This window comes from Apodemus sylvaticus, chromosome 22 (genome assembly GCF_947179515.1).
Source record: "Apodemus sylvaticus chromosome 22, mApoSyl1.1, whole genome shotgun sequence".
NCBI lineage: Eukaryota > Metazoa > Chordata > Mammalia > Rodentia > Muridae > Apodemus > Apodemus sylvaticus.
Window position 1 is genome coordinate 45829975 of NC_067493.1, and position 129064 is coordinate 45959038.

The following is a 129064-nucleotide window of genomic DNA, read 5'->3' on the forward strand; positions in this document are numbered from 1 at the left end:
CAACAAGAACCCTCCCGCAAGTATGTCCAAGAACCATTCTGTGATGAATTGAAATATGTGCCTTAAATCAGAAATTTCATACTTTTTACCCTCTGTATCTGACCATTGGATATGTACTTGGACCCCAGGGAATTTTTATTTAGTGCAGGAATTGTGCATGCTAAGCAAGTGCCATACCACAGTTGCCACACAGAATATATGTGGATGGATATATATATATGTGTGTGTGTGTTATAATATATACGTATATCCCTATATAATTCCCATATATATATATAATTTTATCTGGTCTGCAAGATGGCTTAGTAAATGTGCTTGTTGCTTGTCCTCTGATCCACACATGTTTACATACACACACACACACACACACACACTCCCCCCCACACACACACACACTAAACGAAATGTAAAAGTATTAAAAATCCAAATACCAGTTGATGAATGGATGTCTTTTCAAACAGTGGAATTATTCATCCATGATAATAAAAGCAATATCAATACCAATAAACACTGGTGAAAGCTTGCTAAGTAGAAAGATCGGGCACACAGGGACAAAGGTGGTGTGGCCCCACTTACAGGAGTTGTCTAGACGAGGCAGGAGCTGGGGCAGGGGGAGGGAACGATGGCCAATGGGCATTTTTTTTTTTTTTTTAATGAAGAAAGATTTCTGGGCCTATGCAGAGGGGAATGTCTCCTGTCACCGCATTGTACTGTGAAATGGTTACAGTGAGCTAGGCACATGGCTCAGTGGTTAGACACTTGCCACAAAAGCACAAAGACTGGAATTCAGATCCTCAGCACTCACGGGAAGATTTGGTGGACATGGTAACTGACCTGTAGTTCCAAAGTCTTAAAAGGCAGGGGCAGGACTGGAGAGGCTCAGCAGCTAAGAGGGCCGAATGCTCTTCTGTAGGTTGTGAGTTCAAATCCCAGCAACCACATGGTGGCTCACAACCATCTGGAATGAGATTTGATGACCTCTTCTGGTGTGTCTGAAGATAGCGACAGTGTACTCCTATACACAAAATAAATCTTTTAAAACAAAGGCAGAGACAAGCAACTCCTCAGAACAAACTACTAGTGAGATTAGCCATATTTTAAGCTCTGGGTTTGATTGAGCTAGTCTGCCTCAGTAAATAAGCCAGATAGAGGATGATTGCAGACATGGATTGCCCTCCTTGTACATGTGCACCCACACCATGCATACAAACGTTCATACACACATGCAGACCATACACATGCATACTCATGAAGATGGGAAAGGGAGAAAAATGTTTATAATGGCCGATGTGCTGTTACATGAATTTGACTGTTATAAAAAGGAATCCAAATTCCTTAGCCCCAGCCAGAGTTCTACAAAGCAGCCCTTGCCTTTTAAGCTGCTCCATGAAACTACCTGACTCCAGATTGCTGTCTATCCCCCGAAGGTATTTATATTTTTGATCCCTGATTAAACCATAAAGCTTTCTACAAATGTTCTTTATAAATCTGGTATGTCATTTTTTATAGTCCCCTCCCAGCAGATATTTTTAAGCTTCTTTCTTTCAACAAAACTCGGTTGTTTTATAGTTTGCGTCTGCTGACTAATGTTTTTTGCTGGATCTTGTTCATGGTGTCACATTTCCTTGCTATGGGCGCAGCTCTCTCTCTTTTTGTATTATTGCTTCTCCCGTTCCCCTGCTTCCTGATCGTCCTCTTCCTCCTACAGGGTCTCATATAGCTCAGGCTAGCCTTAAATTCACTAAGTAGCTGAGGATAGCCTTAGAACTCCTGCCCCTTGCACTTCACTAGAACCACAAGCATGAGCCACCATACTCAGTAGGGCTTACATTTAATTTTCTTTCCTTTAAAGATGTATTTACTTATATGTGAGTACACTGTAGCTGTCTCCAGAAACTTTTTCTTCTCACTTTGGCCCTGCTCGCTCACTGTATCTGTCTTCAGACACCCAGAAGAGGGCATCAGATCTCATTGCGGATGGTCGTGAGCCATCATGTGGTTGCTGGGATTTGAACTCACAACCTTTGGAAGAGCAGTCAGTGCTCTTAACCACTAAGTCATCTCTCCAGCCCTTTTATTTTCATTCACAGTCAAGTTCACACATGCTGAAGCTACGACAGTAACAGAACTGTGCTCTTAGCTGGGATCTTGCTTTTTTTCTTTATCTAGAGTGTGCTAGATGACTCTATTTTGTACAAATGACTACAGATCCTGAAAAAGCTGTTGCTATTAATACATACTCTGATATATAAATATATTATATATCGCATATACAATATGATATGTCACATATATTGTATATCTCACACATATATCTCATATATTATATGTGAGAGATATATAGATGTAGATGGATGGATGAATATATATATGTGTGTATATGTGTGTGTTATAACATATGTATATCCCCATATATATGTACATATATATGTATATCCCCATGTATTTTTTTATCTGGTCTGCAGATATAGATATAGATATAGATACAGATATACTGAATTTGAATTCTTGGGCATTTTTTAGCTGTGCTACCAACTTTAGAAAAAAGTATTCATTCCTATTTATTGTTGAGTTGGCATAACAGAAATAACAGAAGTGAACAGTCATCTTGGTATAGAAACATTAAAGTTATTTTTTCCCCATTTATACAGGGGTAGCACTATATTAAACAGGTAAGGTCTTATCCCTATGGGCTTGGATATAGAAACTATTAGTTTCTAAACAAAAAGGAAACATGTCAAAGCTAGGAGGTACCACAGAATAAGAAGTCTGAGTCCCCGCTGGAGCGCATTCACAACAGTTCCGGTCCGGTCCACCTACCTCTGGTTCTTAGCCTTCCTAAGGCTGCCTGCGATCTTCAATGCAGTTACTTCTGTTGCATGACCTCACCATAAAATTATTTTTCTTGCTACTTTGTAACTGTAATTTTGCTACTGTTACGAATAGTAATATGAACATCTACTTTCTGACAGTCTTAGCTGACCCCTGTGAAAGGGTCATAAAGGTCATTCCACTCCCAAAAGGGTCTCCATCCACAGGTTGAGAACCATTGGCCTAACTGCTATCTTGTCTTGCCTTTAAAATGTTTCCAAAACTGGGCAGTGGTGGCACACGCCTTTAATCCTAACACTTGGGAGGCAGAGGCAGGCGGATTTCTGAGTTCGAGGCCAGCCTGGTCTACAGAGTGAGTTCCAGAACAGCCAGGGCCATACAGAGAAACCGTGTCTTGAAAAAAACAACAAAACAAAACAAAAACAAAAACAACAAAAACGATGTTTCCAAATGATTTCTTCTAAATTTTAAATCATTTATTTATTGGGGGGGGGGTACCCACATACCATGCTGGTTCTCTCCTACCGCTAAGTGGGTGCTGGGCATCACACTTGATTGTCAGGATTGTCGGGCTTGGTGGCATGTAGTGTTACTAGCTGAGCCATCTTGCTGGCCCTCAGATACTTGCTTCGTTTTTGTTTTTGTCTTTAGGAACAGGGACTTGCTGTATAGCTCAGGCTGGGCTCAAACTTGTGATGACATCTGCGTCCTGGGATGACACTTATGTACTGTTGGGAATTGATACTAATGCTTTGTCTTATTTCAGCACCGGACCTGATGGTCCCTGCCCCCCCACACAGACCCCCACCCCCACCCACCCACCCCCTGCTGGCTTCAATTGAGAATAAAGAATTGCTGTACAGCCAATAGTTGGGCAGGGAGACAGGACAGGACTTTTAGATTGTGTGGGCAAGGAAGCAGAAAGATGAAACTTAAAGGCCTGCTGGTATGTAAGAATCCAGGAAAATGGCCCTAGGGGCCACTTCCCCAATTGGGTGTGGGGTAGCAGAGATGAAATATATGTTTTCAAAGATGTTAACTGGGGCTGGAAAGATGGCTCAGCAGTTAAGAACACTGACTGCTCTTCCAGAGGTTATGAGTTCAATTTCCAGCAACCACATGGTGTCTCACAACCATCTGTAACAGGATCTGACGCCCTCTTCTGATGTGTCTAATGACAGCTATAGTCTATTCACATACATTAAATAAATCAATAAATCTTTTTTTTTTTTAAGTTAACTCAGGAATCTGGAAGGGAGTGTTTGCTAGCTGTGGGAACCCAGAGAGCTCTTGGGTGGGTGGAGTGCAAGAAATCCATCTGGAGCCAAAGTGGTTTAACTAACTCACCACTACAATGTATCGTTATGCCTGAACCCTCTTCTTGATTCTTTTGAAGCTTTCAGCTTGAGGGGTTGTTAGTCTAACTATGGACCAGAAACACTACAGTTCAAGTTCTCCACAAACATTAGCATCCCAGACAGATTAAGAGTACAAGATGACCTCAGGATAACAGAAGTTTGTCACGGCCAGTGCCAACACCTTTAGAGCCTCATCTTTTTTTTTTTTTTTTTTAAATTGGATTTGGTTTTTTTCGAGACAGGGTTTCTCTGTGTAGCCCTGGCTGACCTGGAGCTCACTCTGTAGACCAGGCTGGCCTCAAACTCAGAAATCTGCCTGCCTCTGCCTCCCAGAGTGCTGGGATTACAGGCATACGCCACCACCGCCCGGCTTAGAGCCTCATCTTTAAAATGAAGATACACGGAGGATGGAGATATGGCTCAGCAGTTAAGAGCCCTGACTGCTCTTCCGGAGGTCCTGAGTTCAAATCCCAGCAACCACATGGTGGCTCACAACCATCTGTAATGGGATCTGATGCCCTCTTCTGGGGTGTCTGAAGACAGCTACACTGTACTTAGATATAAATAAATAAATAAGTAAATAAATAAATAAATAAAATAAGATGAAGATACACAGTTTTGCTTTAAGTCCTTGTGTGTACCAGCAAGCATTTGCTAAATACAGGACCCAAATGATGGCTGGCATCATGAAGCCCCACCCAGGGGACTGAAGTTAAATGCTGATCTTTCCTGGGTTGCTAAATTCAACTCTTGAGTCCATGCCTGGTGTTAGGCATACCTCCAGGGTGGAGGCTGGTTCACCACTGCGGGGTGGAGGAGGCTTCCATCTCTGGAACAGAGACGTGTAATTGGGAGGGAACTGCAGGCCTGGCTTCGGTGTTCTCTGCAGCCTAGCAACTCACCCCAGCACTGTGGCTTTCATAGACAGAGGTGCTCTGTGGTTTGGGGAGCAGGGCATTAGCCAGGCCAACAGTGTGTGTGTGTGTGTGTGTGTGTGTGTGTGTGTGTGTGTGTGTTGGGGGCAGGGTGGGAGTAAGGGAGTATGAGAAGAAAGTTCCAGCCAGATAATGCAATATTGTCTCTTGTTCTGAGACAGGAGCATAAAGGATACACTGCTAATGAAGCTGACCCAGTCGAGGCCACCTCCCTCTTACAGAAAGCACACACCAAGTAGGGCCTACTGATGGAGGCCTGTAATACTAGCACTTGGGGTGGAGGTAGAAGGATCAGAAGTTCAAGGTCATCCTTGATTGTATAATGAGCTAGAGGCTAGCCTGGGGTACATGACATCCTGTCAAAGAAGTGGGGGTAGTAGGGAGAAAGGAAGATTAATGTGTTCAGGGTGAAATAATATCCAGATTCTTCTCTAGCATCGAAGGATTGAACTCAGACAGTCTGGTCATGACTTAGTGACTTGGAGCAAAGTTGGAACCTTCACACAGACACTGTTGCCAGGCATTGTGGGGCACGCCTTGAATCCCTGTACTCAGGAGCCAGAAGCCAGTGGACCTGAGTCTGAGACCAACCAGGTCTATGTGGTAAGACCCTGTCTCAAAACAAGAGTTTCAGTGTTTTGCGTCACAGGGTTAAGGACTGTACCGAAGGCCTCTCACATGCTAGGCAAGGACTCTCCCATTCAGCTATGCTAGGATTAGTCAATTCTAAAGCCAGGAATCTAGAAAGCCACCAGATTCCTTCTAGAGTCTCTAGAAGCCTTTCCCACATCTGCGCATGCTCCCTAGTTCTGGATAAGTCCTTGGTTTGGGAGACAGGACCCACTAAAAGGACCCGTCTCCCTGAAGCTGGGAATTTCAGTCTTGGGCATGGCACCCAGCCTTGTGTGTGAGTTGAATTTTTTTTTTTCTCATACACAGGGTCTCACCCCATAGCCCAGGCTGGCCTGGTTCTTATGTGACTCCAGGCTGGAATTACAGGAGCAAGCCACTACATATAGCTTGTGTTAGTAAGGAACCCCATGGACATGGTGATACAGGCCTCTGATCCCAGCACTCAAGTGGTAGAGGCAGGCAGATCTCTTGAGTTCCAGGCCAGCCTGGGCTACAGAGTGAGACCCTGTCAAAAGAGAGAGAGAGAGAGAGAGAGAGAGAGAGAGAGAGAGAGAGAGAGAGAGAGAGAGAGAAAGGAAGGAAGGAAAGGAAAGAAAAAAGAAAGGAAAAGAGAAAGTTTCCCACTACTCTGACAAAATATTTTAAAAAGATACTTTATTACTATTATTGTTGTTTAGTTTTGGTTTTTCAAGACAAGGTTTCTCTGTATAGCCATGGTTGTTCTAGAATAACCATAGTTATTCTCTCTATAGACTAGGCTGACCTTGAACTCATAGAGATCTGCCTGCCTCTGCCTCTAAAGTGCTGGAATTGAAGGGGGGGTCACCATTTATTTATATTAATTTATTAGTTCTTATTTTTATTTTTCACATTAGGGCTGTGTGTTTAAAATGGTAAAAAGATATGCCTGGGAAAATCCCCCAGATTCCCACTCTCATTTCCCCATTAGTTTCCTCTCCCAACACCACCCCCAAATTTCACAGTGACGTCCTGTCTCAAAAACAACCTCCCCAGACTGTACATTAAGCCTGGATGGGAATAACCGATGGGTTACCCAGCATGTGTACTCCGGCTCATCCGTGCTAGAGCATGCGCTAAGATATCGTTTCATAGCTGGAATGAAAAAAATTAAACAATATTTGATTACGTGAATACGTCAGAGTTTGAGCTCCTCTTGGCTGCACGCTGGTTCGTTTCCGTCTTTTGTTTATTAGGAACGATGCTGCTATTGATTGTTGGTATACACACTGTGTGGAGAATTCCCTTTTGTTTGGTGGTGTGCTCGAGAAAGGAATGACTTAGTCAGATGGGAAGTTTATGTTAAACATTTTCAAGATCTTCCAAACCACTTTCTAAAGCAGATCTTCTTCTGTGCCATCACAATGAGGACTGATACCTCCTCATCAAAACTTGTTAGTGTCTGTCTTTTTTATTTAGCCAACTTGGCTGCTGAAGGCAATATTACGCTGTGGTTTTGATTCGTCTCGATTCTTTTATTCATTTTTGACACAGGGTCTTGCTATGTGGGCCTTGCTGACCTCAAATGAGGCAATTCTGGCTGCCTCTGTCATCTGAGTGCTTGGATTATAGGCATGCACCACTATACAAAGCTTTTTGGGTTTGTTTGTTTAAAAAAAAACATTTAATGTGTGTGTGTGTGTATATCTGTATGTGTATCTGTGTGTGTCTGTTTGTATCTGTGTCTGTGTGTGTATATGTCTCTGTCTGTGTGTCTGTGTGTATCTGTGTGTGTGTATGTCTGTGTGTGTGTGTATCTGTGTCTGTGTGTGTCTGTGTGTGTCTGTGTGTGTATGTGTGTAGTGTTTGTGTGTGTGTGTGTGTTTGTGTGTGTGTCTGTGTGTCTGTGTGTCTGTGTCTGTGTGCGTCTGTGTGTCTGTGTGTGTCTCTGTGTGTATAGGCCAGAGGACAATGTTCAAGGAGCAGTGTGCGTACCCGACCATGTGGGTCATGGGTCACACCCAGGTTGTCATTAGTCATGACCTGCTGCCATCTTGCTAGCAGCTTTTGATTTTCAGTTTAGAAGATAGAGAGATAAAGGGAGAAGAGAAGCGCCTCGTGGGAGAGCCGGCCTTTGGAGAGCCTGTGGGGACTGAGAGGTTATATGCACAGTGGTGGCCCTGCCCGTGCTCAGAGCTTGCCTCTCCACCGACTCTCTCAATTACCCAATGGCCTTCCAATAAAGTCTTTTCCACTTACGCTAACCAGAAGCACCTTCTATTACCATAAATCAGAGGTCATGATCAATACACAGTCAGCTGCCCCTTCATCTTGTTAAGTCTCGTTTATTCTTTCTGAGCACCACTTCCAACACACTCCTTTGTTTTTCTGAACTACATAACGGGCCCCGTTGGCACTGTTCCTCCCTGTGACAGGCTCCCGTGTGTCCCCTGCCTCCCACATGCAAATTTGATCCTCCGTTCCCCCTCCATTTTAATCCAAACGTGCCTTTAATTTTATTTTTTTGAGAAAGATTCTGAATCTTTGTCCTGGAGCTCACTCGGTAGGCTGGGCTGGCCTCAAACTAAGAGATCTGCATGCTCTGCCTTCCAAGTGCTGGGGTCAAAGGCGCCACTGCCTCTGCCACCTGGCTTAGCTTCTCTGCATAGTACTCTAGACCTGTTATGCAACCGCTACCTCCTCTGGCCTGATCTTCTGCCCCTAGCTGCCCTCCCCTCCACTTGTGATCCTTCAGTCATCTGCTATCCCCCATTCAACTGCCCACCTGGGGTATCTTCCTTCGCTTACGTCATGTCTCCACTCTCTTCTGCACTGTCCCTGCCCCGATCACAGCTCTCTCTCTCTCTCTCTCTCTCTCTCTCTCTCTCTCTCTCTCAAGGCGTCAGTCAGGAGGACCACACCCTCCTGACGCCTTGTAGCACACAGTGGTGCACATGGCCATCGTCAATGTGGGCATCTAGGTCACAGATTCCGCCCTGGCTTCTATTTCCAGCATGGTGAACAAACAAAAAACAATAAAAAGTTTTCAGCTAGGGCTCAGTGGCATAGCATGCATTTACCATGTTCAAGGTCCTAAGTTCAAACCCCCACATCACCTTCCACGTTGGTATCCCTGGTAACCTTGAAAGCATGAAAAGGTATCCTTCAAGGACTCAAGACCTATGGGTGTGGGGTTGAAACCCTCTTGAGTTTTGACCTTGATTTAGTCATCAGCTTCAGAGTTTGCATTGCTTGCAACATATTTTTCCTAGATCCCCAGAGTAACAGCTTTGCTTATGAGGAAATAAGAATGGAACCTTCGAGACGGCTTTGCAGGTAAAGCCGTTCACTTCCAATCCTGGTGGCCTGAGTTTGATCCCCAAACCCACATGGTCGAAGGACAGAACTGGCTCCTGCATGTTGCCCTCTGGCGTCCATACATTTATATACCTTACCATGCCTGTCTCTCCTCTCAAGAAAAATAAGAAAATGCAATAAAATTGAGATGAGGGGGACATCTTCCACTAATGACATTTGGTGGTCTCTGTTCTTACCGCTCCTTCTGTGTATGGCACACACTCGTGTGTATGTTCACACACAGGAGGAACCATAACCCAAAGGACAAAGCGCCAGGGAAGAAACTTGGAGAGCACCAAGCCCACAACATCCCAGAGTCTGTGCACGGGCGTGCGCGCATACATTACCACAAGCTGATCTACATGTATAACCATTTCTCTATGTCCTTTACCTGAGAGGAAAGCTCATAGCTTCTGCTCTCTCTCTCTCTCTCTCTCTCTCTCTCTCTCTCTCTCTCTCTCTCTCTCTCTCGCTCGGCACCCTGATCGGTTTCTCCAAAATATAATCCTCTCTGATGTCTGTCTCCTGGGGACCCAGGCCTTCCCTCTAGTCTCCCAGCACAAGTGGGACTATATGTTTAGCACTTGCTCCTAGGAGGCCAGAGCCACACCTGCCTTGTTCATAGAGGACAGGCGCTCCCCAGGGGACAGCTACCTCTGGCGTAGTCTCTAGTGTATAGTAAACATGTGGAACTCGGGATCGGATAAACAAGTGAAGTTCTTTGTTCTTGGCTTATGAAGACACGAGGGGTCGGGGTGCCGTTCTGTTGTAGAGAGTCTGCCTAGAATGTGTAAAGCCCTTGGTCTGGGCTGGAGAGATGGCTCAGTGGCTAAGTGGACTTTTAATTTTTTTTAAACCTTATTTTTAAATGATGGTTTTTAAACGCTTCAACCTCCCTTGTAGCCCACCACCCACCAGAGGTAGTAAAAAAGGATATGGGGGAAGTGGACCTGTTTAGAAAGGTTCTTTGGAGCAACTCCAAAGCTGTCTGGAAATTGCACTTGCAAACACCTCAATACACCAGCAGTCCAGTTTGGTAGCAACTGTAGTGACACAAGCTAGCCTTGGCTCAGCCTTGGCTGGAGTCAGCAGGAGGGCGCAACAGGAACCCCAGGAGAAGTTCTCAGCTGTGCCTCTCTTAGGGAAGCGAAGGCCAGTGAAGACCCACAAGCCCTGCACAGCTAGCTATACCAGCAAGCCAAGCCCTGCCCCAATCACCCATGGAGTCCTATTTACACCCTCCAAACGTCACGTGTCCTCCACGTGTCCTGCCTCCACACCTGTCTTGCTTCAGCAGGTGCATCTAATCACCCTCAGAAGCAGCAAGAAGCAGCAGCACCCCACCAGAGGGTTCTTGGTGCATTTCTCTCTATGGCATCCCAACAAATGCAGCTCAAGTATGCAGTGTAAGGCGGACCAATACATGCTGTTAGCCAAGAATCTTTCATCACTCGTCCTTTTACGTGCTTGCTTTAGCAGACCATCCTCTCTCCTGTCTCTGCCTTAGCCTTTCACACCTGTGCCCACTTGAACGCAATGTTCCCTTCACGTTTGCCTTAGCAAAACACCCATCCAGCTTTCCAAAGAACCCTTCAGTTTACAGGGCAGTTCCGAGCACTGGCTGCTCTTCCAGAGGACCTGGGTTTAGTTCTCAGCACCCGCATGGTGGCTCACCACCACCTGTAACTCCAGTTCCAGGCAAAATCCAATGCCCTCTTCTCACGGTGAAGGTGGCTTCCTGCATGTGGCGCGCTCCCAAGCAGTCTGTCTGCTCTGCCGCCTGACTGCTGGGATTGCAGGCGTACGCTCAAAGGCCAGCTCCCTGACCCTTTTTTTCTTTGTATTCTTGCAAGCAAAGATAACAGAGGACAGTTAGACACCGCGTACACAGGGTGGCAACTGGTTCCCAAGGCCCTGTTTACCTCAGTAGGTTGTGAAACAGCTGCCTTCAGAGACCTGCTGCTCAAATCCTTAGAGCACACGCTCATGCCCAAAGCCCCTGCCCTCCGGCTCCAGGATACAAATGTTTCAAAGGGAACTGTTTCAGTTTGCAACACTTTAAGCCTGCTGAAGGCCGGTTAGGTTAGTCTAGTCAGAGAGTCAGGGCATCTTGTGTGGTAGGCGCTGGTGGTCTTAGAAACGTTCAGTAAAGACACAGGACACAGCAGCAAAGGCAGACAGTGCTGTAGACACCACCTCCTAAAAGGCGCCCTTTGTAGAGGCCAGGGGTTTGGCTCCGTGACAAAGCACTTGCTTAGCATGGACAAGACCCTGAGTTTGGTCTGTACGGCAGCAAAAATAAAATGGTGCCCCCCCCCACCGCCTTTTAAAATCATTTTAGATTTAGAAGCAATAGAAGACAATTCAAGGATCCCCACATACCCTTCACCAGCTTTCCCAACATGAGTGATTTACAGGGAGAACCATGGTAGGTTCCTGAAAGCCTTTGCGAGACTGCCAGGTAGTACTATTAACCTGAGTTTCCCAGGCTACCTGAGCAGACAATCCAGGTAGCCATGCCACGTCTGGCCTTCGTGACTCGGTCTTTCCTTGTTTGTCACACCTTCACATCTCTCGAAGGATATGGGCACGTATTGCTTTTATCCATTTATTATTTCTTTAAAGACTTGCCTTTAATCCCAGCACTTGGGAGTCAGAGGCAGGTGGATTTCTGAGTTCAAGGCCAGCCTGCTCTACAAAGTGAGTTCCAGGATAGCCAGGGCTACACAGAGAAACCCTGTCTTGAAACACACCCCCGCCCCAACAAAAGAAGTAAATAATGTCATATGTGGGAGTCAGAGAGTCCAAATTCTGGTGACTGTGACTAAGACTGGGTTGATTCATGAGCATTCATGCCCCTTTTTTCTGCACGTCCATGGTTATGTTTGCCCTACAACCTAAGGTCTAGGGAACTGAGGGGGAGAGACACCACTGGGCATGCAGAGCTCAGTATTTACTCTGGATCCCATTTCACCACCACCCCCCCTGAGGTAGAGGGTTGGGAGGTCCTGGCCTTCACTTGAAGCCAGAAGCTATTAAAGGAGGAGGAAGAACTGGATGTGGGTGGTGGCACAAGACTGTAATCCCAGCACCAGGGAGGTATAGTGTTGTTAGCAATTTCCCCTAACACAAAACCTCCCCCATCTTGGAGGGAAATTTACTAAGATACAGGGTGTTCCAGATAGGGGGAAGACTTGCCATCTGTCCTGCAAGGAAGCTTCTTAGGCTCAGGAAGAAGACAACTCAGACGCTTTAGCTGAAGTCCCTGAAGCTGATCAGATTCACTAGGCCCCTCCCACCCTCGAGCGCCTATGAACTGTAAGGCATGCTGAGGAAGACTCTCAGATGAAAGAGGCTTAGACCGACTTAGCTCCCCTGAAGAGACACCATCCAGCCTGTGGAGCTGCCTGCGGGCCATGCAGCAGGCTCTGGGTCCACAGCTTTTGTGAGCTGACACCCATGCTGGGGTGGGCTTGATACAGCTGTCTTTGGAACATTTCTGACCTGTAAGTAACCCCTCACTCACACTCCTGTAAGTCACACCAATAAAACTCTTTATAAATAAAAAAAGCTGGTTCATCAAGTTGGACTTTTGGCGCTTTCCTGATTTGGGTCTCCGGCCAGGCAGAGATGTTTATTCCCATCTCCCCAGAGGCAGTGTCACACAGCATACAGACAGAATCAGGAGGCCATCCTCGGCTACATCAAAGTCTACCTGAGAGCCACAAAATTAATAATAAAGGCTTGGCGGCACTCACCTTTAATCCCAGCACTTGGGAGGCAGAGGCAAGTGGATCTCTAGGAGCTCAAGGTCAGCCTGGTCTACAGCATGAGTTTCAGGGCAGCCAGGCTGCACAGAGAAACTGTGTCTCAAAAATAAAGAGACTGAAGTTTTGGGTGTACTCAATTGCTCTACGAATAACAAGGAGCCATGCTCTAACAGAGCAGAGACCTGCCTCTGAGTGCGTGTGTTATGCCGCTCAAATCCTAGTTTCGGGAGAAGTTAATTCTTGTCAAGCAACTTCTCAGTTCTCCGGTGCAGCCTCTGCCTGTGATGATAATAGCTGCTGTCATGCTGCGAGCGATTCCCTGAGCCAGGAATGTTTCACTTGTTCTGTGTCCTTTAATCCCCACAACCTCCCTGGGAGCCATTCCAGGAGGAAACCCAGGTTTAAGGGCTTAGCCACACCCAGGAGCACACAGGTACCTACTAAACATCAGGAGAGGACTAGGGACCCAGTCCCTGGGTTCCTGGGCAAATGCTGCGCAGCCTAGACGCTCCCAGGCCTTGGTGCTGGCTGTGGTGGGCTGGGGAGGAGGAGGATTCTGGCAGACCACTTAACTACTGCTGGTCTGTGAGTTCACTATCTCATCTCATGGTGACCCATATCCTGCTAGCCCGAAGCCTCGGTTTTTTGTTTTGTTTTGTTTTGTTTTCCCAAAGGAACATTCCAGTAAGGTTTTTGGTGTTCAGGATTTTGTCCTTTGATCTCAATGCTTGAGCTCTGTGACACAATCTTCTGTCACTTTGCCACGTTTTTTCTGTGGTCACAGCTTTGGCATCCCTGTGCAGAAGAGTCTGAGCCATTCCGCACTGTCCCCATCCTAGGACCCCGGATGCTGGCCTGTCCTCTCCTTTATTTAAGTGCTCTGTGACTGACTCTGGCTTGGTCAAATGTGGAGAGACAACAAAAGCAATTCACCTGCTTGAAGGGCCCAGGTAGAAGGGTCCCCAGGTAGAAGGGTCCCCAGGTAGAAGGGCCCCTTGGCCAGACTGGGGCAGGAAGAGAGGGGGCACCACAACTGATTCTGATGTCCCTGGTTATTTTTGTCCTTCCTACCCTCAGGCTAGAGAATCATGGAGAGATCACCCCCAGCTTATGGTGACACCAGCCCTGATGGATTCAAGTGACACTGACAGTTTTTCTCACCACCTACCTCTACAGTATATGTAGTCAGGGACTGCAAAATTAAAAGATGTCAGATTTGATAAAGGAAACCCCTTTATCCAGGCTGTGCCCAATGCCGGGTTTGCGTAAGAGAACAAGTTATTTGTAAGTTCCATATTCTCTAAAACGTCCCTATGAACTTTGGGATATATCACCTAGGCCCTTAGTGGCTACAAAATTGACTCAAAAAGCTTGTGTTTCTAGCTGGGCAAGGTGTTGCACACCTTTAATCCCAGCACTCAGGAGGCAGAGGCTGGCAGATCTCTGTAAATTCAAGGCCAGCCCGGTCTACAAATCAAGTCCAGGACAGCCAAACAGCCAGGGCTACATAGAGAAATCCTGTTTCAGAGAGAGAAAGAGATTGACAGACAGACAGACAGACAGAGACAGACAGAGAAGAGAGGAAGCGTCTAGTTTGTTTTGGATCGTTTTGGTTTAAAAAACAAACTGTAAACCAGGTAGCGAAGACCTAGTGACATGCTTGGACAAGTGGGTGCCCGCAGAACTTTGTCTCCTGTCGCTTGCTTGCCAAAAGGTGACAGTGACACAGCCTGGCTTGGGGCAGACAGCTCCGCTCTTCATTCCAGACAGTGCAAGAGACTCTCACTGTGTCAAAGTTACAAGAGCACGCCCTTGAGGAGGGCTGCGTGCATGTGCCCACGAGAAGGGCTATTTCCCCCACGCTCCATGAAAGGAAAGACTCTTTAAGAGAACTACAAAGGTTTCCTTGGGGTTCAACTTTGTTTTCCAGGACTGGGTCAGCGATTAAGAGCACTGGTTGCTTTTCCAGACGACCCAGGTTCAATTCCCAGCACCCACGTGGCGGATCACAACTGTGTGTAACTCCAATTTCAGGGAATCTGACACCTGCACCCATACATTTATGGAGGCAAAACACCAATGTGCATAAAATAAGAAAGAAAAGAAAGTTTAATCCCCTCACCCAAAGAAATGTTTCCTTAATGCAGTTGTCTGAGAAGGCCCTGGCGGGGGTGGGCAGGTCCACTGGACAGAGTGTGATAGAGAGTTATCAGTGGGGACAATTATAGGAAAGAGACCTCAGAGTGAGAGAAAACCTATAAAAGTAGACTGTAGCTTTCACTTGTTACGCCACAGTGCAGGAATAAGACATCACTGTAAACTTAGAGATGTCCCCTACTGTCCCCCGTTTTCGCCCGCTGTGTGCACTGCGGCCTGGCAGATGCTGAGGGGGTGAGGCAGTATTTGTCATTTGTATCATTCAGGAGCAAGGCCCTGTGGCTTCTGGCCCACGTGCAATTTGCGGGACCCAGGTTGCTTCTGCATTTTCTTTGGCAGTTGTCACCGGGGTTAGGCATGACCAGTGATGCTTGCTGTCGTGGGCACGTGCAGCTGCTTGGGTGTTTTGCTGAGAAGGAAGATAGTCTGGCACTCCCCGGAGCCCAGAGCACCTCCTCCCAGTGTCGGGGCATGAGCGGCTGGCTATGACTTCCACACAGCACACGTGCAGCTGACTGAGGCTCCTTCAGGCCTGATGATCCGGCTGCGGCTCCCTTCTGCCCCCTCTTCTCTTTCACAGAGAGTGCAATGTCCACCCCTGTGGGTTCCATTGCCTAAGTGAGATTTGCCTTTAATGTCTAGAATGCTCCAAAGATTAGGGCGGGGGTGGGCATGTACAGGAAAAAGGAACACCTTAGAAAATGCATGCACACACATGTGCAAACACACACATGTGCAAACACACACATACACATGCAAGCACACACATGAAGCCCTTTGTGTGGCCAACAATGACATCACTGATTAAGCTGTTCTGAGCTGTCGGAAAGGGTTAAGCCAAGAATTTCAGTCGTGAATATTTCTGCAGTGATCTCCTCTGGAAGTTCTTTTTGGAGGCAGATTTCTGGACCTGGATGGGGAAGAAGAGAAAACCCAATGCCTTTCCAGTGATGAGGCTCCTAATGAGAGCAAGCCCTCAAAAGCCCAAGGGGAGATTGAGCAAGCAACAGCGGGAGGCGGGTGGGGGAGATGGGGGTGGGGGGGTGGGGGGTGGGGAGGACGGCTCAGCAGTTAGGAGCACTTGCTGTTCTTTCTGAGCACCGGGGATGGATTCTCAACACCCCTACAGTGGTATGCAGCCATCTGTAACTCCAGTTCCAGTGGATCTAATGCCCTCTTCTGACCTCCCTGGCCACCAGGCCTGCACAGGGTGCACAGACATGCATATAAGTCAAATACCCTTCCATATAAAACAAACCCTTGAAAGGAAAGGAAAGAGGGGGTGGAGATACTTTGGGCGAAGGGTCAAAACCCACTATGGGGAGAGAGTCCTATTAACTACGGTCCTGGCAAACCTGGCTAGACAATAAAGGGAAGACGACGTGACAGGGAAGTGGGCCAGACATCTTTGCTTCCATCTTCTCAGGAGCTGTGGGGTCCTGACCACCAGCTACCCTGGGCTTATTGGTAGAGATTTTGCAGCCCAAGCAAGGCTGGAAGAGCTGTTTCAATTGGTTCCCGAGTGTAAGCTCACGACAGTAACATGTTAATGACAACTAGCTAGGAAGACGTAGGGCATTCTTGGGGGTGCAGCAAGAAGAGGAAGAGGAGTTTTCGTTTGTTTGCTGCTGGGGATAGATTGAAGGTCGTCAACCATATGAAGAAGGCATCAGGTACAGTCCAAGGCTAGGATGACCTTGGAGAACTTGAAGCTGATGGGGAGGTGCCTTGGAAGATAAGGTGCTTGTCTCACAAGTGAGGATGGGGTTCGGATCCCCAGAGCCCGTGTAGAGGCCCCAGCAATGGAGAGGCTTCTTCTATTCAGAACCAGGCAGGCAGGCGGGTGGGTGGGGGGGTGGGAGGGGGAGTGAGGGGGCTGGGGGCTGACTGAGTAGACTTGCCATAGCCAAAGAGCTCCAGATTTGGTTAAGACTCTGTCTTCATGAGTACTGCAGAACATGATCAAGGAAGACAGGAGGTACTGACTTCCATGCTCCACACTCACACACACATGCACTTCACACACATTGCACAGGCAAGGGTAATGAAAGACCGAGAAAGGTGGGTGGTGACATGGCTCAGGGGATGAAATCACTTGTCACCAGATCTCAAGACCTGGGATCTTTCTTCAGGACCTACATGGTGGGAGGAGAGAACAGACCACACACACACACACACACACACACACACACACACAGGCACACACACACACACACACACACACACACAGGCACACACACACACAGGCACACATGCACACACACACATGTGCATACACATAGGCACACATGCACACACACACACAAATACACACACACCTATACAAAGAGAAAGACAGACACAGAGAGAGAGAATAACAAGACATAAAAGAAAACTTTTAAGAAAAAGAACTTGAAGCTGGGCGGTGGTGACGCATGCCTTTGATCCTAGCACTTGGGAGGCAGAGGCAGGCAGAGAAACCCTGTCTCAAAAAAAAAAAAAAAAAAAGGAAAAAGAAAAAGAACTTGAAGCCAGATATGGTATCACATGCCTGTAATCTCAGCACTTGGGAGTTGATGGTAAGAGGACCAGGAGTCCAAGGCTAGCCTAGGCTATATTAAAGGGACCAATCTCGAAGAAGAAGAAGAAGAAGAAGAAGAAGAAGAAGAAGAAGAAGAAGAAGAAGAAGAAGCAGCAGCAGCAGCAGCAGCAGCAGCAGCAGCAGCAGCAGCAGCCAGGCATGCAGGCAAAGCTGTACATGCCTTCAAGCCTAGCACTTTGGAGGCAGCAGGCAGATTTCTGTGAGTTTGAAGCCAGCTTTGGTGACATACCATTTCAGGCCAGCCAAAGCTACATAGTAAGACTTTGTCAAAAAAAAAAAAAAGAAAGAAAGAAAGAAAGAAAGAAAAGAAAAAAGAAAAGAAAAGAAAGAAAGCCAAACACTAGAAGGAGAGAGGAGAGGTAGAGCAGGGAAAGAAAAGGAACTTCTCTTCAGCTTGGAGCTGAGTTTGTACGCCTACCCGGGGGGCTCCTCTCTCCACAGCCACAGACTCACTCTGCCCTCCAGAGTGGCCGGTGTTCATCCACGCCAACCAGAAAGATAAAGAATGGCTCAGAGGAATAAAGAAAGGAAGAGGGTCAGAAGGCAGAACAGGGCGGCAAAGCGGGAGCGAATGCTCTCAGTCACACACAGCTCGCTAACTCCCTAACTCCGTCATCCCTTATTCAGGGGATTCCCAGCCGACTGACTGACGCTGTTGTGTGTGCGGTCTGGGGAGAGAGAGGAACAGATGCATTTAAGTCTATAACGAACCCGTGAGTGGCGGCTGTGGGGCCCAGATAAAGGCAGGTTAAGTACCTTTGAGGCAGGTGGCTGCGGGCTCGGATTTCCACCCCTCGGGAGTCAGGCCAAACAGAGTAGCAAAACAGTCAAACATCTCTTCTTCTGTCATGTGTTCACCTGGGCGTCGGAGTGTAAGAAGAGTCAGGTTAAGTCTTGGGCTCTGCCTAATGCTGGGGTTGAGAATTAGCAGAAGGTCCTTTGTTTGTTTGTTTTGAGGCTGGGTCTCACGGATCACCACCTGGCCTCCAAATTACTACAAGGCTGAGGATGACCTTTGAATTCCTGATCCTCCTGCCTCCACCTCCCAAGTGCTGGGGTTGCAGATTCAGGTCACCAGGTCTGGGTTGTGTGGCACTGGGGCTTTGAGCACTCGAGGCAAGCACTGTACAACCGAGCTACCCCAGAAGCCCAACTGGGAATTTTTGATCTTCCTGGCGCTACTCCCCAAGTGCAGGAATTACGGTTGTATCACCACATCTAACCCCTAACCCTAACCCTAACCCTAAAAACCAAGCACACCACCACATCTGGCTGGAAATCTTTTTAAATTTCACATCTATCTATCTATCTATCTATCTATCTATCTATCTATCTATCGTGTGTGTGTGTGTGTGTGTGTGTGTGTGAGTGTGTGTCACCCTTACTTGTATGGAGGTCGGAGGACAAGTTCTGGGAGTTCCCTCCAACTTCTGTGTGGGCTTTAGAGACTGTGCTCTGTTCGTCAGCCTTAACAGTAAGCGCATTACCTGATGAGCCATCTCATTGGCCCCTAGCCAGAGAACTTAAATACAAGTATTCTACCATTTCTTTAGACAGAAGGACAGTCTATGGAGTCCCGTCTGTCACGATGCTTCCTTATATGATGTTACAAAGCTGAGGAGAAGAGGCTGGGGCTTGTAGAGAGACACAAGGTGACTCGGGTAAGAAACGCTGGGATCCACTTTATTTCAGAGTTCTCAAAGCTCCACGCCTGGGAGATACGCAAGGCAGTGCAAGACAACCCTTACACCCTTACAGATAGAAATGCTATGTGGCTTGACAGCAAGAATTCATCATGACCTTGTGATAGCCCACGGAGGCTGATAAACTGGCAAACACCTCCGAGTTTTTCGAGCCAAGCTGGGTGTGATGGTGTTTGTCTCCAATCCCAGCAATGGGGAGACTGAGGCAAGAGACTGGAGAGAGCTCCCACAGCTCAAGGCCGGTCTGGGCTATATAACAAAACAAAGCGAGTGGGACCGGAAGTCTGGGGAAGCTGGGTGCAATGCACGCTTTTCTTAAATATGTTTTCGCATTTTTATTTTTATTTTATTTGGTGGATGGGTGGGCGGGGGAGCCTGTGCCATGGTCAATGCTTGGAGACCAGGGTACAACTTCTTCCACCAAGTGAGACTGGGGCTTAGGCTCAGGTCATCAGGCTTTGTAACAAACACCTTGGGCTGGAGAGATGGTTCAGTGGTTAAGAGCACTGACTGCTCTTCCAAAGGTCCTGAGTTCAAATCCCAGCAACCACATGGTGGCTCACAACCATCCATAATGAGATCTGACCCCCTCTTCTGGAGTGTCTGAAGACAGCTATGGTGTACTTACATATAATAAATAAACAAATCTTTTTAAAAAATTTAAAACAAACAAATAAACAAAACAAACAACCACCTTCACTCCACTGCATCATCTTGCTGGGCCATGACTCACGTTTCTCACGTCTAGGTCAGGGACCTTCTCATTAACCCAGCCTTGTCAGACGTGAGGACAGTATAAGATGACCCTTGAGGCTGAAGCCCTGACACCCGAGCGTTCCTTGTGACAGATGACGATCCCAAGGTGTCTGGCGGCTCTGCCTAGGCTCTGTGTGCTGGGAACGGCTGCAGGCTGCGCTGTCCTTGCCTTGTCTTACCTTTAGTGAGGAGTAAGTTCAGGAAATCCTCTCTCCGAATAGCCTTCTTCCCTTCAGAGTTGGTGAAACCAAGCACGTCGAAGCTGTACTGGATCCCGTCCATGGTGTTGCCGAAAGGCGGCCTATGGTTAAGATAAACTTTGAGGAAATCTGGTAAGTTGATTTTGTCAATCAGCTTCCCCGTGTCGACGTATTCGCTGAATTTGATTTCATTGAACATGTCCTCGATCTGGAGGAGAGAACATAAAGTAAAATGAAGACTATGGTCAGCGTAAACAAAGATTTGGCTATTAAAAAAAAAAAATACTTGGTTAGGCCACTCGTGAAAACTAGAAAGAAAGATGTGTTTGTGGGTTGCGGTATGTCCTCCCCAGCCCAGGACGGAAGCTGAAGTCCTAATCTTGGGGACCTTATTAGAAATGGGGTCACTGAAGAGGAAATTATACAAGGAGGTCACACTGGAGTAGGGTGGCTTTCAATCCACTATGACCATCGTCACACCATTACAGCTTGGAGCTGAACAGTGTGATGGGAGCGCACCTGTTCCCACAAGGTCAGGAAACACACTGCCAGCGCCAGAATGTGGGAGGGGCCCGAAAGGAGTCACCAGAAGGACAACTGTCACAGAGAGCGGGAGCATATGTGGCCCTGCTGATACTGATTTTGTATTCTTGTTGTTTTAGCACATGCCAAGCACTGGATCCAGTCGAAATAAAACAAACTACCTTTTAAAGACTTCCTTTTAAAATGATCTCTATGCATGTGTGTCTCTGTGTATCCATATACACACATGAGTGCAGATGCCTGTGTGTGCCAGAAGAGGATGTTGAATCTCTTGGAGCTGGTGGCCACAAGCCACCTGATGTCTGGCCCTCTGCAGGAAGGACTGGCAAGCACCCTAAACCCAAACCATCTCTCCAGCCCCTAATTTCTTGTGTGTGTTTTAAGATTTATTTACTTATTATATGTAAGTACACTGTAGCTGTCTCCAGACACTCCAGAAGAGGGCGTCAGATCTCATTACAGGTGGTTGTGAGTCACCATGTAGGTGCTGGGATTTGAACTCAGGACCTTTGGAAGAGAACAGTCAGTGCTCTTAACTGCTGAGCCATCTCACCAGTCCAATTTCTTGTGTTTTAAGCCACTCACTCTGTGTCGTTTTGTTCTGTCCTGATGGTGTCACACTGTTCATACCATGTGGACCGTAGTGAATCCTATTCCACAGTGTCACTGTTTACCCAAGGGTCTCACAGTATAGTTATCAACCACTTCCTCACTCTGATTAGTTTTAAAGGCAGAGTCTAGCCAGGCGTGGAGGTACACACCTGCTTCCTTGTGGTCAGGAAACAGAGGCTGCAATATGCCTTAGATTCAAAGCCAACCTGTGCCTACATAGCAAGTTCTGACGTAGCCTCAGATAGACAGAGAGATTCTTCTGTTTCACATAGACAGAGAGATTGTTTCACTAAACAAACAAAAGTATTTCCTAAAAATTTTAAAATGGGCAGGGCGGTGGTGGCACACGCCTTTGATCCCAGCACTCTGGGAGGCAGAGGCAGGCGAATTTCTGAGTTCGAGGCCATCCTGGTCTACAGAGTGAGTTCCAGGACAGCCAGGGCTACACAGCAAAACCCTGTCTCGAAAAAACAAAAACAAAAGAATTTTAAAATGGATTTGGCTGAATAAATGTAGATTTCAGTGAGAAACTCTAATACATGACTCACATCCTAGTTTAAAAAAAAAAAGGTTTTTTAATTAATTTTTAAAGTTAGTATACAGCCAGCTATTTTTTAAAGATTTATTTATTTATAAATAAATACGTATATGTAAGTACACTGTAGCTGTCTTCAGACACCCCAGAAACAGGGGTCAGATCTCATTTCGGAGGGTTGGTTGTGAGCCACCATTTGGATGCTGGGTTTGAACTCAGGACCTTCTGAAGAGAAGTCGGTGCTCTTAACACTGAGCCATCTCTCCAGCCCTATAGCCAGCTGTTGTGATGCATGTCTTTAATACCAACACTCAGGAGGCAGAGGCAGAGGCAGAGGCAGGTGGACCTCTGTAAGTTGAAGGCCAGCCTGGTCTACACAATGAGTTTCAGGCCAACCAGAGCTACATAATAACACTCTGTAAAAAAAATTAAGAAAATTAAGAAAAATTAAGAAAGAGAAGGAAGGAAGGATGGATGGAAGGAAGGAAGAAAGAAAAGGAAATGAAAGGAAAGAAAAGAAAGGAAAGGAAAAGGAAAGGAAAGGAAAGAAAAAAGAAAGGAAAAGAAAAGAAAATAAAATTCTAAGAAATGTACTAAAACCTATTATAACCTATTAGAACTAGTAAAAGGTTTCCGGATATGATATCAATCTGTGAAACTCAGGAGTGGAAAGATGGCTCAGCAGTTAACATCTGTAACTGATCTTGAGAAGGACCCAGGCATGGTTACCATCACCCACACAGAGCCCCATAACCACCCATTAACTTCAGTTCTGACTCCCTCTTCCTACTTCAGCAGGTACTGCATGCACATGGGTCACATACACACATGCAGGTAAAACACTCATACACACAAAATAAAAATAAACCTTCAATATATAAAAATCAATTGTATTTCATACGCTAAACGCCACAAAGAATTATTGAGAAAATAATTTCATTTCATTTTTTATCTACTTTCTTCATTTGTTTATTTACATATTTTATGTATATAAGTGTTCTATTTGCATGTATGCCTGTGTGACAGAAGAGGGCATCAAACAGAAACGGGCATTGGAGCCCATTACAGATGGTTGTGAGCCACCATGTGGGTGCTGTAACTAAACTCAGGACCTCTAAGAGCGGTCGGTGCTCTTAACCGCTGAGCCGTCCTTCCATCCCTGTTTCATTTTTTAAAATTGGTACATGAGTGTGTGTGTGTGTGTGTGTGTGTGTGTGTGTGTGTGTGTGTGTGTATTGTATGTACGGGTACATGTATGCCTCAGGGAACATGAGAAGAACAGTGGACAGCACATGGGGAGCCATCTCACCAGTCCAGTAATTTTTATTTCTAGTAGCATCAAGTTCAAGAAATTCTTTGGGCCGGGCGGTGGTGGCACAAGCCTGTAATCCCAGCACTCTGGGAGGCAGAGGCAGGCGGATTTCTGAGTTTGAGGCCAGCCTGGTCTACAGAGCGAATTCCAGGACAGCCAGGGCTACACAGAGAAACCCTGTCTCAAAAAAAAAAAAAAAAAAAACAAATCCAAAAAAAAAAAAGATTTCAGAATCAACTTGTCGGTTTCCAAAATTACAGAAAGGTCAGCTGGGGTTAGGATTTCATTCAGTTTCCTGAATTCAGTTTCACACACACACACACACACACACACACACACATACACACACACACACACACACACACACACTTCCTTGTGCATATTTGGAGGCCATGGGGATAACTTGCTGGTATTAAATATGGATCCTGGATATTGAATCTTGGTTATCAGGTTTGCCAGCAAGCAGCCATACCCACTGAACTATCTTGCCAGCTCCAGATATTTTGTTGTTCGTAAATTTAATATATATTATATATATATATACATATATATATATATATAGAGAGAGAGAGAGAAAGAGAGAGAGAGAGAGAGAGAGAGAGACAGGGTAATCTCACTGAGTAGCCCTGGCTGGCCCAGAATTCACTATGTAGACCAGGCTGACCTGATACTCACAGACCTGCCTCTGCCTCCAGCATACTAAGATTAAAGACATGGGCTGGCATGTCTGACTTAGTTTTTATTTTTGCTAACCTAACTTGCAATCCTACTGCCTTAAGCAAGCTACTAATTTCCCTTTTAAACCACTGACTCACTGAAGAAGAAAATCGTCAGCACCTATGTCCCTTTCCTCAGACAGCATGGACCTCACGCTGAGCGGAAACAGTAGCTAAACTTTCTGTTTCTCTTTACCTCAACTGGCGGATACAGTTTTGTTACTTGAGCCTGTGTCTCTGAGCTTGAGGTTATTTACTTTCACTTTAAAGATACTTCACCACTACATTGTTGAAAACCTGTGGCTCTCAAGCTGTTCCCTGCCGGTTCACAGCCTTGGGGGAGGGGAGCCTTCACCTCCATTCTTTCCCAGGCACTTTAGATACCAGCAGTCAGGTTGGAGGAGAAAAGGAGGTTGACCGGTTTACCCTATGTGTGAAGGACACCTGCTGGATGCTGCCCGCCCCCACTCTTGGGAAACAGCTTTATTGGTTCTGAGGAAGTGTAACTGAAGCTGTGTACACACTGTGTGTGAGGACACTGTTTCATAGTTAGTTAACATTTACATTAGACACAATTGCATGATGGTATATTAGATTATACATGAACTGTTATCATATTTACATGTTATGATATATATATATATATATATATATATATATATATATATATATATATATATATATGTATGTTTTGTTTTTTTCGAGACAGGGTTTCTCTGTATAGCCCTAGCTGTCCTGGAACTCACTCTGTAGACCAGGCTGGCCTCGAACTCAGAAATCTGCCTGCCTCTGCCTCCCAAGTGCTGGGATTAAAGGCGTGTGCCACCACCACCCAGCAGATATATAATTTTAATACTACAAGTCATGTTATGTATGTGCAGTATGTATATGTTTGGTGCCACGTAGGTGCTGGGAACTGAACCTGGGTCTACTTTTACTGTAAGCTCCTAACCTCTGAGCCATGTCCCCAGACCGGTTTGCATAACTGTAGTCATATTGGGGGCTGGAGAGATAATCATGACCTAAGAGCACTGGCTGCTCTTGCAGAGGACCCAAGTTTGAGTCCACCCACCCACGTGGCGGCTCACAACTGTAACTCCAGTTCCTGGGGATCTGATTCCCTTCTCCCAGCCTTGGTAGGCCCCAGATACACAGGAAGTACACAAACGCACATACATGTAAGACACCCACACACACTTTTAAAAAATGATAAAATGTAAACATTTTGATATTTAAGTTAAGATATATACACACACGACTACTTAAGTAGAGAATAACGTGATAATTTCAGATACCACATCTTCAATTTTTTTGCTTTTTGTTTTCTCCGTGTAGCCCTGGGTGGTACTAGAACTCACTCTGCTGGCCTCACACTCAGAGATCCGCCTGTCTCTTGCCTTCCATGCTGGGGTTAAAGGTGTGCACAAACATCTAGCCTATCTTTTTTAAAAAGATGTATTTATTTAATGTATATGAGCATCCTGTCACTGACACACCAGAAGAGGGCATCGGATTTAATTACAGGTGGTTGTGAGCCACCTTGTAGTTGCTGGGAGTTGAACTCAGGACCTCTGGAAGAGCAGACAGTGCTCTTAACTGCTGAGCCATCTCCCCAGCCCCTGGTGCGTTACTTAGTATTCCTTATGTTCAATGTTCTTGAGAAAGGGGAGCATAATATAACTAACACATATGCACTGGGGCACTTTTTGCTTTCTTTAGTCTGGCTTTTATTTTCATGAGTTATTGTTTGCGACAGATCCCATGTAGCCTGGATGGACCTCAAACTTGCTATGCAGTGGAGGGTGTCCTTGAACTTCCGGTCTCACGGACATATGCTAGAGTGCCTGGTTTATGTGGCGCTGGGGATGGAGCCCAGGCCTTCGTGCCTGCTAGGTAAGCACTCTGTCATCTCGACCTAGCCTGCACTGGGTTGTTTTGAAGCACGGGAGTAAAGTGCCTGCCCAGGGTAGGGACTGAACCAATAGTAATTATACTGCAATTATTATTTTTTCCTATGTGCTTTCTAATTAGAATTCATGTAATTACAATATAAATTATAATTCTATGCTAATGAGATACAATCAACTTTATAAGTATTAAGTATATGCATTATAATACATATACATTACCGACATAATGTATGATTTAACTCAATTCCTCAGTAGGGGCCTATGATGACAAAGGGAATAGACGCGTCTGCATTAGTCACACCCAGAGAGTCCCACATCTTAGCGAGTGCTCTCAGCACAAACCACTCAGGAGGCGATTCACCTCTTCCTCCCTAAGGATCACTGCTTGGGCTGGCGAGATGGCTCAGTGGGCAAAAGGGCTTGTGGTAATCACCTGGCTCCTTAGGTTTAATCCCTGGTGAGAGACCGACTCCAGAGAGCTGTCCTCTGACCTCCACACACATGCATCACGCAACGCACACGTGATAATAATGCTAAGTGATAAGTTGCCATCCCTAGCAACTCCTCTCTGGGCTTATTTGCAGGCGTGTTAATGATAGAGACAGGTCCCATACACGTCTACTGTGGGGACGGATGTGACCCTTCTGGTGCCTTCTGAATGCCCCGGTGTGAAGGTGACTCTGGAGATTCCGGAGACCAGGATGTTCAGCATGGACTCTTCTGCTCGTCCACAGCCGGCCATGTGCAGTCCACTCTCCGCTGAGGCTGCCGTCCATTTTATCCACCGGGAGAGTTTGCATCGCTCACGGCTGCTTCTTGTGCACAGAGACCCTGCTTTTATTAGTTGGGGGCATAGATACTATTTAAAAGTTCCCCCAGGTGATTGAAAGTGTGGCTGAGGTTGAGAAATCTGGCTTTTAAGGCCAGAGTTCCCAAACTGCTCAGGCCAAAATGGCCCGGAGGGGCTTGTTAACAAGAGGGATTCCAACTCGGTAAGTCTGGGGTTGCGAGGGGAGAAGAGCTTAGTTTACAAGTCCCCAGGAGGCTCGACACTTTAGAACCAGTGTTCTTGGCTGGGGGGTGGGGGAGGAGAAGGCGGGCTCACAGAGGTGACGTTCATGCAGGAAAGAGTTAGCTCCTAGCCTGTGGCTTTCTGCAGAGCAGGGGCAGGTGGCAGCCGGGCGGATGAGCCAGTTGTTTGGGTTCGCATCTGTTCCCCTGGGAAGCTGCATCTCCGGTCTCAGCTCCACTGCCTGGGGTAGGCAGAGTTGCTCAGAGAAACATGAATGAGCCCTGAGTGAGTGGAGAAAGCAGCCGGTGATGGGCGACACAGCGGCGGAAGAATTTCTCTTAAAATTCACAAAGGCGGGACTGGAGAGGTCACTCAGTTACACAGCAGAGTGTGTGCTGCTCTTGTAGGGGACCCAAGTTCAGTTTCTAGTACCCATGTGGGGCAGCTCACAACTTGCCTGTGACCCCAGCTTCAAAGGACTTGACATCCTCTTTTGGCTCCTGAAGGCACACCACACACACACACACACAAGTTAAAAATCAGTTGAACTTGGTGGCACACACCTTTAATCCCAGCACCTAGGAAGAAGAGGCAGGAGGATCTCTGTGAGTTTCTGGCCAGCCTGATCTACAGAGTGAGTTTCGGGATAGCTAGGGATATTTAGTAAGATACCATCTCAAAAAAAGGGGGTCAGGGGGCTTCCAGCTCAGTGAGTCTGGAGTTGTGTGTGGAGAATACGCTTCGTTAGCGTCCTTATTTGGAGGAGTAACCACTTCCTGCCTTGCTCTCTGGGCTCAGCTCCTAGGACTGACACAGCTCTGGTTGGTTTGAGGTAGAATATTTACTCAACCATTTCTCACCTGACCAATCATTTTAAACATCTGGACACACAGCATGCCAACCGTTGCTGGTGTTGCTACCCCAGGCCCGGCAACACAAAGGTGACCTGTTCTTGGGGGCCTGTGTCCCTCCCCCCCCCAGAACGATTTTCCTTCAGCCCATTACTGAACCTCGCCCAAAGGCCTGTAGGTTTGCAATCCCTGTTGGCAGCCACAGGAAGCCACTGGGGGCTTTTGAATCATGTTTTATAATTAAGTTTTATAAGCTCCCTATTAAGTGGAGAGGAACCTGATACTCTGGAACTGGGGCCGTTCCTGTTTGGTTTGCTTTGGTTTTCAGAAGGTGGCTCTGGGTGGCGGACGTGTTTCCTTCTGTGGGTGTCATGGCCTCCCTGGGCTGGAGGACTCTCCATACTCTGTACTCCCTCCACCCGCGCGCGCCCTCTCCTGGTTGTCCACTCTGTTGTTTTCTCACAGAGAAGCAGTGGGCTGGAGAGGGTGGGCCACAGCCAGGCAGAGTCTCTGATCGCTCATTCCACTGTGTCAGAGCCTCTCCCAGCCCTGTGCTACTCATGTATGGTTCGCTCTGCTCTTAAAACCACAGGGCAGGGGCTGGAGACATGGCTCAGCGGTTAGGAGCACTGACTGCTCTTCCAAAGGTCCTGAGTTCAAATCCCAGAAACCACATGGTGGCTCACAACCATCTGTAGTGAGATCTGATGCCCTCTTCTGGTGTGGCTGAAGACAGCTACAGTGTACTTAGATATAACAATAAATAAATCTTTTTGTTTGTTTGTTTTTCTTTTTTCTTTTCTTTTTTTTTTTTTTTTGATTTGTTTTTTTCGAGACAGGGTTTCTCTGTGTAGCCCTGGCTGTCCTGGAACTCACTCTGTAGACCAGGCTGGCCTCTAACTCAGAATCTCAGAGTGCTGGGATTACAGGCGTGCACCACCACCGCCCGGCTAATAAATAAATAAATCTTAAAAACAAAATACATAGAGCAGTCTCCTCTCATCCTGGGGATGTGTCCCCATAAGACCTCATCAGATGCTGGAACAGACTGGAACAGAGGGTGCTAAACCTTTAATAACTACTTTTCTTTTACAGAAAGGACCTCATAAGTAGCCCAGGCTAGCCTCAAACTCTCTATGTAACTAGAAATAACTTCTGCCTTCTGCCTCCACCTTCAAGTGCTGGGAGGACGAGTAGCACTGAGCCCCGTGGGTCCCAGGGCTGCGCTTTATTCTTTTTTTTTTTTTTTTTTTTTTTTTTTAATAATAGGAGGTGCTTCCCCTACAGAAAGGCCATGTAGCTATTCACCAGGACATATAATAGCACAAGTACAAACGTCCTCTTCACAATCCACGGGGAGAGATTTGTTCTCACCACAGGCTTTAGAACACATCTTTTGGCTCGTTGTTATTGTCACCATTAGGTGGGGTCCAGCCTATGGTATTGCACATGCTCGGTGGGCAATCGGTGGGGTCCAACCTGTGGTATTACATGTGCTCGGTGGGCACTCGGTGGGGTCCAGCCTATGGTATTGCACATGCTCGGTGGGCAATCGGTGGGGTCCAACCTGTGGTATTGCACGTGCTCAGTGGGCACTCGGTGGGGTCCAGCCTATGGTATTGCACGTGCTCAGTGAGCACTCGGTGGGGTCCAGCCTATGGTATTACACGTGCTCGGTGGGCACTCGGTGGGGTCCAACCTGTGGTATTGCACGTGCTCGGTGGGCAATCGGTGGGGTCCAACCTGTGGTATTGCACATGCTCAGTGGGCAATCGGTGGGGTCCAACCTGTGGTATTGCACGTGCTCGGTGGGCACTCGGTGGGGTCCAACCTGTGGTATTGCACATGCTCAGTGGGCAATCGGTGGGGTCCAACCTGTGGTATTGCATGTGCTCGGTGGGCACTCGGTTGGGTCCAGCCTATGGTATTGCACGTGCTCAGTGAGCACTCGGTGGGGTCCAGCCTATGGTATTACACGTGCTCGGTGGGCACTCGGTGGGGTCCAACCTGTGGTATTGCACGTGCTCGGTGGGCAATCGGTGGGGTCCAACCTGTGGTATTGCACATGCTCAGTGGGCAATCGGTGGGGTCCAACCTGTGGTATTGCACATGCTCGGTGGGCACTCGGTGGGGTCCAGCCTATGGTATTGCACATGCTCGGTGGGCAATCGGTGGGGTCCAACCTGTGGTATTGCACGTGCTTGGTGGGCACTTGGTGGGGTCCAACCTGTGGTATTGGACATGCTTGGTGGGCACTCGGTGAGGTCCAGCCTATGGTATTACACGTGCTCGGTGGGCACTCGGTGGGGTCCAACCTGTGGTATTGCACATGCTCGGTGGGCACTCGGTGGGGTCCAGCCTATGGTATTGCACGTGCTCAGTGGGCACTCGGCCCAACCCCTCTTCCTTTATGACGCAGAGGACATTTACCTTTCCAGAATAAAAGAAGTCTTTAACGTCTTCTGCGGCGTGGCCACCTCTCAGCAGCACTGTGTCCCCACTCAGGGCCCTTTCTGTAACCTGAGGGTGACAGCCGACACTGCAGTGCTGCCACGTGAATCAGGCAGCAGACACAGATACTAGGTGACTAGTGGGGGAGCGTATACAGCACGCGTGCTTGCGAAGGTTTTAAAGAGCCGGTCCTGCGTCAGTGCCAAGGCCTGTAGCTGTTCCCAGGGCCGTGGGAGAAGTTGATCAGGTGCCTACCACTCTCAGAAATTCTGACCAGTTCCTGGGCGCCCGGAAGCACCCAGATGTATGCTGGTTCCAGTTAAGAAATAACAGGGAGAGAAATTCACCCCACAGACAGATACAAAACTCCCACCTAACAAGGTGCATTTCTGCTCCTTGGTACATGCACAAGAGAAATGGAAAGCTATGTACACAAGAACATGTCCGGGATAGCATGGCGCATGAGAACACGATGCTGGAAACAATGCAAATGGCCGCCGACCCCTGAACAGACAAATAAGATGCCGCAAAGTCACTGAACAGAATATTTTTCAGCAGTGTTCAAGGGGATCACAAAGATGGCTCAGCTGTTAGGAGCACCGACTTCTCTTGCAGAGGACCTGGACTCCAGTACCCCTATGGTGGCTCATGACCATCTAGAACTCCAGTTTCAATAGATCTAACCTCTTCTTTTGAGATCCATAGGTACCAAGCATGCCCATGTTTCACAAGCATAACTGCAGGCAAAATATTCATTTGGGTAAATAAAACAAACCAAAAAATTTTTTCAAAAAGAAAAACCATCATCATCACCATCATTATCATCATCATCACCATCATTATCATCATCATCACCATCATCACCATCAACGGCATCATTATCATTAGGACTGAAGAGAAGGTTCATAATAGCAAAAGGCAGGAGGATTGTCTGAGCCGTTAGGAACATTTCTTGTTCTTGCAGAAGATCCCTGCTCAGTTCCCAGCACCCACACGGTGGCTCTCAGCCACCCATAACTCTCGTTCCTCGGAATCTGATGCCCTCTGCCGATCGCTGAGGGCATGTGGGTAAAATACTCATACTCCTAAAAATAGGCCAAAAATAAAATTAAAAAAAAAATAAAGCTATTAGCCAGGTGTGGAGGTGCACACCTTTAATCCCAGCACTTGGGAGGCAGAGGCAGGTGGACTTCTGAGTTCGAGGCCAGCCTGGTCTACAGAGTGAGTTCCAGGACAGCCGGGGCTATGTAGAAAGGCCGTGTCTCCAACAAACAGGAACAAAGAAATTAAAGCTCAGAGAATAAGAATGAAGGCCTGGTGCACGCTTCCTCCTTTCTAAACGGGTCTCGGACACACCATGCTGAGTGAACGGAGCCAGCGCATCACACAGTCACACAGTCACGGAGCCAACACGTCACAGTCACGGAGCCGTCACAGTCACGGAGCCAACACGTCACAGTCACACACAGTCACACACCGTACGCTCTATTTTTATGCAATCAGGAATTGACAAGGCTGCGCAGACAGGCGGAAGACAGATTGGCAGTTGCCAGGGCTTGGGGGAGGGGCGGAGGGTGGCTGATTGCAGGTATGGGGTATCTTTGGGGGATGGTAATATCCTGGGGTCCATAGGACAGACCGACTTCACAACTCTTTCAACAACCCAAAGGTGGGTGCACTGCACACTCCAAATGGGTGCACTGCAGGGTGTGTTATGTTACGGTAAAGTTGTTGTTGTTGTTGTTGTTTAAAGTAGGCGGAGCCATAGCAAAAGCAGGCCGCACCACTGTCCGATTCCAGGATGTCGGTATTTGAGGAAACGGTGTTTCCTTTACCATCACCCGTGCCCCAGCCAGCCTTTGGCATCCCGAAGCTGCTAGCGATCGATGCGTGTTTCGTTGTGAGAGCTTAAAAAAAATGAGGACATAAGAAAAAGTACATGCCCTGGGCAGTGTGGCTCGGTGGTCACGTGCTTGCCTCGCGCAGAAACAAACAATCCAGAACCCCAGGGACATGCAGGGATCAACATCTCCACTTTGGGGACTGTCTTCCTTCTTTGCACCGGGGCACACACGCAAACCCAGAACCCCGGGTCTGGGCTCATTCAGCCTGTGTGGTCCACACTCTGGTTCTGCCCTCTGGGGCTGTGCAAGCTTCCTCCATGCTCCAAGCCTCACTTTTACCACCTGTAAAATGGGCAGGGCAAATAAAACTAGGGCCTGCCTGCATGCTTCCTGAGGCCACTGAGTGAACCAAGTGAACTCAGAGTGCGTGAGACAGAAGCCCCGCCCCCATCCGCTTTGCACTAGGTGATTGCCTATCCAGTGACTCACCAGTATTCTGAAATTTATTTATTTAAATGCTCATGTATAAAAACTTTTGCCTTGCAGGGGGCCAGCTGGGTGTCCTGCTCCAGCCTCCCCTAGGACCCTGGTCTATTTCTCTTACCTTTAGGATGGAAATAACCTCCCAATGTTACTTTTCAGAGAAGAACCCAAAGTACTTAAGGGGCCTAGGCACGTTTGCTTTCTTGCTTTCTCAGAAAAGGAGAAACTGTGCCCAGGATCTCCTTCTCAAGTCCCCCCAACCCCCACCTCACCCCCGCCATAAGGTGAGCTTGCACCAATTGGGTTCCACCTCTACTCCAGCTGGGACCACTGTCTAACTGATGAGCACACGAGGCTTTGAGAGGATCTAGTGTGTTTATTTTCCGGTCTTTTTGGTTCTGAATACAAAGTCGATACAAACTATCCGCTGTTAGTTTAAGGACGACACGCGCACCAGCCCCCCCCCCCCCTTCACAGCCACACTGCCTGCAGAGAGGACAGGGAAGGCGTTATGCAAGCAGGCTTTCATTTATAGACCCTTGATGAGCTGCGGGTGCATGCCCCGGGAGAAAGAGGCTGAGGGGAGCCGAGGAGAATGTGTTTGTTCCCAGGGCCCCCAAGGCAGGTGGTGGTAGGGGAGAGCCCAGCAGGATGGAGCCCAGCCTGGAGCCTCACGGTGGGTGGTCACATGCCACTTGAGGTAAATTGCTGTGAAATGAGGTTATCCATGATCCTTTCTGGCTGTTTGAAGAAAGTTCTTGAGGGAGTAGGTTTCGGCGTTTGTGTGCAAATGGAGGAAGAGATTGAGCATCAGGCCTGGGGTAATCTCGGGACAGCCCGAGCCTGCTGAATGAGACCACCTTGAGGTTTTTGGTTGATCCCAGAGACCCTAGCTGACCTCAGACTGTACCTAGGAAGTAGGAAGAGCGCATTCTCCCAACTTGCAGCTCCCAGAAATGGGTGTCATTACAGGCTTGGAACCTGTTCCTTCAGGTGAGGCACACAAACATGCAAGTAATAATGATAACTACAATTATTTGGTGGGATGGCCAGGGGGGATTGAACCCGGGGCCCTCACACATGCTGGGTAAATGCACTACCACTGAGATCCCACTAAGTTCATTTTGAGACAGGGTCTCACTAAGTTGCCCAGATAGGCCATGTTCCTGGGCTGACAGGCCTGCACCACTGGGTCTGGCCATACAAGTGATCATCCAAATAACTACAGCCCCCTACCCTTGAACTCACTCTCCCCAAAGTCGCAGTCTCAAGATGTAGTCCAGCCCGAGCTCAGTCTGTGTAGCTGAGGTTAACACCAAACTCCTTGCTTATCTTCCCGGCTCTGCCTCCCGAGCGAGCGAGCGCTGGGGTTACAGCGCCTGATTTTATGCAGAGTTGAGCATCGAGAACCCAGAGCCACTCAGCCCAGGCTAGGCAATCAATCTCACTCTCAATAGCTCCTGACTGCAGGCCTGCCTTATTTTGTCTATCCTAATCATTGGCCATTCGAATTGTTTCAATTTTTTAAGAATTGATTTATGTGTATGGGTGCTTGGATGCATGGCTAACTGTGTGCCATCCATGTGTCTAATGTCCTTGGAGGTCAGAAGAGGGTGTCAGGGTCCCCTGGGACTGAAGTATAGACAGCTGTGTGACATATGGGGGCTGGGAATCGAACCTGGGTCCTCTAGAAAAGTGGCCAGTGCTCTTAGCTGCTGAGCAGTCTCTCCAGGCCAGGTTTTTTACTTTTTATTTTGTTTTATTTGTTTTGTTTTCCAGTTCTTGCTTCAGTAAACAGTCCTGACACAACTGTCCTTTCCCTGTGGGCATCATCTTACATGTGTGACATTTTCTCTGGAAGAGACAGCCTTTTTGTTTTAATTTTTAAAAGTTTTATTTTCATTTTTTTAATGTGTTTGAGCATTTTGCCAGCATTTATCTCTGTGTACCACACGCATGCCTGATGCGTGCGGGAGCAGAAGAGGGCAGCAGATCCCCAGGAACTACAATTACCAGGGGGTTTGCGAGCCACCATGTGGGTGCCAGGAATTGAACCTCAGTCTTCTGGAAGTGCAGTCAGCAGTCTTAACACCTAGCCATCTTTCCAGCCTCTGGGATACATTCTTAAAATGAGCTGTGTTGGAGCTGACAAGATGCTTATTGGCTGAAGGGGCTTGCCACCAAGACGGACAACCTGGGTTCGATTCCTGGGACCCACCTGGTGGGAGAGAAGAAACTTCGATATGCTGTCCTTTGACCTCCACACATATACCATGTCCTGCCACACCACACACACACACACACACACACACACAAAGTGTGCACCATGCCCTATCAGACAGACACACACACACATGTATACACCATGCCCCACCACACACACAGACCTGAAAAGTGAAGCTATTCCCATCTAAACGCTCAAACGCTCCTACACAATGCCACCGCCCCTGAATTTGCCCGGTGTGTTAGGGGACCTGGTAATGACTCTGAGATCAAACAGTGATGCCAGGGCTCCACTTTTGTCCTCGTCCTTGCGGCTGGATGAGGCCACTGGGACCCATTTGCTGGTTTACTCACTCGTTCAATTAACGTTTGCTGAGCGCCTGCTATTGGGGCGCTTGCTGGGGGCACATATGTTCCTACCAGGATTAGCCTTAAATTTATGGAGCTGAGAGGCTGCACGGATGTTAACTCACGATGGACTGCGGATTACACGGTGCTGTGTAAGCAGAACAGAGGGAGGGTGTGCACGCAGGGAGCAGGGAGCGAGCATGGCGCATGGGCTATCCCCTGGTCAGAAGGACATCACAAGCAACCTTCTTGACATTGGTGATAGGAACGGGATACTTGGTGCTGGCTCCTCCTGTGACGTCGCGCACACACTGCCCACAGTTCATCTAAAATAGGACTCAGCACGCGCCTATCAGCTATCCTACTCCAAAGCGTGGGGCAGGGGGATTGCAGCCTAGGTGGGCTACATAGGGATTCAAAACAAACAACATGTCATACTCTGGGAGACCCCCTCTTCAATTAGCCACTCTAGACTCAAGCACCTGTCTGTACAAAAAAGGGGGACTAGGAATTCTTTGCGGGACGCTTGGATTCTTGTGAAACTAGACTTCAATTACTGCTTTAGCTTCGTGGCAATAGTCTTGTGTGAGCCCAAGCTAGGCCAGCTTCTCCAGGCAGGGGGGAGGGGTGACGGCACAGTTATGTTTTCCTGGGAAGTGTTCCACAAACCTCGGCAGAGTCAGGGTTAGAAATTTAAAAGCCCTGAGGGGGGAAAATATTTTTTTTTAAATCGCTATAAATCTGACATGAGAAAAACAGATCAGAAACGTCTTGTGCTTCAGACACAAACAAGATCGTGCGTGCGTGAGCTAACAGAGAGCTAACAGAGACTGCACACTGGTGTGGGGCACATCTGGATCGCAGGAGCTTCAGTAATGTCCCCAAAGGCTAAATGCATTTGTTTGTGCAATTCTGAGTGTGTGTGTGGGGGTAGCCTACAGCCCAGTGGTTCTCAACCTTCCTAGTGCTTCAACCCTTTAATACAGTTCCTCATGCCGTGGTGACCGCCCCCAACCTTAAAGTTATTGTTGTCACTACTTCATAACTGTGATTTTTCTACTGTTATGAATCATAATGTAAATAATTTTGGAGATAGAGGTTTGCCAAGGCGTTGAGAACTGCTGCTCTAGCCCAACTAAATTTTTTTTGTTGTTGTTTTGTTTTGTCATTTGGGCTGTGTGTGTGTGTGTGTGTGTGTGTGTGTGTGTGTGTGTTTGAGGCAGAGTCTTACGTAGCCCAGGCTAGCCTAGAACTTGCCACATAGCTAAGGATAATCTTGAACTACTTTGGCTACTTAGTGGGATCCTTTTTCTTCCACCCTTCTCCACCCTTTTTCCTTTCAGTCCCGTAACACTAGATAAGAAAGAGAATCAAATAGAGGGGAAAGGAAAGACATCCCAGAGTAACAGCAGGGGTTGGGAAAGGATCGGATGTAGTTATTGTAGCTATCGCTAGACTGTTTCCTGGTGATGGGGGGGGGGTGGTGGGCATCAAGTTCCATGGGGCAAGTTTGACCTTTGCTATAAAGATATCTAATTTCTTCATGTTGTTTCTTCTTTGTGAACAACTACTTAACAAACCACAATGGACAATCAACCAACAACCGACCAACAACAAGCCACCCCACCTGTGGGGGCCCTAGCATTTCCCCAGTATTCTAAACGTCACACAATCACAAAAACTATCTGCAGCTGGCAACATTACCCCCGCCCCGCCCTGCCCTGCTAGAGCACGAGGCAAATCATAGTCAGCTGCTGTGTACAGTCTGAAGCAGCCCTGTATCGTGCATACCAGGGGTTGAAACAAAAACATATTCTAGGTTTTTTCAAAGAAACCTGTCTTAAGACAGGCACCATGACCAAGGCAACTCTGATAAGGACAACATTTAATTGGGGCTGACTTACAGGCTCAGGGGTTCAGTCCATTATCATCAAGGTGGGAGCACAGCAGCATCCAGGCAGGCATGGTGCAGGAGGAGCTGAGAGGTCTACATACATACTCATCTGAAGGATGCTAGGAGAAATTGGCTTCCAGGCAGTGAGGACAGGGTCACGCCCACAGTGACACACTTTCTCCAACAAGGCCACACCTCCAAATTCCCTGGGCCAAGCAGAGTCAAAACACTACAGAACCAAAACTCCAGGCTCTCCAGTGGCTCAGTGGTTAAGAGCACTGACTGCTCTTCCAGAGGTCCTGAGTTCAATTCCCATCAACCACATCTGATACCCTCTTCTGGTGTGTCTGAAGACAACTACAGTGTATTCATATAAATAAACTTTAAAACAAAAACAAAACAAACAAACAAACAAAAAAAAAAAAAACTCCAAAACCTAGCTTAGTGTTAAGGTGTGGGTTCTGTCCCCAGCACAGAAAGGGTAGGGGACTGTATATTCTGGAGCCTGTGAGAGGGCCAGCTATACTGCATGTCCCAGAGCTAGTTACCCACAAAGTTGTCACAGAAACCCCGGAGGTGGGTGCCACCATTGTCCCATACAGAACTAGGGAATGGACCCCACATGCTAGAGCTCTCCACCCCTGGGCTACATCCAGGATCCAAGCAGAACCTCAATTGGGAACCGTTCCACCTTGTCCAAGTCCTCACCGTGAGGGTGGACTGAGCCTGTCTCAGACTCCAGGAAGGGTTAGTGGCTAGGCCTGGCAGCCTGGGCAGTGTGTGCTCTAGGCAGTGATGAGGTTGGCCCCACCGCTACCAAGGGTCCTGGAAAGGAGGCTCATTCCTGTGTCTGGGTCAGCGGCCTCCTCGGCACAGGCAGGTATGAGGTGGGGCCACAGTCCAAGGACACACGAAGGCAGTCAAGGCCCAGAGAGAAGGATGCTTCCTGCAGTTGCATGTGAGCCTCTGGGTTCAGTTGAGCTGCACACTGCCTCTACTTCAGACTGGGACTCTTTGAACCAAGACCTGGCATGACTTAAGAACCTGCGACTTACAGCCACAGAGGATTCCTGGCCGATAATCTTGCAGTGTGTGTGTCGAGGTCCTTTGTGATGAGCAACCCTGGGAAATGCAGCTCGGAGCCAGGGTAGGAGGCAGGGGCTTTCTGCACAGCTGTATGTCTAATGGACCCTGTGCAGATGAGACCCTAGACTGCCAGGCCCCTGTCCCAGCTGGCTGTGGTCCTCAGCCCACAGTGGGGCCTAGGAATCGCATCTCAGCCACCTGACAAGAGTTCTAAATACTTCTGATACGACATTCAGTTTGGAAAGCAATATCTAAGGATATTGCTTCTTCATAAAATACAGCTGTGAGGGGGAGAGGGTCATCAAGTCAGACCCACCTCTGGTCCCAGCACTCTGGAGGCAGAGGCATGTGGATCTCTATGAACTTGAAAGATTGGTCTACGCAACAAGTTCCAGACCAGAGTTGCATGAGGAGACCTTATATCAAAAGCCCAAAGCCCAAACAAAACAAAACTACATTTAAAAAAATAATAAACCCAAAACAACTGCAACAAACACCAAGATAGATTAGCCTTGGATTCCTGGGCTTGCCTACAGAACAACAGGACAACACCACACCAGCTCACCGAGCACTCACGTGGGCTGTGCGTGCTGCCAAGGCCACAGGTAAGTGAGTGCTACCACGTCTGGCTGGCAATGGCGCCTGCAAGCTCATGTTCTCTGACACAGTCCAAGTTCTGCTTGGACTTGGAACTGTGGAAACAGATATGCTCACCACAGCTGCGCCTCTGTGGCCAAACGCTCCAGACAAGCCCAGTGTCCAACAGCTGAGCGAGGAGTCGGGGGAGGCGCGCTGCTCGTGAAGGGCACAGCACTAAGGAATTTTTATTACCCAGCTCACAAAACATTGGAAACTTAGACTGTAAGGGCTATCCACATAAATGCCCCGTTATTGAATCCATATGTGTAAACATAGCTTAGCACCGATAGATCATATGTGTACTTATATCTTATTAATGCCAATTCTTTGTTAAAAAATGCTGATAAACCTGGGCGGTGGTGGCGCCCGCCTGTAATCCCAGCACTCTGGGAGGCAGAGGCAGGTGGATTTCTGAGTTCGAGGCCAGTCTGGTCTACAGATTGAGTTCCAGGACAGCCAGGGCTATACAGAGAAACCCTGTCTCGAAAAACCCAAATCCAAAAAACTAAAAAAAAAAAAAAAAAAAAAAAAAAAAAAAACCTGATAAAACCTATAGCACATATAACAATAGAAGAGAATTTACCAAAATATTAAGTGAGTCTAATAACTTCTATTTTTGTTGTTTTGGCTTTGGAGACACAAAAGGCCAGCCTCCGATTTGCTATGCAGCTGGGGACACCTTTGACCTTCTGAAGTTCCTGCCTCCACATCCCAAGAGCTGGGATTGCAGGTGAAGCGATGTTCTTCGTATTAACAGTTATAGAGCCAAACCTCAGCCACCTCGGCAAACGCTTAAAGCACACTGCGTCCGACCATATCAAACGCTCAGCTAAGGTGACAGTTTTACTTGGAAAGAAATAAACACGCCCATCTCACTAGCGTGCAAATTTGTTTTTGTCTTTAACAGATAGTACAACTGTGTGGAAAACAAACAATCAAACAAAAATCTATTAAAATAGGCTTCTTCACCAAGCAGTGATGGCGCACACCTTTAGTCCTATCACTTGGGAGGCAGAGGCAGGTGGATCTTGGAGTTCGAGGCCAGCCTGGTCTACAGTTTGAGTTCAAGTTCAGCCAGGGCTACATAGAGATCCTGGTTCCTTCTCAGTATCTGCTCACACTCTCGCTGGCCACAGAGGCTTAGTCAGCGAAGGTTTAGGAGGCCCTGGCGCGTCTAACATCACACACGCACAAGGAGTTGCTCGGTCCTTGGGAACGGACTCATCTTTACCCCCGTCAGTGACCCGTAGGTCCTCAGGAGCTTCTGGCTTATCTATTTACCTGGGAAAGTGGCATGTTCCCAGGCTGACTGTGGAGCCTCTTCCCAGAGGCACTTGGTGTAAACAGCACACCCCGGTACTGAGCCTTCTACCCACCTTCTCCTCGGACGGGTAAAAACCAATCGCTCGCATGACGTAAGGAAGCTCCGATAGGCAAATGTGTTCAGACACCTGCCTGGTCTCCATTGTATCGATGCCTTGACTGCGGATCTGAGAGTAGTAAAAATAGTCCTCCAGCTCCTGCATTAAAGGAAACAGAGACAGCGCACAGTCCATCTGGAGTCGGGCGCGGCCAGGAATGGGGTGTTTTTTTTTTTTTCTAGAAAGTTCATTCTGAGCTCAGTGGAGGGGGGCAGAGCTTTGTAGAAAAAGCAGAGAGGGTCAATCCCCAATGTTTGCTCTACAGCCTTGACTAGATGCCCCCAGGAAGTGTTCACTCTGATGACAATTACCCTGTAGAATTTTCCTTCCCTGCCACCAGACACCAGACCATAGAACGGGGTCAAGTCTTCACCCCCGAGAGAAACGGCTGCCTCCAGGGCACTGGAACAATGGAAAAACATCACCATTAGGGAGTACTCTAGCATGAAGTCATGCCTGCCCTCCCCCCACCACACCCCACTCCCCACCCCCACCCCGCACAGATGGTGGCCTCTGAAGGGCACCCGCAGCATCTGTACAACCAGGGTCTCTGCAACTCTCCTGGGAAGGTCCCGCAATGACAAAGCCTACGATAGAAAATTCAGATTCTAGTGTGGCGCGCAGCCGTGCAGGGCACCCACCTTAGTTACGGCGATAGTCTCACTCCTATGGCGGGGCGAGCACCTGGCAATCTGTCTGTAATCTTTGGGGACCACATCTCTCCTAGGGGTTGGGGGAGGCTCCAGTCTGAGACCTCAACCCTCTTAAGCTGAGCACGGCCGACCAGTGCCAGGCTGGGGTGCTGTGCAGGTGCAGTGCCAGCGCTAATTGCTTCCAGAAAAACCCGGGAGATCACAGGGACCCATGCCAAGCGGATAAAAATAACACTCTGCTCTCTAACACAGGGTCAGATTTTTCCAAAAATAGGTCCTTTGAATGGGAAGAAAACCTACTTTTTGCATGAGACTGACCAACTTTTCCTCACACAAAAGGCAAAAAATCTAAAGTCACTGTTAAAAAAAAAAAAAGCCACTCACTGGCTTTCTGCTAATTCAGTGAACTAGAACCCACGTCAGTGAAGACCCACGGTGGGGAACCATGGGGGCCTGCTCGTGAGGCCTGACTCTTCCTGCTTGCAAGCTGTGTGACCATGAGAAATCCCCACCTCTGCTCAGTTTCCGCATCTGCAGAATGGGTAGGGTCGTACATGGTTGTCATGAGAATTAAATACTTTAAAAGGGTAGGGGGCTGGAGAGATGGTTCAGCGGTTAAGAGCACCGACTGCTCTTCCGAAGGTCCTGAGTTCAAATCCCAGCAACCACATGGTGGCTCACAACCATCCGTAATGAGATCTGATGCACTCTTCATTAAATATGTTAGCATGCATTAAGGATTTGCCACAGGGTCTTTTCTTTTTCTCAGAAACTGTTTCCTTACTTGAGCCATCGAGAGACCTCTTGGAAGTTTAGTGACGGGCAGTACACGGGCATAAGAATCTGTGTAAAATGGCCAGGGCTGAGCGCAGACACGCTCTGTCCATACTACGGGCTGACAAGCACTGACATGCCCTACCCCTCTCAACAGAACCACAAAATGCCCTCTGCCCGGTTAGTGGTTCCAGTGGAGGGCCTGATGCGTATCTTTTCCACACTAAGCTTGAAGTCGGCTCCTACAGGGCCAGATCTTCACCTTACTTCTTGTCTCTGACAGGAAGTTATCAGGCAGATCGGCTAGCCTCCAGGCGAAAACTGTGGCCTCCAGGCGAAAACTGGCCTGATCCTAAAGGTCTCCAGGGATAACAAAGACACTTTTACAGTGCTGTCCTAGAGCAGGGTGTATCAGGACCAGAAGTGACATGGGAACCTGTCACCGCCAAGAAACCCCCCAGGGAAGGCTGCAGAATGCACTTGGCTCCCCAGGACAGCCCAACTTTCTGGGGTGTCTCCTCTCAGATGACTTTTATCTTTTGTCAGGATGATAGAAAACCAGCCAGCACGCGTGTCTCTGTGGTATCAGGAATGGGACCCAGAGCTTCGGGCATGCTAGGCCAGCACACTACCAGGGTGGAGGTACAGCCTGGGCCCCGGTAGAGGATCGCAGTGTGTACTTACTTGCTGTTCTTACATTTCTTTCCATTAGTGAAACGCTGAACATATTAAGTCACCAGAAGCAGCAATAAAGTACTAATTAGTTCATAATGATCCTTTGTCCCCACAACAGATTAAATTGAAATTCTCAGAAGCCTGGATTCTGGCCAGACATAGGGAAGCTACTGGAAATCCCTACCAGATCCCACACTGACTGAGGACAAGAATGAAGGGTTCCCCCACACACCGTGGGCCACTGGCTTCGAGGATTGCAGGTGGCAAGTGGGTAACACAGGGAGGAGCTCATGTGGGGGCCTGTTGGGGAGATGCTTCTGGGTGGAGAGCTAGCTCGCTTGCAGTTCCCGAGGCCCCCCAGTTCTGTGTATCAATTCACTCAGAGACGCAGAGGCAAAAGGCAGAGTTGCGATTACAGTTTGACGCCGTCTCGGCACCAAAACAGATTTTGCCTGCTATTTTCGCTCAAGTTCGGGGTAAGAAGGAAAGCGATAACATCTGCCATCGGAGAGAGATGCGTGCTCGGCAGATGGCAGGGGCGGACGTTACTGGGACAGGAGTCAGGCTGCTTTGTGAGGGAGGGGCCTCCGAGGAGTCTCCGTCTGCCTCCCCTCCCCCGCCCAAAGCTCAAGCGGACTGTGGCATCAGAAACACGAGCTAGGCGCCCACTCCTCTGCTCTTCCGTGGTTCCGGTCAGGATCAAAGGATCAGCTTGAATGCCTTTTCCGGAAGAAAGGGAAGGAAGGCAGTCCTGGTTTACCGAGCTCTTAGCTCTAGATTGGTCACTGCATTCGCATATGTAAACCTGTCTGACCCTTACAGGACCCGAAGAAAGCTGTTACCCACACTTCACAGACAGAATCTAAGCATCAGAGACATTAAGAAAACCACCCAGATTCTAGAGCAGAGACGCCAAGCTATAGTGAAACCCTTATCTCTTTGACATTAAAGTCCCGAATAGTCTTTGATGTACAAGTCTAGAATTTTCCAGTCTTGCTTTAGGCTGAGCAGGTCTCCTCTCAGGGCAGAGGAGCCCAAAGCCACAGACTCTTAACTCATCCTGAGGGTTGGTGTAATGCCCACCATGGGAGCGTGCGGGGGCGGGGGTTGGTCTCTCTGGCCAGGATGAGTATGTGTAGATACTGAGACACATTTCTGGGAAGCTGGAAATGAAGAGCATGACCCAGGAAACTGCACAGTAGCCTTTGATCTGCACACTGTCACCAGGAAGCATCCTGAGAGCCTGGTACTGTTTCATCCTAGCACATGGGGCAAGTAGCAGGCACTCTGAAGCGGTCTGTCACAACCACATGACAAGAAAGGGTCTAGGGGCGGAGCAATGGCGGTTAAAAGGTGGCTCACCACGACCTTAACTCCAGCTCCAGGGGATCCAGCGCCCTCTTCTGGCCATCTCAGGCACCCACATGCATATGTACATACTAATATGTGCTCTTGAGAGCACACACACACACACACACATCACATGCACACAAGTATGCATATGAACACGTTGCATACACCCACATGTGCATGGGTGCACGTGCAAACACATCCTTTTTTTTTTTTTTTGGTTTTTTGGATTTGGTTTTTCTCGAGATAGGGTTTCTCTGTATAGCCCTGGCTGTCCTGGAACTCACTCTTGTAGACCAGGCTGGCCTCGAACTCAGAAATTCGCCTGCCTCTGCCTCCCAGAGTGCTGGGATTACAGGCGTGCGCCACCACCGCCCGGTTCAAACACATCCTTTAAAAAGAAGTCTGTTTCCTTATGGGGCCAGGGTGTGTCCCTTCACATACCCTAAGTTAATTTTCCACTGCACCACGGAGCGATCTTGGCCTCCCGCTGTGAAGGCAAAGCGACCATCATGGGAAAGAGCCATCCCGGCCACCCCGTTTGGGTGGCAAACGATAGCACAGGTTTTATGTGGGTTGCCATCAACTGGTAAGATCTGGAGTCCAACCTGGAAAGGCAAGTGTACAGAGGTATTCAGACCTGACTACCTGAGTCTCAGCCTCGCCTGGCATACCCAAGTTTTACCTCCAGACGCTTGTATTGTACACTCACTCGCACATCTGGGGCAGATGTCAGAGACAACTTTAACATATATCTAGGTGCAACTGGCTTGTATATCTTCCATGCGAATTAGATTTTTTTTTTACCCCGGCCAATAAAAAGGAGAGCATCCTTTGGAAGACCATGATTTTTCACTGGGAAACTTTGAAAACTCAGCCCAGAAATGTCTCCTAGGGGCCTGTGAGATGGCTCAGTGGGTAAAGGCACTTACTGCCGCCATGCCTGGGTTCCACCCCGGACCCACAGGGTAGGAGGAGAGAACAGACTCCTGGATGTTGTCCTTTGACTTCCACGTGCATATTGTAGCACATGCACACCTACACACACACACACACACAAATGCCTTCCAGAGCATTTCTCACTAATCTGTGGCTATTCTCAGAATGGCCCACCACCCACATGGAGGTAATTCTGTGCGGCAGAAGAACCAAGGATCCCCAGGCCTTATTGTCTGTCCTATTAGTAAATATATTAGGGACAGGACATAAGTGCCACAGTGGTGCACGTTTTGGAAGTCAGAGAAACAACTTTCCCAAGTCAGTCTCTCCTCTTACTGGTTCCCAGGGTTCCGTCTGAGGTCGTCGGACTAGGCGGTAAGCTCTCTTACTGGTCGAGCGATCTCACCGACCCTGGGTCTCCTGCTCTTTCGACTCAGTGCACAGCCATCTTGCAGGGGCAGGAGGAGGGAGGACCGATACCTTGTCCTTGTTAATGAACACCAAGTATCGCTTCTGCAGCTCTAGCGTGGATTTTACTGGGAGCACCTGCGCATGCTCAATAGGCGACCCATATGCCGGTCCAAGGAGTGTTTTTCTGCATGGGGGGAAAGAGAGTATAAATTCCTTAAGCTTCAATGTACATTATCAGGCTGGACGTGACACTATTGTACATTTTGCTGTTGATTGGGGGTTTGCTATGAGGTCCGGGCTGGCCTAGAGCTCACACAATCCTCCTTGCCTCAGCCTCCTGAGTGCTGGGCTATCAGGCAGGCACCGTCACGCCAGACTCCTTATGTATTTGTGATTCTGAAGTTCCTGTCTTGTCACTCCGCTACTCCCTACCTAAGAGCCTGTCACTCAAGCGCTGCCCGCGGCGGCTGTAAACAAGGGGCATGGAATCCCAAGAGCAAAGGCTCCAGGGAACTCAGGGGGACACCCTGACTGTGAAGAGCATGGCGTTGTGCGTGCTTTCTCTCTCTACGTTACGCCCTAAGGAATTGTCTACGAACAACAGACAAGAAAAAAAGCCCGCCAGGAAACGGCATGCCTTGGGCGGGATGTGAGCAAAGACGAGATTCCTCAATGTCAGGCCCACAGACTGAGACACTATCCTCTGTTGCAGACATCCCTAAATACAGGTCTGCATGACAAGTGTGTCGCCAGAACTATCAGAGCATCGAGTTGTACTGACGCTGGTTGGGCCTCTTTAATTCGACTTCACAATGTCTCGTTATATCTCTGTATTCATGTGTAGGGTGTGCCCAGGTGGAGGTCAGGTGACAACTTATGGGAGGTGGTCCTCTCCTTCCATCGTGTAGATGTCGTCCTCCATCTCACTGGCTCCACTGGTTTTTGTTTTTGTTTTTTGTTTTTTAGAATCTTGGTATTTTACCTAAGCTGGCCTCAAACTCCTAGGCTCAAGAGCGCCCCCTGCCTAGCTGGAACTGCAGGTGCACGCCGCTGTATCCAGCTTAGCTGAGGTGCTAAGGTGAGGTCCCTCTGAGGGATGTCAGTGCTGGACCCTTGTGAGAGCACCTCCCCCCATGCCAGGCCTGAGGTAAGTCGTCAGGATGCAGAAATGTGCACAGTGTGGCCCCGCTACTAAGGCTACAGACTGGCAGGGACAAAGAGCTGATATGAGGTAAAGTTCGGAGGTGGCCTGGAGCCCCAGGGTCCGGAGCAAAGTATCGCTAAAGGGGTGAGCAGCTGTGCTCATGGATCAGAGGCAGAGAGAACGGCATCGGAGAGCAGGAGAACTGGGCGTCAGGAAGAGACTGGTGAAGGCTGGGTCTAAGGAGCATAAACAACTGTACTGGGAGAGACACGGAAGGCAGAGCAAGTGGAGCCTTCTCTTCTGGGCTGAGAGAGGCCCAACACTTTGGAATACTACAGAGCCCACCAGGTACACAGTGTATCAGCCAACGCCTTTTCCTGAAGCCCCTCCACATTCTAGCAAGTGGGCAGAGGAGAGGGAACAGGGCTATAAGAGCCCTGAGATGTGGCCTGGAGAGACTGGGATCTTTGTCCCCAGTGGGGGAAGCTGTGGTGGGCAGGGACTGTGGAAACAGTCAGAGTCACCACAACGACCCAGAAATATCCATCCCAGGACCATTTAAGAAATAATACTCATGCGCTTCTACTTCAAACCTGACACACTAATGCTCACACACCTAAAAAATGGACACAATACAAATGTGTATCGCCATCAGCAGATAGGCAGGAGGACGGGACAGGGACAACCCTCAGCTGTGACAGTAACAGAGCAGTGGTTTCATGTCACAGAGTGAATGAGTCTCAAGAACATGTTAAGCCAGACACAAAAGGTCACATGCTGTATGAATCCATCTCCAGGAATATGAAGTTGTGTTCACACGTGCAGAATAGATGCATTGTGGACAGGAGCCGGCCAGTGGCTTCTGGGGACACAGAGAGGCAGGGCTGGGAGTGTCCACTGATGGGAACCAGAGTTTGCTTTTTGATGTGGATTCATTGTATAGCTGAGGACAGCCTTGAATGAATGAACCTCCTGTCCTTACCTCCCAAGTGCGGGCACTAGATCCATGCATGTCTGGGTAATTAGGTAATAGGGGTTGAACCCAGGACTTTGTACATGGGAGGCAGGCATTCCGATAACTGAGCCAAATCCCCACCCAGCCCTTTGGGTGTGATGGATGCTTCTTGAACTGCACAGCTTACTGAATACAGTCTTTTTTTTTTTTTTTAAGTGCTCCCAACAGTTCCTGGCACATCGTATGTAGCTGTCAGCCAGTGACAGACAGCCTGTCTACCAATTCTACAAAGCTCTTATCTCTTCATTCTGACCGAAAGCCATTTCATATTCATTGTTTAAAAAAAAAAAAGGTTCAAACTTTAGATATATGTAAAATATAACATCCACATTCTACAATGCTGTGCCCTGTCCCAAGAAAGGCCCGGGGAACTGTTTGGTACATACGACTCACAGGAAGTTCACATACGTGTGAGCTGGTGTGAGGAGAGAATTAAACTATTGATGCTTGTCGGGCAGTCTGCTTCATCTCTTACTGTATCTCGGAGATGCCGCCACGCTCCTGCAGCTACTGCAGAGACAGCTCTCTCGGTGCTTATTTTTCCCCTTTGCTAAAAGCGCCGCTGTGTTCTGGTGTACTGACAAGACATCACTTAACCAATGCCCTATTAACAGACATTTTGGATTGCTTCCATCTCAAAACATATTTCCAAACAAGAGATCCTTTTACTTATGTCTTGGCATAAGCACTGCGGCACTTCCGCAGGCACCATTCCTAGAAGTCGGAGGATATAAAATTTAACAGAGGGTGACAAATTGCTTTCCCCAAAGGTTATGCCAATTTGCACCCCCAACGGTGGTTGGGCGAGTGAGCCCGCTTCCTCACGCCCTTGCCGTCGCTCGGCGCCATCAATCACTTTTATCTATACTAAGCCCGTTTGTAAAATATGATGTCTTGCTTTCGTCTGCATCATGGGGAGAGGCTGCTGGGCACCTGCTCCTGTGGTCACCGGCCTTCTTCTGTGGCCACAGAGAGCTGCCTTTCTATATTCTATATTCTTTCTATATTCTCTAAATGCGCTTTAGAATTCTTTGGGATTTCTTTTGCTAGAGAGGGCAGCTCCTCCCCAGCTGAACTGTAGTTACCAGACTTATTATTCTCTCCAACATCAGAGATGCTGTAAGCAGGGGCTCTTGTTTTGGAAGGAGAGGAATGTTCTGGAGCTACAGGAAGAAGTGGTGGTTACACAGCGCTATATATGCCCTTTATTTAAATGCTCTATGAACTTGACTTCCAACCTCACTAAGCAATTTTCTGTACTAGTTTAGCCAAGACGCTGAGAAGCGATTGAAGTGGAAATATAACGATTCTTTGGAAAGTCATTTGGATGGTGTTTTACTGGGGCCAACACGTGAAGGAGCATTTCGTTAAAGTGGACACTGGAGTGAAAGGCTCAGGCAGACCCGTGAAGGAATGTTTCGCTGAAGCAGACACAGGAGAGAGGATGTTCTGCTAAAGCAAGCACGTGAAAGGACACGTGATGAAGGATTCTTGGCCAGCAACATGCCACATGTATTGGTCCGCCTTACATTACGTAGTCAAGCTGCATTTGTCAGGACTCCATAGAGAGAAACATGCCAAAAACTGTCTGGTGGCGTGCTGCAGTTTCTTGCAGCATCTGTGGACTCAGGCTGATGGGATTCACACGCTGAGGCAGGACCCGTGATGTCTGGAGGGTACAAATCAGATTCCGCGGAGTGATGGAGAGGTAGCTTGGGCTGCCGGTACAGCAGGCTGTACGGCGCTTGCGGGTCTCACATTTTTGTTGATTTTCGCTTCTCTAAGAGAGGCACAGCTGAGAACGTGTGGTGTTCCTCTGGGTCCCTCCTGTTGACTCGAGCTACACTGAGGCCTGGCTGTCTCTGCTAGGTAGCGCCACTGCTGCTGACTTGTGTCTGGTATCCCGACTCTACTGAACTGGACTACTGGTGGGTCTGTGAAATGTTGGCGAGTGGATGGAGCTGCCGCTGCCTGCTGACCTGTGAACTGAACTGCAGATTTCCAGGCAACACAGATGGGAGTTGCTCCAAAGAACCTTTCTTTCTTTTTTTTTTTTTTAAAGATTTATTTATTTATTATATGTAAGTACACTGTAGCTGTCTTAAGACACTCCAGAAGAGGGAGCGTCGGATCTTGTTACGGATGGGATGGTTGTGAGCCACCATGTGGTTGCTGGGATTTGAACTCAGGACCTCTGGAAGAGCAGTCGGTGCTCTTAACCGCTGAGCCATCTCTTCAGCCCCCCCAAAGAACCTTTCTTAACAGGTCCACTCCCCGCCCCCACACCGTCTCCTTTCTTTTCCATTACCTCTGGTGGGTGATGGCCTACAAGGGAGGTTAAAGCATTTTAAGAATCATCATTAAAAATAAGATTTAAAAAAAATTAAAGTTACAAGTAATAGTATCTTTTTTTTTTATTTTGTTACTGTGTATATGGGGGTGGGTGGAGCAGTGGGTGGAGCAGTGGGTGGAGCAGTGGGTGGAGCATACATGCTGTGGCATATGTGTGGAGATCAAAGAGCAACTTTCAGGGGCCAGTTCTTCACGATCAGGCTCCTGCAGCAAGTACTTTTTACCTGAGGAGCCATTTCTTCTTGGCCATGTACACTTTCTTTTTCTTTTTCTTTTTCTTTTTTTTTTTTCTTTTTTTTTTTTCCAAGACAGGGTTTCTCTGTTTAGCCTTGGCTGTCCTGTCTGGACACTCTGTAGACCAGGCTGGCTTCAAACTCAGAAATTCGCCTGCCTCTGCCCCCCAGAGTGCTGGGATTACAGGTGTGCACCACCACCACCAGGCTTTTCTTTCTTTTTAATAGTTTTATTTTAAGTCATGTATATATTTTTAATTTGTGTGCATTGGTGTTTAGCCTACATGTATGTCTGTGCCAGAGCCCCTGGAACTGGAATTACAGCTATAAGCCACCATGAGGGTACTGGGAATTGAACTCAGGACCTCTGGAAGAGTAACCAGTACTCTTAACCACTGAGCCACCTCTCCAACCCTGTACACTATTTTCGTTTTAAGATTTATTTATTTATTTATTATTTATTTATTTCATGTCTGTGAGTACACTGTCATTGTCTTCAGACAAACCAGAAGAGGGCATCAGATCCCATTACAGATGGTTGTTAGCCACCATGTGGTTGCTGGGAATTGAACTCAGGACCTCTTGAAGAGCAGTCAGTGCTCTTAACCATTGAGCCATCTCTCCAGCTCTGGTATTTTCTTAAAAGATGCTTTGAGCTAACTTCAGATGGATGATCAATAGGCAGAAACACATGCATACAGTACACACACACACACACACACACACATGCACGCATGCGCACACATGAGCACAGAGCTCAATGCAGCCTCTGTCTGTCTTTTCTGGTGAATAACTGTTATCGAGTGCTTCAAGCCTGAGGAATGCTGTGCCTACATCTCCTACCCTGTGAATCCAGTTTCTAGGGGCTGCCTGGGTGTCTCTGTGGATGTCCTCTGCTCAGAAGTGTGTGTCCACTGACAAGGGAGAAAGAGCCTCTCGAAGTTCTACGCGCCTTCGGAATTTTAAATATTGTGCCACATTCTACTTCCTGTCGGGATGTAAGGGTGCTGTCATTTTTCCTCCTCCTTCTGGAAAAGAAAAGTTGCTGGTCTTCAGGGACTGGGCAGGAGGGAGATGGTTCAATGCTTGGAATGCCAACACTTGAGAGGTTGAGGCAGGAGTTTTGCTGTAAGTTTAAAGCCAGCCTGGGCTACAAAATGGCCCAGTGTCTCCAAAAGAAAAACCAAACCAAACCAAACAAAACCCCACAAAACCAAACCAAACAGGAAGAAGGCTTGGGCTTGGGAGGGTGGTGGAAATCTCCTCTGAGATGCACTTGAAGGCATGATCGTGGCCAGCTATGATGGACACACCTGTATCCCTAGCACTCAGGAGACATCCATAGCAAGACCCCATCTCAGAAACAAGCTAAAACCAACCAACCAGTTAAAACTCTGAGTTCCCTCAGAGCCTCTGAGCCTGGGCCTGCTGCTGTTGCTGCTGGGGCTGGGGCTGGGGCTGCTATCTCCTCCCTCAACCACCCCCCCTTCTCCCACCCTTCCAGCCATATCCACTGGCAACCAATCACTGGAAGAGAGGCTTCCTCCCCACAGGGCTAACCAGGGCTGACCCTGTGCACCATCCTTAGTAGAAGGCAGAGTCAGAGCAAGAGCAGAAGGCTGAGTCTTGGCCTGCCCGTCCACCTGGTTCTCCAGAAGTCGTGAAGCCTCCCCAGGCCTCAGAGGGACAAAGCATCAGTCCCTCTGCCCCCGGGAACTCCCTCTCCATATACTATCCTTCCAGTCAGTATGCACAGCACTGTGACACACATACCCAGCCCCAGCCTGCTCACTAGAATGTGGGCCCCATGACGGAAGTGTCCATGCCACGAGGGAGTTCTGTCTGGACCCACCTTCACCATGTAGAACTTTACGTCATTCACGTAAGGAGTGGATGAATAAATGACCGTGGTCAGCTGGACTTGAAACTCCTCTGAGAGGCAGCATGAAAAGAATCAGACAAGCTTGCTGCGTATGCCGGCGTGCACCTGTGATCCCAGGTCTCAGGACAGAGGCCAGGACTACAGAGTGAGGCCCTCTCTCAAATAAAATCAAAACAGGGCTGGAGAGATGGCTCAGCGGTGAGGCGCACTGACTGTTCTTCTGAAGGTCCTGAGTTCAAATCCCAGCAACCACATGGTGGCTCACAACCATCTATAATGAGATCTGACGCCCTCAGTGACAGCTACAGTGTACTTAAATATAATAATATATAATAATACATAAAAATCTTTAGGCTGGAGCGAGCAATCTTCTTTCCCAGCAACCATATGATGGCTTACAACCATCAGTACAGCTACAGTATACTCATATACAGAAATAAAAACAACAACAACAACAAAATTAAATAATTGGGATATTTTGTTAAAAATAGTTAGTTTTGGTTTCTCTCTTGTATGGGAAAGGACGGCTGACTTTGGAGCAGCACTGGCACCCAGGGTTCCAGGCTGTGTCCTTCACAGGTATATGAGTACCAAGCACTGTGTCGCTCACAAGGACCCTAGGTTGGCACCCTTCAGCAGGCACGGCCTATCTGTGTGCTTTTGGGTGAATACACCTTATGTTATTTGGGACTCAGTTTCTCCCTCTGAGAAGGAAATGGGATGGTGCTATCTGCAAGCTCAAGGGTGTAGCCAGCACCTCTGGGGATGGGGGCGGGAGGGGGACGCCCTGACACTCACCTACACATCTTCGTGGTGGCATTGAAGAGCTTCACTTTGTAGCCGCTATTGCAAATTAGCAGGAAGAGCTCCTTGGTGAGCGGCGGGTACCAGATCATGCAGGTGGGGTAGTTGCCCTGGTCTGTTCGGTGAATGTCCAGGACCTCCAGGTGGTCTTTGTAGCTCTTGAGGAGATTGTACTCGATCTGCCGAGGAGCACAGGACACAGGAGGAGCCGGCTGGAGGACAAGCGTGGCTGAGAAGCTTCGAGCCCTGCGTGACAGCCTCTATCGCCTCTGAGGGAAGTCCTCTGACTCTGCATCCATGTATTACCTTCGCTAAGCACTCAGGGGACCCAGCACGGCTGGCTCAGCACCCTCAACCACTGTGCCTATCCATCCCAAGCCTCTGCAGTGCTGTCTCTCACGGGCACACGGGCCCATGAGCAGGACTCACAGACATTCAGAGTAGCCTGCCTTAGGGACACACGGACAAGACAGGGTGGAGGGAACACTTAAGTCTAAACCCAGTTCACCCCAAACCTGAACTCTGACAATTAACTAACTTCTGCTGTGCCTCTTTTTGTTATCTTAGGAACCAACTCATCCAAAATCTCAGCACTGCCAAAAAACCACCACTCCCGGACTTGGGCCACGTGAGATATCACCTCAGAGGTGCCAATATGGAGAAATCTGTGAGATTTCACCCTACGTTCATCTTCTCCACGTGTTATAGGCGGGGTCTACGCGAGATGCCAGGGGTGGAACAAGGGGGTGGGAGTGGGAGGAGGGCACGGTGCAGGCAATCAATTAGGCAAACCAAACTGAACAGCTCACCAGGAATCTGTCCTTCCCAAGGCTCAGCAGCCTGGGCTCATTACTGTCCAGGTGGACCCCGAACAGGAGGCTTCGGATGCTGTTGCGGTGAGAGCGAAGTCTTGCCAAATATTCCCAGACCCTTTGTCCACTTTTGACCACCACAATATACACGGCCACGGTGAAATTGGTGTCCTAAGGGAGCAAGAGCGGAAGTTGTTCCCTGGACTTTAGGACCTTGGACTCGTCATGGGGGTCTTCAGACTCATTTGCCTTCAGGATATCTTATCCAGACAAATCTTAGCACAGCAGAACACAGAGGAAAAGTGATGCCCATTCTGCAGGCTGGGAGACTGAGGCTACTGGTTCGTAGATAAAGGGGGAGGGGGAGGGGGTATGACGTCATTCCTCTCCATGTTTTCACATAGCTCCCCGTGGAAAGCAGAGAGCCTGTGTCTTTCTGCCTTTGTCCTCCCTAGTTTGTCTAGCTACAGAAAATAAAAAGGTCTCTCCTACAGGGCGGAGTGGCAGAGAGCAGCCTGCAGGGGGCGCTGATGTCCATGCCGGGTGTGCCAGGACAGCTCTGGTCCTTAGCAGTGCTGCCTGTACCACCCAGAGGCCAAGCTGTATGTGAGTGGAATACCAGGGGGAGGTTGGCCCGATGAGGAGCTTCCTCACCACCACCACCACCACCACTGCCACATCTGACAGAGAGGCAGGCTAGGGGACGCAATCCAAAACCCTGAGGAAGGACACTGAGGTCAATCAGTGATGAGGCTTCCTTGTCACGATGATCAGAAGGACGCAGGATGGCCTATAGAGACAGGGCTCCAGAAACACAGCAGCCACACACACCCCACCCTCCCCGGGCTGCAGAATCCAAGTCTGAATGTTCTAAGGCCCTGCTTCTTTCTGCCCACAGGAGTTCTTCTGCCTCGCCAACCCTTCCCCTGCCCTTTGCGTGGCAGCTTGACTGGGATGGAACCCCACTTCCCCCACTACTCGCCCCTTTGTTCACAGAGGAGAGCTACTCACAGCGGTCGCCATGTAGTTGGAGTCGTGTGAGAAGCTGACGTGAGACACGCTGCTTTTGGAATATTTGAAGGGCTCTGAACATTCATTTTCTAAAGACATGGCATCAAGAATATAAACTGTCCCTTCGGTGAAGCCAGCTCCAAGCAGAGCCCCTGAAATGACAAGCCCGAGGTCGATGGATGACCGACTCCCTTCATTCGGAGGGTAAGTCTGCAGCAGTGAGCGGAAGGGGGAACCTCCACAGGGAAGCCCGGAGGCGAGGCAGCTTGGGCAGGATGCCAAGTCACAGCTGCGTGTGAGGTGGGGGACGGCCCGGGGCACAGCCGCTCTGGGCATCATGGAACCTGTTGAAGGTACCTTCAGGGTTGTAGGTCAGACACTGGACTCCAAGCCCCTTCTCAAAGGCCCTGCTGAACAGGTACACCTTCTTCTCGAAGTCCCACACTTTGATCATCCCACAGACACTCCCGACTGCAATGAGGGGTTGGTACGGATGGCAGGAGACGGCATAGACGGCATCCCTGGGCTCCACAAAGAGCTTCTCGAGTTTGGTGCCATCCACGGTCATGTGGTACACAGTGGCGTCAGATGTCCCAATGATAAAATTCCTGATTGCCAAGGAAAGACCCAAGAGGATCAGTGCTTGCAGGGAACGGCCACAGCAGCGTTCTGCTTCTAGCTGCACGTGAACTGCCTCTGTTGTCTATAATTTGGTGACATTATTAACCCACCATCTCCAAAAATACACCACCAACACCCAACGGCCTCCATTTGCAGATGAAAAAAAGCCCACTTTCCCACATGTAAATTGAGTCATTAAGTATGCAGATGGACAGTCAGTGGTACAATTAGCTAATCTACGAATGCAAATATTCATTTGTGTATGCAAATATGGAGTTGGGTGCACATATACGGCCGTGCCTATAAAGACAGCAAGGGTAATTAAGCAGACTCGCAGATAATTCAGTCTTGAAAAGCTATGGCTATTAATTACCACAATGCCTTTAACCTCGGTGGCTAGGACACGCTTGGCTCTAAGGAATGAGGCCAACCCATGGCCAAGGACTCCAGACACAGGGAAGATGAGCCCAGAGATAAGAGCTTCCGGTTACTCCGGCTCCTAGAGAGTAAAATCTTCAACAATTAATTTAAAAAAAAAAAAAATCCAATACTGATTGCAACCAGCCAAGGAGCCATCTCTAAGACTAACTAGGAAGGTGTGTTCCCTCAATTCTATAGCCTAGGAATAAGAGACACATTGGTTGCACCGTATGCAAACTGAAGGGGAGCACCAGCCGCTTCCTGGCCGTCTGGGTGACTAAGTTCACTATCGACACACCTGACAACGAATAGGTCGCCTCTTAGAGTGCAGTCTGTGGGGAGGTTCGATTTCTCGGTCGGTGGGCTCGGCAGGGTCTTTGAAAAGGACAGAGTCCTTATAGCACTCAGTTTGAAGTTGCTGTACCAGTTGACAACGGAGAGGGTGTGATCGTAGAACTTAATGTTACCCTTAATGTCACCTGTGACAATGTAGCTGAAATAGAGAAAAACACCATAGCACCCAGGGCCAGAGCCATCGTGGACCCTCTAACTGCAGCAGGCCCTGGAGCCCAGGCGCCGGGACTCTGGGCAAAGCTGCCTAAACCAAGGCTGCTTTTACTTCAACCCCATTTTACATCTCCAAGGCTAAAGGGAAGTTAAGAGATTTGCTCAAAACCCAGAGGTGGTGGCGCACGCCTTTAATCTCAGCAGTCGGGAGGCAGAGGCAGGCAGATCTCTGAGTTTGAGGCCAGCCTGGTCTACAGAGCGAGTTCCAGGACAGCCAGGGATAGACAAAGAAACCCAGTCATGGAAAAAAAAATATTTTTACTGTAATTCTATAATCAAATACCACTTATACCTACCTGGGCTGCAGGTCTAGAGTATACTGGAGCCCTGTCAGTGTGCCTAAAGAAAATGGCATGTTCTTACCGTGGTTGGGTGATGGGCTCACAGCCACTGTCAGATGATAATGGAGAGCGACTGAACAGCCCTCCCACATCACCTAGGCTGGGCAGTGGAACTCGATCTGCTTTCTAGGAAGACCCTGCTGTTAGAATCATGGTAAAGCCACACCCTGTCATCACAGGCAAAGGCAGAGCCCAGGGACATGGCGGCTTTTATTCTAGCCCTCCAATCTATCCAGAGAGCTTTTTAAAACAATTTTTTTTGAAGACTTTAAAAAGAATTCTAATGACAGAGGGAGAGAGAATAAATTTTGTCGGATGTTAGGCAGGCTGATTAGAAGAGGTTTCTGATTAATAAGCAAGGCAGGTGGGCAGAGTAATTGGCTAGGGCTGCCTTTACTGCCCCTCTGCTGGGCAGAAGCGGCAAAGCCCGCCCAGTGTTTGTGAAGCCCTCTTCCCCTTAGTATGGGAAAGGGGAAGCCAGGCCTGGTCTTCAAAGCCTCTACCCTGAAGCTAACTGAAGGTTAACTGTAGTAGCATCCATGTTCTAACATGTCTTCTCATGCTTCTGAGATGACGACTGTATACCTCTTTGTAAAGAAAGGCACGTACGGATGCCATGACTGTCCAGTGCCCCTGCGCGCTGGGGGAGTCGCCCCTGCGCACTGGGGGTAGCGAATGGGCTCAGCAGAGGCCGATTGTTCGTTGGCTCCAGCCATAAGGCAGCTCCAGGAACTTTCCTAACACACTAGTGATGGCTGGTTTGTCTTTTTCTTTAACCTTGGGCTCCCCGTGTGCCAAGCGGTGTACATGAAACCCTTATAAAGTTATTGGGGTGTGGCCCTGAGTGTGCAGTATGTGTGCGCAGGTCAAAGGGCAACTCCAGGAAGTCAGTTCTCTGCTTCCTCCTTTATGTGGATCCAAGGGACGACACTAAAACTGTCAGGTTTCCATGACCGGTGCTTAATTCAGACCCAAGAATTGCAAACTTACAGTATGAATGTCAGGGTGGTAGCATGTGAACTGAGGGAATTCTCAGGAATTCTTGGGAGCATGAGGCAGGAGGACAAGCTTAGACCAGACCCAGCTACATCAGGAGACCTGGTCTCAAGAAGCCAAACAGACAAAATCAAAACCAAAAACAAATAAACAAGAAACTCCAATACTGGATATGGAATTATTATAGTGCAAGCAAAATAACTAAACTATCTGAGCTCTAGTTTTTAAAACTTATTTTAGATTTTTAAAAATGGTTATGTGTGGTGCTGGAGAGATAGCTCAGCAGTTAAGAGCACTGACTGCTCTTCTGAAGGTCCTGAGTTCAAATCCCACCACCCACATGGTGGCTCACAACCATCTGTAATGAGATCTGACACCCTCTTCTGGAGTGTCTAAAGACAGCGACAGTGTACTCACATATAATAAATAAATCTTTTAAAAAATGGTTATGCGCATGAGCATTTTGCCTATGTATATGAGTATGTGCCACATGCCTGCCTGGTGCCTTCAGAGGTTAGAAGAGGGTGTTAGATCCCCTAGAAATGAAGCGGGTGATTGTAAACTATCCTGAGGATGTGAAGAACTGAACTCTGATCTTCCCCAAGAGTAGCAAGTGCTCTTAACAGCAAAACAAGCCTCTTGCCACGTTTTCTTAAATATAACGTATGAAATTTTGGGGGTATGAAACAGGTTTTAGTAGCACATAAGAAAAAAAAGAGATACCTTTTGTTTCACTAACATGCAATTTTTTAAAATGATGGGTGTCCCTGAGTTTTTCAGAAGTCTAGTTTAGGGGTGGGTATGGTGACGCACACCTTTGATTCCAGCCCTGAGAAGGCAGAAACAGATTTCTGTTGAGTTCCAGGACATAGTTCCAGGTCTACATAGTAAATTCCAAGCTTGATAGGGCCAAGAAAAGAAAGAAGAAAGAAAGAAAGAAAGAAAGAAAGAAAGAAAGAAAGAAAGAAAGAAAGAAAGAAAGAAAGAAAGAAAGAAAGAAAGAGAAGGAAGGAAGGAAAGAAGGAAGAAAGAAAGAAGGAAGGAAAGAAAGAAAGAAAGAAGGAAAGAAAGAAAGGAAGGAGGAAGGAAGAAAGAAAGGGAGGAAGGAAGAAAGAAAGAAAAGAAGGGAAAGAAAAGAAAGAAAGAAAGAAAGAAAGAAAGAAAGAAAGAAAGAAAGAAAGAAAGAAAGAAAGAAAGAAAGAGAAGGAAGGAAGGAAGGAAAGAAAGAAGGAAAAAAGAAAGAAAGGAAGGAAAGAAAGAAAGAAGAAAGAAAGGAAGGAGGAAGGAAGAAAGAAAGAAAATAAGGGAAAGAAAAGAAGGGAAGAAAAGAAAGGAAGGAAGGAAGGAAGGAAGGAAGAAAGGAAAGGAAGGAAGGAAAGAAAGAAGGAAAGAAAGGAAGGAAGGAAAGAAAGGAAAGAATGGAAGGAAAGAAAGAAAGAAGGAAGGAAGAAAGGAAGGAGGAAGGAGGAAGGAAGGAAGGAAGAAAGAAAGAAAGAAAGAAAAGAAGGAAGGAAAGAAGGAAACAAAGAAAAGGAAAGGAAAACAAACATAAAAAAATACTAAAACCTAGTTAGTGAGAATAAGAATTAAGAAAAGCATCAAAGTGCTTGGTTCTCCTGCTGAGAGGCAGCTAATGCCCTTGGTCAGTCACAACTCTCCCCAGACATACTCTATGCATCTATGAATCTACATACAAAGGGGGTTTAACAAAGAACCACGGGCACTCAGAATGCTGAACAAAATAGTCTTGGCCAGGAAGAACCCCTGACTGGCTATCCAGCACCGAGTGCTCAGCCCAGGAACTGTGTGCACACAAGCATCAATGTACAGACTGTGCGGGTTGTATCTACACATTTAGGAATATATATTGTATAAGATGTAATGACAACTTAAAAAAAAAAAAGGCCTTGAAATTCAGAAAGGGCAAAGGAGAGGTACGTGGGAGGGATTCAGAGGGAGAAAACTATGTAAATATGTATATATATCAGGGGTCTACAATACATTTGTGATCTCACCAGGATCCTCTCTAATCAGCCTCATTACCTGTCTACTGTCGTGAGCACCGTGATGGCCTCCTTCTGTAAATGGACCAGTTTCCGAGGCTTGATGAAAGGGAAGGCCGAGACAGAGTCTGCAGAGGAGGAGGAGGAGGAGGTGGTGGTGGTGGTGGTGGCGGTGGTGGAGGAGGAGGGGGGATAGTGGATATCCCAGACAACCATCTTCCCTTCCTTTGTTGCTGATAGCACTTGTGGTAACTTCAAGTGAAAAATAGACTGGCTAAATTTCCCCACAAGTTTGTTGAACGTCTGTGTTTCAAAGACAGGTTATAAGTTACAGTCAGTAATAATAATGATAATAACAGAACCAAAACATGGACCCCCGTGGCATTTTATAACATTATAAAATAAATACAATGAGACAGAAAGAGAGAGGAAAACAGAAATGGCTGACAACCCACAGGTGGACGGCTCCTGAGTTCAATGAGGGTCATGTGCCATGCTCAGTTTACACAGCTTAAATTCTTTATTTTTATTTCATGTGCATTGGTGTTTTGCCTGCATGTAAGTCTGTGTGAGGCTGTGAATTACAGACAGTTTTGGCTCCTATGTGGGTGCTGGAAATCGAACCCAGATCATCTGGAAGGGCAGCCAGTGCTCTTAGCCAATGAGCCATCTCTCCAACTCACCAATTATACTATTTAACACTAGCCAAAGAGTGGCTAATTACTGCTTATACCTGTCCACTTTCTCTCATACAGTCTTTTAAACCCATAGTCTGTCATAAGCAGAAGCATGCTCTAGGTGAAACACATAATTACCCTGATATTCTTTGACAGTTAAGGTATTGTCCCATCAGAAGAAATTGTTTCAGCCCTTAATGTAAGAACGCTATGGTAAGATGCCTGGTCTACAGGCTGGCCTCGAACTCAGAAATCTGCCTGCCTCTGCCTCCCAAGTTCTGGGATTAAAGGTGTGCGCCACCACTGCCCGGCTCAGTCATCTTTCTTATACAGTGTTTCAGAGATGAAATATGGGATGGAACGAGGGCTGGAGAGATGGTGGAGTAAGAGCGCATACTGCTCTCCCAGAGGACTTGAGTTTGGTTCCCAACACCCACGGAGGGCAGCTCACAGCCAGCTGTGATTCCAGCTCCGGGGCATCTGATGCCTATGGTCTGATGCCGTCTTCTGGTGTGTCTGAAGACAGCTAGAGTGTACTTACATATAATAAATAAAATCTTTTTTTAAAAATTAGAGAAATAAATGAGCCCTTCAGTGAAAGGAAGGAAGGAAGGAAGGAAGGAAGGAAGGAAGGAAGGAAGGAAGGAAGGAAGGAAGGAAACTCAGCAATCTATCACATGACACAGCAAATCTACTGCCCAGTACCCTCTTCAAGAAGATCCTAGGTTTGTGTCTTGGGGTTTCTATTGCTGTGATAAGACACCATTACTAAAAGCAACTAGAGGAGGAAAGGGTTTATTCATCTTACACTTCCACATCATAGTCTGTCATTGAAGGAAGGCGGGGCAGGGGCCTGGAGGCAGGAGCTGAAGCAGAACCCATGGGGGCGCTGCTTACTGGCCTGTCCTGGATTGCCCTTCCCTTCTTCCCCTTCCCTTCCCTTCCTTTCCCTTTCCCTTTCCCTTTTCCCCTTTTCCCCTTCCCCTTCTCTTCCCTTCCCTTCTTTTTCTTTTGTTTTGTTTTCTTTTGTCATTTGAAACAGAATTTTCCTGTGTGGCTTTGGCTGTCCTGGAACTCACTCTTTCTGCCCCTCTCCGCCTCCCCAGTGCTGGGATTAAAGGATTGCCAACAAGTGGTACCAGCAGCCCAGGGATGACACGACCTGCAATTAGGCTGGGCTCTCCCACATCAATCACTAATGAAGAAAATGCCTGCTGGGCAGAGCACACCTTTAATCCCAACACTTGAGAGGCAGAGACAGGGGGATTTCTGAGTTCCAGTCCAGCCTGGTCTACAGAGTTCCAGGACAGCCAGGGCTACATAGAGAAACCCTGTCTCGAAAATGCCCTATGGCTGGATCTCATGGAGGCATTTTCTTAACTGAGGTTTCCTCCTTTCAGATAACTGTAACTTGTGTCAAACTGACATTAAAAAAAATAAAATAAAATAAAATAAAAAGCCAGGAGTTTGTCTCTGAACTTGAACACAGAAGGACCCAGAGGTTTCTGTCAAGCAGGATCATTATGTTGGTCTCAGGGCGGGCATGTGTCCATGCCAGGCATTTTTGTCCTTTCAAACTATAATCGGCGTCTGTTCTTGGCAGATTGTGTCTCTGTGAGTCCTCCGACCTGCCGTCTGTAACCTGAGAATCGAGCCAGCTCTGCCACCGTCATCTGTGGACACATGGGTGGGCAGACTGGCGAAAGCTCTGCGTGAACCTCTCTGACTGAGATTGGACAAGATGATACCTTGCTGGTTTCTTTCAGCTCACACTGAGCAAATGTCCTTCCTGGCCTCTTCAGTGTGTTCTGTTGGTGATGTCGGGATTTTACCCTACTGCTTCCCTGGAAGGGAGTGCGGTCTGGTTTCCTTGCAAAGGAAACATTGTATCCTACAGTCTGTACAGGTTACAGTTTGCTCTGAGTACCTGGCTAATGAAACTAAATATGCACCTCAAAATGCTGGCCTAAGTCTCTCCGGACCCTGGGCTCCATCAGAGAGTAAATCAAAGGCTCAGGCTCTCTCTCTCTCTCTCTCTCTCTCTGACAATCATGATCCACCTCATTTGTCTGGGGAACTACAGACATTCACCGACATATCTAGTTTATGAGTTGCTGGGGATCAAACTCAGGGCTTCTGTGTATGGTAGGCAGGCCCTGGACCAACTGAGCTACATCGTCAGCCCTCAGTATTGTGATTTTTCATTTAGTTTTGTTTGAGCCACTGTGCGGTCCTCGATGGCCTGGAACTCACTCTGTAGCTCAGGCTAGCCTTGAACACAAACATCCAGCTGCCTCTGTCTCCCAAGTGCTGGGATTAAAGGTGTGTGCCGCCATGCCTGGCCCTCAACGTCACATCTAAAACATATCCTTGAAGCAGCAGCCCACATCAAACATGGGAGCACAGGAGCCAGTGTCTGCACTCCCTTCAGGAGCAGGGGTTCACTGTTTCCTAAGTCATTATTGACAGAGATGTTGTAAGATGTGACCACCAGGAGTCATAACCACTGACTGTATTTCTTACATCCTCATTTGCAAAAAGAACAACAACAACAACAAAAACCCTGAAGTCTACAAACAGACGCATTAAGTTTTCCTAAGAAGTGTTCGTTTGTTTGGCTGGTTGGTCCAGGATTGAGCTCAGGAGAAATGATCTTTCCTTGTATCCATTCATCTCCTCTTTATTTTTACACTTAGGCATTCTCTTTGTTGAACTTAATTCTTATTCCTTATCAACACACATACACATTACAAAATCTGTATTTCCTTTTACCGATTTGTTTATTTGGTTGGTTTTTGTTTTGTTTTGTTTTTCGAGACAGGGTTTCTCTGTGAAGCCCTGGCTGTCCTGGAACTCAGATCTGTGGACCAGGCTGGCCTTGAACTCAGAGATCCACCTGCCTCTGTCTCCTGTGTGCTGGGATTAAGAGCATGTACCATTACCCCTGGCTGTGAATCTTTCCCATAATGTTTTATTTTATTTTTACAATGCTTCTATTATTTTTAACAGACAATTCATTTTGGATAAAGGATCTATGCAAAAAAAAACGTTGAAATCCTTTCCCAATGGCGTTACATTGAAATCCAGCCCATGCCCACTAAGTCTACACATTCGTATTTACCCTTCTCCGTGTCTGGCATATGAAAACACAACAGGAAGTACTCACTTTCTCTGTTAAAAGCGGTGCACTGTGAACGAGTATACCCTTGTCTTCAAACTGAAAAGCACAGAAAGAGACGTTACTATTTAAAGACCAGGCTGCCAGAAGAAACGCTGTGTGCTAGCTAAACCAGAGCAAAGCGCCTAAATGGGGCCGGAGGCTCCCAGCTCCTATAAGAAGAAAGCCGGTCGCCCGCCCGCCCGCCCGGGGAATCGCTAAAAGCCTTTAAAGAGAAACACAAATCTGTTCAAAGCCAGGCTTGTCTGTGCCTCTGTGCGGTGGGTGGGTGATGCAAATCAAGCTCCACACTAATGAGACCTTAAAAAGCAAAAATAAACACCCAGAGCATGAACACCACCAACGGGGGGCACCTTTCCAACACGTCTTTGCTTTTCTTTTTCTTTTTCTTTTTTTCTTTTTCTTTTTTTCTTTTTCTTTTTTCTTTTTTTTTTTGGAAGTCTGGTTTTCTTTCTTTCTTTTTTTTTTTTAAAGGTATTTTGATGAACATAAAATCAGCCATTAACCAGCCGGGCGGTGGTGGCACACGCCTGTAATCCCAGCACTCTGGGAGGCAGAGGCTGGCAGATTTCTGAGTTCGAGGCCAGCCTGGTCTACAGGGTGAGCTCCAGGACAGCCAGGGCTACACAGAGAGACCCTGTCTTGAAAAAAAACAAAAAACAAAAACCAAAAAACAACAACAAAATCAGCCATTAACCACACGTTAGGTGTCCACGTGGGCGTGTCCACTACCATCCTGCTCTGCTCTGCCTCTGACAGCCAGTGTTCCAACAGGCAGCACTGACTGGACTCTGTGGGTTTGTAACATCAATCAATCAATCAATCAATCAATCAAAGGAAAGAGGAGCACGGTGGCTCACACCTTTCACCCCTGCACTCCAGAGCCAGAGGCAGGCAGATCTCTAGACCAGGATAGCCTGGTTTACATAGGGAATTCCAGGACAGTCAAGGCTACTGACTCTCAAAAAAAAAAAAAAAAAAAAAAAAAACGGATGGATGGACGGATGGATAGATGGGTGGGCAGATGGGCGGACAGACAGAAGAAATAAAGGACACGAAATGTTAAGGAGGGAAGTGGTAGCGGAGTAGATGGAAAAGTTGGTTCATGAAGGAAGTGGGAGGAAGGAAGGCGTTGGGGTCCCTGAGGAGAGCAAGAGGGGGAGTTGGGGTGCCTACGGTCAAGATGCAGGGTTTGCATGTATGAAAGTGTCAAATAATAAATAAACTATTTTCTACTTTGAAAAAATTCCTTTCTGAAATTTGAAATAGAGTCCAAGGTGTAAAAAAAAAAAAAAAAAAGCCAAAAAACCAAAAACAAACAAAAACAAAAACAGAAAAAACCCCAAACCCAACCCAACCCCCACCATTAGACTTAGAGACAAATAAATATTTGCCTTGTTACCTCAGAAAAATTAAATGAGGTTTAATTATCTGCCTCAAATTTAATATGCTAATTTCCAACAAGACTAAGATAAATAGCATAATTAAATCAAAATGTTCAAATACACCGCATTGTTCCCTGAGAGGCACACCACTACCCCAGAACGGCCGTGTTCCAGGCCTCTGCATGTACTTCCACTCGCGCTCTGCTGCACTCCTGCCTTGACTTACCCAGCAGTAGTAGATGGCCTGGGTCTTGCTGTTGCTTACCATCTCCTTGTTGTTGGCTGGGTTGAAGATGAGGTTTTCCTGAGGCGTGAGGCACAAAAATGTATATTAAAACAAAAAAAACAGAAACAAAAAACAAACACGAAAACCAAACCTGTTACTCACCACTTCATCAGAGTGTTAAAATTAAATAATAATTTTAATTAAAAAAACAACCGAATACAGATACATACAAGGCACAAAAGACTTGGAACCTGGCAAGCAAGAGAATAGTGTTTAAGTTATTGGCTGTAAATAGTGTGGGATGTGTCCATGTTACAAGTGTTATTTATTATAATTATTTATTTATTATTTTATTTATTTCAACTCATCATCTATAACGAGCAAAAATAAACGTTATTTAGTTTGTTATTCATTTTTATTCTCTTGGGCAACGAACCCCGATTGTCACACAAACTGAGCGAGTGCTGCTCTACCCTTGAACGGCAGTCCCCACCCCGTCACTAACAATCTTTATTCTGTGGTCGTTCAGACAAAAGCCAGTGAAGGCCCATTTCTGAAGCTGACAGGGACACAGGAGACCTTGGAAGAAACGTGAGGCTTCGGAGGGGGATGTCCGACTCCTGCCAAGCCGGTGAATGGCGTGAGCGAGCTGCTGGCGCCCTTCCCAAAAAGATGGACTCTGCAGAAGCTGCCGTGAAGGAAACAGTAAATGTAGAAACTAAATAACAACCAAGGCAGAAACTTCTTGAGGATGGGCAAGAGGCAAAGTATTTCTTCTACCTGACTCCCAGGGCCCATGAACAGTGAATAATAAATAAGCAGTTAATATGCCCGAAGTACCACCAGCCAAAAGGGGGACGTTAAAAAAAGATCCATGACCAGTGCCACGGTAAGCTGAGTCAAAGAAGCTGGCAGGCAAGCAGGCTGAGCGGGTAAAGATGCCCGGTGCCCACCATGCATGACAGAACTGACTCTGCAGAGCTGCGCTGACTCCCACACATATGATACCCAGCCCCAACACACAGGCACACAGTAACAATTAGTATGAAATTAAATATTTAAAAAAGTGTCCAAAACTTTCCTGGGATGAGGAGCTATCTCTAAAAAGAGAGGAAAGAGAGAGAGAGAGAGAGAGAGAGAGAGAGAGAGAGAGAGAGAGAGAGAGAGAGAGAGAGAGAGAAAGAGACAGAAAGAGAGACAGAGAAACAGAGACAGAGATATTCAAAATAAAGGAAAGGGGTAGTGAGACCTCTTCTAGTTAACTAGTGTTTGGTATCATGCATTAGCTGTGAGCGCGGGTCCCTGCATGCAGGTCAGAGGACCAGCTCTGAAGCTGCACGCCCCCCCACCCCCCTCGCCCCCCCCATCCCCCACCCCCCACTCCCCACCCCCCCACCCCCGCTGCTGTGAGCCCCAAGGGTGGGACTCAGGCTCAGGTCTAACTGGTTTTACCCACTGAGCCATTTTACAGGCTTCCTTCTAGAAGTTTTACGTGAAGAAGGCAAGAGATAGAAGGAGATACAGGGCCCACAGGAGCTGGTCGGGGACTATACTGTGAGTTCAGAGTTAAGAAGACAAGAGAGGCTGTGTGCGGCTGCCAGTGAGTGAGTAGGAAGGTTAGAGAGAAAGAAACATGGTGGGGCTGGAGGCAGATCAGAGGCGTGGGAGTGGGAACTGCCTAGTGTTTGCCCCTGATGGCCGGCCCCTGTCCTCTCAGTGCTGTGACAGCCATCAGCCAGAGAAAACGCTGTGTGGAGAATGGAACGGAAGGGCTGTGTGTAGAAGTGTTAGCCTGAGATCTCCCCTGTGGAATGTACCAAACTCTGTGGCTCACAGGCCAACCATGGCTGAGGGGAGGGGAACTTATAACACGACTGGTAAAGCTGGAGAACCAAACTTGTCATTTTATTTCATTGTGACCAATTTAAATTTAAATAGTAGTGCCTTCCTCAAAGTTGCAGGACACAAAACTGGAGGGGGCTGGATCCAGCTGTGCTTCTATACAGCAGCCTGAAAAGGGGAATTAGGGAAAACATCCCACTTTCAAAAGCATCAAAAAGAAGAAGAAAAAAAAGATGCTGGAATAAATTTAACTCGGGATGTGTGTCATCACGAGATGACAAAACACTGCTCAAAAAAGAACAGAAGAGGTATAGAAAACAAAACAAAACAAACCCGCCAGACACCTGGTGCTCTGAGGTTGGAAAACAATGTAATTAAAGAAGACAATAGTTCAGAAGGGGTCTGCAGACTCTGTAGGGAGCAGGTTAAGTCCTAAAGGCATTTTGCAAATTTAAAAAGACACAAAAAAGCCTGGTACCAAAGGCAGTGGCACACACCCACTTGACAGTTCAAGACCTGGGAAATGCTGTGTTCAGGGTCACCTGATTATCCAGGACCTGACTTAGCCTGGGACCGATGTCATGTCCTCTTTGCTTTCCATTGCTATAGTAAAATACTGACCAAGAGCAATCGGGAGAGGGAAGGGTTTTGTTTGGCTTACAGGGAACAGTCCATCCTTGCAGAAAGTCAGGACAGGGGACACAAGGTAACAGCCAGAGACTAGCGGGGAATGCTGGTCAGTGACTTGTTCTTCATGGCTTGCTTAGCCATGAAGGTGGAGGCAATTCCTCCGCTGAGAGTCCCTGTTCCCCATGTGTCTAAGTTAACAAAAGCTAGCCAAACACCTTGGGAGATGGCTCTGTGGTTCAAGGTGCTCACAGTACAAGGCTGAGGACAGGAGCGGAGATTCCAGAACCTATGTTAATAGTTGATGAGCACTGTGGTCTTCCATTAGTTCCAGTCTCTAGAGGCAGAGAGGGGAGATCCCCAGACCAGCTGGCTAATGAGTCTAATTAAATCAGTTGGCTCTGGGTTTGACTGAGAGGCCTTGCCCAGTGAGTAAGGTAGAACAACAGTGGAAGATAATTTCAGATATAAACCCTTGATGCATGCCTACATATGCACACACACACAGAGAGATCCTAAACAGCCACATATGCCTGGCTGTTGGATCAGTGCAAACTTTGTAAGTAGAGGCATTTATTTTTCTGGGTGATTGGCAGGATCATAGAGGAGGGCATCTGAGTGCATCAGGACCTGGATCTTGCTGAGTCTAATTACCCAACCCTCTGTGTCTCGGGTCCAATGACTCAGGTATCAAAGTACCAGGCATAGACCAATCCTCTGTATACTGATTGTTAAAAGAGTCTGAAAACTCAAGACAGAGGTGAGCAGTAACACAGGGCACGAGAGGCCGATGCTAGCATTCAGGGTGTCTTGGGCAAGCCTCCTCACTCGAGCTGACAGTAATGTGTCCATGTACCTCACCAGCTCACCGCAAGGTTAGAAGCAACTGAGAGCATGCTTCTGGAATAAGAAATGCTGCTCCTGGCAGGGTGACTTTGGATAGATTATTCAATAATTAATAGCTGTAGTCCACAGATATTAATAACTTGACACCTGCATGTTTATGTGGATTATGGGAGCTAATATAAGCAGAGAATCGAGCAGAATCTAGGACGCAGCAAGTGTGTCAAACACATTAACTGTTATTAGGAAGGATAAAATGAGGCCCGGGCTAGGAAGTGTTGTTCAAAGGCTCTTCTGCCGGATGGCAGACCCCCACGAGAACAGTGAACCCCTAGGAGGTAGCCTTGGTACAAGCACAGGCTAGTGTTCACAGGCTCAAACCCAGCTTACCTGGAAACCATACTCTTTGGGAAGCTCAAGGGTGCATGCGGGCGTCTCCACTGCCAAAGTCCACTTCCAGATGCACACTTTCTGCAAGAAAGAACACGACAAGGGGCGTAAGAGGCCCCTGGGGAGAAGCCTATGGAAACCCCAAGGTCTCAGGTAACTAAGCGAAGGCCCAGAGGATGGGACCCAACCCAACACTGTGATGTCTGTTCATCCGTGAACACACACACACACACACACACACACAAGTGCACATGCGTGCACCAGGTATAGCTCGTACAGAGGTGGCTACAAAGACATCTGGCCTGTAGGCCAGCTCAAAGAGACCTACCCAAAGGATCCTTTACCTGGGTTTCAGAATCTGAGATGGTGGCCAGAAACTTGGAGTCCCGGGTGATGGCTATTGACCTTATGCCGTTACCGTCGGGACAGCTGTCAAATATGGTGTGCACGGGGATTCTGAAAAACAGGACAGAGAGGGGCGGCCCTTGCAGAGGGGTACCTGGCTTCCCAGTGAGGCTGAATCCAAAAATATTACAAGGTATAATCTGTGCAAAGGAATATTTATGTCTCATTAACATTCATATCCAAATAACTTATTCTTTTTTAAATATTTTATTTTAGAGGTATGTGTACGTGTGCACAGATATATGGGTGTGGTGGCCTGTGGAGGCCAGAAGGTAGCACTGGATCCCATAAAGCTAGAATTACAAGCAGGTGAGCAGCCAGACATGGACATTAAGAACTGAACTCAGCAAGAATAGCAAGATAAACTATCTCTCCAGCTGCTACACACACACATACACACATACACACACACACACACACACACACACACACACACTTGTTAGACAGGGTCTCTTGCTCTGTAGCCTAGGCTGACCTCAACACTGGGATCCTCCTGAGTGCTGGGGTTAGAGCTGTAAGCTAGTAGGCATGGCGGAATTAATTTATTATTAATAATGCATGAGCAAACTGTCATTATTATTCATTCTTACACAAAGAGAAGAGGCGCTGGCTGTGACACATGCCACAGCACAGACATACCCTGAGAACTCGGCAGACACAAAAGCTCACATATGTGGGCCCACAGATAGGACGCACAGACTCTGTGAGCAGAGAACAGACTGGTGACTGGGGGGAGGGGGAGGAGGAGGGGGAAGGGGGAAGCACTGCTCGATTGGGATGTTTATGAACAAGGTAACGGTGATGGTTGTGTAACACTGCACTAAACACCAACCCTCACCTGTACCTTCGCATGTCCAGTTTTATGTCATTATGTTCCTGGTGCCACCGACTCTGTGCGGGACACTTTGCCAGATGTGAAGGATGCTGGAAGATTCAAATCTGCAATGTCCACGACTGCTTGGCTATGAGCTGATCGATTTGAGGGAAGCGATTGAATTCTGAAGGCTTTAAGCTTATCAATGGATTAAGCCCTGGATCCTTTCATAATAGGATGGCCTTACTGGGTGGTGGTACAAACATGGGGCTGGGGAGACGGCTCCAGGGTTAAAGCACTTGTCATGTGTCTTAGTCAGGGTTTCTGTTCCTGCACAAACACCATGGCCAAGAAGCAAGTTGGGGAGGAAAGGGTTTATTCAGCTTACACTTCCCACACTGCTGTTCATCACCAAAGGAAGTCAGGACTGGAACTCAAGCAGGTCAGGAAGCAGGAGCTGATGCAGAGGCCATGGAGGGATGTTCCTTGCTGGCTTGCTTCCCCTGGCTTGCTCAGCCTGCTTTCTTTTTTCTTTCTTTCTTTTTTTTTTTTAATATGTATTTATTTTATGTATGTGAGTACACTGTAGCTGTCTTCAGACACACCAGGTTGTGAGCCACCATGTGGTTGCTGGGACTTGAACTCAGGACCTCTGGAAGAGCAGTCAGTGCTCTTAACCGCTGGGCCATCTCCTCCAGCCCCTCAGCCTGCTTTCTTATAGAACCCAAGACTACTTGCCCAGGGATGGCCCCACCCACAAGGGGTCCTCCCCTCTTGGTCGCTAATTGAGAAAATGCCCCATAGCTGGATCTCATGGAGGCACTTCCCCAACTGAAGCTCCTTTCTCTCTGATAACTCCAGCCTGTGTCAAGTTGACACACAACACCAGCCAGTACACCACGCAAGCAGGAGGACCAGACTTTGGATCCCCAGAATGTGCATGCATGCAAATACTGGGTGGGTATAGCGGCCCCCTGTTAATCTAGTGCTTGGAAAGCGACAGGGATCCCTAGAGCAAAATGAGTAGCTAGCTTAACCACATTAGCAAACTCTGGGTTCAAATGACAGACCCTGCTTCAGTGAGGAAGTGAGATAGCTTCCTGACATCAACCTCTGGCCACACGCATGTGCACACACATACCACATACACTCATATATGGGGACAGCCCCTTCCTGTGAGCTTCCTGGCTTGTGTAAGATAAGCCGCTTCGCTCCGGTGAGCCTATTATGACTTCCGGCCACGATGCTCTGTCTCTCAACAGGCTCAGGGGAGAGGGTGCTGGCTGCCAAATCTGATGAGCTGCTGACTTTTTTTTTTTGTTTTGTTTTGTTTTGGTATTTCGAGACAGGGTTTCTCTGTGTAGCCCCGGCTGTCCTAGAACTCACTCTGTAGACCAGGCTGGCCTCGAACTCAGAAATCTGCCTGCCTCTGCCTCCCAAGTGCTGGGATTACAGGCGTGCGCCACCACACCTGGCTAATATTCTCTCTCTCTCTCTCTTTTTTTTTTTTTAGCTGCTGACTTTGATCCAGGGATTTAAAATGGTGGAAAGAACGACCTGATTCCCACAGTTGGTCTCTGACCTCTACACTTGACTCATGGCACACACGTGACTCCCTAATAAATGAATATTATACAATAAATGTTTTTTTCAAAAGCACTTGTTAGGGGCTGGAGAGATGGCTCAGTGGTTAAGAGCACTGATTGCTCTTCCAGAGGTCCTGAGTTCAAATCCCAGCAACCACATGGTGACTCAGAACCATCTGTAATGAAACCTGACACCCTCTTCTGGTTCATCTGAAGATAGCTACAGTGTACTTACATATAATAAATAAATAAATCTTTAAAAAAAACAGCAATTGTTAGTAGAGAGGGGAATGAAACATTTTTAATTATTTTTTTTTTTACGTGTATGGCTGTTTTGCCTTCATGTCCACGTGCACATCACATGTGAACATGATGGACACCCTTAGAGGCCAAAAGAGGGCACTGGATCCCCTAGAACTGTAATCATTGACAGTTCAGACAGTTTGAGTCACCACGAGGGTGTTGGGAATTGAATGTTGAGTCCTCTGGAGGAGCAGGGCTCTTACCCACTGGGCCATCCCTCCAGCCACCAATTAAAACGTCTTCTAAAGAATGAGGATTGATCTGAGTAAGTGACCAAACCAGGTGAAAAAAAAAACAAGCCAAGCCGAGCAGTGGTGGCGCACGCCTTTAATCCCAGCACTTGGGAGGCAGAGGCAGGTGGATTTCTGAGTTCGAGGCCAGCCTGGTCACTACAGAGTGAGTTCCAGGACAGCCAGGGCTACACAGAGAAACCCTGTCTCGAAAAACAAAAATTAAAAAAAACCAAAACAACAACAAACAGGCAAACACTGGCCCCTCCCACCTGTGAGTACATGCGCTCCTTCAGACACTTAAAGCCCGGAACAGATTCCCGACTGGACCTATGGGCTCTGGTTTAGGTTTCCTGTTTTTACGTACATTAGCCTATTCTGGGTCACGGCTGAGACTTCCCAACAGTGCTGTTCATTCAAAGCCCTGACACACGCAGAATTCAGCTAGACGCTGTGTAAACACCATTGGGAGCCCATGAACGCAGGAGACCGTAGGAGTTAGGCATGTGGGGTTGGGAGGTCACCCAGTCAGACTGGGAGCCAGGGTCAAGTGGCAGCGAGACTGCTGGCTGTGTGGCGCCCCGCATGTTCTTGCTACGGAGCCACCGTTACAGAGACCGTGAAAGGTCCTCTGTGTGCCCCAACAATGGACCAAGTCTGTTCCCGCTGGAGGACACTGGGTCTCTGTTATTTGAGAAGCTTCGGCTAACTAAAACGCAGCCCCAAGCCTTCACTGGCGGCAGCCCCGCATCGCATCGCATCGCATCGTTGGGATGGGTTCACAGAGGGAGAGCGGATCTCAGCCCCGGAGGGGTTTCCAAATAACCGCACGCGAGGCAAGTCCATCAGACCATGTGCATGGTCCCGGAAAACTTGTTTGTAATTTTAGGACTAGATAAAGCTTAAAAGAATTTGACATATCCTGGTCTCTAGCAGTTCAGATTTGTGATTCTAATTTAAAATGTGTGGCTGATTTAGACTTCCAATTTTAAATAGAATCACTTTACCTTTATAAATAGTGTTAAAAATACTTAAGAAAGCTTAAGGTTTAACCATATTTATGGATTAATTTATTGAATTTATAGGAATTACTTAATTATTGGTGAGTTTGTTTCTTAGACCACAAGAAAAGTTAAACAGAAGACTGAATATATTACATTTCTACACTCAGGTTAAAATTTTTTTAAAGGTTAATAGCCAGATTTGGGCAGCCATATGCCAATCAAAACCTCATCAAAGATGACTGCAGAAATAGGATTTATTTGACTCGGTGGCCTCCTAGACAATCCAGGGTGACCTGGAATTCACTGTGTAGCCCAGACTAGCCTAACACTCACAACCCTCCAGCCCGAGCCTCCAACTGCTGAGGTTACAGATGTTTGCCACCACGCCCAGCTAATCTTTCTCTATCCTTGTGGCTACAGTAGTTGTGGTCCAGCCTGGGGCCTTGCACATGCTCAGTAGGTGCTCCATCTCTGAACTACACATCGCTAACCCTGAATAAGATTTTCAAACTGAATAAAACCTTAAGGAAAAAAAATATTCTGTTTGTTTTGTCACTAAGACCAGAACAGCCTCTGAATAATATTTTATGGACCGTAAGATGTAAAGAGGGCTATCCTGGATTGCATCCCAAGCACGCTGGGCTACATAGCGACCCTCTGTCTGGGAGCCCAGGTCAAACAGAAAGCACAGTTCTGTTCACACTGGATCTGGCCATGAAGGATTCCAAGATTGTCCACAGAGGATTCCAAGAAGTGGCGTAGCTGAAGCTCCTCCTCCTGGTGACAGACTTTTCTGTACACCCTCTTCAGGAGTCAGCTTTCCCTCAGAGTCACCTTTCCCTCAGGGACGGTCCATTCCTCTCCAGGGCTGAGATCTGTGAACTAGGTACCGCCAGTGAAGGTTTGGGGCTGTTTTAGTTAACGAAGCATCTCAAATGACAGAGACCCAGTGTCCTCCAGCGGGAACAGACTTGTCCCATTGCTGTGACACACAGAGGACCTTTCACGGTCTCTGTAACGGGGGCTCCGTAGCAAGAAAATGCGGGGCGCCACACAGCCCACAGGGACCTCAGGCCCGAAGGCAGGGACAATTTCCTCTCTGAGGAAAAAGCTTTCCTGGCTCCGATGCTGTAACCCGGGCTGATGGGTCAACCGCAGCCTCCCGAGGAGAGCTACGTAATCGGATTTACGCTTGGCAAATGACTGGACCAAATAGCGTGCAGAAAAACCGCGCGCTGAGGGCCCTCTGCGTGTGTTCAAATCAGTAGCAGATGTTTTAGAAGGAAGCACACCAGACTGATGATCACTGGAAAAAGCGCTGGAACCGGCGGAGATGGCCGGCGCAGGCTTCAATTTTCAGCTTAAATAATCCGTTTAGGCTTTTTTTTTTCTCATTAAAATTGTGACAAATGTCTTCAGCCACTCGTCATGTTTCATTCCTGCTGGGCTGATGTCAATGGCTTTTGAAAGAAAGCCCAGGGCTGGTGAGATGGCTGAGCAGTTAAAAGCACGGGGCCGCTCTTGGAGAGGATCTGGGTTTGGTTCCAAGCACCCACATGGCTGCTCACAAGCGGCTGAAACTGCAGGCGGATCTGACGCCCTCCTCTGGCCGTCTCAGGTACTGCAGGCATGTGGTGCAAAGGCCAATAAATCAGCTGTCTGCACAAAAATAAATAAAACGCTAAAAAAGAAAGAAAAACCAACATTCACACTCACTACCTCAAAGGAGTAGCAAGTATTGGATCCTTCTGGAATGTAAACTTGGTTCTGAATTCTTCAATATACAGTAAGTTGAATTCATAATCCAGCACAGAAAAAAAAGTTAAAAAAAAAAAGAATTGAGATGAGAGAAAAATTAGCTCTCTGTCCTCTTCCGAGACTTAAGTGTTCTTCTGCCTATACTATGCTCTGGTTGTCAGCAGACATTACATTCTTTTGGTCTCCTACTGTATGTACAACTTTACCTGTTTACATACATACAAGAAAACATTACAGGGGCTGGAGAGATGGTTCAGTAGTTAGAGCCCTGCCTGCTCTTCCAGAGGTCCTGAGTTCAATTTCTTCCCAACAACCACATGACTCACAACCATCTGTAACGAGATCTGATGCCCTCTTCTGGTGTGTCTGAAGATACCTACAGTGAACTAATATACATAAAATAAATAAATCTTAAAAAAAAAAAAAGACTACATTACAGGATCTACATATAAAGAATTGCAATGGCTCATATGGGAAAAATAATTTTTCCCAAGTCTAAAACTAAATCAAATTATTTGATTATAGTGTTATTTAATATGTAAACTGTATTACTATGTATAACATAGTATGGTTTTTCAATTTTAAAAATATCTTTTGAAATTAATTTTTATAAAGCAACCAATGTTAAAATGAAATTTTAGAAAGCAGCATGAATAAACAAAGCATAGTTTTTTCCATGTAATGGAATACTGTGCAGCCATACAAAGGCTAAAGTGGGAGCTGGAGAGATGGTTCAGTGGTTAGAGCACTGGCTGCTCTTCCAAAGGACCCAGGTTTGATTCCCAGTACCCACATGGTGGCTCACAATATTCTATAACTCCAATCCCAGGGAATCACATATCCTAGTCTGACTTCCCACACACATAAAATAAAATTAAGTATTTAATTTTTTTTTTTTTTTTTTTTGGTTTTTTTGAGACAGGGTTTCTCTGTGTAGCCCTGGCTGTCCTGGAACTCACTCTGTAGACCAGGCTGGCCTCAAACTCAGAAATCCACCTCTCTCTGCTTCCCAGAGTGCTGGGATTACAGGCATGTGCCACCACCTCCTGGCTATTTATTGGTTTCTGTATGGATGCTTTGCCTACATATATGTCTATGCACCACACATGTGCAGTGACCCCAGAGGCCAGAGGGGCTGTGGGATTCTCTGGGATTGGAATTACAGAAGGTTGCAAGCTACCCTATGGGTGATTATTGTGGATAGCCCTGGGCTTGTATTTTGATGCTAATTCTACTCCTTGGAGGGGCTGCACATGAGGAGTTTCCTTGTGAACCTCCTCCTGACCTTAACTTTAAAAAAAAGGGCTTGAGCCAATGATTGGGCAGGAGGAAGGGGGAGGAGCTGAGGGTTTGGGAGAGGAGAAAAGGATCGTGGGGAGGGGGCAGGGGGGACGGGAGGAATTACTGAGGATCATCCAGAAGGAGAGGCTGGGAGAGAGAGAGAGAGAGAGAGAGAGAGAGAGAGAGAGAGAGAGAGAGAGAGAGAGAGAGAGAGAGAGAGAAGCTGGTCTGGAGAAACCGCAGGTTCTATGGGATAATATAGATGGGAATAGAGTAGTGTAGTGGGAGATCCGCCCAATCTAGGCTTCTAGTTTGTATTGTTACTGATTGAGTTGAGATTTCTTTAACCGGGTAGTCGGGTTGGAAACAAAGTAGCAACAAACGGGCGTTGGGGATGGAATCTGGGTCGTCTAGAAGAGCAAGCCTGTGTCAGTTTCTACTCATTCATTGCTCAAATAAATAAATATTTTCAAACACCAAAAAAAGACTAGCTAGGTGGTGGTGGGTGGTGGCACATACCTTTAGTCCCAGCACTCAGGAGGCAGAGGCAGGCAGATCTCTATGAGTTTGAGGCCAGCCTGATCTACAAAGAGAGTTCTAAGACAACCAGGGCTACACAGAGAAAACCTGTCTTAAAACAAACTAAACCAACAACAACAACAAAATGACTGCCAGGTATGGTGGTACACATTTGTGAACCCAATACTCAAGGGCAGGCTAGATTCTATAGCAAGCCCTGGCCCAAAACAACCTAAAGTAATAAAAATAAAAGTACAGCTCATGAGATAGCTCACTGTGTATAGGTGCAAGCTTAACACCCTCAGAACGCACGCACGCGGGCGGAGAGAACTGGTCCCCATCAGTGTCCACGTGTTGTGGCATGTTATTTATTTATTTGTTAACATGGTGATTTTTAAGTTGTCTATATTTTACACAGGAAAAAGTAGAATCATGTGGGGTTTGTAGTCTCAGCCCTTGGGAGTCAGCAGGAGGCAGATTTCCATCAGTTCAGGTCCAGCCTGGTCTACACAGTGAGACCCTCAAAATAAAATAATGAGGCCATCCCAACAGGTGATTACTCAACGAACAAAGCTGAGAAGTCACCTGGGCACTTACTGGTGCAGTCGAGGGGCATGTGGGGCCAAAGAGGCCGCAGGACGGAGGGAGGGAGGGAGGGAGGGAGGGGCCTCTAGACTTCTCTCCTTAGACTGCTCTGTCTTAGCAGGAGGCGGTGCCTGGGCGACTGTGGCTTCCCCACTGTGAGAAGTGTGAATGAGGCTGTGGTGATAGAGGCTGTGGTGATAACCGTCTGTCATGGGGAATTGCTGTCTCTTGTCAGAGAGCAACATGGGCGGCCTATCACTCCCATCCAGGGAATGGGAGCCTGAGAAGAAACTACAGAAAACAATAATGGGAGGGGCAGTGTTGACTATTACTAAGAGTCAGTTCAGGTGAGGACCAGGGATTGGGAGCAGGGCCTGTAAGGGTCACTGCTCAGCAAATGGACAACAGCCCCGTGTGCTCCACTCCAGGATAGTAAACAGAAGTCTGCCTCACAGATGTATTCACCATGACTCAATAGTTAACCCCCACCCCCGAGACCTGTCAGAGCCTGGAGCTCCTCCCTGCTTCTATGTCTGACCCATGTTCCACTGACCCTCACAGCCATCCCAAGATGGGGCTCTAATAGGGTCCCCACAAATTCACAGCTACTCAAAACCTAAAAATAATGTTACTTAAAAATAGAGTCTTTAGGGAAGGCGAGATGGTGAGGGAGTAAGGTGCTTGCCACCAAGGCTGAAGAAGAGAACGTTCTCTGCAAGGTGCCCTCTAACCTACACATGCGGGCGTAGTGCACACACACATGCACACTCACACACACTCACACACACTCACACACACACACACACACACACACGCACATACTCACACATGCATACACTCACATACACTCACACACATGTGCACACACATAGACACACATACACATTCACAAACTCACATGCATACTCATTTACACACACTCATGTACATACATATGCACACTCACATACACTCACACATACATATGCAACCCATATATACTCATCCACATGTTCACACATACATACACATGTGTGTACACACTTGCATGCACACATACACTTTTGCACACACACATATATGCACACTCACACACACATACCCATAGTCACACACACGCACACTTACATTCACACACACACATACTCACACACACACACACATACTCACATGTGCATACACTCACACTCACACACACACACTCACACACACTCACACATACACACACTCACACACACATACTCACACATGCATACACTCACATACACTCACACACATGTGCACACACATAGACACATACACATTCACAAACTCACATGCATACTCACTCACACACACTCATGTACACACATATGCACACTCACATACACTCACACATACATATGCAACCCATATACTCATCCACATGTTCACACATACATACATGTGTGCGCATACACTTGCATGCACACATACTTTTGCACACACACATATGCACACTCACACACACATACTCATAGTCACACACACACATACATACACTCATACACACACATTAAATAGTTGATTAAATATAAAACTATACACACACAATGGCAGATAGACAGGATTCCGGCCGACTATGAAAGAGGGCATTTGGTTACAGGAGGAGACTGCAGAGGACCCTGTCTCGAAGGAGCTTCAGTAAAAATCCGATGGAAAAATAAGGTTCCTGTTGCGACAGATTTGGCATCCAGCGTTATGTTCCAGACTTCCGGGAGCCGGGTTACTGTGACTTTCCCTCAGTCCAGCCCACTCTGGGCCACCTATAAACCAGGTTTCTTGGCAACAACATTATTTAGCCCTTTCCTGGCCACAGAGGCGGATCCTCAGAGAGAGTGAGAAGGATTCGCGCACACTGAGTCCACCTACCCCGTGAAGGCATCCCATATAATTATGAGGCAGTCTGGTCCTTCGTCTGCTGTGGCAATCCATCGCTTGTCTTCGCTGACACAGAGGCAAGAGATGATGTTAGGGTGGCCCTGTGGAAATGAAGAACACGTGCTTAGAAATGATAGAGGTGGGGCCCAGTGTGGACCTCAGGAAGGGCTGGGCCCACGTATCCCTGAGCTCCTTCCAAAGCTTGCCAGCCTGCAAAGTGGCTTCTACAGGCCCACGCGGAGGTAATCTTCATCCCCTGTTGGGGCGGGGGCTGGGGCGATGTGTTCTCAAGTTCTCTCTTCCTCCACACACCTGAAGAAGCTGTGGTCCTCACTAGGGATGGTGGTAAGTACCCAACCCAACCAGGACCTCCTCCTGCCAGCTTTGTCCTCCGCAAACACTGCTCACCTTGGATGGCTAAACAGTTCTGTGACTCAGTGGCCTCTGGTCCAGTCATTTCCCCATACACCAGAAGAATCTTCTAGAAACGTACTTGGAGATGGGAGCGTTCTTGAGGGGGCATGGTGGTCATTTTCTTTCCCTCCATCCATAGTCCCCTGAGCCCATCTACTCTACCAGCCACGCCGGCCTCTTCTCTGGCCCGCACACACAAGGCTTCTATCAGAAAGGTTCTTCCGCAGACTGTCCTGATGGCTCATGTTCTCATTCCTCAGGCCTCAGCAGGAAACAGGACGCTTTCTGTCCCTGCTCAGCCAAGGACGGTGTCTGTCTCTCGCTGCTTCCTTGGTGTGCCTTCCCTTCCTCCCCTTCGCCTTCCAGCCCCGTCTGTGTTCATCTCTTACAGTTCCCTGCTTCTGTGCCTCTTTAGATCCCAGACTGGGAATTCCGTCCGTGAAGACCAGGCTAGATTAGTGTTGTTCACGGCCACAGACCCAGCCGAAGCCAGCAGTGGTCGGTGGCCGGGATGCTGCTGCTACGTTGTGAACGAATGGCGGGAGCTAGCTGTGAACTGGCATGGCTAGGCTCTCATGGGTTACGCGGGTTACGCTGCACCCATCTGAGCTACCCGCCTACTGCCCCAGTCAGCTTCCTCTGTGGTTCCTGTACTTGGTGGTCTCTACTCAACCCGGCTTCAAGGGGACTCGGCTCACTGCTTTTATCAGAAAGGAGATTCCTTAGGTTGCATCCCCAGTACCACGGTGAGCACTACCTAGGGAAATACTTTGGGATCCTTTTGATCTTGGCATTGACTGAGGACGGTCCTATAACACATTCCTGAAACAGCTACTCGGAAGGAATAACCAGGTCAGGTTGGCAGTGGATAGCAGACACCAGAAACAGGACACTTAGGTAGGGAATCGTGACAACTAAAGGGTGGTCTGTCAGGGATGCAGGAAGCAAGAGGTGTGAGGGAGGGAGGCAGGCATAGAGGATGCTCAAGGATAGGGGGGGAAACAGTAAGGAACATTGCGAGGGAAGGATTGGGGGGACCCATGGCCTCCTGAGTACTTCTAAGTCCTGAGACCTAGGCAGCATAGTACTAATAACAATCATGATATTTTATTATTATTATTATATAAGTATTATTTTATTTTATTCATTTATTATAATATATAATTATAGTATTAGCCCAGCGTGGGGTAGTCACTGTGACACTTTGAGCCTCAGTGTCCTCTTCTGTCACATGGGCATGCTAACACCTACCTTCCAAGCATGGTAAGAGAAGCTGAGTCTAAGCGGCTGTGGGTCTGAGTCCCAGTGAACAGGCACCCTCTGGAACTTCTTTTTGTTTTTGTTTCTATTTTTTTGAGCCAGGGTATAGCCCTGGCTATCCTGGAATTCACTCTGTAGACCAGGCTGGCCTCAAACTCAGAAATCTGCCTGCCTCTGCCTCCCAAGTGCTGGGATTAAAGGCGTGTGCTCCTCTGTAACTTATCTATTAACATAATCTGTGCTGCCACATTTAGTTGTTTTAAGAAATGCACAAAATCCAGATGTTTCTAATTCCTCAAACGGCAAAATTAGTATCAACTATTGTTTGCCAATGGGTTTTGGTTAGACTCATAGAAGACATGCTTCTTTTATTTTTCTTTTTGTTTATTATACTCATTTGTGTATCTCCATGTGTCCAAGTCTGGGGGAAGGGGGAGAGGTGTTGCCGGGAATGCACACACTCTCCTGCCTCAGAGGACCACCACCTACGGGAGTTCCTTCTTTCCTTCCACAATGTGGGTCCTGGGGAATCAAACCCAGGTCCCTGGGCTTGGTGTCTGCAGATTGAGCCGCCTCACTGCTCCTAACATGTGTATCCAAAGGGAGAATTTGCTGGAAAAGGAAACTCCAGCCAGTATGGCAGTGAGGCACAGAAGCCAACTTGGGATCCAAGGCTAAGTTACAGGGGTCTGTTTCTAGCCCGCCATCCCCACCACCTCAGAGGCTGAATCCAAAAGTTTGAGAGCCCAGGGCCAGCCAACCTGGGTTCCATGTCTGAGTGCTTAACAATCAAGTCCGGCAGAGGTGGTGCACGCCTTTAATCCCAGTACTTGAGAGGCAGAGGCAGGAGGATTTCTGCATCTGAGGCTAGCCTGGTCTACAGAGTGAGTTCCAGGACAGCCAGGGCTACACAGAGAAACCCTGTCTTGAAAAAGCAAACAAAAACAACAAACCAAACCAAACCAACCAAAGACATTGTTTCTCTAATGGGGAGACAAAGCCTGCATACCTGAAGGTGGTACTGTGTGTTCCTGAAGACGTCGTAGATGACAGCGGTGTGGCCACAGATGTAGAGAATGACTCTCCTGTCCTCCCGCATGTAGTAGACAGGGAGGGAACTGTTCCATCCGAAGGACCAGGTCATGCTCTGGGGATAAGCACAAGGAGCCAGGGAGCCGGGGCTGGCTGAGCCCTGAGGCTGACTCCCTCCAGCCCCGCCCTGCCTGCTCCAGGAGGAGAAGCATTCGGACAGCAGGAGGAAAAGAACCTTTTTGTTTCGAACAGGGTCACATGTCACCCAGGTTGGTTGTAGCTCACTACATAGCTAAAGGGGCCTTTTCACTCTCAACCCTCCTGATCACCCCACTTTTTCTATTTAAAAAAAAAGGAGGGCGAGATGGAGGGGGAGACATGGGGGAAGCAGGGAGGGAGGGAGTGTCTTTTACATTGCAAAGCACCTTTTCTGTTCTCCCACTTCCAAGCCTGAAGCCCTACTCTGTGCGAATATAGTGTGAGCATCTGACATGACAAATTTGTTTCTTAGTTCCTGAAGACACAGGACAGAGAACCTTTGATAAACTCGCTAGTGATACTGCAGCTGCCTTCCTCCAAAGTTTCTCTATGTAAACCCCGTTGGCTGGAACTTTAGTTCAGCGGTAGAGTGCTTGCCTATCCTGAGCAAGGCCCCAGGTTCAATACCAGCACCACACAGAGACTTCTAAGTAAGAAAGTCTACCCTTCAGGGAACAACGCTGAATAAATCTGGCTAAATAATTTTTTTTTTTTTTTTTTTTTTTTTGGTTTTTTGGATTTGTTTTTTCGAGAGAGGGTTTCTCTGTGTAGTCCTGGCTGTCCTGGAACTCACTCTGTAGGTCAGGCTGGCCTCGAACTCAGAAATCCACCTGCCTCTGCCTCCCAGAGTGCTGGGATTACAAGTATGTGCTGTGCCACGACCACCCCACCCGGCTAAATATATCTTTAAAAAAAAAAAAAAAGAGCCAGGCAATGGTGGCACACGCCTGTAATCCCAGCACTTGGGAGGCAGAGGCAGGCAGATTTCTGAGTTCAACGCCAGCCTGATCTACAGAGTGAGTTCCAGGACAGCCAGGGCTACACAGAGAAAAACCAAAAAGAAAAACCCTGTCTTGAAAAACCAAAAAAGAAAAGAAAAGAAAAGAAAAGAAAGAAAGAAACTAAGAAAAAAAGAAAGAAAGAAAGAAAGAAAGAAAGAAAGAAAGAAAGAAAGAAAGAAAGAAAGAAAGAATATAGCACCAAGCTGTCTTTCTTCTCTGAACAGTACTTAGGAAGGTAAATAGAAATACCATGTATTTCTTCCCAAGACAGAAGACAGACATGGCAGGTAACTGTATGGTGACCACTCTCTCCTCCTCCCCCTCCCCCTCCCTCCTCTTCTTCTCTCTCTCTCTCTCTCTCTCTCTCTCTCTCTCTCTCTCTCTCTCTCTCATGCAACCTTCCTGTTCCCATCAGCCTGCACTCTGGGATTTATGTTTCCGTTTAGATCTTGAGGTTGCGTGGGCAGAAACGCTGGAACTGTGCAACCCTGCCTGTCCCAGACTGCACCTTCTAGGAACTGAATTACTTAACAGTTGGCTTGGTTCCGAAGGGGTGATTTATGCAAATGAAACTGTTACTTTGGAGACTCGCTATTCCTAAAAGGATCATCAAGTTCATCTCAGATTTCATTTTGTCATTTTAAAATTAGCCAGGAGAAAGGAAAGACTCCAGCCAGGCCCAGCACGGTGCGCGCCTGCCAAGACCAGCAATTGAGAGGCGGCCTTGGCTACATAGAACATTTGAAACTAGCCTGGGGTATATGAGAACCAGTTTAGGGGTTTTTTGTTTGGTTGGTTGGTTTTTGGTTTTTTGTTTTTAAATTTAAAAAAAAGTGGGGGCCGTCAGGATGGCTCCTAGGGTAAGGAGCTTGCTGTGCAAGACGAGTGATCTAAATTCAGTGCCCAGAACCCATGTAAAAGTGGAAAAGTAACTCCACAGAGTCCTTCTGACTTCCACAAACACATCATGTACACATGCACACAATCACAATTAAAAAACAAAAAACAAAAACAAGATGAGCTGGCGAGACAGCGCAGCATTAAAGGTGCCACCAAGGCTGGTGATGCGAGTGACCAGGATCCAGTGTCCAGGCTCTGCAGGGTGGACGGAGCTGTCCTCTGACTTGCATACATGTACTGTAGCACACATGTGTACACACATACACACATATATTTATTTAGATTTATTTTACAAGTATGAATATATTCACCTTGTGTATGTATGTGTACTGCATGCACTCTTGGTGCCTACAGAGGCCAGATGAAGTCATTGGAGCCCTAGGCCTGGGGTTAGAGATGGTTTCAAGCTGTCACACGGGTTCTGGGAATCAAACCTGGGTCCTCTGTAAGAGGAACAAGTGCTCTAAACCGCTGAGCCTTTTTCTCTCTAGTCTCTTTTCTTTCTTTCTTTTTTTTTCCAAGACAGGGTTTCTCTGTATAGCCCTGGCTGTCCTGGAACTCACTTTGTAGACCAGGCTGGTCTTGAACTCAGAAATCTACCTGCCTCTGCATCCCAAATGCTGGGATTACAGGCGTGTACCGCCACCACCACCCGGCTTCTCTCTAGTCTCTTAATAATTTTTTTTTGTTGTTTTGTTTTTAAGAAAACAAGTATCGTGTTCTTCCAAGATTAACACCAGGCCGTGTTCATAGGCTGGGGCCACTCTGAAGGCATGTTCCCAGTCTCTGACAACAAAGGGTTAATCTCATCTCTCACATCCTTCCTAATATTCTCAGCAAATGGGCATGGGGCATAAGTTAACTCAGGTATTTGTATTTTTCTAAAACACTGTGATATTGAGATAAAAGCTAAGGGCTAGGAGAGATGGCTCAGAGGTTAAGAGCACTGATTGCTCTTCCAGAGGTCCTGAGTTCAATTCCCAGAAACCACATGGTGGCTCACAACCATCTGTAATGGGATCTGATGCCCTCTTCTGATGTGTCTGAAGATAGCAATGGTGGTGTACTCATATACATAAAATAAATAAATCAGAATGAGGAGGACGAGGAGGACGAGGAGGAGGAGGAGGAAGCAGCAGCAGCAGCAGCAGCAGCTCAGTAGCCAGGGCTGGATTTGCCTGCATTCCGTCATCCTCACGAGCTCTTCCTGCCTCCGTTTCGGACAGGAGCAGACTCCATGGTGAAACCTGCTTCCCTGCAGACCCAGAGGGGAGGATGAGAGTCTGGGTGTGGGAGGGACACAGGGCATCTTTAGTGAGAGGGAGGCAAGAATCGAAGCACCACAGGTGGCCACTAGGAGGCCCCTAAATAGACCTGAGGCAGTGATGTGTTGATACAGAGAGCTTCCAGTACCTAGTCAGCTTTTCACATTTTGCAGAAATACAAGATATCTCAGTGGTCTTTAAATTATAGATGGATGGATGGATGGATGGATGGATGGATGGATGGGTGGGTGGGTGGATGGATGGATGACGGATGGATGGGCAGGCAGACAGACAGACAGAGAGAGCAGGAAAGTGCTGACTGATCAGGACTTAAGTTCAGAACCCCAGAACCCATTTAAAATCTAGGTATTGCTTGACTCACACACACACACACACACACACACACACACCTTTAGTCCCAGCATCTGGGACACAGAGGCTCACAGGTCTTTGAGTTCAAGGCTAGCCTGGTCTATAGGGTGAGTTTGAGCCCGGACAGGGTTAAACAGTAAAACCCTGTCTGAAAAAAAAGAAAAAGAAAAGAAAAACTAGGCAGCCATATTTGTAACGCTGATGTGGTGGTTTGAAATAGAACAGCCCCCATGAGTTCATATATCTCCTTGCTTAGTCCAAAGTCGATAGACGGTTTAGGGGAGGATCAGTGGGCGTGGCCTCCTTGGAGGCAGTGTGTCACTGAGGGTGAGCTTTGAGGTTTCAGAAGCTAAGCAACTCTCTTCTCTCTCTCTCTCTCTCTCTCTCTCTCTCTCTCTCTGTCTGTCTGTCTGCTCTCTCTCTCTCTCTCTGCCTGCTGCCTGCAGACAGCAGGATGTAAGTAAGCTCCTGGCTCCAGCCGTCTGCCTGCCTTCCTCCAAGCTTACTGCCTGACGGTAACACTCTGAAACTAAGCAAGCCCCCAACAAGATGTTTAGTGTGGTCACCGTGGCAACCGAACACTGCCTAAGACACCCCAGCAAAGGGTGCGGAGCCAGGAGGATCCCAGAGGCTTGCTGGCCAACCAGTCTAAACACAATGGGCTCCGGGCTAAGGGAGAGACACAATCTCAGCAGAGCCAAAGTGCATCAGAGCCAGGCCTGGGTGTGTGAGTCAAGGGCTCGCTGCTGGGCCTGAGGACGTCTGAGGAGGTGAAGGTGAAGGAGGAGCTGACTTCTGAAAGCTGTCCTCAGACTCGTGCACGGTGCTCACCAGTAAAGGCACCATGCATTTTTAAAATAAAAACAAAAGGTGGTAGTGAGCGATACAAGTCTCTGAACATTGTACAACTTTTCTAATATTCCGGGGGTTGTGGTAAGTGAGTTGTAACTTCCAGGCCAGCCTGGGCTAGACAGCAAATCCTTGCCTCAAAACAAAACAGAAACAAACAAACAACAAACAAAAAAGAATCTACTGTGAGCTGTGTTCAAAGGCTCACTCTGTGTTAAGACTAAAATATAGAATCAATCTTCCAAAGGCATGTGTGGTGTGGTGGTGGGGATGGGGATGAGGGGGTGGGAGTGGGGGTGGGGAGGGTGGGAGTTGGGGTGGAGGGGGTGGGGGAAACCGAACCAAAATGCAAGAAATGAATCCCAATGAACAGATTTCTGGAAAGGAGCAGATGGGGAAAGAGTTGGTGGGGGAGGGTCCTCTTCGTCCTTCTCTGGGTAAATGACAATGTTTCTGCGCCTCGCAGACGGTGGTGGCACCTCCTGGGAGGCGTGTCAGGAGCCTGAGCTGCAAAAGGGCAAATTTCCAGGGAAGGCCAGAGTCTTGTCATTTTCTGACTGGAGTTTGGGGAGCTCTTAAAGCTCTCCACCTAGAAGAGAGCTTTTAAAAAAAAAAAGGAGCCGGGGGCTGGAGTGATGGCTCAGTGGTTAAGAGCACCGACTGCTCTTCCAGAGGTCCTGAGTTCAAATCCCAGCAACCACATGGTGGCTCACAACCATCTGTAAGGGTCTCTTCTGGTGTGTCTGAAGACAGCAACAGTGTACTCATATGAATAAAATAAATTAAAAAAAAAAAAAGGAGCCGGAGGGGAGGAGGTATGGAAGTGAAGGAGGAACAAGACAGAAGAGGGCAAAGAGAAGAAGATAAGAGAGGAGGAGGAGGAGGAGGAGGAGGAGGAACCGAGGATAGGAAAGGAAGAGAAAGGGACTTGGAGTCTCCCTTGTGAAATAACCCCAATGCGAGAGTCAAGCTATGCAGGGAATTTCCGGCCTGCTGAGCACTGCTATTGAACCCAGATGTCACCATCAGGTTCCAGGTCTAGCACATGGGTGTGCCACTCCCCTTGCCCCCACCCCGCACTCCCCCCCAAGCTCTTGACAGAACTTTAAAAGACAGAGTTTGCCTGAAAAGTATTAGTTTAAAAAGATGCCTGCTCCATTTCCTCTAGAGTCTGGAAACATGCCAAGGAGAGGACTGAGGGTGATCCTCCGGACGCCTGGTTTGGTTTGGTTTTTATAAGGCTAGGCTTGAAAGAAGTGAATTGCTGGTAAATCCCAGTGCCGAGGAGGGTAGAGACCGTGGACTTTGGGGACGGTCCACTGGAGAAGTGCCACTGGCCAGGCAGCCTGGGCTATTTTACAACACAAATTCCAAGCCACTGGAAAACCTTTTCCAAAAAGGCTAGGTGGTGTTAGCATACACCTTTAATCCAGGAGGCAGAGGTGAGTGGATCTCTGAGTTTGGGGCCAGCCTGGTCAACAGAGTGAGTTCCAGGACAGCCAAGGCTACACAGAGAAACCCTGTCTTAGAAAAAACAAAAAAACAAAACAGTAATAATAATAATAAAGGAGAACAGAGACTGGAGAAAGACACCCAAGGGTATCTTCTGGCCTTCATGTGAATATGCGCGCGCGCGCGCGCGCGCGCGCACACACACACACACACATGTGCACACACTGGCATGTCCTGGACATAGAGATGCCTTATCTCACAGTAATGTCTGAGCCCAGGAATGACACGCCATTACACTCACCAAAGGGTACACCTTGGAGTCCTCCTCCTTCTGGAACAAGGTGTCCTCCGTGGAGATGGACACCAGTGACTCCTCAGCACTCAGTTCTTTGGACTGGAATAACCTTTGTCTTTCGTCCAGGGAGAAGGACAGTTTTCTGAATCTTGCTTCATCTTGGGCTGAAATGTCTTCGGGCTTCTGGCCAGTTTCCTCCTGAGACCCGATGGTGGCTTCCTCGATATTATCCACAGTCATACTGACATCTTTGTAAATCTCGCTCACTTCAGGACTGTGGGAGTGGGAGGATGACTTGCTACTTGCTTCAACCTTTAAAGGGAAACAACATTCTGACCCTGTGTGTCCCATACCCAAGCCTCCGTGCTCCCATGCTATCTTCCGACCCTCAGCCAATCTCAGGCTAACAGGTGAGTCTGGGGATACTCAAGAAATATACTCAAGAAATGAATCACGGCTGTGTTCAGGTGAATTCCTGGCCTTCCAGCAGACCCACACAGCAAAGGCCACACAGTAGGCCCTTGTAAATAACACTGAGAGTCTTGTCCTTGGACCAGGGCTGAGTTCTTTCTTGGGGGGTGCAGGCTGTGGAGAAATCCACACTGCTTTTATATCACAGGAACTTGATCTCAACGAGAGTATATCCCACCTTCAGCTGACCCACTGACCCTTTACAAGTTAGGTGTGCACACTTCATGGAAGCTTGGGTTGACCTGCCTCCAAACTGGATTCAACCACCCTCCTAGGCATCTCACAATTACTGAGCTCAGCTCATGTTTTCTTTTTTCTCTTTAATGTATGTGTTTATGTGATGTGATGTGGTGTGTGTGTGTGTGTGTGTGTGTGTGTGTGTGTTCTGGACTCAAGGATTCCAGAAGAGGACATTGGATTCCCCCAGATCTGAAGTTTCAGGACATTTCATCATGGGTGCTGGGAACCCAAATTAAGTCCTAAGTAAGAACATCAGGGGCTCTTAACTACTGCCAAGCTATGTGTCTCTCCAGCCTTGGGACTGTCTCACTTTGGTTTTGCATTCCCACAGCCTGGCATACACTAAGCATGCAATAATTCTAAGTAAATGGGTGGATGAGCTTTGGGGAGGACTCACCAGGGAGGATGAGCTTTGGGGAGGACTCACCAGGGAGGATGAGCTTTGGGGAGGACTCACCAGGGAGGATGAGCTTTGGGGAGGACTCACCAGGGAGGTTCTTGACACGGATGACTCAGAGCTGATGACAATATCGTCCACCTGGATTGGCTTTTTAGACTTCTTTTTCCTTTCCTCCTGGGCTTTTCCAGTTTTTCTCTCAGCTTTCTTTAAGGCGATACCTTCCTCCTCCTTCTCCCACTCCCCACTCTTCTCTTTTTCCTCCTCTTCTCTTCCCTCCTTACTTTCCCCAATATACTCCTCCTCTTCCTCCTCCTTGTCCTCTTCCTCACCTCCTGTTCCCTTACTTATCTCTTTTTCCTCACTTTTTTCCTCTTCACTGCTCTCCTTTCCCTCCCATATCTTTTCCTCTTCCTCCCCTCTCTCTTCTCCACCTCCCATTTCCTCTTCCTCCTCTCTCATTTCCTCCCCTCTCATTTCCTCCTCTCCCATTTCCTCTTCCTCCCTTCTCATTTCACCCCCTCTCATTTCCTCTTCCTCCCTTCTCATGTCCTCCCCTCTCATTTCCTCTTCCTCCCTTCTCATGTCCTCCCCTCCCATTTCCTCTTCCTCTCCTCTCCTTTCCTCTTCCTCCCTTCTCATATCCTCCTCTCCCATTTCCTCTTCCTCCCTTCTCATGTCCTCCCCTCTCATTTCCTCTTCCTCCCTTCTCATGTCTTCCTCTCCCATTTCCTCTTCCTCTCCTCTCATTTCCTCTTCCTCTCCTCTCATTTCTTCCTCTCTTCTCATTTCCTCCTCTCCCATTTCCTCTTCCTCTCCTCTCATTCCCTCTTCCTCCCTTCTCATGTCCTCCCCTCCCATTTCCTCTTCCTCCCCTCCCATGTCCTCCCTTCCCATTTCCTCTTCCTCTCCTCTCATGTCCTCCCCTCCCATTTCCTCTTCCTCCCCTCTCATGTCCTCTCCTCTCATTTCCTCTTCCTCTCCTCTCATTTCCTCTTCCTCTCCTCTCATTTCCTCTTCCTCTCCACTCATTTCCTCTTCTTCCCCTCTCATTCCCTCTCCCTTTATCTGTCCCTCTTTCTCTATCCACTTCTCCAGTCCCTCTCCATCCTCCTGAGACTCCTCCTGAGACTCCTCCCATGAGAGTGTGCCTTCAGTTAGGCTCTGTTGCAGATTATCTTCAAAACTTGGATTATATTCCTCCTCCTCCTCCTCTTTCTCCGTTTCTCCATTTTCTCTTGTTTCTTCTGGGGGGTTTTCTTCTGTATCTGACATTCTTTATAGTTTCCTCTACAGAAAATTTGATATAGATTCAGCAGGCCCCTCTATCTCCTCTGCCAGCTTCCTGATGGCAGAAGCAGCTCGGGTTCCTTCCTGTGGGAGATAAAAAAAGGATGCCAACTTCCTAGGAAAGCCTAGCTCAAGTCTCAGAAATCTTTAGAATACTGACGTCCAGGGCTTCCCATCTTTCTAGGACTGACTTTAGAGTCTTCTCACTTTAAATATTCCCACAGGCAACAAAATATATAAAACAAGCATTAGCAAAACCCTGCTGAAGAGAGGAAGAGGGTAGGCTGGTGACTGAAGTGTAAGCTTTCCACCCGACTTCCTCTAGCCTTGTCCTGTGACTAGATGCAAGTCACTTTACCCTTCCCTCAACTGTGCTCACAGGCAAAAAATAAAAATCATAGTCCTATGTTCTAGCATGATTTGAAGACTGGGAAATACATGTCAAACACTCAACATGGGCTCAACCAAAGTGCTTGCAAAAAGAAGATGGTGAGCCGGGCAGTGGTGGCGCACGCCTTTAATCCCAGCACTTGGGAGGCAGAGGCAGGAGGATTTCTGAGTTCAAGGACAGCCTGGTCTACAGAGTGAGTTCCAGGACAGCCAGGGCTACACAGAGAAACCCTGTCTTGGAAAAAAAACCAAAAATAAATAAATAAATAAATAAATAAATAAATAAATAAAAGGGGATGGTGGGGGTGGGTCAGGTCAGATATTATGGGGATAAAAGCAATAGATCTTGCAAAGAACTTGACAGTTTAAAAGACCTCTGTGGCAGGTGAGACCCTAAGTCTGACTGCTTAAGGTAGACAAAGCCCCCTCTTCTGGGACACACACAGTATGAAGAGAAAACCAACTTCCAAATGCCATGTGACTTCAAACACATTCAACATGGTATGTGCCAATCAATCAATCAATCAATCAATCAATAGAATTTTACTTCTGGGCTGGAGAGATGGCTCAGTGGCTAAGAGCACTCTGGCTGCTCTTTCAGAAGACCCAGGTTTGATTCCCAGCTCAGACACAGTGGCTCAGAACCATCTGTAACTTGAGTTTCAGGGGATCTGAAACCCTCTTCTGTATTCTGCAGACAGTTCATGGGTGGTACACAGACATACATGCAGACAAAACACTCTTGCACATCAAATCATGTTTAAAAAATGTTTAATTCCTCTGACACATTTTCTCATTTTGCATCTACAAGAGTTTGGGAGCAGGAGGGCTGGGTCCATGTCTGTAATCCAGGGATTCAGAAGGTTGAGGCAGGAGGATTACTCTGAGTTCTAGGCCAGCCCAATCTTTCTTTTAAAAAAAGAAAAGGCCGGGCACTTTAATCCCAGCACTTGGGAGGCAGAGGCAGGCAGATTTCTGAGTTCGAGGCCAGTCTGGTCTACAGAGTGAGTTCCAGGACAGCCAGGGCTATACAGAGAAACCCTGTCTCGAGAAAAAACAAAAACAAAAAAGTTTGTGACTCTGGGAGGTGTGACTTACGACGACTGAGCTAGAACTTAGTTTTGTTTGAAAAATGCCACTTTGCCAGCACACTCGCCTGGACGATTTCCACATCCGGGTAGAACAAGCGTAGGGGCAATGCCACAGGTGTGCAGGTTTAATTTATCCTAAGGTCCAGGAGCCGCCATTTCCTCTTCCTGAGGACCTCCCAGGTCCCACACCGTTGCCCCCGACGTGGCCAGGACCCCCACCCGAGTCGCACCCTCCACTCCGCACTTACAGGGAAGTTCCCAATTCTTTCCTCAGAAGCCTTAGGTCGTCCGGCCTCCGGGAATCCCAAAAGACCGCTAATGGCTCCTGTCCGTGTTCCCTAGTGACGGTTGCCAACCAAGCTGCGTCCCTATGGCAACAGCTAGTCGCGCGGGGCGGGAAAGCAAGGAAGAGGGATGGTGATCACGTGCCCAGAAGGCGGCCTCCAGCCTGACCAGCCTGCCCCCTGCCGGGCTAGCGACGCAAGCTCTTGCTTTTTCCTAAAGGACACTTAGGAGCTATGCCCTACACTGGCGATTCTGACTTTCCTAAAGTTGAACAAGATGTAATGGGAGCAGTGTTTGCAGTTAATTTCTCCAGATTGGGCATTCGGAGGGTAGAGGAAACGGGGGTTGGGTGGGGGGTATGCTCAGAAAACTCCGGAGGTGGGGGTTGGGTTGGTGGTGGTGGTCCCTTAAGCATCAGGAAGCCCTTCCAGAGGTTATAAAAGCGGTAAAATAAATAAATGAATGTATGGATGAGGCAATAAACAAGTAAATACATAAATAAAAACTAGATGTTGGGCCAGGTGTGATGTCACACCTACAAGCCCAGAACTTGGGAGATGAAGCCAGAGGGTCAGTTCAGCCAGCTTGGGCCACACAAGATTTTACTGTAAGATTTTAGTGGTGCTGCCTTGTACGTCCACAGTGCTGTGGGGTTTTTACTGATGGCGCCAGATGCTCCTCTAAGTAACCCCAGAAGGCTCACTGGATCCCCGGGCTGATTTGGGTGGATTTTGTTCCTTCAGTTTGCGGTCAGTGCAAGGTGAACAGATGTGCGTCCATGCCTCTCCAGGAAGCCACGCGAGTAGTGGTATGAAACATTTAGTAGACTTCTCCCAGTGCTAAACCCAATTTTCTGGCCTCACAGATGTTACGCACAACTGCCCAGCTTCTCACCAGGGCACACAGCACGCAGTGTAGTTTAGTAAACTGGGATTGAAGTTATGTGACGTGCATCATCTTGCTGCTATACCACGAAGCGTTTCTATACACCCAGCTTGGTTAAATCCATTAGCGTTATGTCTTGAAGCAAGTCACAGAGGAGCCCAAGGTGTCACAGCCTGCCGCCGCCACTCTGGGAGACTATGAACGATTCCCAACAAGTGCACCCAGTGCCCCGGTGCTGGTGATCAGATGCATATCTCAGAGTATGAACTGAAGGAAACAAGCTCTTTTATTATAGTGTGAGACCTTATAAAGAGTCTGGAAAATACTTGGACTTAACAACCTACAATTGAAACAGCAAACACAGAGCGTGTCTGGCTACAGGAGGGGCGCGTGAGGCTGTCTGGGTGAAGCAGCTTGGGGAAGGCTTTCGAGTCCACACGTCAGAACTGACTGCCATCAGAGAAAGCGGGCCTTTGCCTCCATCCCGAGCAAATCCAATCCAAGCACACAAGCTTCCTTGTAGAAAGTGCCAGACATCCAAAACACAAACGGGTGGCAACTGGGGAAATAACTGGGGCACATGGAGAAAGGAAGAAAAACAGAGTCACTAGGAATCACCCACACCGATTTTACCATCTCAAAAGACAGCGTTATCCATAAACAAGTTCACCTCAGCAACAGCAAACTTCCCATGCGGACAATTTGTTTTTGTGTTTTCTCTGTGTAATCCTGACTGTCCTGGAACTCTGTAGACCAGGCTAGCCTCTTCTGGTTGGCTCTTGAGTGCTGGGATTAAAGGTGTGCACCACCACTGTCAGGTGGGGAGGCTCAATTATAAAACTCAAATCAGGAGCTTTCTGCAGGGTCTTTTATTGTAGAAGTAAAGGAAGTTTGCTGTTTTCCTGTGTGTTACTGAAGAGGAGCTGACATCACACTGGGTAACCTGTGAGGCCTGTGACCTTTGCTAATTTTGTTTTGAGACAGAATTTTTCTGTATAGCTCTGGCTATCCTAGAACTCACTCTGTAGATCAGGCTGGTCTCAAACTCAGCGAGATCCATGTACCTCTGCTTCCTGAGTGCTGGGGCTAAAAGTCTGCGCCGCTGCCACCACATGGCCTTTGCTTCTTTCTTAATGGATCCACAGTGGCTCCACAGACCCAGCCTTAGAGGATGCATCAGACTCTCAAAGCACTGCTTCAGGGCAGACACACTGCCAGCCGCTCAGCCTCGCGGTGGAACCTGTGCCTGGAGTAGGAGGCCCAGGTTTCAGTTTCCAATACAAGAATCAACTTGACTTCAGCCCAGGAACCGTTTTGCTTTGCACAACTTCCTTTCCAACTTCTGAGCTTGGTTGTGAGCTCATAAGGAATCCAGGTGGGACTGAACAGGGCCACAATCGCACAACTACAAAACTGGCTTCATTTGAAGGCTTATCTAACCTGTAACATCCAGCCAGGTTTGGTGTGCACTATAATACCAGGAGAGCAGGGCAGAAGATCCCAAGTGTAAGGCCAGTAAGGGCTACACTGAGCTCCAGGCCACTCTGAACTCACGAGATCCTGTCTCCAGCACAAGCCCACCCCTAGGCAGGTGATACTGCAGTTGGATGTTGGAAGGAGAAACACCAGAAGCTCAAGAACATCTTCAGCTACATGGCAAATCTGAGAAACATGAGACCCTGCTTCAAAAAAAAAGTAGTGGAACTCAAGTCCCTGTGGCAGTTAGGGGTGTGTTCTGCAGAAGGTCGACCACGTTCCTCCAGTGGAAGAACCCACACCCATGAATATACAGGCAGCACAAATTGCACTTAGTAGGTTATTTATTTAAAAAGAAAAGAAAAAGAAAGAGGGCATGAAGCTGGGAAGTGGGTATGAGGAGAGGTCTGAGAAGGACTGGAGGTGACAGGAAATATAGAAATGTATTATGTGCATGTATAAAATTCTCAAAAATAAGTATAAATTATGTATGTATAATACATACTTCTCAAGGTCTGGCCAGCCATGTCAGTAAATACCTCTGATCCCAATACTAATGAGCAGAGGCAGGAGGATCTCTGTCAGCTCAAGGCCAGCCTGGTCTACACAGGGAGTTCCAAGAGAGTCAGAATTACAGTCCCTATCTCATTTAAAAAAAAAAAAAAAGGAAGGAAGTAAAGACAGAGGAAAGAGAAAGAAAGAGAGGAAGAGAGAGAGAGAGAAAAAGAAAATGTCATCAGATTGTCACCTGCCAGAGTCAGGCCCGCTCACTGGCTCATAATCCAGAGAATTCCCAGACAGGCCATGGCCTAATTTGCACAAGACGTAGCTAGGCACAAATCACACTTTTAATGATGCCTCAACCCAGAGAGATTACATCAGGCAGCCAAAGCATCTCTTCCACCAGGCTTCAACCATTCTCTTCCAGATCCTTACACTTGAGGGAGCCAAGAGAATGAGGAAACCCTCCCAGGGCCACGCCCAGGGCCACGCCCAGGGCCCAGCAGAAGCAGTGTTCCTGCCGGTCCAGGAAACAGTCATCGCTGGAGAGGGATAATGTTGCAGCTGTAAGAGAAAACAGATGCGGCTCAGGCTTTCTGGCTCCATCCCGAGAAACCTGCGGGTGAATACTACTCTCTTTCAAAGATTGTATTTTTAAATGTATTCATTGTGTATAAGAGAATCTGCATGTGTGTGCGTGCCACGCACAGCCTGCAGGAGTCAGATCTCTCCTTCTACCATGTGGATCCTGGGATCTAACTCAGGTCAGAGATTAGGCAGAAAGTACCCTTACCTGCTGAGCCATCTCACTGGCCACTTTTCTTTCTCTTAAAGACAATGCCCTGGGGACTGAGAAGCAGAGGCTCTCGGATGACCTGAGGAATCTTGCCTGCAGCCTCACTCAAAAAAGGTTTGTTTTTTTTTTTTTAAAGATTTATTTATTTATTATATGTGAATACACTCTGTCTTCAGAGATTTATTTATTTATTATATGTGAATACACTCTAGCTGTCTTCAGATACACCAGAAGAGGGTGTCAGATCTCATTACGGATGGTTGTGAGCCACCATGTGGTTGCAGGAATTTGAACTCAGGGCCTTTGGAAGAGCAGTCAGTGCTCTTAACCGCTGAGCCATCTCGCCAGTCCCCATAAAAAAAGGTTATTTAACCACCAGTTTCTGCACTCTGGGGATGGCCATCTTCAGTGGACCTGCCAGCATCCCAGCCCTCTATGTGAGCACACTCTCCATGGGTACCAGGGTGTGAGAGCGTGAGGGAAGCAGACCCCAGCATTACCCTAGCAGTCCTTTTCCGGCCCAGCGGGTTGGAGTCAGTCTGAGATGGTGCTTTTCCCCTCTGCGGATCACGGTCACGTTCAGGGGCTTCTGAAAGGCAAAGAAGGTCGTGCCAGCCTCTGCTTCCTTCCATTCAAGCAGACTCACAATGTGGAGAGACCACTTTCTGACCACGAACTGAGCACTTTGGGCCCCAGCTGGACAGGTTCCTCACTGCTCACTGGCACTAAGGGACCAGGAAGAAATTCAAAATGGTGGGAGGGTAAAAGCATGGAAAGAGAACTGTTCCCCTTAGATTCTGGTATCTGGCACTCGGTCCCTATTTAAGACCCTATTAGGACACACCCCCAAACCTGTTCTCTCACTAGCACCCTGCAATCTCTGAGACAAACTCTCCCCAGCTTGTGAGGGTACAGCAGCTGCCTGCTGCTCCCCAGGAAAAGAAGGTAATTTTCTTTGTAAGACTCCAGGCCTGGCCTTGAGTGGCCTGGCCCCTGGTCACCTCCCAGACTCCCCTACGCTCCATGCCCGTGGTTCTGAGCTCCAATCAACACCCCTTGGTTCCTCTCTTCCTCTACCTCCAGGGCCTGGGGACCAGCTGAAGGCGCTCTAGTGGTCACGCCACACGATCGATCGATCGATCAGTCTCTATACACACCAAGGGTCAGTCCTTAGGATCACGCTCCTTCAACCCCAACTACACCAAGGCCCCACTGCTCTCCTCCAGCCCTGCTGCGCCCCCCCCCCAACTCTGGTCAGGATATGAAAGTGTTCATCCAGAACTACTGAATTAATGTTTGCTCTCAAAGCAAGGACCCCCTCTTTGCTTTGTTCAATGTTCTGGGCCCCAGCCCCCGGTCCAGAAGCCACATGGAGAGGTACTTAAGGAGGGAGAGACGCAGAGCTTTCATTTTTACTTTAAATTTTTGCAATGTGACTTTGTGTGTTAGATAACAGAGCAGGACACTTGTTCCTGAGATACAATCGGCACGTACCGAAGCTCAGTGGGTGCCCTGCACTCAGACCCACCCAAGGGCGAAAGGTCGCACCATCCAATGGACATCAGCAGCCCGTCCTCATGCTCGCCCTCCCACCCGTCAATCTGCTTTCTATCTTTCCCGGTCTGCTTTTTAGGACAACTTCATTAAGGAATTGTATGGCCTCGTGTTTGGTCTCTTTAATACCCATACTGTAGTAATAAGTAATGGAGAATTTACTCCATTCCTGTGGCTAAACTAAATATGCATTGCTTTTGTTATAAAGGTGCCAGTACACACACACACACACACACACACACACACACACACACACGTATTTAAAAAACAAAAACAAAAACAAAACAGTGTGCTGGGTGTGGTGGTTCACCCCTTTAATCCCAGCACTCAGTAGGCAGAGGTAATTGGATCTCTGTGAGTTCGAGGCCACCCTGGTCTACATAGTGAGCTCCAGGACAGCCAGGCATACACAGCGAAACTCTGTCTCAAAACAAAAAAAACCCAAAAGTAACAACAACAACAAACCAGTTTTGTAGATCAAACCCATCCCCTGGCACCTGAAAAGGGATCTACCACTGAACTACACAGCCCTAGGTGAGGAGAGTAAATTTTTTTCCATCAAGATCACTACTTGTGCTTTGAGAATATATGCGTTTGATCCAAACACTGTACTTCCGAAAAGAAAGCTGATGAAATGGTTTGCTCTACAAAAGCATAATCTTGATAAGATTAGAAACTGCTGAAATGCTAGCGGCAGAGCCATTTGTGGGGTTGGTTTGTCACATAAGAGACAATGAGAAGCCAGACTCGACTCTCAAGCAGGGCCCTGAGGGCAGGGCTGAGGTCAGCAGCCTGGCTGTCAAACTGCCCACTGCAGCACGGCCTTTATACAAATGGCATATTGGGATTCCCCAAAATCGTCTTATTCCAGCACTCAGGAGGCAAAGGCAGGAGGATCTCTGTGAGTTTCAGGACAGCCAGGACTACAATGGGTGCAGACATCTACAAACATCAACGTATACCAAGGGACCAAGAGAAATGAGTGGCCTCGGCATCTCGAGAGGCGTGGGAAAGAGAACTGGATCAGCTGAGCTGGCAGAGAGCTCACGTGGCAGGCACGGAGCCCTGTGCACATATGGCACTACACAAAGCCATCATGGCGGTGCAAGGCCGTAATCCCTACACTCGGGAGGCAGAGGCAAGTTCAAGTTCATTCACATTCATTTTTCACTACAGGAAGAATTCAAAGCCAGCATCCTGAGATACACTAGACGGTTTCTCAAAAAGCAAGGAGAATAGACTTAAAGCTGGAGGTGTGGGTGAGTCCCCCTGTCACAGACCTCCCTGAAGGATGAGCAGCAGGCTAGCAAGGCTGAACAGCCAAACACAAACGCTGGGAAGAGGCGAGGGACCGGGAACACAAGGTCCCTTACAAAAACCGGACAAGTGAACGCAGGAGTGGGGGAAGGACAGTCAGAAGGTTCAAGATCATCCTAGGCCACACAGCGAGTTCCAGGCCAGCCTGAGATACAGTAAGACTGTCTCAGATGCAGACGATCTTCAGCCGGTCAGCCCTCTCATAGCCCACGGCCCTCCTTTACAGGCCCCACCAGGGAAAGCACGTGCATGCGGTCACGCTGGGAGAAGCTGCAAACATCACAAGGTCTTGAGAAAGCAATGATGGACAACTGTACCCCAATAACAGCTGTGGGAGAACAGGGCATGTGCCAGAACACAACACCTTCCAGAACAGTTCCTGTATACAGAGGAGGGATTTAGACAAGAAGGCCAGGAAAGGCCATCAGCTGTGTAAAGCCAAGTGTGGCAGACGACAGGAAAAGCTCTCCAGAGAGGGAGACACAGCACACACTACTGTCCGCAGCGAGGATCCCACCAACATTGTCTGGGCCAAAAATTCCCAGATAACCAGCGCATTGGGTTGAATGTCTGCTTCCTGCTGGAAAACTCTCATACACAAAGGCTAACCCCTTGGTGTGATGGAGTAGGAGATTGGGCTTTTAGAGGGGTGTCATTTACGGGGGTGAAGCCCTGGTGACGGAATTAGTGATCCATCACTTGAGCAAACTGTGCCATCTTTGGACCAGGAAATGGCCGTACCAGACCCTGAATCTGTGGTACCCAGCTCCTCAATTTCCATCCTACCCCTGAACTGTGCGAGCAGCCTGCCTCTGTGGTTTGTGAGGTACCTGGATGCCAGGGCACCCTAACTTACCCCCTCGCTGTGCTGCACCACGGTGCCCACGTTCTGCAGTGTCTGGAAGTTTTGGGCGTTCACGGAGCCGAACTCCACAATTTCATCATCTACTTGCAGGCCCTAAAGACAGGAGGAAATTAAAAAACCAGCCAAGAGGTTCAATGCATTTCTGGTCTTTTTAACGGCTCAATATACAACTCAGTGGCAAGACCAAGAGCTTACTTCCTACAGGGAAAGAATGGCAGGCTCGAAGTAAAGAGGTCTAGACTCCTCCTGCAGATCAGTGAGCAGGTGGGCACCTCGACCCCATCCTGGAGGTTCTTTCTGGGGCAGAGCTAGCAAATGGTATCCAGGTGTGCCCAGTGGAGACCCTGGGGACACGTAAAAAGCTCCAGCTGTTCTCTGGAGTTTCTGAGGCAGGTTCAAGGCAAGAGGAGGCAGGTTAGCCTAGGCCTGCTTTTTTGGACAAGACAAACAGTGGTCCTCCAAGTCCCTAAGCAGCAGCCACAGGCATAAGGCCAGCCAGAACCAGTGTGGTCCTTTTATTTCAGATCCCAAGACTATAGACACTTCTCATTGGTCTCTTTAACGAACACCCACCACAGGCCGACTGCAGTTAGGCGCTGCGGATCCAGCTCTGACTGAATAGACTTGACGTGCGGCCTGCAATCCTATGTCTTGATTGTATTTTGCTTTATAAAATTGTTCACAGCACTAGGAATCCAACCCAGGCAAGAGTTCTACCAAACAGCTTAACACCCTCAGTCTTTCGTCAATTTTATTTCAAAATAGAATTTCCCTAAGTTGTCCAAACTTTAGTGAGTTCTGTCTCAGCTACCTCAGTTGTTGGGACTATGAACATATACCACCATACCCAGTGGTCTTGTGACCTTTTTAAAAAATTATTTAATGCTGGGCAGTGTGGCGCACACCTTTAATCCCAGCACTTGGGAGGCAGAGGCAACCAGATTTCTGAGTTCGAGGCCGGCCTGGTCTACAGAGTGAGTTCCAGGACAGCCAGGGCTACACAGATAGAAAACTGTCTTGGAAAAATTATTTTATTATCTAAAAAATTATTTTATTATCTAAAGTATTTAGGTATTTTGCCTGCTTGTATGTCTGCGAACTTGTATGTCTGGTGCCCACGGAGGCCTGAAGAGAGCACTGGAGCCCCTAGAACTAGTTACAGATTGTAAACCCCCATGTGAGTCCTGGGCACTGAGTCCTCTGGAGGAACAGCCAGTGTTCTTAGTCACTTTATCCCCGTGTCCTACACGGTGTCCCAGGTGTCCCACAACAGGCCTCTCCCTGAGTCCGGTGGGCCGACCTTCTGTACACCAAGTTCTGGCCAGCAAGTGTTAAAGGAATAAAGGAATTCAGAGCCACGGAATGAGAGGATGGGTTTGGCTTCTGGCAGGCCTCCGCAGCCCAGGCTAGGAGGAGACAGTACCGCTAGGGCTGGGAGTGGATTCAGGAGAGCCGGCAAGATTACCGCAATACTGGCAGGGGAGCCAGGGCTGATACTGTTCACTCTGGCGAAGGCCTGGGGCAGGGCAGGGCTGCTGGAGCCCAGCCTGCGGTTCATGGCCTCTTCTCGGGCTTCAGCCATGTCCCGAGCCTGCTTCTCTTTGTCCCGCGCGTGGAGCTGGTGCAGGGCCTCCTCCACTTGCTTCATTAGTGCCTTGTGATCATTCTGGAGACCTGGAGAGAGAACGCCGTGTCAGGGGCAAGGGAAGACAGTTTAGGACACGGGACAGGCAGATGAGACACCCAAATTCACTCACTGTGTAAGTTGTCAACTTCATGAGATTTAGAATCGTCTGAGACAAGCCTCTGGAAGCTTATTTCAGGACATTTCCAGAGATGCTTAACTGGGAAGAGAACCATCCTCCCTGAACGTGTGCAGCCCTATCCCAGAGGACAGGATGTCAGACTGAGGACCAACATTCCACTCTTTGCCTCTAACCAGCTGCCTGAGGCTCCTGCCACCACACCTTCTCCACAGGAAGTCTGCTCTGCCTCTGTGAGTCAAACTTCCTTAACTTTCTTTTATCAGGTATTTTGTCACAGCAACCAAAAAGGAACTAACACATCGGAATACTGAAGAAGTGCTTACTAGGTGCTAGACACAAAGCCAGAGTCTGAGGAGCAGACAAATCTGTAAGGCAGACACAGCCTACCTCACTAGTGAAGAAGTCTAGTGAGGAAGGCAGCTACAGAACAGGTGACTACCAGAAAATTCAGGACGGCAAGAAGGCCCCTCCAAGGCAGCACAGCCGCTGCTGAGAGCTGAAAGGTGAGTAGAAATCAGGTTCCATCCAGCTGCAACCATGCCATGACCTCATTACAAACAAGGGACAACTACAGAAGTCACACAAAAGCAAGGTGGCTGGGCGGGATGCTGCACATCTGTAATCCCAACACCTGGGGGACAGGAGGAGGATCAGGAAGAATCAGGAGGAGGATCAGGGGGAGCTCAGGGGAGGATCAGGAGGAGCTGGGGGAGGATCGGGAGATCAGGGGGAGGATCAGGAGGAGATCAGGGGGACATTCAGGAGGAGACAGGAGGATGATCAGGGGAGGATCAGGAGGAGCTCAGGGGAGGATCAGGAGATCAGGGGAGGACCAAGAGGAGCTCAGGAGGAGGATCAGGAGGAGGATCAGGGGGAGGTTCAGAAGGAGACAGAAGGAGGATCAGGGGGAGGATCAGGAGGAGAATCAGGAGACCAGTGTAAAGTACTTAAGACTGTCTCAAGGAAAAGAAACCAAAAGCCAAGACTGAGGCAGAATGTCTACCGGAAGGACTTCCCTGAGCCAGATGGGGCTCTGCTGGCGGAGTGTTTGCTGAGCAACCATGAGACAGACGTGTTTGTCTGCACACAACATGCATGGTGGCGCCTGCCCGTAATCCCAGCACTGGAGAGGTAGAAGCAGAAGGATCGAAAGTTCAAGCCACACTCAGCTAAGTATTTTGTTTAAGGCTAGCCTCAGGTACATACAAGCCTGTCTCATTTTTTTTCTCTTAAATCCTTATAGGGGAGGGGGATATGACACAGCGCCTAGAGAGCCGTGTGGGGTGCTGAGTATCGGTGAGGAGCCTACCACTGGGCTCCTGCCCACTGATGGGGCTTGAGAGGCAGATTTACTGCTGTCAAATCTTTGATTTTCCTAGAAAGGCTAAAGACTGAGGGCTTTGAGGAGGGAACTGCCTGTAAGTTTTCAGTGCTAAAAGCTAGTTCATAAGGTTGAATCAGGGACTGGAGGGACGGATCAGCAGTTAAGAAGGCTGGAAAGGACCCAGGTTCAATTCCCAGCACACAGAGGCTCACAACTGTCTGTAACTCTAGTCCCAGGGAATCTAACATCCTCTTCTGGCCTCTGCAGGCACTTGGCACACATGCTGTATGTAGGCAAAACACCTATACATATAAATAAAAATTAAAATAAAGGGCTGGTGAGATGGCTCAGTGGTTAAGAGCACTGACTGTTCTTCCGAAAGTCCCGAGTTCAAATCCCAGCAACCACATGGTGGCTCACAACCATCCTAACAAGATCTGATGCCCTCTTCTGGAGTGTCTGAAGACAGCTACAGTGTACTTACATATAACAATAAATAAATCTTTAAAGAAGTGTATACAAGGAAATAAAGGTATCGATTCTCACTCACCATGCTTTAAAAAAAAAGTTAAAAAAAATTAAAATAAAATGAATCACCATGGTAATCTAGCAGGCCCTGTCTGGAGGCTGGTCCCACGAGCAGCCGGCATTTAATGTCCTACTAAAACCTAAAAAATGATTTTCCTCCTTCTCTGGGTCCCACTCCTTATTCAACCCAGGCCACCAGATTAATACAGCTCACTCCGGAGTCTCCAAGGCAGCGTGTAACCGTCACCTCTCTGGCCAGCCCACATGTGGCTCCCACGGGTCACAGACTCTCCAACTCTGCAGGAGCCTTTGACTGTGGCGCTGCTTGGTCATCTAGCCTTCCTGTCACTGTAGAGCAAAGGTGAGGCCCTCGGGCATTAGGGGACTTGGGTACGCAGACCACAGAGGCAGATGTGAGGGGGAAAACCAGACGCCAGGCCAGCGAAGTTTAAAGTCGTGTCAGTGTCTTATACACAATCCGCAATCTCCACACTGCTATGGGTGAGAACTGATGACTTAGTTGCTGATATATTTCATATCAGAATTGAAAAGGTTTTCATCGCCTGGGTAAACACTTCTGCAGCAATTATTTCAAAACTAAGTTTAAGCTGTCACAATGTACCATGCTAACACTTGCTGGAGATTAGAGACTCTGGACTCAGCATCTGAGACCTTTCTGTATTATTTTCCCAATTTCAATGTAAGCCTAGGATTGTTCCTTAAGAAAAATCCATGTTTAAGAATACATTAAACTTGTAGGAATAGTCTTTCAAAAGAATACTAATAAGGGGGAATTGTTCAATCATATTATTAACACATAATAAAGTCATTAAGATAATATAAAATTAACATGGAGTAGAACAGTGTACAAAGTCCAGAAATAGGCTAAGAATAACTGAAGTACCTCAGTGGTACAGTAAGCTCTTAGCATGAGGCCCTCTGCTCCATTCCCAGCAGTGCACGCGCGCCCACACACGCCCACACACAAACACAGAGTATATAACACTGCTGCATTTCAAATAGTGGGAAAGAATGGTGGAACACGAAGGTAATCTGCACTGAATATCAGCATTCCTCCAGCTTCCCCAGGCCCTGCTTATGTGGAGGGGAGTGGGACACATCCCTAGGGGCTTAGAGGTCTGCGGTGAAGCTCAGGGTTTCCCTCACATCTGCTGTCTTCACATGGTTTTCCCATTCTCTGCATCTCCCTAGTTGTTTTCATGTAAAACTGAACCTTTTTACAATCAGAATCTTTAGGGAAAAGAGGTGCTCTGTCCCTACACTGTGGCTTTAGGGGAGCTTGCATCTCACTCTGCATCCCGCGGAAATCATGAAGTGCAAACCGTGGGTGACTGTCCCCTAGTGTAACCGGGATGGAGGGCTGATTATCTCCCAGTGCCAAGTTAAAGATCCTCATCTCGAAGCTGGTGTGCACGTGACCTCAGGAAACAGAATGGACCGTGAGGGTCAGGACCCTGAGAGGAGGGACCAACTGGATTTTCTGGGAGGGCCGGGGATCATCACAGGGGTATGAACAAGATAAAGAGGGAGGCAGAAGCAGGAGCAGGAGAGGAAAAGATTCCGTAACATCAGCAGAGGCTAGAAAAACGTGATCGCTACTTCTAAAGACATGACGATAGCCAAGAGCCAGGAGACACAGGCGGCCTCGGCAAAGACAACTAATCTCACCAGCCCAGCCCCTAGGGGGAGCCAGCCCCACTGACACCTGGGTTTTGTCAGCAGACCATCACCTCCAGAACTGTCACAGCAAGGACACAAAGCCAGTGTCCTCTGTGGGTGCCATGCTCTGCCAGGTACTTATTAAGACAAAGAGCGTGTGTAAGACTCACTCAGCAGAGTGGCGCGCCTGCAGGGGACAGGCTTGCCCAGCCTTCCTGGCAGGCAGAGGACTGGGAGGAAAATGCTAACTCAATAGAGAGCCCAGGGGTGGGACACCAGGGCCTTTTCTCCAGTCTCCTGTCTCCTGCCTGAACACAGCCATGGGCCCTGAAGACAGGCAGAGCCTGGTTTCTGCTGACCTTTATACTGTGCACTTGGGTCTGAGAGACAGCCCGAGGCTTTTCTGTTTGCACAGCGACAACCTACTTCACAGACTCCATGGGGCTGGAGAGTGACGGATTTGGGCTTCCACTGTTAAGTCAATGACAAAGTAATGTTTTCATTCCTTTTTTTTTTCTAAATCCTTTTTTATGTGTGTTAGTACACGGTTGCTCTCTTCAGACACACCAGAAGAGGTGGTGGTGTTACAGATGGTTGTGAGACACCATGTGGTTGCTGGGAATTGAACTCAGGACCTCTGGAGGAGCAGTCAGTGTCCTTAACCACTGAGTCATCTCCCCGGCCCCATTCTGTACTATCTTATGCAGTCCAGACTGGCCTCTAACACCTGGCATGGCCTTCAGAGCTGTGTGTCACCAGGCCCAGCCCACCATGCCCAGCTTGAAGCCAAGGTTTTTTGTCTGTTCTTGGATTTTTGTTGCTTTTGTTTTGAGACAAGTTTTTTTCTTCAGATGGCTGTCATAGAACTCACTCTGTAGACCAGGCTGGTCACAACATCACAGACATCTATCTACCTCTGCCTCCTAAGTGGTGGGATTAAAATCATGTAGTTTTAAAGCAAAGAATTTAAAATAAAATTTAAAAAAATAAAAGAAAGAAAGAAATGTAAAAAAGCCGGGCGGTGGTAGTGCACACCTGTAATCCCAGCACTCTGGGAGGCAGAGGTAGGCGGATTTCTGAGTTCAAGGCCAGCCTGGTCTACAGAGTGCGTTCCAGGACAGTTAGGGCTGTACAGAGAAAAAAACCTGTCTCGAAAAAAACAAATCCAATAAATAAATAAATAAGTAAATAAAATAAATAAGTAAATAAATAAATAAATAAATAAGTAAATAAAAATTTTAAAAAGCCATCAACACAGAACCAACAACACGTCTACCCTGTCCCCCTGGTTCTCAGTTCCACAATAGGGACAAGGTAATTCTGTCAAAGCGGAAAAGCTTTGTAATGCTCAATGCTAATCGTTCCCCTGTGTCTTCAGCAGCCCCACCATAAGCCAAGACAGCCCCAGCGAGGGTCACTCACAGATGATGTTGTGCCTTGCGGTTCGGACCTGGTACAAGTCCACATCTGCCCGGGGGTAGCCCTCACAGTCCACCAGCGGCTCGTTCATGCCAATTCCTTTTTGCTGGAGGAAAGAGACGTGGTTAAAATAATCTCACAGGTAAAAACATCTAGATGCAATTCCTTAGACCTTAGTCCTTTTAACTCATGATAAAAGGGACAGTGAGGACCAATAGTGACATCTTTAGCACACATCAGGCTCTTTAACTGTGTCCTTATAGCTACCCGCTGCAGAGGGTACCATTTTTAATTCATTTTTAATAATGAAAGCGATGAGGGCACAAAGATGGATCAGTGAATAACGACTAACAACCTGAGTCCAATTCCCGGGGCCCACGTGAAGATGGAAAAGGAGCAGAGTGCACAAAGCTGTCCTCTGGCCTCCACCCGCAATCTGTGCATCAATACCCCCCACACTACGCACGCATTAATAAAATGAAGGCTTTAAAAACATGCAAGCAAGGCATGAGAACAGTGCACACAAAGCAAGGCTGGACTGTAGGTCAGTGGTACAGCACTTGATTGGCATATGCTAATCATGGATTTGATTATATACTCACACTCACACACACACACACACACACACACACACACACACACACACAGCATAATAAGTAGGGCTAGATATATAGGATGTAGCTCAGTTGCTAGAGTGCTTGTCTAGCATACCTAAAACCTTGGGCTTGTCTCCCCCACTACAAAGCCAGATGTGGTCATCCTTGGTTACACAGTGAATTCAAGATTAGCCTTGGGTGGCTGGGCAGTGGTGGCTCATGCCTTTAATCCCAGCACTTGGGAGGCAGCGGCAAGCAGATTTCTGAGTTCGAGGCCAGCCCTGTCTATAGAGTGAGTTCCAGGACAGCCAGGGCTATACAGAGAAACCCTGTCTCAGAAAACCAAAAACAACAACAACAAAAAAGATTAGCCTTGGATACATGAGATTGTCTCTCCAAATCCAATTAATTAAAGCAGCAGCACAACAACACTCCAAGAGCCTGCAGAGCCCTCCCTCTCAGCCCCACCCTGACCCAACCCCCTCCCCCCCAACAGCTGACACCTGGCTGAAGTCTTGATGCCAGAGGGAGGGAACTCCAGAGAATGCAGCTGGGACCAGGTATTGACTCTTCTAAAAATAAAAGACCTAAGAGGCATACCAGGATTCCTTCCATCACTGCATGGCACCGGCTGCCTCCAGGGAAAGCTGGAGTGGCTGGGACTCAGGGAAGGGTGGAGAGTTTCCTGTATCTGATAACCACCAGCAGGTTCTGAATCTGAACATTGGGAATATATTCCTTATTCAAAACAATACATGCATTTTAACCCTTTGTATCTAGCCTCACTATGTTTACCCAGTTCCCTGGGATCAACCAATCCTCTTGCCTCAGCCTCCTGAGGTCACTGGAACTAGAGGCACCTCTGCTTTAGGACCGGAGTTGGCAGGCCCTACTTGAGGCAGGCTCTCACACTGTACCGCTGAAACTCTAAGAATATGTCTGAGTATTATAACCAACACAGAGAGAAGAGGCTTACTGGAGCTCAGTTTTGAAGTTTCAGTATGTATGTATGTATGTATGTATGTATGTACGTATGTATGTTTGTAGGCAGGGATATTCGGAGATTCTTTGTTTTTAGCTCTGTGGAGAGGCAGAACATTATTGTGGAAGCCACTTCTATCATGATCCTAGGAGGAAGGGAAAGGAAAAGAAAAAGAAAAAGGAAAGGAAAAGAAAAGAAAAAGGAAAAAGAAAAGAAAAAGCCTGTGGTTCCACTGTCCCTGTACTCCTCCAATGACCTATAGTAACCATCCCAACAAGGGCATGCTACCTCCAGTAACCACCCCAGCAAGGGCATGCCTCCAATGACCTCCAGTAACCACCCCAGCAAGGGCACGCCTCCAATGATCAACAGAACTGCACCTCTTAACAGTTCCGCTATGGCTCAAGAGCATCACCCCGGGCACTGAACTTTTAATATGGGAGCCTTCAGGGGACGATTGAGGCTCAGAACAGGACACTCCACATACATGAAACCCTGCAATGCCAAGCACACTGATACACACCTATAACCCCAACATCTAGGCAGGGCAAGACAGGAAAATTACAAATTTGAGGCCAGCTAGAACTAGAGTGAGTTCAAGGCCAGCTTGGATTTTTAGCCAGATGTGTGTCAAAAAAGGAAGCTAGGTGTAGTGGTGCCCACCTACAACCTCAGCACTCAGGAGGCTGCAGCAAACTGCCAAGATTTCAAGGCTAGCCTGGGCTGTATAGTAAGTACTGGGAGATAGCCAGAAGTACACTGCATGATGAGAGAGATCACGCACAATACAAGCTGTTTTGTAACTTCTTCAACACAGTGCTTCAAGGATTATTTCCCGATAGCATGAACGAGTACTGATATATGATTAAATCGCTACTCCTTTCTGCTGTGCATGCCACACTGTAGGAGTTTACTGTGTTTTATTTATCTGTTAGCTGGAGAATATATGTTGCTTTCCATTTCTGAGCTATTTTAAACAATGTGTGCAGCCCAACTTTGGCTACTTTGTGGGTTATTTGTCCCACCCTTTTCTCCCACCCTCTCAACCCCCTAAGACTGGGAGGGGGAGGGTAGAGGAGGAAAAGTTGTTAGGCTACTTCCTGCTGATGAGGAACATTTGAGTTTCTTGGGGCAAGTTTGATCAGGATATCTAATTTCTTCTTCTTTGCATATGACTACTTAACCAACTAGACCCACAGCAACCAACAACCACCACCACCACCAACTCCACCGCTCAGAGCCCTAGCATTTATATATCCTCTTAAAAAGCCCCCCAAATTCCAAATGTCACACCATCACAGAAACCATCTACAGCTGGCAAAATCAGGCTCCGCCTGGAGCACAAGACAAACTACAGTCAGCTGCTGGGGACAGCCTGAAGCAGAGCCACATCCCACACTTGGGATTATAACAAAAACCAGAAATATTCTCGTATTTGTGTTTTTCAAAGAAACCAAAATTCTCCCTGCAGATGTGTATGGATTTTTGGATGACATATTTGCAATAATCAATATCAATCGAGGAAGAATATCAATAATATCAAATGAGGAATGGATTTTCTGGGTTATATGTTAACTCACTGTACAGCATTTCCAAATTCTCTGTAGTCTCTTTATGCTATTTTCGTTCCTTACCTATATTTTCGTTGTCCCCACCCTGGTGAGTCTGAGGTAGGACCTCGCTGTGACTTTAACTGTACTGACTGTGCAGCATGTTCTGCCTGTAAGGTTTACTTTGTGTGTCCTTGTGCTTTGGCTCGACGCTGAGTGTGTGTCATGTGTGTGCCGTGCCTACAGAGGTCAGGAGAGGCATCGGCTACCCTGAAGTGGAGTTCCCACGCATGTGGGTGCTGGGGACTGAAGTAGGTCCTCTGGAAGAGCAGGCTGTGCTTTTAACCGCTGCTCTGAACGTGTCCATGAGCTTCGTTACCACCTATATATATTTAATTTAAGGAGTGTCCATTCAGATCCTGTGCCCTGTCCTAGCGAGGCTATCTGTGTAAGTCTTACTGTGTTTTATTGCTGCTTTTCCTCTGTCCCAGGCACGGGCTATGAGAGGCTCTGCAGCCATTCCCTTCCAGCCCGCGGCTTCTCTTTCCACATTCTTCACTAAGTATTATGAAATCAGAGTTTTAATAGTGATGTTTAATTTATCATTTATAATTTGTTTTTGCTCGTATGGGGGGGGGCAGGGTTTCAGCTGTGTAAGCTGCACACTGAGAGCCTGTCTCCCCCCCACCCCCCCACCCCCGGTTTGGGTTTTTTGAATCTGAGTTCTCTCTGTATAGCCCTGGACATCCCTGTAGACCAGGCTGGCCCCAAACTCAGAGATCCACCTGCCTCTGCATCCCAAGTGCTGGGATTAAAGAAATGAGACACCACCACCCTGCTGGGAACCTGTCTTTAAAAAAATTAAATAAAATAAATAAATAAATCAGAGCAGACTTTTAAGCTTTAAGCACTCAGCAACCAAAAATCTAATCAGCCAAAGGCAATTAACATACACTCTTACCTTTAAGAGAAAATAGTTAGGGCCGGAGCAAGCAGGGCAGAGCCAGCAGAGGTCCTGAGTTCAATTCCCAGCAACCACATGACGGCTCACAACCATCTGTACTGCTACAGTGTACTCATAGACATAAAATAAATAAATACATCTTTAAAAAAAGAGAAAGAGAGAAAATAGTTACACTTTTTCCTCTTTTTATTTGGTTTCTAATGTATGTGTTTGTGCGCATGCAGATGTACTCGTGTGCATGCAGGTGTACCCGTGTATGCAGCTACATACCCACGGTATGCATGTGCGGGTCAGATGATCTCAGGGACATCCTCAGGAACACTGCCTGCCTGCTCTGAGACAGGGTATCTCCCTTGCCTACAGCTCATCCAACAGGTGAGGCTGCCCGGCCATAAACGCTGGGGATCCTCCCGTCTCTGCCTGTCCAGTTGGGATTACAGACGTAGACCACTCAGCCACGGAGTTCTAGGGACTGAGCTCAGGTCTTCAGGTTTGCGAGGGATGTGGATGACAGACTGACAGACGCCCCGCCTCCTCTACCTCCGCTGACTTGTTCTGACAGGATCTTGCTGCCCCACTGTATAGTCCTGGAACTCTCTGTGTAGAACAGACTGGCCCTGAACACGTGGCAATCTCCATGCTTTCGCTCCCTTCAGGTTGCAGGTGTAAGCACCACACCCAGCTAAGTAGTAAAGGGGAGGCCGATACCAAAAGACAATACAGAAGAGGTCTCGTTCTGCTTGGGGTAGGCAAGTAACTTCAGTTTAAGAAATTGCTTTCTGCCAGGCAAGGGTAGTGAACGCCTTTAATACTAGCACATGGGAGGCAGGGGCTGGTGGATCTCTGAGTTCAGGACAGCCAGGGGTACAAAGAGAAACCCTCATTTGAAAAAAACAAAACAAAAATTGCTTTTTATCTGTTTAAGCACAGGTCTAAGATTTACCAAGCGTGAGGTCTGTGACTTTAAGCAAGTGACTTCTCCTTACACACACACACACACACACATATACTTACATACATACAGATATGAGTATACAGATATATGTGTGTATACACACATGTACATACACACATACATACACACAGATACGAGTATATACAGATATATGTGTATACAAGCACACACACACACACACACACACACACACAGATTGTTTTTTTTCTCTTTTGTTTTGTTTTGTTTTGTTTTTTGGGCTTGTTTTTTCGAGACAGGGTTTCTCCGTGTAACCTTGGCTGTCCTGGAACTCACTCTGTAGATCAGGCTGGCCTGGAACTCAGAGATCTGCCTGCCTCTGCCTCCCAGAGTGCTGGGATTACAGGCATGAGCCACCACCGCCCAGCTGTTTTTTTTCTTTAAAGAGACTTGTGTCGGTTTAAATGTATCCATGAGCACATGGAGTTACAGGTGTTTGTGGGACAGGTGGATTGTTACCCAGTAAGTGCTAGAGACTCCAGGCCTGACAACTGGCCAGTGCCTTTAACCACTGAGCCATCTCTCTGGCCCCTGACTCTGCCTGTTTGAGCTTCAGAGACACACACAACTTAACAATGTAGTTGTGACAATTTCCTGATACAGCACACATACAGGATAGTACCTTTCAGCACCTAGCCGACATGAGGAACCTCTACTAGAGACCATCATCTGATACCTGTCACCCAGAAGTCGCTGCACCCAGCAATGAGTGTGATTTTGCCTCCCCTTCCTCTACAAATCAACTTGTGGTTTTATGAAAAATATATCTGCTTAGGAGGTAAACAGATCACAGAGCCGACCACTGCCCTTCCTAATTTGGCAAGCTCCACACCGGGCCTGTTATCCCTTTTACAGTAAGGATAATGTGCTCTATCTGGCATCACTCAAAGGCGTCCTTAGTAGCAGAGGTGGGAGTTTTCTTAAAAGACAGAGTCTTTTCCCTATCCCAATTATAATCTGCACGTCATTTTTACTTTTCTGTTTTTGTTTTTTTGAGACAAGGTCTAATATAGCCCAGGCCGGCCTCGAGCTTACTAGGTAGGCAAAAATAACCCTAAAGTCCTGATCCTCCTGCCTCCACTTTCCAAGCGCTGGGGTTAAATAAGGATGCCTTTCCTGGCTACAACATACAAGATGCCCAAATAATCCTCAGTTGACGTTTATAAAGTCCTAATGAAAAGCGGGTGGCAAGACACGCCAAACCTGGTCACGCCACCTCTAGAGGGTGACAGTAGCGATTATCACCATGCTTCAGCAAATATTCGATCCTTGCGACCAAGGCAGTTTAACTTAATGCCTTAGGCCTATCATGGTGGCACAGGCCTTCGATTCCCGCACTCGGAAAGCTGAAGGAGGAGGATCACGAGTTCGAGGCCAGCTTGGGGCTGCGGTAAAAATAAACAAAAAAAAAACTTTAAAATGCAAAGTTAATGCTTCCGGAAATGAACATAAGTCCCATGTCAAGCGAAAGTGCTTAAAAGGGCGTCTGGCACGCAGCAATAGCCCCTCTTGGCAGGAACCCCGAGCCTCGTCAGCAGGCCTCCCCGTCCCCTCCGCCACACTCACGCTCTCCAGGACGTCGTAATTAGCCTTGATCTGCGCCTCGATTTCCTCCTTGCGTCTCATCAGTTCCTGGATGTTGCTGACTGCGGCCGCACGGGCCTCGGAGGACTCTGCCTGGCGCGGGACTTCCTCACCCGACATCGCGGACCTCAGCCCAAAGCGCCGGGTTTCCCGGCTACGGACGCCAGCAGAGGCTCAGGCTACGGGTCCTCCCCAGGGCCAAAATACCTCAGTCAAAGCACAAATACGGAAAAAAAAGGGTGGAGTTTAGAGACAGAGCAAGGTCTCCGGAAACTCCAGCTGGATACACCACGTGCTTTCCTATGACCCGGCAGAGATAAATAGAGCTACAGAAGCCGTAGGCAGTTACTCCCACTTTATACCTGACTCATTCCCACTTTTCTTTTTCATTCCTTCCTTCCTCTCTCGTTTTGTCCTCGTCCCCCTCCTTCCCTTTCCTCGCCCCCACCGCCCTTGTTTTTCAAGGCAGGTTTTTTTTCCTGTGTAGCTCCGGCTGTCCCAGAACCCTCCCTGTAGACCAGGAGGCTAGCCTTGAACTCAGAGACCAACCTGCCTCTGCCTTCCTGAGTTTTGGGATTAAAGCCACCACATCCGGTTCACACTTATTTTTCATTCACTCAGCCTTTATTACTGGACACCAGCTGTATAAATGTGAGAGGATCCAGTCATTGCCGCTTCAGTTCTTTTTTTTTTTTTTTTTTTTTTTTTTTTTAAGATTTATGTATTTATTACATGTAAGTACACTGTAACTGTCTTCAGACACACCAGAAGAGGGTATTGGATCACTCTACAGATGGTTGTGAGCCACCATGTGGGATTTGAACTCAGGACCTTCGGAAGAGCAGTCATCTTGCAGCCCCCTTCACTTTAGTTCCTAACATCTGTGAAGCCCCTGAGCCTTTAAAAAAAATGCTTTCAGGCGGTTTGCTGTTTTCTCAGACAAGATCAGGTGTATCTCAGGCAAGCCTCCATCTCACTGTGTAGGTGAGGACGACCTTGAAATCTTCCCCCAGTTTTTAGACTATTCTATTTCATATGGTCATGATCACAGACACCCTCACGCCCCCTCCCATTCTGCCCAATTCCCACCTCCCTCAACGAAGGCCTCTCTCTTTTTTTCCGTCTTTATAACCTGCGGTGTCCAGTGCTCTTGAGCATTTGACGCTCCTTCTTCTCCCTTCACAGGCAGGGATTGCCGGCATGGACCACCAGGTATGGTTTGTGCGATACTGGGGACCAAGAACACTGAGCGACACCTCCAGCCACGTTCAGGCTGGGGATCCCTCAGGTACAAACCCTCCAAACCCGTGTTCAAAGCTGGACCATTGCCACTGACCTTAAATAATTTCACCCTCTACTCTCTTACCTTATTGTGTGACACTAAGAGTGATCTCTTTTTCTCATTTATACTTATTTATTTATTTATTCACTTTGGATCTGGAACACAGCACACACCACCTAGCAATCTGTCTCTTAAGGGTGCAAATATTTATTGAATTTCACCTCTGTCTCGAGATGCTGGTGTAACAGGCCCCCCAGACCTTAGTACAACTGACTCCATGGAGAAAGTACCATTCATGCCGGAAAACTCAGCACGTAGACAGCACCACCCGCCAAAACTAAAACAAAGACCTAAACCATCAAATTCCATAGCTATGAGAAAGTCTCTACATATACTAACCTTACTTTTTGGCTTCAGTAGTTGTGCTTCTGACTAACTATTCTTGTCAACCGAGGTATATCGACCCAGGACACAGTTTTTATGCTTAAAACGTTGACCCTGAAAAAGGCTCAGAGCTACACTGGGATCCAAACGCTCAGTGTAGTGACGGCTCACTAATAAAGACTTATGGCTTAAACCTATATCTGAGCAGGCTCCTGTGGTGAATGCCCCACAACACTGGAGTGGTAAAGAATATGAAACTGTGTCAGGCCTCTATAAATGTAGGTAAACATAGAAATTGGGGTGTGGAGTGGAGAGATGGTTGGGGGGTGCGGGGGTAAGAACACACTTAAAGCTCTTGCAGAGGGCCTGAGTTTAGTTCCCAATACTCACATGGAAGCTTACATGTCTGTAACTATAGTTCCAGGGACTCCAGTGCCTTCGTGTGACCTCCATGACCATCAGGCACACACACACATATATACAGGCAAAACACTTGCACACTGTCTTAGTTAATGTTCTATTGCTATGATAAAATACCATGGCTGTGTTAGTCAAGGTTTGTATTCCTACACAAAACATCACGACCAAGAAGCAAGTTGGGGAGGAAAGGGTTTATTGAGCTTATACTTCCACACTGCTGTTCATCACTAAAGGAAGTCAGAACTGGAACTCAAGCAGGTCAGGAAGCAAGAGCTGATGCAGAGGCCATGGAGGGATGTTTCTTACTGGCTTGCTTCCCCTGGCTTGCTCAATTTGCTTTCTTATAGAACCCAAGACCACCAGCCCAGGAATGACACCACCCACTTGATCACTAATTGAGAAAATGCCCCACAGCTGGATCTCATGGAGTCACTTCCCCAGCTGAAGCTCCTTCTCTGTGATAACTCTGTGTCAAGTTTACACACAAAACCAGCCAGTACAATTTAGGAAGGAAAAGCTTTATTTGGCTTACACTTCCACATCACTATTCATCATTTAAGGAAATCAGGACAAGAATTCAAACAGGACAGGAACCTGGAGGCAGGAGCTGATGCAGAGGCCGTGGATGGGTGCTGCTTACCGGCTTGCTCCTCCTGGCTTGCTCAGCCTGCTTTCTTATAGAACCTGGGACCGCCAGCCCACAATGGGTTGAACCCTCTCCCATCCATAACTAACTAAGGCAATGCCCTACATGTGTCCTATGGAGGTATTTTCTTAACTGAATTTCCATTCTCCTTTCAGAAGATAACTCTAATTTGTGTCAAGTTGACATAAAAACTAGCCAGCTCATGTATATATAATAAAAGTAAAAATTTTAAAATAGTAATAAGGGGGCCAGAGAGATGGTTCGGCAGCTGAGGGCACTGACTGCTCTTCCAGAGGTCCCAGGTTGAAATCCCAGCATCCACATGGCAGTTCACAACTGTCTTTAACCCCAAGATCTGACACCCTCACACTGACATATGCTCAGGCAAAACACTGATGTGCAGGAAATAAAAAGTAAGTATTCTGGGGCTAGAGAAGTGGTTTAGTGGTTAAGAGCACTGACTGCTGTTCCAGAGGTCCTGAGTTCAATTCCCAGCAACCACATGGTGGCTCACAACCATCTGTAATGGGATCTGATGGAGTGACAGTGTACTCACATAAAATAAATAAATAAATCTTTTAAACAAAAAAGTATGTATTTTGTTTTTAAGGAAATCATATTTTAAAAAAAAATAGTAATCAGGGATGAGAGTTTAACTTGGTGATGGGGCACATGAAGATATGACATAAGACCAGGATGAGAGAGAGAGAAAGAATCTAAAATACTGTTCTACAAAGAAACCAAATGTATTGTTGCCCTTATTTGACAGCTAAGAAAACCATTTAAGAGGGTCATGGTGGCAAATGTCTTTAATCCCAGTACTTGGAACATGAAGGCAGGCTGATCCCTGAGTTCGAGGCCAGCCTAGGCTACAGAGTGAGTTCCAGGACAGCCAAGGCTACACAGAGAAACCCTGTCTTGAAAAACAAAAAAAAAGAAAGAAAGAAAGAAAGAAAGAAAGAAAGAAAGAAAGAAAGAAAGAAAGAAAGAAAGGAAGGAAGGAAGGAAGAAAGAAAGGAAGAAAGAAAGAAAAGAAAGAAAGAAAAGAAAAGAAGGAAGGAGAGAGAAAGGGAAGGAAGAGGAAGAGAGAGGGAGAAAGAAATCCTTTTCAATTTGTACCCAGTTTAATATTTTTTTTTTTTTTTTACTGAAGATGCATCAACCTACATAGTATTCAAACATGTTTGCCCCGAGTCTAATCCTGGGGAAACAGACAAATCCAAATTGAGACACATCCTTCAAAACAACAGGCCTGAAGTCTTCCAAAAGGTCAATAGTGTGAAACACACACAGGTGGGGTCAGTTAGGCGAGTGCCTTAGACTAAGAAAGAAAACAAAGCTACATCAACTGAATCCAGTGTGTATCCTTTGATGGGATCTCATTCCATTTCTCCACTAAAAATCCTACAAGAGCCATTCTCCGGAACACCTGAAGACGCATGCGCATATAGACTCTACGTATAGCATCAATGCTAGGTTTCCTGATTCGGTTCTTGCGCTGTGGTTACATAGGACAATGTTCTAAAGGGGTGCACTTGGTATTATAAACAACACCGTAGATGAATTATTATCCAGTGGCTCAGAAACTGGACACACACACACACACACACACACAATCAGTTGCTTAATTTGGGGTTTAGAGAAATAGCTTAGTAGTTAAGAGCACTGGCTGCTCTTCCAGAGGACCCAGGAGTTTCCCAGCATTCACATGGTGGCTCACATCCTTCTATATTTCCAGTTCCAGAAGCATTGATTTCCTCTAGCGCCCTCCAGTGCCACCAAGCATGTGTGTGACATTACATGCATACACAGAGGGAAAAATACAAGTTATATTAAAAAAATAAATAAAATCCCTCTTTTCAAGGAGAAGCTTCAAAAGGTGTATTTGGAGCCAGGGGTGATGGTGTACCCCTGTAATCCTAGCCCTCAGGAGACAGAGGCAGGGGGAACTCTTTGAGTTTGGGGGCAGCCTGATCTAATAGGAAGCTCTAGAACAGCCAGAGCTACATCATAGGAAGAGAGGCTCTGTCTCAAAAAACAAACAAGTGAAGAAAACCAAGTAAGGTGAGCTTAGGAGTTTTTATTGGTGGAACATGTATTTGACACACACATATACTAGAATCATGTTATATTATATAGTAAAATTATATTTTATATTATATGCTATAACACATACACACATATATGTCGCAGTATTTCAAGGTAGCATCAGCTGGGTGGTGGTGGTGCACGCCTGTAATCCCAGCACTCTGGGAAGCAGAGGCAGGTGGATTTCTGAGTTCGAGGCCAACCTGGTCTACAGAGTGAGCTCCAGGACAGCCAGGGCTATACAGAGAAACCCTGTCTCGTAAAAACCAAATCCTCCCCCCCCCCCCAAAAAAAACAACAAAAAAAGGTAGCGTCCTCAGGGAGATGATTGTAATTCTGTATGAGAATTTCCTTACTGAAAGGCAGCCAATGCCCTCTTATTGGCAGGGTCATGATTTCTGCAACTACATTGCAAGTGGTGTTGAGTTTTAAAAGCTGCCTGGTAGTGTGAAGTAGCAAATGTAACAATATGTGAATCAGGAGAAAGGTGCTTGGACATCTATGGAAACCGTGGAAACTGTCTGGCAGATCTTCTGAGCTTTGAAACACATCCAAAGAACAAGGTCAAGAAGATCCACCACCACCACCACCACCACCACCACCACCCCACCCCACCCCCGCCCCCCGCCAGAGCCGTCTATCTCCAGGGCTGTTGCTCAACTGATTGCGTTATGCTGTTACATCAGCGTGGTTGTAATCAAGAGACCTATGGACACCCTGTGCTGCCTACCGCCTTCGTAGCTCTTAAATCCATCACTAACCCCCATCTGTCTGCAACACTCCATCTTCCCTGAACGCAGCCTGTCAGCTGACTCCTCTCACCCCAGTCCCCCCACAGCAGCCAGAATAACCTTTCCAAAGGGCACGCTCATCACTGCGCCCCTCGCTGGGAGACGGTCTAGTGCCCTTTTCTCAGCCTCTAAAGCCTTTCTAGTCTCTGCTTAATTTCAGACTCCACCCTCCAGTCTAGCGCCGCTAAACATTCATCAGTCTCTAGTGCTCTTGCTGGGTCTTGGTGCCCACAGAGCTCTTTTTCAGAGGAGCGAGTCAGGCTAATCCAGCTACTCTCAGGGGTCCCAGCGCTGGGCTGTTCTCCGCACTCTCTGCTTGTGCGGCATGTAAATGTTTACCCCTGATGTACATGTTCGGCCCGGACTCTCAGGAACTGTGACCAGAGGCTTGTTTACCTTTAGATGTTTGAGTGTGTGATGGAACAGCAGCGTAGGGGAGGTGGAGAGGCCAATCTTTGTTCCTTTACCTGGATGTTTTGGTTCACTGCCTGCAGAGGCCACACAACCCAATAAAGCTTATATTTTAGGAAGCAGCCAAGGTCTGGTGGAGCCTGAAATGTTCATCTCTTTTACACAGCATGTTTTTTATCATGTTCACGTCAGAGCAAGAGAAGCCAGAAGATAGGGAACTGGGGACAGCGCCAGCGAGCAAGACCCACCCAACCAAGATCTGTAGGTCATAATCGCCACAGCCTGCTGTATGTAGTCTGTGCTTCACCGCAGCCCTGTCCAGGGGTCCTTCCTCTCTTTTCCCAAGTTTCTTATCAATAAAAAACAGTGAGATTCCAAGAGACCAAAGGGTGGCTGACTTGCACAAGTTGGTGCCCAAAGAGTTTTTAAGAAATTTGAAAAAAAAGAAACTAGGGAGATGGCTTCGTGAGCTCCTTGAGGGCCAGCGCTTGGACTCCAGGGTCTGTGAAAAGCCAGGCATGGGACATGGACTCATTACCTAGATGCTGGGAAGACAGGGACTGACTGGTGGATCTCCTGAACTTGATGTCCAGCCAGACTAGCCAGATTGGTGAGCTTGGGGCTCATGGAAAAGACCATGTCTCAAAAAATGGAAGGCTGGAGAGATGGCTCAGCAGTTAAGAGCACTGACTGCTCTTCCAGAGGTCCTGAGTTCAAATCCCAGCAACTACATGGTAGCTCACAACCATCTGCAATTCAATCTGATGCCCTCTTCTGGGGTGTCTGAAGAGAGTGACAGTGTACTCATATATATAAAATAAATAAATAAATCTTTAAAAAAGAAAAAAAAGAGAGAACAAAGCAAGATGTTGAGGTGTGCTGCTACACACCTTTAATCCCAGCATTCAAGAGACAGAGGCAGGCAGATCTCCCTGAGTTGAGGCCAGCCTGGTCTATAACTTAGCAGGCCAACCAGGGAAGCATAAAGATCCTGTTTAAACAGAGGGTTTTTTTTTTGTCTTTATAGATAACACTCAAAGACATATCATGACTGTTGCCTCAAGGTGCCTGAAAGCCTCCCCTGAGGAGACTGTAGGAGAAAGAGAAGGCAGACACACACACACACACACACACACACACACACACACACACACGAGAAGGTCGATGAGTCCTAAAAGCATGCCCAGGAGGGCTGGTCAGTCAGAGTTAAGAGCTGCCCAGACGGAACGTGGCAAGTTGTAACTCCAGGTGATCGACAGGGAAGCAGATCCTACTAGCATGGGGGTGGACATCTGCTCAGCTCTAGTGCATTAAAGGCTTATTTCAAATATAAAAGTTGTGTGTCTTTTATCTGAGAACCAAATGATCAAAGACGGGGTAGAACTCCCCAATTGAGATTAAATATTTACAACAACAGAAAGAGAAAGTAAAAAACAAAACAAAACAAAAACACACTGGAGGGCCGGGCGGAGGTGGCGCATGCTTGTAATCCCAGCACTTGGGAGGCAGAGGCAGGTGGATTTCTGAGTTCGAGGCTAGCCTGGTCTACAGAGTGAGTTCCAGGACAGCCAGGGCTACACAGAGAAACCCTGTCTCGAAAAACCAAGAAAAAAAAACAAAAAACAAAAAACCACACTGGCTGCGAAGCCATAAGGAAACTCATTACATTCTATATTAATGTTTAAGATTCATCTTTAAAAAGAGTGCTAAGGAGTTAGTAAGGCTGCTCAGCAGGTGGACGAATTTGTTATACCAAGGTATGCATGCACCTGCACACATAAACAAACTTGCACATAAGCTTATTAAAGAGAAGGCTGAGGGGCTGGAGAGATGACTCAGAGGTTAAGAACAATGGCCGCTCTTCCAGAGCTCCTGAGTTCAATTCCTAGCACCCACATGGTGGCTCACAACCATCTGTAACGGGATCTGGCGCCCTCTTCTGACACACAGGCATACATGCAGGCAGAATGATGTATACATAATAAAGAAATCAAGAGGAGGGGGGAGGAGGAGGAGATGGCTCAGTAAAGCCATTGCCACCTAGTCATGAGGACTTGAGTTTGGACCCCCAATATCCACTTAAAGACAGCGGGGCAGTGCAGACCTGTAATTCTAGAGTTGGAGAGGTGGTGACAGGCAGATGTTGCTGTCTGGCCAGCTAGCCTAGCTGAGCTGGATAGTGCAGGCTCGGTGAGAGATCTTTCTCAAATGCTAAGGCAGAGGGAATGACAGGGTGGCTCTTAGCAGGCCAACCAGGGAAGAATGTGTGCCACATAACACCGGACAACCCGAGTTCAATCCCAGAACCCACAGGGAAGGAGAAGAGAACTGATGCTAGGGGTGGGTTTTTTTTTTTGGGGGGGGGGGGAGTCAACACAGGGTTTCTCTGTGTAGTCCTAGCTGTCCGGGAACTCACTTTGTAGACCAGGTCAGCCTTGAATGCACAGTGATCTACCTGCCTCTGCCTCCCAAGTACTAGGATTAAGAGTGCATGCCCCCACCAGCTGGCTGCAGGGTTTTCTTGAAGTGTATTGTTAACCTGGTACAATGGAGCCTCACTAGGTTAGCAAGCCTAGAGGGCTGTTACTGCCCTAAAACTAAAAGACTAACCAAAATAGGTGCTATGGTTTTAATATGATTTTAAATGTCCCCATCAAATACTATATTGAAGCCAGTTGATGGTGACACATGCCTTTAATCCCAGTACTTGAGAGTCACAGGCAGATGGATCTCTGTGAGTTTAAGGCCAGTCTGGTCTACATACTGAGTTCCAGGACAGCCAGAGCTACATAGTGAGACCCTGTCATGAAAGGAAGGGAGAGAGAGAGAGAGAGAGGGAGGGAGGGAGGGTGAACTTTAGTGGTATCCAGTATGCTCACAATATAATGCAAACATTGCATTCCTCTAGTTACAGAATACTTCTTCACATCATCCCTGAAGGAAACATGATATTCACTGGATAAAACCCTCCTCTTGTCATTTGTCCTGAGAACTGAGTCTGTGAATTTGTCTATTCTGGATAGGTTTTTAAAAAAATGGGGCTGGGCAGTGGTGGCAAACACCTTCAATCCCAGCACTCTGGGAGGCAGAGGTAGGCAGATTTCTGAGTTTGCGGCCAGCCTGGTCTACAGAGTGAGTTCCAGGACAGCCAGGGCTACACAGAGAAACCCTGTCTCAAAAAACCAAAAAAATAAAATAAATTAAAAAAAAGGGTGTGTGTTAGCTACTTGCCCCATTGCTGTCACAAAATTCCTAACAGGCATCTTAAAGGAGGAAGGCGTTTACTTTGGCTCCCAGTTCCAGGACGCAGTCCTGAGGCAGGGAAGGCATGGGAGCAGGAACCGGGGCTGCAGTTCTCACCCGGTCTGCACTCAGGGAACAGAGACAAATGCTTCTCAGACTAATTTCTCTGCAATTGGGGAGGTGTTGCCACATGCAGCATGGGTCTTCCTACTTCAGATAAACGAATCTAGGTAATCCCTCACAGATATACCCAGAGGCCAGCAAAATCTAGAAAACTCTGGATGATTGTAGAACCTGTCTTATTGACCACAGTCTTAACTACCCCATGGTTTTGTTTTGGTTTTGGTTTTGGTTTTGGTTTTTTTTTTTTTTTTTTTTTTTTTTTTTTTTTTTTTTTTAGCAATGCAACTTACTTTATTTTAGACAAGAGTTTATGTAGCCCAAGGTGACCTTGAACTCAGAATCCTTCTGCCCATTTCCCCAAATTCCTGGGTTATAGGCAACTGTTACCATGCCTGAATACAATATAATACGCCTTTATGTTGACTTCATAGGGGCATTTCAGGTTCCTAACTTCTCTTCTACCTCTAGAAGTAAGCTTGGTTCATGTTCCCACAAACTCAATCTGCAGTCGCACCACACCGGGAGAAGCAACTAACTCTTCAGTCCCAGATGACTCCACCATAGCTCCACCCACCAAGGCAGTGGCCTCTCACACTCCTCTACTCCTGTTTTTCCCCCAAGGCAATGAGACAACCAGAAAGAGGAGAAAATAGGAGAGAGAGTGGGCTGGCTAGTTTTCCATCCACTTGTCTCAAGCTAGAGAGAGTCATCAGAGAGGAGAGAATCTCAGTTAAGAAAATGGCTCTGGGGCTGGAGAGATGGCTCAGTGGTTAAGAGCACTGACTGCTCTTCCAAAGGTCCTGAGTTCAAATCCCAGCAACCACATGGTGGCTCACAACCATCCGTAATGAGATCTGACGCCCTCTTCTGGGGTGTCTGAATACAGCAACAGTGTACTTATATATAATAATAAATAAATCTTTATTAAAAAAAAAAAGAAGCCGGGCGTTGGTGGCACATGCCTGTAATCCCAGCACTCTGGGAGGCAGAGGAAGGTGGATTTCTGAGTTCAGCCTGGTCTAGAGAGTGAGTTCCAGGACAGCCAGGGCTACACACACACACACACACACACACACACACACACAAAAAAAAAAAAAAAAAAAAAGGGAAAGAAAAGAAAAGAAAATGCCTCTGTAAAATGAGGCTGACTTTTCTTAATCAGTGATCAGTGGGGGAAGGCCCAGCCCATTGTGGGTGGAGTCATCCCTGGGATGGGGATCTTAAGTTCTATAAGAAAGCAGAGCAAGCTATGAAGAACAAGCCAGTAAGCAGCATCCCTCCACGGCCTCTGCATCAACTGCCTCCAGGTTCCTGCCCCTCTGAGTTCCTGTCCTGACTTCCTCAAAGATAAACAAAGTGAAAGCTAAATAAACCCTTTCCCATGGGCGGTGGTGGTGCACACCTTTAATCCCAGCACTTGGGAGACAGAGGAAGGCCGATTTCTGAGTTCGAGGCTAGCCTGGTCTACAGAGTGAGTTCCAGGACAGCCAGGGCTACACAGAGAAACCCTGTCTCGAAAACAAACAAACAACAACAATAAATAAATAAATAAACCCTTTCCTCCCCAAGTTGCTTTGGTCATAGTATTTCATCAAAGCCTTAGAAACCCTAACTATGACAGAGATTAAGGAGAAATGATCCCATCTTTCCCTGTTAGTATAAACCTCTCAGCTTCTGTGAGCTCAGTTTCCCCAACTTCCAAACAGCTATAAAACCTACCTGGGGAGGGCGGGTGCTGAAGAGATGTCTGGTAAGAGCATTAACTGCTCTTCCAAGGGTCTTGAGTTCAAATCCCAACAACCACAGGGTGGCTCTCAACCATCTGTAATGAGATCTGATGCCCTCTTCTGGTGTCTGAAGACAGTTACAGTGTACTCAGATATAATAAATCTTTTTTTTTTTTTTTTAAAAAGACCTACCTGGGGACAAACATCTGAGTTGGTGGAGGGCCTGAGTTACCCAGCACAGAGTCAACTAAGCACAGCCGGCAGCACCTGTAGTCCTGACACTCACTCGGACATTGGAAGTGACAGTATCGGGAGTTGCAGGTTTTTCTCAGCTACGTGGAGCGTTTGAGGCCAGCCTGGGACATGTGCGCGCTCCTGTCTCAAAATAATAATACAAGGTTGTGGTGCTAAATGTAAGTCACTAGATACATTGCCATTCCTGTCCCCGTCAGTGACAGGGACTCATGACAGCTCTCTTTAAATATTCAAAAGTAAGAAAAAAGATAAAGGGAGGTGAAGCAATGTGTTAACGTCAACTCAGCAAATCAGAGGCCAGCAGGGAGTTGTTCCCCCCACCCCCACCCCGTGCCCTTGACAAAATCAAGTGTCAGCATTCCAAATAGGACCACAAGAGATTTTGGCAAACCTGAGGATGGATGCTGGTAAGGACACAGGTTTATCCAGGAGGGCATCGATATTTGGTCTTGAGTAACTTCACCCTCGATTTATGCAAGCAATGGAGTTACCAATGTCAAGGTAATTTGGTTAGAGTGGAGAGAAAATTCCTTTGATGTGCCCCAGGCTAGATCAATACCATGGCCAGTTTTACTATGCCTGTTCCCCAGTCATAAGGCTTCCCACCCCCAAAACCAAAGCAGAAGAACAACTAACTGCTCCTGGCTTCTCAGATTCGACTGTTGATTCCTGAGATAGTCTGTATATAATGTTCTGGTGTTATCACTTAAACTACATTAAAAAAAAAACAAACAAGTTTAAAAGTAGCACATCCTCACAACTATGAAAACAGAGGGAGGTTAAATGCTATATTAAAGGCAACCCATCAAATCAGGCCAGCAGTGAACTCCTTCATTGCTCTAGACAAAATTGAAAGTCAGCATTCCAGACAGAGATTCTTGCAAGCCGGGGGACATTGGATGGTGTCTTAGTTAGGGTTTTCCTGCTGTGAACAGACACCATGACCAAGGCAACTCTTTTATTTTGTTTTAATTTATTTTATGTATATGAGTACACCATTGCTCTCTTCAGACCAGAAGAGGGCATCAGATCCCATTACAGATAGTTGTGAGCCACCATGTGGTTGCTGGGAATTGAACTCAGGACCTCTGGAAGAGCAGTTGGTGCTTTTAACCACTGAGCTATCTCTCCAGCCCCCAAGGCAACTCTCATAAAGGACAACGTTTAACTGGGGCTGGCTTACAGGTTCAGTGGTTCAGTCCATTATCATCAAGGAGGGAGCATGGTAGCATCCAGGCAGGTGTGGTGCAGGAGGAGCTGAGGCTCATCTGTAGGCTGCAAGGAAAAGATTGGTTTCCAGGCAGCTAGAATGAGGGTCTTAAAGCCCATACCCACAGTGACATATTTCTTCCAACAAGGCCACACCCACTCCAACAAAGCCACCTCCAAGAGTGCCACTCCCTGGGCCAAGCACAGTCAAACCATCACAGATGGCAAGGACAACAGCAGCTGGCAAAGGTTGCTCAGAGGGTTGAGGCACTGTCTGCCAAGCCTAATGACTTGAATTCAATCCCCAGAGCCCATGGGATAGAAGAAAGCAAGCAGGCCCACTGGCTATTTTCTGACCTCTATGTGTTCCCCGTGACACACACATACAATATAAAGACTAGAGATATGAGTAAGTGTTCAAATCTCAGTCCTCCCTAAACATTTCACTCTTGGTAGGACTCTCAATGTGCCCTCTGTACCCGTGTCTGGTGAGTCCTTATATATGTCCTTCCCCGTCCCAAGTCCAGTGACCTTCCACTGGCACCTCCAAATGGGCAACAGGCATCCCTCTCAACACAGAACCCAAGGCCACAAACAGGCTGAGACCTGTCTCCTCCATTGTCTAAGCAGGAGTCGGCAAGTGATAGTCTCAGGTCAAATCTGGACAACTGCTTTTTAAATTTTTTAAATTAATGTCTTTTTCTTTTTGTTTTGTTTTCTGTTGCTATAAATTATTAAACCCTCTGAGCTCCCGGCAAATGGCCTCTTGCCTCATGCCGCAGGCCCCAGATGCTTTAGATCTCTGACTGAAACACACACACACACATACACACACACACACACACACTGCCTTTATATTTTAATATGCCTTGGTTAGATCAATGGCTGGAATACTCCTGAACCTCCATGTGGCTAACACACTCCCCTTTAATATTCCCGAGTTAATGCTTGCTAAATCTGTATGTCATCTGCTACTCCCGACCCAATAGGGGAGTGGCCCCTGAGGCCAATTTCCCTGATTCTTACCTGTTGGTGGCCTCTCCCCCCTGGACTTTTTCATGTGTGGTCCATCTCCTTCACCCTCTGTCCTTGTTTTGTTGTTTTGTTTTTTGAGACAAGGTTTCTCTGTGTAGCCCTGTCTTGGAACTCACTCAGTAGACCAGGCTGGCCTCGAACTCAGAAATCTGCCTGCCTCTGCCTCCCAAGTGCTGGGATTAAAGGTGTGCACCACCACTACCCAGCTAACCCTCTGTCTTAGTTAGGGTTTTCCTGCTGTGAACAGACACCATGACCAAGACAAGTCTTATAAAATGACAGCATTTAACTGGGGCTGGCTGGCTTACAGGTTCAGAGGTTCAGTCTATTTTATCATCAAGGCCAGAGCATGGCAGCATCCAGACAGGCATGGTGCAGAAGGAGCTGAGAGTTCTACATCTTCCTTTGAAGGTTGCTAGCAGAATACTAGCTAGCTGGCTTCCAGGCAGCTAGAGTGAGGGTCTTAAGCCCACGCCCACAGTGACACACCTACTCCAACAAGACCACACCTCCTAATGGTGCCACTCCCTGGGCCAGGCACATACAAACCACCACAGCCTCCAAATGGTCAAATCCTTTCTTCCCCTCTCCTGCGTTTCTTGCCCGCGGAATCCTAAAAGTCCCACCTCTGCCCCTCTGCCCAGCCACTGGCCGCTGGCTCTTTATTGACCAGTCAAAAAAACCAGCTGTTGGCAGGGACCCACAGCAGATGTGCGAATTCCCATGTAAGTACAAATCAAATCCGCAGCAGTTTTCTCTTGGATTCAAGGTGTTGCTTTCAAGCTCAGGCTGTTCTTGAATTTGTGATCCTTCTGGCTCAGACCCTTGAGTGCTGGGATCATAGGTGTTTGCCAACAGTGGCTTGAAGATCGGAAACTGGGAATTAGCTTTGTTCAGATGGCTGGAACACAGTAATATGAATGTGGTGTGGATCTGAGTCCTGCCTCAGCTCAGAGGCATTATTTTTGTTTTGTTTTTTAAAGATTTATTTTATATGTCTGAGTACATTGTCACAGTCAGATCCCATTACAGTAGTCGGTGCTCTTAACCGCTGAGCCATTTCGCCAGATCTTTTGTTTTGTTTTTAACTGTTTGATAATTACACTGTGGGGCTGGCAAGATGGCTCAGTGGTTAGGAGCACTGACTGCTCTTCTGAAGGTCCTGAGTTCAAATCCCAGCAACCACATGGTGGCTTACAACCATCTGAAACGAGATCTGACTCCCTCTTCTGGAGTGTCTGAAGACAGCTACAGTGTACTTATCATAAATAAATAAATATATCTTTTAAAAAAATAATTATTGTGTGTGTGTATGGAGAAGTCGGTGGTAAAGATTCAGGCTGCACAGCTCAATAACCACGTGTGAGCTGCTCTGGGAAGAAAGGGGCCTGGAGCAATCTGGGGGGCAGAAATACTTCCCAGCAGAAGAGTGTGAGCAGGGTTTATCCCAAGGTGTGCTGTCTGTGGGGGATTTTTAAAATACTGGGGAGCTGGCCTTGTAGTGAACACCTGCAATCCCCCCCACACACACACACTCCAGGGGAGTGGCTGGTGTTTCAGAAACTCAAGGTCATCCACCACTACAAAAAAAACTCAAGGGCGGCCAGGAATTCTACAAAGCCCTCTCTCAAAAACAAATCAAAACACTATTATGGTGGGTGTCTTAGTCAGGGTTTCTATTCCTACACAAACATCATGACCAAGAAGCAAGTTGGGGAGGAAAGGGTTTATTCAGCTCACACTTCCACATTGCTGTTCATCACCAAAGGAAGTCAGGACTGGAACTCAAGCAGGTCAGGAAGCAGGAGCTGATGCAGAGGCCATGGAGGGATATTTCTTACTGGCTTGCTTCCCCTGGCTTGCTCAGCCTGCTCTCTTATAGAACCCAAGAGCACCGATGGCACCACCCACAAGGGGCCCTTCCCCTCATGATCACTAATTGAGAAAATGCCCCACAGCTGGATCTCAAGGAGGCACTTCCCCAACTGAAGCTCCTTTCTCTGTGATAACTCCAGCCTGTGTCAAGTTGACACAAAACCAGCCAGGACAAGGTGTTTTACCCCTGGAATCCCAGGCCTCTGCTAAGATAGGAGGACTGTGAGCTTTGAGGCTAGCCTGTGTTACATACTAACTGACACCTTGGATGAAAGAGGACCGCAGACTGGGGGCCGCAGAGATGGCTACGTGGGTGAAAGCTTTTGCTGCACCCTCCTGGAAACTTTTCTTTTCTTTTTTTTTTTTTTTTTTTTTTTTTTTTTTTTTTTTTTTGAGACAGGGTTTCTCTGTATAGTCCTGGCTGTCCTGGAACTCACTCTGTAGACCAGGCTGGCCTCGAACTCAGAAATCCGCCTGCCTCTGCCTCCCAAGTGCTGGGATTACAGGAGTGCGCCACCACTGCCCGGCCCCTCCTGGAAACTTAAATGTGGTCCCCAGAAACTATGGTGGAAAGACAACTCCCAAAAGTTGGCCTCAGACCTTCATATACACACTGTGGCCTATGAATGCTCGAGTACATATCTACAATATTTTAAACACACACACCAAAAAAAAAAACCCAAAAAACAAAAAACTGGGCAGTGGTGGTGCACGCCTTTAATCCCAGCACTTGGGAGGCAGAGGCAGGCAGATTTCTGAGTTCGAGGCCATCCTGGTCTACAGAGTGAGTTCCAGGACAGCCAGGCAGAGTCAGGGAGTCAGCCCCAATGGCACACCCCTTTAATCCCAGCATTCAGGAGGTAGAGACAGGCAGATCATTGAGTTTGAGGCCAGCCTGATCTACAGATTGAGTACCAGAAGAGCCAGGATTACACAGAGAAACCCTGACCCATACACACACACAGACACACACACACACACACACACACACACACACACACACACGAGAAAAAGATATTTCTCCTTGATAGGTCTGACTCCCGCACCCCTAGGAAGGTGAAGCAGCACTCCACATGAATGTGTTAATGTAGTTATTATCGTTGTGTGCGTTGAGAAAG

The 129064-nt window shown here is 47.6% G+C and overlaps 2 protein-coding genes across 3 annotated transcripts; both read right to left on the reverse strand.

Annotated features, from left to right (window-relative positions):
• Positions 1 to 15781: 15781 nt before the first annotated feature.
• On the reverse strand, positions 15782 to 90009 carry Cfap251 (cilia and flagella associated protein 251). The gene is made up of 23 exons (XM_052168774.1): positions 89829 to 90009; positions 88757 to 89687; positions 88702 to 88726; positions 87540 to 87827; positions 81338 to 81475; positions 78646 to 78755; positions 68636 to 68747; positions 68292 to 68372; positions 64590 to 64667; positions 62967 to 63017; positions 59164 to 59426; positions 55515 to 55709; positions 54533 to 54783; positions 54176 to 54327; positions 53162 to 53335; positions 52347 to 52531; positions 44992 to 45106; positions 44017 to 44180; positions 40432 to 40522; positions 40076 to 40219; positions 20220 to 20448; positions 18338 to 18439; positions 15782 to 15910 (listed from the first exon to the last, which is right to left on the reverse strand). Exons 1-23 carry the CDS (start codon positions 89914 to 89916, stop codon positions 15798 to 15800), a joined length of 4080 nt encoding a protein of 1359 aa, XP_052024734.1. The 5' UTR covers positions 89917 to 90009; the 3' UTR covers positions 15782 to 15797.
• A 2841-nt stretch (positions 90010 to 92850) lies between these two features.
• Psmd9 (proteasome 26S subunit, non-ATPase 9) lies at positions 92851 to 112669 on the reverse strand. Of its 2 annotated transcripts, XR_007974992.1 has the most exons (7): positions 112440 to 112669; positions 105812 to 105914; positions 100557 to 100765; positions 99083 to 99184; positions 95856 to 95944; positions 94995 to 95123; positions 92851 to 93153 (listed from the first exon to the last, which is right to left on the reverse strand). XR_007974992.1 is itself a non-coding variant. In XM_052167823.1 (6 exons), exons 1-6 carry the CDS (start codon positions 112575 to 112577, stop codon positions 95096 to 95098), a joined length of 669 nt encoding a protein of 222 aa, XP_052023783.1. In that variant the 5' UTR covers positions 112578 to 112669; the 3' UTR covers positions 94889 to 95095. The 2 variants fall into 2 exon arrangements, 1 of the variants encoding a protein (XP_052023783.1); XM_052167823.1 differs by lacking the exon at positions 92851 to 93153 and having other exon boundaries at positions 94889 to 95123.
• Positions 112670 to 129064: the final 16395 nt, after the last annotated feature.

Bases quoted from the DNA above. Each gene is read 5' to 3' on its own strand.
- Cfap251 (XM_052168774.1), bottom strand. From the start codon at position 89,916: ATGTCAGATACAGAAGAAAACCCCCCAGAAGAAACAAGAGAAAATGGA. The intron at 54,328-54,532 runs GTACCTTCAACA...TTGTCATTTCAG, and splicing joins TCTGACCTACAACCCTGAAG to GGGCTCTGCTTGGAGCTGGC. The intron at 45,107-52,346 runs GTGAGTGTCAGG...CCCCCCATGCAG, and splicing joins GCCACCACGAAGATGTGTAG to AAAAACACTCCTTGGACCGG.
- Psmd9 (XM_052167823.1), bottom strand. From the start codon at position 112,577: ATGTCGGGTGAGGAAGTCCCGCGCCAGGCAGAGTCCTCCGAGGCCCGT. The intron at 105,915-112,439 runs GTGAGTGTGGCG...TCTTTCCTCCAG, and splicing joins ATTACGACGTCCTGGAGAGC to CAAAAAGGAATTGGCATGAA. The intron at 100,766-105,811 runs GTGAGTGACCCT...TTCTCTCTCCAG, and splicing joins CGCAAGGCACAACATCATCT to GTCTCCAGAATGATCACAAG.